The sequence below is a fragment of the Ictidomys tridecemlineatus genome, chromosome 8 (assembly GCF_052094955.1).
Source record: "Ictidomys tridecemlineatus isolate mIctTri1 chromosome 8, mIctTri1.hap1, whole genome shotgun sequence".
In the NCBI taxonomy this organism is placed as follows: Eukaryota; Metazoa; Chordata; class Mammalia; order Rodentia; family Sciuridae; genus Ictidomys; species Ictidomys tridecemlineatus.
Window position 1 is genome coordinate 74,342,781 of NC_135484.1, and position 120,753 is coordinate 74,463,533.

Here is a 120,753-nt window from a genome sequence, read left to right on the forward strand (position 1 = left end):
ATAGATGAATGCCACTGTTGGCATCCTTAAATTTTATTTCTGCTCACCAAGGTTAATCATGATTGTCTATATCTTTTTTATAGTAATCACTTTTGAATTGTGTTCAGATATGCAGTTTCAGGTGTAATCATCAGAGCTGGTTAGTCAGGCATTCCAGATAGTGGTTCTTTTCAGAACCTTTTTTAAAGGGTTGGTTAACTACCTCAGTAGCAGAGGATTGAACTATACCCTGTCTGTACTGTACATAGAAAATCTTTGTAGATAAAAGCAAGGCTTGTTAAATATGATATGAGGGTAAGATTTTAATATACCAAATGTAACATTCTTAGTTGCCTTTAGTTTCAGAGGCTTGTAAGACTTCCTCATGACCATCATAACAGGCCTTGCTTTTGTCGTATTTTGTGGCTGAAAAAGCAGCCTTGCTTCTTCAGATATTGTAGTTATTTGGATGTATAATAGTTTAGCAAGATGTTACTTTTGTAAGACATCAGATGTTCAAAAAAAGTGCATCCGAACTTGTACTAAATACTGCAGTGTCCCTTTATAAAAAGTCAGACTAAAACTGACAATTGTACAGCAAAGCCTGACATTTGGATATTTTGAAGTTTTTCATAAATCATAGAAATTAGTATATGGCTGTAGTTTAGCTTTTTAGGTAAAAGGTATGTTTCATTAGTGCATTTCTTACTGCTGATCACTGTAAAAATGTGAATCAGCTTTCCATTTCTTATGCAGGTCATGATAACTTGTAGAGTAGAGTACAATCATTTGTGCTATGTTTTTAATTTTCTAAAGCACCTTGATGACAGTGAGTGTTCAGTGGTGAAGCATCCTCTATTGAATCACCCTCAAAAAATTTTTGGCCAAGTCCTAAGTTGATAGCTTAAAAGTCAAAAGTAAAATTATAGTTTAATTAGGACTTGGTATAAAGAAATCCCTTTTCCCCTTCCCCAAAGGGATACTGCAGTTATATCACATACCCAATAGGCACCACGATGAAGATCAGAGCTTATACTTAATTAAGGTTTTATACACACCAGTTCCCCAGTAAATGCAAATTTAACAAGAAAATTAGACATGTCATATGTTCAAAATGCTCATGGCAAACAATCATTTTGCATTCCTGCAAATAAAATTGTTTTATACTGTAAGCTGGAGGCGAGTGTAACTTATTTTTGTAATAAAGTTTTTATTTTTTTTATGTGTCATTAATATAAATGTGTGTTAGTATAGAAATCTTCTGGTTTAAAAACTTAGAATTGCACACATTTCAGTATGTTTATTTGTACTTACATAATTTTAGAATAGTGGTTGCCAATAGCCTGTATGTTTCACATTAATTGGTTTTTTGTTACCTTAATAAACCATTTTAGTATGTTGTATGTCAGTTACTGGGATAGCTGGGACTTAGAGTGTAATTTAAAATTTGTCAATAAGTATTCATTGGAATATATGTAAATGTGCCTTGCCGGTTATTGAAACTTACCTACAAAATGAGTATGGGGTGACAAAAATTTGTTCCTGGTGCTTAATGAAACTTTCTGCCACTGATTTTATATATTACCCCGTGCTTTTTTAAAGTACATCTCTCAAATCTTAGTGTAAGTTTGAGGGCTACACAGAACATTTACATTTCATTCTAACATAATGAGTATATAATAGGTTGTGGAAAGTGGGTAAACTAAATGTAGCCTTCAGTAAAATTGAATCTCAGTGTAATCCTTGGTGCTGGTATTTCCCAGATCCAAGGAGTTAAATAATCCCATCCGAGAGGTCATTGCCATGCCTATTGGCACTTAACTGTCATACCATTTTTAAGGGACACTGTCAAGGTGTTTAAGTTAATTCTCAGAATTATTTGTTGGGATTTTAGGACAGGTTTGTTTGATTTTTAAGTAAGAATTGCATTGTCAAAGTTTAAAGATGAACATTTTTGTGAGTTCACAAATGTGTTCTTTAAGAAAATATTAAAATATGGAGCTCTGTGGGTTTCCAAGACTATATTTGGCATTCTTAGTTTGGGGACTTGGGAGGGAAAACTGATGATATAAAGAAATTGTGAAGCATTGATGGTTATCCTTAAGGCTTATGTAAACAGTGGTGATGAAATGTGTACACACTCAAGTGAAATTACTTGACAGTGTTCATTTGAATAACTTTGAATTCAAGCCATTATAATTACTTTTAAAATTAAATATCATTTGCACTGTTCTGATAATGGGTGCAGTTTTTGAGCAATATAATCAGAGCTAAATATGCATGTAGTGATTAGTGATGTGAACAATTAAGTTCTGAGAAGAAATACTAACTGTGGTATTTTCAAACTTAAATTTCTGTAGTAAAATCAGTATCAAACTTATCAGAGATCAAGGAAAACAGGCAATGCATATAAACATAATTTTGAATGTTGTGTGGCCTATAAAGCAATAATGCAATTTATATGGAATGTCATGAGATATGAGAAATGGAAATGCAAAAATAACTAATCCTTTAGTAAAAATGTCAACATGTTAAAAGGGGGAATGTTAACTAATGTAGGTTATTGCTATTTGTGATTTGTTTATGGGTTCTTGGCTTTGACAGCTTCAAAGAATGGACAAATGACAAGTTAAAATTTTGTGTATATATTGTCAAGGAATGGGTCTTAAATCCAACAGTGAAGTCCCTTCCTTGGGGTGAAAAGTGTATCCTTAAAGTATTCTGATTGTTAAAAAAGAAAATTTGAGTTTCCTAACCAAAACAGACGCAAGATTTTGTTTCTGCAGACTACTTGGCAATCAAAAATGATCATAAATTTAATTTATCAGTTTTCAGAAAATTGCTTTGTGAGAAAATTGTGTTTATTTGTATTCTCCTAAGCATGCATTTTGTAGAAGATTTTTAGCCGTTGTTACTGAATCAGATGTTAAAAGTGAAGGGAGAATTAGCACAGAAACAGGTATTGTATACCTATGATGGCAGTTGTAGTGTCATGAGAAGTTTTCACTGATTATTGCAGATATTACTTAAAATGTAAACATTTTTCTCATGATAAATTAGGAACATAGAAATGGATTGATGAGGTATCTGGGTTTTTCAGTTGTATAGAAGATATTTGAGAAGACATTTAATAGGATGAACATTCAACTACATGGGCAAAATTGACATTTAGTACAGCTTTTTGTCTGCTAAGCCAAAAATCAAACAAACAACAAAATACCACCCTGTTATTACATAGTCTGTATTTCTGGGGAGAAATTAAAAAGTAGAAGGGCTTCATGTATTAGATAAGAGCTAATTCTAGAAAAAACAGTTGCTCAGGTTCTTAAAACTTCTAAAAAATACCCACCATGTCCGATTCTCCCCAGTTATGTATACCACAAAGTTTTTATCTATAGGATTCAGTGGTGGGTACAAAATTAATGAATACAGAACTTTATGGTACACAAAAGAAACAGACTTGTGAGGATGGAATTTAAGGTGTAGTATTTACTCAGTAATCATACCACTCAACAGGGCATGCCACTACTTTAAGATGCTAATTATGAACCATTGCTCAGACTTTTTTTTTAACTGGGCAAATTAGTAGATGGACTTTTGTGGTCTGTCACTTTTTAAAAGTACTTAGGACATAAATTATATTAGCACCACAGTCTGCCTTCAGTAATACACCTAAAATATTTTTCAAGATGAGGAGCATTCAGTTGGGAAAACAATCTTTTTTTTGCAAATGCAAATCAGTATTATTACTAACACTCTGGGTCTAAGATTAGGTTTTTCTTAACAGTAGTCTGATAAACATTTAGAAGTCTGGCATTGAGAAACAAAAGCTTGTACCTGACTAGTATTTTAATTTAAAAAAATGATTAGTTCTGTTAGTTTATTTAAATTCTTTTACATTTATTTATCCATAGAATTTATATTTATTTCATTCCTTTCATCTCACTGAAAACTGTCTGCAGGCTCTTTGATTTGGATTAGATGTGTGAAGTACTGTCTTTTGCCAAAAACCTCAAATTACCTGTTTTTTTCAAAGTAGTGGGTTTGTGCTTGTTTGGAGATCAGTTAAAAAACTATCTGTACTATCTGTACTGCCTCTGATGTTAAGATTTTATGTATAGCATAAGGAAGCTAGCTCTGACTATATTTTCCTAAGAATAAAGACCTATTTTTGTAGCATGTCTTAGGACCTCCAGGAGTCCAAGAATTATTGTGAGTGTCCTCCATTTCATCATTTTTCACTTAACAGCTTTTAAATAGACACTTGGAATCTTTAGAGATCTGTCGCCTTTTGATCGTGCATACATTCCAAGTAGCCAATGGTAAATACAAATTCTCCAGGATAACCCCAATTGAATGCGCATGACTGGGAGATGCATAGAATAAATGTATTGGGCTGGTCTTCACTTAATTTTAATTGTTGATGGAAATGTTCTGTGGTCACGGACATGCCTTTGGATTTGTTGAACCTAATGGTGATTTGGTTTACCTCTCTGGGAACGTGCTTCAGCATCTTGTACTTTTGCATTCTCTAGTCTTACCCCTGGCAAAATTCACTGAAGATGTGAAAATGAGATTTAAGTTGCGAATAATTTAGGAGAAGACAAGAAACAAATAATCTTTTAAAATAATTGTGCTTTTCTATAACTGCAAATTAGGTTAGGTAAGTGCATTCAGCTTAACATGTCCTTGTTAAGTTAAAGTGACAAATTGTGATTGTTGGGGGACTTGTAAATCATTTTTAGGGGTTTTGACTCATACCCCTAGGATTACTTGGTGGTGGTGGTTGAGGGGAATATAGAAATTGTTTTGGTCATTTCATTAGAACCATGTGAAATTTGTCATTTAAATTAGAGTTTAGTTTCTATTTAGGTTTTCTAAAATTTATATTGGTATAAACAAGTTTGGATCATTTTGGAAAGTCATGGGAGTTTGAATAAGATTTTTTATGAGTATGGAAGAAGTCCTAATAAGTCATTTTGGAAATTAGTGTTTTTACCGAAAAAGTACTTTTAAAACAAGTTCTAATTTAAGGGGAACTGTTAAGATCAGTACAGATCTATGATGTTCATGAATTATTTCTTTCTTAGGTTTTCAGTTATATTCTGAAAATATGATCGACACTTTCACCTTGTTTTGGAGAAAATTCTAGGATGCCTGAAGGAAATCTATATCATTTATGAACTAAAGCCAGTTTTTAGTTTTTTTTCAGGGTTTGGGATGGACAAACCACTAATAGATCACAGAATTAACTAGAGCTTATTGACAATATCTAATTTATAGAAAATAGTTTTGTATATATTGCACATGATAAAAATTGGGTCTTAATAGAGGGTTCCACTGTCACGTCCCGTGGTATCATGATAACTTAACTTTTGGTTCTTTCATATTTTGGGTTCTGGGGATTGAACCCAGAGATGCTGTTCTACCATGTCCTACATCCTAAGCCCTTTTTAAAAATTTGAGATCAGATCCCTTTAAAGTTGCACAGACTAGCCTACATGCAATGTCCCACTCTCCTGAGTTGCCGCAACATAGGCATGCCTCACAGGCAGGCTTAGTGATATTAACTTGAAATGAGGTGAAGTTTGAATAATCATGGAATTGTGTAACACACATACTGTATCATTTGAAAGCAAAATTGCTAGAGCTAGGTGCTTTATTCTGGCTAAAACTTTTTAGACTTTTTAAAATGTGTATGTGGGACTGGAGTTTAATCGAAGGCCTCACACATGGCTAGACAAGCTTTGAGCTATATCCATAGCCTTTTTTTGAGAAAGGGTCTCACTAAGTTGCAGAGGCAACGATGACCAGCAAAGACTTAATATTTAAGAGAAAATATCTTTAATATATCATTATCCCTAATTGGAAGGTTCAGTGATTAGACCCTTAAAATTGCTTTGACTTATTTGAAAAATTAGGAAAGCATATAAACTTTTTTTCAGTGTATTTCATTTTTTGAAATATGCTCTGATAAGAATTGAAAATGAACAGTATGCCTAAAAGTTCTTTATGAAAATTGGCAGAATACACTTAACCACGTGTATGTAATACAGTGTAGTTTAAAAAAAATTCTTTTTTTTTAGTTGTAGATGGACATAGTACCTTTAATGGTGCTGAGGGTTGAACCCAGTGCCTCACACATGCTAGCCAAGTGCTCTACCACTGCGCACTCCAATTCCTACAGTATAATTTTGACATTTAATTCATACCACCTTTGCTTTTTTTCTTAAAGTAAAAATGCACATATATTTGCAGACATGGAATTTTTAGGAATCCTGCAACATCATTAAGGACAAGTGCAGTTTCTTCTAAGTAACCAACTGGACTTCATGTTTGTTTATACATAGAATTGAGGGGCGTGCATAAAGAAAGGGGCACAGCAAAAGATATTCAGGTTGGATTAGATTCTAATTTTTGATCAGCCCTGTTTAAGTTACACACCACCATCATTTTTTTATTTTTGCCTTTAGAATGAAAGCTCTTTGAAAGCAGGGAACCTGAATTAATAGTGCTAAGCAGGCAATTAAAAATACTCTTAAATACTTTTTTTCTTAAGTTTGGTAGAAATTAAGTTTGTTGAATTAAGTGACATAATTTATAGAACCACTTAATTTGCAACGAGGAATGTCTTTAAAATTAGCACAAAGTCTAAAAGACGGAAAATCTCCATTTCAGTTTTGTGATTTATACACAACTTTATTTTAGTTTATCATTAATACCTCGTGTGGAAGTTACAAATTTTCATTTTCCTTATTCAAAATTAGAGAAAAAGGTCTTCCATAAGTCAGCTTACGCAGTGGATCTCAGTAAAATCCAGCCTATCAATTTTCTTTTATGTGTAGATAGTATCATGCTGCTGAGCAATTTGTATTGATATACAAACCTCCATCTATATTTCTATGAGGAAGTGATAGTTCAAGATTGAATTTTTATTTTGCTGATTAAGAAAGTCTAGCTGGTTTTGACTGTGAAGTTTTTTATAAGGGTCTTTCAAGTAGCAATTTGAAGATGAGAAGATAAGTAATACCAAGAAAACTATTCATGCTAGATAACTGATGTCTCGAAGACAGGTATTTCTAAGTAATTTCACACTGCTTCCAATATTTTAAAATAATAGTATAAATGCTTAACATCTGTAAGTAGTCTCATTTATCTACCAATTGGTAGAAGTTGAAGTTCAATTATCGGAAAAGGAAGGGTCTGAATTTAAGTTGTCTCACTACCATATGTTTGAGTAGTGGTAAGTAAAGGTGGTTGTACGCTTATATATTTTTAAATTGACTTTTTAACTTGTTAGTATTATCTTTTTCTTTTTGTTGCTGGGGATTGGAACAGGATCTCACTTAGCCTTTACTCTGCCATTGAGATATGTACCTCGCCCCATAGATAATATTTTAAAAATGTTAAACCCCGTAACTGAACACATCCCAGTCTACTCCCAGAGATGACTTATCTAGTTCTAGTGGTTACCTTTGCCATCTCTTATAATGGATAAGTTTAAGCAGCATTTTATTCACCCCCTTGTAAAGAACTACCTTGCGTTGATATGTTTTTTTTGCCCATTTTAAACTCAATGTTACATTTACTACTTGAAATACACTTAAGCCTGTGCTTTGCTCCTTACAGTCGTGTACTACTTGAAATACACGTAAGCCTCTGCTTTGCTCCTAACAGTAAAATAAGGAAAAGGTATAGACTATTTCTTTTCCTTCATCTCCCAATTCCTGTTAGCTTTTTTTCACTGTTCTTAATTGTATTAGGATTAATTCTCTCATGCCCAGCTCCTATACTAAAGATAGAACGTAACCTAATGCATAATGTACATCATTTTGCCACAGATCCACATCTTTCTGAGGGCAAAATTCTAAGGTACAGACAAAATTAATTCTCTTTATACCTGTCGTGCCTGTATTCATGCTATTAGTAAAGTTGAACCATGAGTTTGATCTTTTTTCCTAATTTCTCATTACCTATATTTTGTTAACCAGAAGAAAAACTTTGCTGAGTTATTACTGTACTTATCTTGCTTAATGCTGTAATCTGCATATGACTCATACATTTTTCCATTGCATTGCTGAATTCCACTATTTCTTATATTCCATAGCTTGCTCTTAGATCTACATTTTTGCCTTTTCTGACAATGTTTTCAGAAAAGTTGTATGAACTGTAAACTACATTGATGCCTACTGGGAAATGTCTGTCACAGCTTTTATTTATTTATTTATGTATGTATGTATGTATGTATGTATGTATGTACAGTACTGGAGGTTGAATTTAGGACAACTCTATCCGAGTCCCTCCCAACACCCCCAGCCCTGCAATCCTTTAAAATTTTGAGAACAGGGTCTTGCCAAGTTGCCCAGCCTGGCCTTGAACTTCTTAAGCCTCCAAAATCATTGGGATTATAGATGTGACCACCATGCTATGCTTAACTCTTGCTCTTGATTGAAAGTTCTGAAGGGATTCTGGCTACAATGTTATTTTCCCATCAGAACTTTGGAGGCATTACACCATTGTTCGTAGTGTGTAGTGTTGGTAAATCTGTGAGCACAGTAATTACTTTGTAGGTAATCTGCTTTTTTCTTTTGAAACTGTTAGATATTTTCCCCCTTTTTATTTGGTTTCTACCATTTCATGAGACAAGTCTGTGTACGTCTTCGTTTATTTGCTTTTAAGTGTTGAGCTCTAGAGAATTTTGCTTTTAATATTTTTTCCCCTTTTGAGCTTGGATTGAAAAAGTCGGGCTGGATTTATTCTGATTTTTAAAAAACTTTTTCTAGTCTATTGCTAGCTTTTTGTATTTCATAAAAAATTATTTTTCAGTGCATGTAGGGGTTTTAAACATAAGCAAAACAGTAGTTCTTTTTTATATGCATTGTCTGTCCTCCCTACCCCATTTTTTAAGAGAGAGTAGTTCTCTCATTATGTTGCCCTGGTTAAGAGTTCAGTGGCTGTTTCACAGGCACAGTCTCACTACTGTTCATCAAGTGCAACCTGGTAGTTTCTGATCCTTGGGAAAGTACACTACAGCCCTGAAGACTCTTGGGCTCAAGAGTTGATCACTGTTGAATGCTAGAGATTGTTTTAAAAGTTAGCACTCAGTGGTTAAGCATTGCCTCACTTGTGCAAAGTCCTGGGTTTGATCCTCAGTTCTAGCAAAGAAAAGACCAAAAAAAAAAAAGTTTCTGATCAGATGGGTTGAAATGGAGTTCACGTTGATTATTTTCTTTCTTTCTTCCTTTTTTTTTTGTATTTCTGATTTTTCTCCTGTCTGGTGGTTCTTTATTTTTATTATGAAAGGATATTGATAATAGTCTGATGTTACTGGACTTATCCCCTGAGGTGGCTGGCTTCAAGTTCTATGAGGACTAAGAAGCTTTATTTTTAGCTCTCCTTCACTTGTATAAGCCGGGGATCTTTCCTTTCCTTTTCTTTTCCACTTACCCTTCTGTGGAACATATCTCGTTCTTTGTAGCCCTGAGTACCAAGTCAATTTAGAGTCTCATTTTCTCCACTTATGTATGATGAAATATATATTTTATCTTATATACCTAAATTATGCTAGTTTTAAATGGAACGGAGTTGTGAAATAATATAGTACACATAATAATTTGGAGGAAAATGATCTTAGATCTGTATTATCATATTTATATCACTGCTTATTTAGCATAATCTAGGGAAAAGACCAAATAAGTCTTACTTGAAAATAGCACCAAGCATACCAAAACAGTACATACAGGACATTTTGTGAACAATAGTACATGTGACATTCTTAACTGAGGAAAGCAGTTATTTTGAAAGGCATCTTTGGGAATAGTATGGTAGCTTCAGGAAAATGACATTTTTGGAGGTTTCAGAAATCACTGGGAATTCCCCCATCCCCACCCCATCCCATTTTAGTAGTTTACATGCATGTCTTATTTTACTAGGTAAAGAAACTTAAATTCCTTTTGGTGGCAGGAATCTCAAATCTGCTCTCCAGATTTGATGTTCTGAGATTTGGTGAGAGTCCATGTTTATCCTCTTGTGGAATGTATTTTATGTTGTTGGATGTTCTTTCTTTGACGATTAAGGAGTCCAGATCTTCAAATTTTTCTACATAAAGGCAAGACAAATCCCTGGGGGCATTTTGTCAGTTCTTAAAGACCTCTTCCAAGCAGTAAAACATTAGTTTTTATTTAGGTTTTGTGGTATTAAACTTAGCGGTAATTAAAGAAGAAACTGACTTTCAAGGTATTTGGGTGCCCCAAGTCTTGGCTTTTACGATGGTAATAGTGTCTGGCCTATCACATACACACGTGTTCATATGTACATCTAGTCATAGAAACATACCAAGAAACTAAAGAAGAAAATAAATCATCTCAGACAGTAGTCCTGGATCTTTCAATTAAAATCGATGGACAGTTAACACTAGTTTTGCAATGAGTGTTTCTTATTGTTATGCATTTCCCTCTCAGAATGGTTAAACTTGCATATTCATTTTTCACATAATTAGGTATAGGTTGTTGAAGTAAAAAAAGCATGTTTTAATATAATATAGATATTTCCCTCTTCATATTTCTAGATGAAAACATTTTTTCCTAGTCAGTTAATAGAAACAACTTCGTACACATTTAACCTCTGGACTGGAGTTTACTTACCCACACAAAGATGATTATATTAAGTTTATTATTTTTCTAGCTTTCAACATATGATATAAGCCTGTGTTTTATGCTGATATTTTTCTTAATGCTTTTGTGGTGAAGGCTTAGTTCCACAAAATGTAAGAAGTCTTACATTAAGGTTTTTATTCATCTTGTAATGACTCACATGTAAGAACATTTCTGGTATATTATTTTGATATCTGAGGAAAAAGTAGGGTAAAATTTCTTTTACAGTTCAAATAATACTGAAACCTGTAATGAGCATTATCAACCTTTCATAATTCACAGAGCATTATTTCAAAGTTATTTCCAGGTTCCCTAAATTATTGTGTTAATGTACTAGTTGGGAGTCAGCATGAGTCATGTAGATGTCAACTAACGTGCTTTTGTGGTAGTAATTTAAAATTTGGAAATAGTGGTGCTTTGTGTTTTTGCATTATTGTTTTGGTACTGGGGCCTTGCATATGGTAGGCCAGAACTCTTCCATTGAGCTACAGCTTACCCCTTTTTAATTTTTAAATTTTGAGACAGGGTCTTGCTAAGTTACCCAGGTTGGCCTCAAACCTGCTAACCTGCCTCCAGATTATCTGGGATTACAGGCATGTTCTACCATGCCAGGCCTGCCAACGTGTTTATTTCAAGTCTCTCTTGTCTTGAAATTTTAGGCAAATTAATTCTCATGTAATATACTGCTAATGTATTAAGGAACCTGATCAGGAAATACAAGGCAGTCTAACTTCTAAACTAACCTTGCCTATATTGTTAATTAACATGTTCTTTAAAAATAAGCATATAATCCGATATTTCATAGGTATTATTTCTGAGTACCAGTGATTCTCCTCCCTATCCCACAATAAACTGTAGGTTGAAATCCACATAATTACGTGTCAGAATAAAGTGTTTTATTGCACTCTTTTTTGGTAAGGTTGGTGGTTTTAAAATGATTTCCTTTAAGTGGGTTTTCCTCTCACTAATTTTTTTGGGGTGTGGGAGCATCATGTTATTGAGGATTGAATCCAGGGCCACATGCTTGATGTCCTACTGAGCCATATTTCTTGCCCTCACCTATCTTTTTTTTCTCCCCCCAAGCACCAGTTTTGTATTTTATTTAGAGATGGGGGTCTCACTGAGTTGCTGAGTGCCTCACAGTAGCTGAGGCTGGCTTTGAACTCTTGATCCTCCTGCTGGGATTACAGGCATGTGCCACCATACCCTGCTCACCCATGTTTTTAACAACTATTCACAAGATACCAGTATCCTGTCCTTAAATTACTTAATCTCTTTGGAAATTTGTTACATAGAATGATAGCCTTTTTCAAAAATCTCTTCGGCACTTGTCTGACTATCCTCCTACCACTCTGTTCTTTCACATTACCTCTAAGTGTACTCTTAATTTGCAGTTCTGTTTTTCAGCTGCCTGCTATACACATTGGAGTTCTCTCTGTCAGCATTTATGTCCTGTCAGTTTACCTTTTCAAACCCAATCACATTAATCATTCACCTTTACTGAATAGTCCTGAAATGTGCTATCCAAATCCTACCCATTCAAGATCTGGCTGCATTTTTAATTTATAAATATGTTGAATGGCTCCTGAAAACCAGATTTCTTAAATAGCAATTTAATTATACTGGCTTTGGACATCTAGTTCTAAAGTCTGTAATAGCACTATTATAAAATGTAAGCTGCTATGTAATGTAAAAGTTATAATTTGACCCTAGTTAATCTTCTAGCATTATCTTCCAGTAATATTGTCTGAGCAAACTGATTGCCTTGTCTTTCTTTGGTTTACCTCACATTTTTGATGTCTTGGAATTCTACTATATATAAAACTGCTTAAAGTTGTGGGCAAAGCCATAGTTTTGAGACATCTGGCAACATGTGACTTGCAAGAATAATCTTTAGAGTCATTTAAATTATTACTGCTACCCTTCTAATCATTTTCTGGCTGTGTATGTGGTAACCACAGTCTTCAACTTTGCCATGATAGTTTCATATGTTGCTTTATGTAATGGGACAAAAACTATGGATCTTGGCAGAGGCCACAAAGATTTAAATAGATTTAGGTTTGGATTAGTTAGTTTTTTTTTTTTTTAAATTAAAATGGAAGTGATATAACTACCTTCTGAACATCTGGAGGTAGTAGAGTTCTAAATTACCTTGAATACTTAGGCCATATGACTTTCTGATAATGCTCAAAATTCAGACTGTTTGGAATGTGTTCCATGAGTTAAACCTCGAAATTCTCAGCTATATCCAGGTGCGTGGTGTTTATAGGTGCTTTAATTTTTCTATTTTATTAAGTAGCTAGTGAGAGAAGAAAGCATTGTAAAGCCTTTCTAAAATATTTTCAGGAGTTACTGAAGTAAGATGAAATCTATAGTTTAACATTTAGAGTTTTGAACATTTTTCTTTATCTAAAAGAAGCCACTGTCTACCAAACAGATGGGGTGTTTTCCTTATTTACACAAAAGCATTGGCCACTTTGTACAGATAATGTTTGTGATAGATTATAAGTGCCTTTCCCAATCTGATATTTATAAACAGGTGAGTACATTTTTAGTTGCCAGGCAATTACTGACAATTACATTTTCTGAAATTAGGAACAACATCTACTTCCGTGAAAGTGAGGTTTGACAGTCTAGCTGTCTATATAACTCAGAATTACTTACTCTTTCTTTTTTTGGTGCTAAGATAATAAGATCACACAGAACTTCATAGTAGTAACAGCTTTTACCCAGGGAGTATCTACTTGAGCCACTGGTTCTGTAATGTTCTTCATATCTTCCTAATGGAGGTTTTACTTCTGGGCTACAAAAGTAAGGGGGTTAAATGTGAAAATAACATTTTCATTTTAAACATCTCAGAGCTCTACTGTAAAAACCCATAATATATCTTCCTTGAATTACATACATTTAAACAAGTTCCTTTTTGAAAATGAAGGAAAGGGACAATCCTTGAAGTCAGTTTAATGACCTTTTTCACAGGTGTTATATCCAGAGGTTGATATGTAGGAGATAGGATGCAGGGAGGAAAGAGTGTTATGAAGTGTAAAATTAAGGCTGTAAAAAATAATAAAAATGCCACAAAAGGTAAATTATGAACCTTGATTACTTGAGATGGGGGTGGGTGGGGAACCAGGGCACACTCCTGTGATAGAAGAGCATGTTCCAAATTATAGGAAGCAGCTGGAAGGGAAGGACTGAAATCATTTGTAAGGATAGTGTATGTAATCACTTCTTTTCATCTTACATCCATGCTATACAAATAATGGACCTAAACATGTTAAAATGTGGTTTACATTCAGGCCATCAAACTTAAGTAGTATAATTATGGGGATTCAGGTACTCAACAGTACCTTTCAAATTCTTGTGCCAACATAAAAAGCAATTTGTGCAGATTGCTGGCGGGGTGGGGAAAATCGGGTTAAATTAGGTGGAAATATTTCAGATACTTTATCTACTGCTGCTTAACTTCTGAAAATTAAGTGAAAGAGATAAGTCCCATTCTTTGCTCAAATTACTATCTTCCCACAGTCCTTTCCAGATCATCACCAGCTGAAAATTTCCCCAATATCTGCCATTAAAAAAAGACTCAGTTACAGCCTTTATAATTTGCCCTGTATTTTACAGTATTTCTATGTATGACTTGTCTCCACTAGATTGTAAGCCTTCGGAGGTCAGAAATGCATCTAAATTCATTGTATCTTTCACCACATCTAGCACAGTGCCTTACACTTATTTGCCATTCAATAAATATTCATTAAAATAATGGACATATTGGATTGCAGTTGATGTCTATGAGCCATATATATATACACACACGCATAATTACAGCATTTATCAGATATTTATACAATTGTACTAGCTCTCCACAGCTAACAGGCTAGAGCAGGACCAAGAGAAATATAATTAATATAAGCTACACATAATTTTAATTTTCTAGCTGTTCCAAAGTAAATAGTTTTTACCCCATTTCCAAAAGTTACTATATAATCACATTTGTAGAAACTATTCATGCTAAGTGTTGAAGGCTAATGTGTATTTACGCATTTACGAACCACATTTCAAATACTCAATATCCCCATGTGGCTGGTAGCTACTGTAGTGGACTGTGCAGGTCTAGAATTTTAGAGCAGACAATATCTGAGGACCTCAATTTTCTATAACAATACCTTTGAGTTCATGTCATTTTTATTTTAGGTTATTTTCATTCAAATAAAAGCTAATTGAGTCGTCATGTTCATAAACTCAAATGTTTTCTTATTAAGCATTGTACAAAGGTATCTACTAGGCATTTTCTATCCAATTTAATCTTCCCCATAGCTTTATGAAGAATGCAAGGGCTGAGATCAAATTAACTGCTTAATGACATTTTGTTAGTAGGAGATGGAGCTGGTTTCAGAACCAAGATTTGCTGTGGATAGTCCCTATCCTCTCTAGAAGTTCAAAACTTAACACAAGGTTGGAAGAAAATTTCAAGCTCTGTATGTGAATGTAAAAGTGAACACTAAAAAACATTTAACGAAGTATTTGTTATTAGATGTCTGTAGCAACAGGATTTTATCTGTTTTGCTTTAGGTGTAGACTTACGATTTTATTCAGAGTTGGGAATATAGCTCTGGGAAAGCACCTGAATAACCTGTGCAAGGCCCTGGTTTCAATCCCCAGTACTGCCAAAAGAATAAAATAATTTTCTTATGGCAGAAATCCATTACTCTTCCAAACATAAGAATATGGAAATTTAAATTATTGTTCAGTTAGCTTATTCTGATGGCTTCTGCCAAGAAATACGGGAAAGCAGCCTGTCAGTTGGACATTGTAGAGATGTCTAAATTGACCAAAATGAAAAGCAGTTTGTAATGCATCTTTGCTTGGTGAAAAGTTTTAACAGTAATTTCAGAATAAGCCTTTAAGGAAGCAAATATTTTAGACAATACAATTTAACATGAATTTAATAAAAGTAACAAGTATAAAGCACTCTAGAGCAGAAACTTGATACACTAGATCAATTCAACATACTTTTTTACTGAAGTATAGCCCTAGCAAGTGCATATAAATGAGAGGGTTATAGATAGTTCAAGGAGTTGTAAGTGTAAAAACCTTACATAAGTGAAATTAATGTTAAATATGTACCTCAAAACAGAAGTTTTAAGAGTTCCAAAGATGTTGCATGGAAGATTTCTAAGTGGTTCCGTCACAAATGCAACACAAGCATATTCTTGATGTTAAACAATAATACCTAAAGGTGAGAGGATCAGTGAAACGTACTCTTGGATGTGCACTGCAATTGGTGCCACCACTATACAAAGAAATTTGATAGTATATATCGTGCTAATTTTTTTAACCTTTGACAAAGTAATTGATTTAGCTGATTTTCTAAAGACATGAGAAATTAACTGATCGAGAATGTAATCATAATACCAATGAACGTAAATAATTAGTAATAACTACATTCTGAAAAAGAAAATGCATCATTAAAGATCCATGTTTTTGGAATAATATGGGCAAATATTCATGAAACTACGTACATCAGGGGTTTTGTTTTTAAATATCAATATCTTTCCTCACTTTGGAGGGTAAAAGAACAGGCAGCATGACAACATCGTGTCTGGGGTTATAAGAGCTTCGAATCCCGGTTTTGCTAGCTGTATACTGAGCAAGATCATTACTGCTTCAGTAATGTGACTATAAAATGGTTGAAACTGGAGTTCCTACATCATGTGATGGATGTGTGAGGGGTAAAGTGCTTAGTGCGCCGTCAAAATAAATTTTAGCTATTATAACGATAATCTCCATCTCAAGAGTTGCGGAGAATACGGAAAGTAAAACTTAAAAATACACTGATTAGTAAATGCGACTCTAAAAGAGGGATTTAACCTAGTGCAAACACCCCTTGTTTCAAACATTTGGATTTTTGGTTAGGCCCCGGGGCAGCATGAATTGAGCTCCACCTTGCCTGTGAAGCGCACAAAAGATGCTCTCTCTCAGGGGTGGCAGCCTGAAGGGTTGGACTCCCGTGTTCCAGGACTGTTTCACTCCTCACTCCAGTCTCCACACTTGTCCATTTTAAAATGAGGACTGAAAGGCGCCTCTCGCCCGAGCGTCGGCCCAAGCTCCTACTAGTAGTCATTAGGCAGAGAGAACCGTGAGGCAGCATGCAGGGAGGCTGGGGCTCGAGCAGCTCCCGCCCCTCCCGCGGGCTCGTGCGACCGACTACAGTTCCCAGGGGGCCTCGCGAGCTCTGGGAGACCCGCAGGCAGCGTCCGGAGGCTGCGGGGGCTGTAGTATCAACTGTGGTTGGGCACAACCTTCTTCTATCCCGCGGCACACACGGTTACTGGGTGCTAGGCTTCCCCTGGATTTCTGGAGAAGGCCGGTGGCTCGTGGACTCCGACCTCTTACAGAGAGTCCTGTGCTGCTGCGGCCACAGGGGCGAAGCGGCAGGACGCGAGAGACCTCGCGCAAGGTGGCGACCTCGGCCACGCCGTGCGGCCTTCTCTGGCCAGCGGGGGCGGGGGCCGCGCACGCGCGGCGGGGGCCGCGGGGCGGGGCCTGGGGCTACTGCAGCTGCTGGCGACGGTCCGCCGGTGTGCGGCTATGTGGGTCCGCCGCCGGGCGGCGGGGTGGGGACAAGGGAGGTCGATGGGGGTCTCCTCTACTTCGACCCCAGCGGGTGGCGAAGCCTCAGCTGAACGGACAGAGATGGTGCCCTGGGTGCGGACGATGGGGGAGAAGCTGAGGCAGCGGCTGCGGCTGGACGTGGGACGCGAGATCTGCCGCCAGTACCCGCTCTTCTGCTTCCTGCTGCTCTGTCTCAGTGCCGCCTCCCTGCTTCTCAACAGGTACTGCCGCAGCGCGGAGCCTGGCTGCAGCTTCTTTCAGAAGCTGCAGACAACCTACCGAAGGCCGTCCGGGCCGCGCAGCTGCGGGGCTGGGGCTGGGGCCGGCTGCGAGGCCGCGGGCCAGAGCGAGCTCGGGGCCCGGAAGTGCGGGCGGGGCGGGCTCCTGTGGCCTTTTGCGCGAGACATCCTTTCCTAAACTACCTGGCCCCGATGCTTACCTTCTTTCCACCCATTTCTCAGCACTTAGTCCTTCATCGTCAGTGTTTTCCAAAAGAGCGAAATCTGTGTGCTTGGTTGAATTTGAGATGGTGCTAGGGCGGTCCGGTCCAGTCAGCTGATTGAGGAAGGTTCAAGGTCCTGTGGCGCCCGCTCCATTAGGCAGAATCCCCTGGCCCATATCGCGTAGTACACAGACCCGCAACTTGGCAGCTTAGACTTTTTACACAGTATTATTGGTTAAATAAGACGGTGGTAAAGATTTGTTGACTTGAAGTCAGTAAGCAAAATGGCACAAAATTTCAACATTCCTAGAATATTCCTAAAGGAAGTCATGATAGAGTGGTGGTGGTGGGAGGCGGGGTATGCAGAAAAGTTAAAATTGATAAATTCAGTCGACATTTTGAGATCGAAAGGTTTTTGTCCCTGAACGAAGCTTCATTTTGCTATTTCAAGAAATGACATCCATGCAGTAGACAGAAGGGGAGAACTGTACTTTAAAACATCTCTATGCTGTTTTCTCTGATATTTTCAGCCTGCAACCATTTATACCTCTTTTTCTTGCGGTAGTTGATGCCCAAGAATAGTAGCAGGGAAGAATGCGCAAGGAATTGGGCAACTTAATTTTGCTCTAAGGGTAACCTTTTCCTGTGACTGAAATGAAATTGGGTTTCTTCCCTACTGCCTTTGCTTTTTTGTTGATTCTGGCTTAAATAATAATTGTAGTTAAATAGAGATAGATATTTTACTAAGAAATGTGTTTTGATTGTGATAATGCTGTATTTGCTTGTAGGAGTATGGGAGAAGTGGGATCCTTAAACAGAGTAGAAACAAGTACTACCTTTCTGTCTTGTGGAATGTATTCCTACTAGACTAGAAGGTTTAGTGTGAACAAAATGTGAACTTTATATGATTATTAAGTTTTGTCCAGATTCTTACCCATCTTCTTTTGGAACTGGGTCAGTGTATATCTCCAAGGTAGGACAACTATTTATTAGGAGCAGGTTGAACAAGAATTCTGAGGTCATCAACCTATGAAATCATAGCATCTAGCCTTATGTGTTGTTAAGAAGTCATAGGATGCCCTCTTATCTGCATACCATCAGATCTCCACCATGTATTTGTAATATGCAAAGAAAGAAGGAAAGTACACATAAATCTTATCTCTCAGTTGTTAGTTTATGAGTGAAATTGGTTTTGGATACCTTTTTTAGTTTTGGTATTTCTTATTTGTTACTACTAAAATCAGCGAAAGTGATTTTAAATATCATAGAACTGTCATTGAATAACAGAATGGTTGGGTACCCTTTTCCCAGGAAAAGTATTTGAAAAGGTGGAAAAAAACAGTGTATATAAAGTACCTTCTTGTGATATGTGTGATTGCATCTTTGCATTTTGGCTAAGATCAAATATAGCACATATAGGTGATTTCCTTTAAAATACATGTAATACACATATTACACACACACACACACACACACACTCTCACATAGTATGCTTATACTGCCTCTGGAAAGTTATATAAGAAAATCTGGTCCCAGAGAGTTGGGAGAGGGGAGTACTAGGTGCATCTATTCTGAAAAAATTAGAAAATTGTGTGTGTGTGTGTGTGTGTGTGTGTGTGTGTGTGTATAAGACACACGTAGATAAAATCTTTGGAGGCATAAGAATAGAATTAGAAGAAATAAAAAGATATGCTCAATAAATAAGTGGTAATTTCACCAGTTTATTTTTAGAAATAACTGTAAAAAAAGGGATTTTCAGTTTAAAATTTCTACTGATGAACAAAATGTGAACTTCATATGGAGTTTTGAAACTTCACTCTACATGGTTAAACTTAAAGTAATACTCTTTTTTAAAATTATTTTTTTGTACAGTCTTAGCTCCTTAACATTTTTCACTGTTATTTAGTATATACATTTTTCTTTCAATATGAGTTAAGATTATGAGTCTTATCTCTGGAAGGATTAATGGATATAAGTTTCAGACCTTTTGGGGGGAGTGGAGAATAACATAGTTTTTGTATGTGAAATTATTTATGTTCTTACCTTTATAATACTGTTGGAATAAACTAAGAGCATAGATAAAATTATATAAATTTGTTTATTGGCCATTTATAGTTGTAATAAGGAATATTTTAAGTTAATTCTAATAATGATAATGGTAATAATAGCTAACACTGGAAATATTTTATTTGTCCCAGTTACTGTGGTAAGAGTTTTCATTAATTGTTGAGGTAATTTATTTTTGTGGTTGAAAGTTTTGAATCTGAAGCTTGACTGTGGGATTTGATTCAGATAAGTTATCTAACATATCTGTCACAGTCCCTTTATCTGTAAAATAGGGATAATAGTAGTGCCTACATGATGTGGTTATTTTGATAATTAAGTGAATTAATGGAAAGTGCTTAGAATGGTGCTCAGTACAGAGGATGTGCTCTCATTAAATATTAGCAGTTATTGATTTTATCTCATTTATTCACACAATAATGGAACATAGGTACTTTGGGGTCCACTTAAAAATTGGTGTACAATTTGCAGAAAAGTACAGAACATGTAATTGTACAGTTATGTGAAGTTTAAATATGACCACCTATATAACTACAACATAGGTCAAAATATAAAACACTTCTAATACCCTAGCAGGTTTTCTTATGTTTTGCTTATTTACTTATATATGACAATGAAATATATTACAATTCTTATTACACATATAGAGCACAATTTTTCATATCTTTGGTTGTATACAAAGTATATTCACACCAATTCATGTCTTCATACATGTACTTTGGATAATAATGTCCATCACATTCCACCATCATTTCTAACCCCATGCCCCTTCCTGCCCCTTCCCTTCCCTTCCCTTCCCTTCCCTTCCCTTCCCTTCCCTTCCCTTCCCTTCCCTTCCCTTCCCTTCCCTTCCCTTCCCTTCCCTTCCCTTCCCACCCCTCTTCCCTATCTAGAGTTCGTCTGTTCCTCCCATGCTCTCCCTACCCCACCATGAATCAGCCTCCTTATATGAGAGAAAACATTCAGCATTTTTTTTTTTTTTTGGATTGGCTAACTTCACTTAGCATTATATTCTCCATCTCCATCCATTTACCTGCAAATGCCATGATTTTTTTCTCTTTTATGCTGAGTAATATTCCATTGTGTATATATGATACATTTTTTTAATCCATTCATCTATTGAAGGGCATCTAGTTTGGTTCCACAGTTTAACTACTGTGAATTGTGCTGCTATAAACATTGATATGGCTATATCCCTGTAGTATGCTGTTTTTAAGTCCTTTGGTGTAGACTAAGGAGAGGGATAGCTGGGTCAAATGCTGGTATCATTCCCAGTTTTCCAAGTAATCTCCATACTGCTTTCCATATTGGCTGCACCAATTTGCAGTCCCACCAGTAGTGTATGAGTGTACCTTTTACCCCACATCCTCACTAACACTTATTGTTGTTTGTCTTCGTAATAGCTGCCATTCTGACTGGAGTGAGATGGTATCTTAGAATAGTTTGGATTTGCATTTCTCTAATTGCTAGTGATTATGAACATTTTTTCATATATTTGTTGATTGATTGTACATCATTTTCTGAGGAGTGTCTCTTCAGGTCCTTGGCCCATTTATTGATTGGGTTATTTGTTTTTTTGGTGCTTAGCTTTATGAGTTCTTTATATACCCTAGAGATTATTGCTCTATCTGATGTGTGAGGGGTAAAGATTTGCTCCCAAGATGTAGGCTCTTTATTCCCATACAGATTGTTTCTTTTGCTGAGAAGAAACTTTTTAGTTTGAGTCCATCCCATTTATTGATTCTTGATTTTAATTCTTGCACCACAGAAGTCTTATTAAGGAAGTTGGGGCCTAATCCCACATGATGGAGATTAGGGCCTACTTTTTCTTCTGTTAGATGCAGGGTTTCTGGTTTTTTTTCCTAGGTCCTTGATCCATTTTGAGATAAATTTTGTGCATGGTGAGAGATATGGGTTTAATTCCATTTTGTTGCATACGGATTTCCAGTTTTCCCAGCACCATTTGTTGAAGAGGCTATTTTTTCTCCAATGCATGTTTTTGGTACCTTTGTCTAGTATAACTCTTTACTTTTCACTTTCTTTATTTTCTCTTTGATTGCATTCCTTAAATCATCCTTTACTTTTCAGATCAGTTTAACCATGTACAGTCTAAACTTGTTGGATATTTCTTCCACTTTGTTGTTAGTGGATTCTATTATTGGAGAATCTTTGTTTGGGGCGCTTTGTTCCCTTGTATTTTCATACTGTTTGTGTGTCTTCCCCTTTTATTAGTGAGGATCTGAGCCAGTACAGATTCTAACCTGTAGACTTATATTGTCCCTGAAGGTTTTCAGTACCTCACCTTTACGGGGGGACCAATAACAATACTGAGTGCAAACAATATACAGTCTTAAATCTAATAGCTCCTATTAAGACATCTCCTGTTTTCTCACAATGAATAGAAAGATGAGTTCAATTATTGTCTACAATGTAAACTAAATTTGCTAAAAGCATTTACAATTTCAAATGGTGGATAAAGAGAGAACAGAAATAGGGTTGGAAGTGATGTTCATGAAGGAGGGGGAGAGTAGCTAAAAGTAAAAATCCACAGGAAGAGTGGAAGAGGAACTGACAGAGATTATTAGCTAGAGGAAAGGTTGAAAGAGAATCCAGTAAAACAAACAAGAGAGAGGAAGAGTACATATAAAGAAAAAAAAATATAAGAATACACAACAAAACTGCCAAACACCATTCAGTCCTCAGCAAATTGATGAATGAAAATACCTATGGTAGAGATGTTAGAGAATAAAATAAAATAAATTTGGAAAATTGAAGAATTGTCTCTGTTGGCATTCAAAAGTTTCTCAGCCCTATCTCTGAGAATCTTCTTAAAGGATTACTTGGCTCAGCCCAGCCCACATAGACCCGGTCACTGTCCCATAGATCTGGGCTTCAGATACCCCAGACTTGGCCACATTACAGTTCCAAGATCTCAGTGCTGCTCCAATTTGCAGAGAGATCTCCAGAGATACACTCACACAGAGGAGTGACCCTAAGAAGAAGCAGCAAGATGGTGGTCACCAGCACTCCCCCAGGAACAGCGAAACCCACAGGCACCCTGACACAGGACATTCAGGTCCTGGCCAACATCCCAGATAGAGGTGGCTATGCCTGGAGATGGCAGGGGTGGCAAATCTGCTGGCATCCTGGCTTCCCATGCCATAGCCAGTGGAGATGGCTATGTGGTTTCAAACCTGTAGTCACCCTAGCATTGGACCTCTGGATGGTGGTGGTAGTGGTAGTGTCAATGGATTAGCAGCAGCAGCTTGGTCAGTGATGGTAGTGGGGCAGTGGTGGTAGCAGTGTTGGCCCAGCAAAATCTTGTTCCTGATTTTAGAGGAAATATTTTCAGTTTTTGTGCATTCAGTATGCTGTTGGCTTTGGGTTTGTAATATATAGCCTTTATGATATGAAGGTAAGCTCTTATCCCTAGTTTCTTCATACTTTTGCTAGATATAGCAATCTTTGTTGGAAGTTATTTTCTTTCAGGACTTGAAATATGTCATTTCAAGCTCTCTGGACTTTATCTCTCTCTCTCTCTCTTTTTCTCTCTCTCTGTTTCTCTAACTCCAGAGAAATCTTTTATTCTGATTGATTTCCCTCTATAGGTGATGTGGCATTTCTTTTTTGGAGTTTTTAAAATTTCTTTTCCTTCTGTTGGATTTTTGGCATTTTAATTATAATGTGTCATGGAGAGGTTATTTTCTGGTCTTGTCTATTTGGGGTTCCAGATACATCCAGTTTCTGGATGTCCATTTAATCCTAATATTTGGCAATTTTTCTGCTGTTATTTCCCTGAACAGGTTATCAAAGGCATTATCCTGTATTTGTTTCTTCCTTGTTTTAGTCACCTTTATTGCTGCTGTGGCTGTCCAAAACAACTCTAGAGGCAGAAAGGTTTATTTGAGGGCTCATGATTTCAGGTCTTAGTTCATAGAAGGCCGGCTCCATTCCTTGGGGCTGGAATGAGGCAGAACATTGTGGCGGGAGAGTGTGGTAGAGGGAAGCAGCTCATATGATGATCAGGAAGTAGAGAGACTCCAATTGCCAGATACAAATACATAACCAAAAGCCATGCCCCCAATGTCCCCCTCCTCCAGTCCCACCCTACTACTTCAATCCCTATCAGGATTAATTTACTAATTAGGTTAAAACTCTAACAACCCCATCATTTCTCCTCTGAACCCTCTTGCATTATTTTACATGTGAGCTTTTGGGGGACATATAATGTTCAAATCATAAATTCCTCAGTATCTATGAGTGTTAAGTTAGGTCTTTTAATGCTATTCCAGAGTTCTTGGCTATTATAGTTAGTCTCTCCATCCCTCCCTCCCTCCCTTTCTCCCTCCCTCCTTTCCTCTCTCCCTCCCTCCCTTCCTTTCTTCTTCCTTCCTTCCTCTCAATCTCTCTCTCTCTCTCTTTCATCTGTCTCAGTGTTCCAGAATGTACACTTTGTCTTCAAACTCTGAAATTCTGTTTTCTACTTTATCTAATCTATTTGAGAGACCTTCAGCTGAGCTTTTATTGGACTTATTTTGTTTTTCATTTCTAAGATTTCTGGTTGGTTCTTTTTCAGAATCTCATTATTGAAGTACTCTTTCATGTCCCATATTTTCCCCCATATTTTTATCCCTTAGATATTTTAATTCATTGGTCATTTTAACAATAAACTCTTTGAAAAAGTCTTTGTTCAGCATATCACCAGCTTCACTGTATGTGGATTTCAGTTGTTGTGGGGTGGAGGTTTTAAAATTTTGGAGGTGTCCTTTTGGCTTGTTTCCTCATGAGACTGTCTTCTTTTTCTTTTTATGTGACAGTCTTTTGGTGAGTAGTTATCTCTTTATGATAAACGTGGGTTGGGGTTATACCTTAGCGCCAACCCAGGTAGCATTATCAAAGTGCTTAAGTTCAACCACCAGCACCATTTCGAGAGGAAAAAATATCCATCAGTAATAGTGGCAATTTAAGAGCAAATAATACATTAACATACATTAAAAAATTTATTGCTTATGATCTTTACAACTTTACTAACCAATGATAAAAGTGGGTGAGAAATAATATGGAATAGGCTGAATAGTTAAGCATTAATGATAGTTTACTTAATACTAAATTATATTGGAAGAAGGGGAAAAAGAAAGAAAAGAAAGAACAAAGAAAATAGTGTAGGGGAAGAAAAGAAGTTAAGAAAATGAGCAGAAAGAGAAGGGAAGGGAATGGAGATGAAAAGAAAGCAAAGAGGTATTGAGAAAAAAATCCATTTAAAAAATTGAAAGTACATAAATTTAGTTGAAATCATGAAAAAAACTAATAAGAGAAGACCCAACAGGATACTTTATATGAAGCATCTAATTCAACAATAATTATTAAAAGATTGTTTTCTTCTTGCTGAGATTTTTTAAATGGAGACACTTCTTTTGCATGCTCTTCTATGTATAAAAATTGATGTGAAGTTTCTTTTATAGTTTTCAGTGCTTTGGGCAAGATGGCACATGGTAGAGGCTTGAGGTAGTCTACCAACTGGGGTAAGAGACAGCAGCTGGAAGCTGAGGCTCAGGGTGTGGCCAATGTCTGGTGTTTAGTGGGGGCACATGGTGGTGGATGGATCATGGGGCAAAAGCTGAGGTGCTTGCTGGTGGCCAGAGTGCTAGGCTGCCTCTATCTTCTGATGGGGAATTCAGTGACTGCAGAGGTATATACTGCTCCTTAGGTGCCACTCTCCCTGGCAGAGGCACTTAAAAGAGGGTCAGTGGTAGAGGTGTGCATGCTGGTCCCTAGGTGCTGCACTCTCTGGAAGTGCTGGGTACTGTTCTCTGCTCCACTCCTACTACTGTTGCTGACTCCAGGGGGTGGATGGGAGGAGGTCTTGGCCACATTGAGCTCATAATGATCGCACTACAAATGTACTTGGCTTGCTGGCATGTCAAAGTGTTCCCTATGATGTTATCCAGGTCTAATGAAATTGTAGAGATTTAATCACTTTCCCAACTACAACTTAGATGTAGTCTGCAAAAATAGCTGCCTATCACAGTTCTCTACCAGCAAATTGAGAAAAGTAGAATACTTCTTCACCAGGTGGCTTTGCATCTTCTGTCTCAGCCTTACTCAGTCTGACTTTCTTTTCTGCTATTTCTAAAATAAACTTGTCAACTTTTCTCTCCCTTTTTCTCTTTTTGTTAACCCATCTCTCAAACCTGTTCAGATGGTGCAGGTGCTGTTTCCCAGTTAACGTATTTTTTCCTGTTTTATAGTAACCAGAATTCCCAAATCTGTGACCTTCCAGTATTGTGAATCAGTGCATTCCCTTTCTCACCCTGTTCTCTCACTTCTTAGATTCTAAACTGCAGAGGAGTTGAGATCTGCAGCATACCTTTCCACCATCTTGGATCTCTCCTAAAGTAACTTTTTTTCTTCCCTTCTCTTCCTTCTCCTCTTCTTCCCCCGCCTCCTGCCCCTGGAACTGGGTATTGAACTCAGGGGCTCTCTATTTCAGAGCTCCATCCTCAGCCCATTTTTAAAAATTCAAGACAGGATCTCACTAAGTTGGTCAGGATGGCATCAAACTTGCTATCCTCCTGGCCCAGCCCCCACAGTCACTGGGATTACAGGTGTATGCCATCACATCCAGCCTAACTTCTTTTTTAAAAAACCTTTTTCCTAAAGTAATTTGTATATATATCTGACAAGTAAAAATTGTATATAGTTGTTGTGTACCTGATATTTTAGATACATGTATATGTTGTAAAATGGTGAAATCAAACTATTTGACATGTACATAATTTCACATTCTTATCATTTTTTTTATGGTGAGAGCATCAAAATCTCTTAGCAATTTTTCAGGTGTACAACATACTGTTATTAACTATTGTGTGAAATAATTTCTTAGCATGAAATGCTCATTTAGTGTTCAGATTTTTCTGAATTTCTTAGAACTCCTCAATATTTTATGATTAAAAATTTCAAATATATAGCAAAGTGTAATTTTACAGTAAATAATTGATTATGTACTGCTTAGATTTTTGACCATTATTTTACTAGATTTGCTGTATCATTTATCTTTCCTTTACTCAGTCCATCAAATGACTTCTTATTCATTACAGCTTTTTGCAGTTAATTAAATTAAGATGCAAATAAGATTTGTTAACCTGAAAGTTGCTTTCCCCTCTTTTTTTTTTTCAAACTTGCCATTTATTAGTTGAAGAAACTGTGCTATTTGTTCTGTAGAGTTTTCTATAGCCTGACTTCTGCTGATTGTGTCCTTCTAATGTGTTTGAACATGTTGGTTTGCCTCTGTGTAAACTATGTTAGATCAAGAGCCTTCATTACTTTGATTTTTTTTCCATTATGGTAGTAGACTTAAATATATTATTTTAAAATACTTTATTTGAGAGAGAGAGAGAATATTTTTTAAATATTTATTTTTCAGTTTTTGACGGACACAACATCTTTATTTTATTTGTATGTGGTGCTGAAGATCGAACCCAGCGCTGCGTGCATGCTAGGCAAGCGCGCTACCGCTTGAGCCACATCCCCAGCCCAAAATACTTTTTAAAATGATGTATTACTTTTATTTTATAATAAGATAATAAGAAAACCAGCAAAGAAAGACTTGATTCCTTTATCTCCCTGTCTTCATTAATACTTGTTATGTTTTTGATAATAGTCATTCTAATAAGTGTGAGGTGATATCTCATTCTAGTTTTTATTTGTATATCTCTGGTAATTAGTGATATTGAGCATGTTTCCATATGTCTACTGACCATTCATGTCATTTTGAGAAATATGAATGAAGTATAAAAGAACCTATCTGTTCAGATCCGTTGCTCGCTCATTTTTCACTTGGGTTATTAGTTTTGTTGCTGTTCAGTTATTTGAATATATTATATATTTTGGATTTTAGCTCCTTATTAGAACTAAATTTTATATGATTTGAAATATTGTCTCCCATCCCATAGGTTTTTCTCTTTACTGTGTTGGTTTTTTCCCTTTGCTATGTAGAAGCTTTAAAGTTTGATACAATCCCATTTGTTTATGTTCATTTTTGTTGGCTGTGCTTTTGGAGTTAGAAATAAAAGCAATTCAAAGATCTGTATGAAATCATGAAAGACCTTGAATAGCAAAAGGAATTTTGAACAAAAAGAATAAAGCTCAAGGCATCACACTCCCTTATTTCAAAGTGTATTTCAAAGATATAGTAACCGGAAAGCATTATACTGGCACAAAACAAGACACATCAAGTAATAAGTATTGAGAGCCCAGAAATAAACCTATATATCTATGGTCAACTGATTTTCAACAAAGGTGCCAAGAGCACACAATGGGAAAAGGACAGTTTCTTCTAACATCTATACTGGGAAAACTATCCATCCACAGCAGACGAATGGAAATGGACCCTTATCTCCCCTTGTATACAAGATTCAACTAAAAGTGAATGCAAGTAATAACAAAAAATATAAACCTACTAGAGGAACCTCTAGGGAAAAAGCTCCAAGATGCTTATTTGGGCAGTCTTCTTGGATATGGCACAGAGAAGCACTGAAAAGCCAACAAGCTAAACATTTAAAAAGTTGGGGATATAAACAAAGAGTAAATCTAAACACAAAATGGAAAGGAATATTAAAGAAATACATAAACCAATAAAATAGACAATGACAAAAGAAATTAGTGCATTATAAGCTGGTTTGGAACCATGGGGTTAATGCTTTTAAAGCTATAGATTTGGGGGTTAGTACATTAAAGTCATAAATTTTCATCTTAAATAACACCTTTGTTTTAGCCTACTTTAGTTATAGTTTACATATATTGCATATAGAGTTTATTTTCATTCATTCTAACTATAGGCATATAAATATGCCTGTACTATATTTATATATATTATATATACTTACAATATAATTATGCATAATTATTATATATAGTATATAATATATAACATATATAATATAAATAATAAATATATATAATATATGATATAATATTTAATATATATATATTTATTTTGCAAGACAGGATTTCAGGCTGGCTCATGTTGTGCAGGCTAGATCCAAATACCTAGGCTCAAACAATCCTGTTGCCTTAATCTGTAATTCTGAACTCATAAAAGATCTAACAAAGTCATTTCCCCCCCCAAGTTTGGTACTAAATTACATTTTATGAAAGAAACTAACTTGAACAAACATGAGACTTTATATATTTTATTTTCATTTATTTTGTATTGTTGATGTGATTCTCTACAGAAATATTAATTTCTTTTTTAAAAAAATCTATGTTGGTCCTGGGGATTGAACCCAAGAGAGCTTAACTACTGAGCCACATCCCTAACCCTTTTTAAAATTTTTTTAAAAATTTGAGATAGGATCTCAATAAATTGCTTAAGGCCTTGCTAAATTTGTGAGGCTGTCTTTGAACTTGAGATCCTCCTGTCTCAGCCTCTCTAGCTGTTGGGATTTCAGGTGTGCACCACTGTGCCTAACCAGAATTATTAGTTTTTGATATGGACACTGGTCTCATTGGGGGGTGTTAAATTATATATAAAATATGTACCATATAATTGTTCAAGAATCCTCATAATCCCTTCTAGCTACCATCTTAACTTTTCTTTTCTTAGAAAGAAAAGTCCATATTTACCAAATCTACTTTTTCACCTCCATCTTATTTCAATCCATCATAGTCCTTTGCTGTTCTATCAGAATTGCTTTTGCCTAGTTCATCCATGCCTCTTCTTGCCAAAGCTAATGGAGACTTCTTAATCTGTCCCCTACTTTATTTAAACATACTTGATCATATTGCTTACTGCTACTCTGATGAGATTTTTTTACATTGGTAACTTGTTTGACTTTGGTTTTCTTCCTAACTCTTCTAATTACCAGATTCCTTTATAATTTTCTCTTCCTTTGCTTAGTTCTTAAATGTCTTATGCTCTCTTCTTTTTTAACTTTGCATTTAATTCCTTGGTCATGTCATTTATTCCTGTTACTTCAGTGATATTTATGCTTATAATTCCAACTCCTTTGTCTTTAACCCATATTTTGTGCGGCTATTTAAAGTACCCAATATTTAATTACTTATGAAATATTTTCTTGTGTCATATATTAAGATACCTGAAAGGACTCTGATTTTTTTTAACCTCTCCTTTCTACTTACATATACTTTAGTCCTCTTGTTTTCTTCCCAGTATCTCTCAAAAGTATAAACTTCTTTCACTCCCTTTCTTCCTACCTTTGTTTCTTTTATTGGGTGTGTGGTATTGGATTGTACCCAATAATTCTCACATGCTAGGCAAGTGCTTTGCCTCTGAGCTATGTCTTCAACCTAATTAGCTTCTTTTCTTCTGTCTCTTCTGTAGTGCAGACCATCATTGACTCTCCTAGATTATTGCAAAAGCTTTTAAATTAGCCTGCACATTTCTAGGCTAGGCCATTCTCCAGATTGCAACCAAAGTGGTTTTAATCTAATACTCTCCCTTTTCTTCTTAACATCTTCTTAAAACTCTTTATTGTTTTCTTGGTATTACTCAGGATTTTTTTTTTGGTACCGGCTGTTGAACTGAGGGGTGCTTGACCCCTGAGCCACATCCCTAGCCTTATTTTGTATTTTATTTAGAGACAGGATCTCACTGAGTTGTTTAGCCCCTTGTGATTGCTGAGGCTGGCTTTGAATTTACCGTTTTCCTGACTCAGTTTCTCAAGCCGCTGGGATTACAAGCATGTGCCACCGCATCCAGGGTACTCAGGATTCTTGATGGTAGGTAACAGAAACTGATCTCACACTTGGTTTGGCAAAGAGGAGAATTATTGAAAGATTTTGTAAGTGCAAAAATAACCAGAGCATAGCTGTGCCTCAGAGAAACATGGAAACAGGATTTGGAATACTGCCAATACTTTCTTCTCCCTTTTTCTCCTTGTTGCAGTGTGACTTCGTTCTCTTCTTGTTACCTTTTTTTTTTTTTTTTCCAAGAGGCAGAACATGTGAATGTCAGTATTATTAGAGCTTCACATTTCTACTGTCATGAGAGGAGCTTAGACTGTGATTGGACCCCACTTCATGCTGTTCACTTTTATGTAAAAATATGTCAAGAGTATTTAGGATATGGAGTGAGCATCTTTTCTGTTTCTAGGTGAATTGCTCTACTCTTGTGTTTGAATTCACTCCCAGTGTTTTATCTAATGTCATAAAATATTTTCAGAGTTTCTTTAATATAAAGATTTTTGCCAGCATCATTTCCTCTGGGACATTATCATCCTTTCATTACAACCACTTTCTTCCTTGTTGTTCACTAACTTCACTAAGTTCCTTTAGCTACATATGTAGAATCTCAAATAGTGGCAGTGTTGGCAGCAGTGTTGCCATTCCCAGTCACCTTTTTCTTCTGTAACTTCATTTACATTTGTTTTATTTTTAGCATGTCTTAGTGTGTTGTGACTCCTTGATATGACTTAGTATATAACACTATATCATCTGGTTTCTGCTTGCTTTTTCTTTTTTAATATTGTCTTTTTTTGTGTTCTGGCCTTTATTTATTTATTCATTATATATGTGGTGCTGAGAATAGAACCCAATGCCTCTTACATACTAGGCAAGAGCTCCACCACTGAGCCACAACCCCAGCCCCCTGCTTGCTCTTTAAAATTCCCCTCAAAGGGACTTATTCCTTGAAACTGCTCAGACCTTAGCTCACATGGTTTTCTTAAATTTGAGTTCCCTGGCTCTTATCTAGTCCCTCATTCATCTATCCTGCTGTCCTTTGTTCATTTACTGGCCCACACTCTTCAAATTTTTCTATACATGTTGCTTTATCTAAAAAAGGCTTTTCTGTCCTTTCAAATTTGAGTTAAGTTGTTGGCCTGTGGTGCTCTCATATCACATATACTTTCTGTCATAAAATCAAGCACATGATCTCATTTCATTGTGCTTGTTTACCTACCTGTTAAAACTACTAGGCAGTGTTTTCCATGCAAATAGAGACCATGGCAGTGTTGTGCCCTGCTGTATTCCCATAGCCTAGCACTGTCTAGCATAATTTAGGTACTGAGTAAAAAAGTTTTTTTATTTAAGTTTTGATGGAATATGAATATACCACTAGAAGGTATTCTGGAAGAATGTAGTATAGGTTAGTCAAACATGACAACACAGGTACTAAATTATAAAGTTTTGAGAATTTATACTTCTTTATACTTTAAATTAAATGATACTTTTAACAGCATACATTTTATGATAATTATATTTAATAGCTACATTATAGAAAGTTAATTATCACTGGAAAAATTTTTTTCTGGTAGATGCTTAACAAATACCTGTTAAATCAATGAAGGCATAGCTGTATACATTTTCGTTGATTCTAATAATTACTTTCATTTATTTCTAAGGTATCTTCATGTTTTAATGATCTTCTGGTCATTTGTTGCTGGAGTTGTAACATTCTACTGTTCCTTGGGACCTGATTCTCTCCTACCAAATATACTCTTCACAATAAAATACAAACCCAAGGTAAAATTGTGTTCTTATTTTTAAGTCAGTATGTATGACCCTATGTTGTTTAATATTTATTGTTGAAAACAAAGCAAATGATTTTTAAAAATCCATTTACTATTATTTAATAATAGAAAGCATGAAGTCTGTCAGAAAAATTTCAAAATGAAATTTATTTGTGCTTACTTTGTGTGTGTGTGTGTGTGTGTGTGTGTGTGTATGTGGGTGTGTGTGTGTATATATATATGTGTATATACAAACACATACACCCCCATGTGGGAATATGTGTATATATGTATATTTGTGTATATATATGTATGTTTATTTTTATTTTTTTGGTGTTGGGAATTTAACTTGGGGTCTTGCATATACTAAGCATGTACTCCAACACTGAGCTATATCCCCAGGCCTATTTTTAAGGTATATAATTCTAAGAAGAGCCTAAAATGAAAATACAAATTTCTCAGGAAGTTGGAATCCATAATTTTGGAGTGTCTTCCAACTAAATATTAACTAGCAGGGCAGTAAGTTAAAACAGAGGTTCCCAAAGCTGGTTGTTCAGTAGAATCTCTTGGGGCATCTTTAAAACTACATATTTCTGAGGGCTGGGGCTGTGACTCAGTGGTAGAGGCGCCTGCCTCGCACATGTGAGGCACTGGGTTCGATCCTCAGCACCGCATATAAATAAATAAAATAAAATCATTGTGTTCATCTACAACTAAAGAAAAAGAAACAGACTAAATGAAGAAAGAAAGAAAGGGAGGGAGGCAGAGTTGAGAGAAGAAAAGATATATAAAAAAATACAAAATATTTCTGAACCCCACCACCAGATTTTGATTGAATAGTTCTGGGTTAGAGACTTTTAATCCATACCTGTTAAAAGATTTCCAGGAGATTTTGAGTCACAGACATGGGGAATTCTCTGTTAAATAATCTAACTTTGTTAATTTTTTCTTGTCTTTTTTGCAGTGCTGGGGATTGAACCCAGGGCCTTTTGCATGCTAGGCAAGCCCTCTAACGCTGTTAATTTTATACATGTCTGTGTTCACCACAGAAACAGAGATATAATTATTCAGTTTGCTTAACCAAAATCATTTGTTTCTCTGAAATTCAATAAAGGTGGTGGTATAGTAAATCTCTGGAAGGCCACGTTCTGGTCTCTAGATCAGGATTTAGTGCAGTATCTTTTTTTGTTGTTCTGTGTGTGTGTGTGTGTGTGTGTGTGTGTGTTGCTGGGGATTGAATCCAGGACCTAACACATAGTAGATGACGGTTTTGTTGTAGACAACTGCAACTCCTGGTGGGACAACATCAAGTCTTACTCAACATTTCTTTCTTTCTTTCTTTCTTCCTTCCTTCCTTCCTTCCTTCCTTCCTTCCTTTCTTTCTTTCTTTCTTTCTTTCTTTCTTTCTTTCTTTCTTTCTTTCTTTCTTTCTCTCTCTCTCTCTCTCTCTCTCTCTCTCTCTCTCTCTCTCTCTCTCTCTCTCTTTCTCTCTTTCTTTCTTTCTATTAATTTTTTATTGTAGTTAGACACAATACGTTTATTTTGTTTATTTTTATGTGGTGCTGAGGATTGAACCCAGAGCCTTGCACGTGCAAGGTGAGCGCCAAAAGTATGCCCTGTATTTGGTCAGGAACCTGACTAGTCATCACTTAGGTTCTCCCTCAATGAATTCAAGGTTTTGGAGAAACAAAATTGTTTTTTCTTATGCCTTTGCAGTAGAATTTCTCATTCCAATAGAGGTTGAATTTTTTAATAAGTGGTCATAACATTTGACTTTCTTTTTTATTTCTTTTTTTTTTTTTAGAGAGCGAGAGAGAGAGAGAGGGAGAATTTTAATATTTATTTTTTTTAGTTTTCGGCAGACACAACATCTTTGTTTGTATGTGGTGCTGAGGATCGAACCCGGGCCGCACGCATGCCAGGCGAGCGCGCTGCCGCTTGAGCCACATCCCCAGCCCCTTGACTTTAATTCTAACCTTGGAAATTTGGCTTAGGTATTGTGAAGTATTTCATTAGGTATTTTTCTTTGCTGGCAGTTCAGGTTAGCAGGTAGTTTTTATTGTAAATAATGGTATCACTGTTAAACAGACATTGAGTGGAAAAACTGTTGAAAAGTTGATTATCTGTAGTAAAAGTAATACATAAAGTAAAGTTGAATCTCCCTCTTCAATTTTCTTTTTTTAGCAGTTAGGACTTCAAGAATTATTTCCACAAGGTCATAGCTGTGCTGTTTGTGGTAAAGTGAAATGTAAACGACATAGGTAAGTTAAGTACTTTTTAATTTCTTGATCTTTCTAATTGCATTATTAAATTACAAGTGGTTTAATTGTATGGTTTTTTAGGCCCTCTTTGCTACTTGAAAACTACCAACCATGGCTAGACCTGAAAATTTCTTCTAAGGTTGATGCATCTCTTTCAGAGGTAATTCATTTAATTACTATTGCCAGCTACGGTCATGTGTTTCTTTTTTATTTATTTTTTTTTTACTTGTAGATGGACACAGTACCTATATTTATTTATTTTTATGCAGTGCTAAGGATTAAACCCAGTGCCTCACACATGCTAGGCAAATGCTTTACCATTGAGCTTCTAACCCAGCCTAGTCATGTCTTTCTTAATGATGGGGATATGTTCTGAGAAATGCATTATTAGATAATTTCATTATTGTGACAACATCACAGAATGTACTTACACAAACCTAAATGGTATAGTTTAGTCATTGGACGTGATCTCTTGATGAAGTCAAGAGATACAGTAAGTATGAGCCTATTAGGCTATTGCCAGCATGATATTGCATGCTGTTGTACAGTAAAATTTTTTATTTTATTTTTATAAGATGAAGGAGTAGGCTGGGTGTAGTGGCACATGCCTATAATCCCAGGGGCTTGGGAGGCTGAGGCAGGAGGATCGAGAGTTCAAAGCCAGTCTCAGCAAAAGTGAGGTGCTAAGCAACTCAGTGATAACCCTGTCTCTAAATAAAATACAAAATAGAGCTGGGGATGTGGCTCAGTGGTCGAGTGCCCCTGAGTTCAATCCCTAGTATCCTCCCCCCAAAATAAATAAAAATAAATTTTGATTAAAAGTATAGTATAAACTGGGTGTGGTAGCTCAAGCCTGTAGTCCCCAGCTACTGAAGAGGCTGATGATTATAAGTTTATGAGTTTGAGACCAGCCTGGCCAAGATAGTGAAACCTATCTCCAAAGAAGTTCAGGGTTGTGGATCAGTGGTAGAACGCTCACGTAGCATGCATGAGGCACTGGGTTCGATCCTCAGCACCACATAAAAATGTAATAAACATATTGTGTTCACCTAAAACTAAAAAATAAATATAACAAACAGTTCAGTGTAATTAATACATAAATCAGTAACATAGTTGCTTATTTATATTAAGCATTGTATACTATACATACTCACATGTGCTATACTTATTTTATGGCTGTCATTGTAGTAGGTTTGTTTACACCAGAATTACCACAAACATGTGAGTAATTTATTGTGCTACAATGGCTATGTTCTCACTAGGTACTAGGAATTTTTCATGTTCTTCATAATCTTATGGGACCACTGTTATATATGTGAGCCATCATTGACTGAAATATTACTTGCTGTATAGCTGTGTGTACTCAAACAGAAAATATTCAATTCCTATGGAAAAAATTTCTAGCAAGAGTATTATTTGTGTCTTTGACACTTTATTTGTTCCTTCAAAACTGAAAGAACTGCTGGATGCAGTTGCGTATTAAAAAATTTAATCATAGAGCATGTCAGTGTATATCACTTAATAAGTTTTGGGCTAGATAGTTATTACAATATAAGCAGTTTGAATAATAATCTATTCCCAATTTAACTTGGATTCCAAGTTTAAATAGACATTTTAGCCATGGAGAGACCTGCTTTACCTAGTTACTGATTACCTTCTGTAAAAACAGACATGTTCATGTTAGGGAAGTAGCAATACCATTTTATAATTCTCAAAGGAGCATTGAACTTCAGGGAACAAATGCATATCTTCCTGAATTATGATCCTAGTTTTAACATTGACTGAAGGGTAAAATAAGAAATGGGGGGCTGGGGATGTGGCTCAAATGGTAGCGCGCTGGCCTGGCATGCGCGAGGCACTGGGTTCGATCCTCAGCACCACATAAAAATAAATAATGATATTGTGTCCACCTAAAACAAAGAACAAAACAAAAATTAAAAAATAAAAGAAATGGGGCTGGGGATGTGGCTCAAGCGGTAGTGCGCTCGCCTGGCATGCGTGCGGCCTGGGTTCAATTCTCAGTACCACATACAAACAAAGATGTTGTGTCCGCCGATAACTAAAAAATAAATATAAAAAAAAAATTCTCTCTCTCCCCCCCCCTCTCTTTAAAAAAAAAAAAAGAAATGGGACAATTTTTACTATTTGTACATAACATAGGAGTAGAAAATGCATTCTGTTACCTTTGTTCTAGTCACATTTTACATGTTCCCTTTTGGTAATGTACAAGTTTTAGTTATTTGTTTTAGAGACTTGTCTTCTTGACAAGTCATTGAAAGTGGGGAATAGAGGTCTTATTTTTTCTCAGCACCAAGTTTGGGGTCACATCTTTTTGGTAGCTAATAAATATGTATTGAATTAAATTTAATGCTAAGTAGTCAATAGCATTTGGGATCTGAATCTTGCCTAACTGTCCTTTCTTACCTCAGTTTGTACCTTCTTTGACTAAATATAAATGACATTCAAGTGCCAAACACTTGGCATTTTTCTTTTTCATTGCTTCTCTAAGGCATTTTTGATTTCTAAGATTTTCTGATTTAAAACTATGTTGACCATTATGGTAGCTACTAGCCATTATCTCTTTTTTTCATATTGGTTACATGTTAAAATAATATATTAGATGCATTGGGTTACATAAAATTATAAAATTTCATATATTTCTCTTTATTTTTTAAAAATATGCCTACTGGAAAATTTAATAAGTGACAGGGTAACAAATGGGAGTTCATAACCCACTTGAATCAAATGTATGAAATATGATATGTCAAGAGCTTTGTAATGTTTTGACAACTAATAAAAAAACCTTAAAAAAAAGAAAATGTAATAAGTGATTTACATTATTATTTTGTTGACTTCTAGCAAGAGTATTATTTGTGTCTTTGACACTTTATTTGTTCCTTCAAAACTGAAAGAACTGCTGGATGCAGTTGCGCAGGCTGTAATTCCGGTAACTCGGGAGGCTGAGGCAGGAGGATCATGAATTCAAAGCCAGCCTCAGCAAATTAGCAAGGCCCTAAACAACTTAATGAGACCTTGTCTTAAAATAAAAAAGGGCCAGGGATGTGGCTCAGTGGTTAAATGCTCTGAGTTCAATCCCCACATATTGTTGCTCAAAAACTTTCACATTACTAAACATTTTTTTAGATCTTACTCTAGGCAGGAACTGGGGTAGGCCTAGGGATAAAAAGAGAATTAAGGTATGATTGATTGGTTCTTCTATTCTAGAACTTCAGCTCAGAAGGGGAGGTAGACACATAAACAAGTAATTACAATAGAATGGAGTGCAATTGATAATGGAAGGAATGTACGACATATAGAATTGGTGTAAAGGAGGAAGTGCAAAACTGTTGACATAATAGTGAGAAGGATGACTAAAAGTTTGTCAGACTGATAGTGTGGGAAACATCAGGTGGAGCCCTCAAGCCTTGAAACAGGTGGAGCATTCAGTAAGCTGGAGGGTAAAGTGTGAGGGAGGATGTGAGGGAGGATGTGGGCAATGAAGAAATAATATTTTAGTAGTGATTATTTATTGGTATACTTACTGTATATTAGGCCCTGTGCTATGCACATGCATTATTTCGTGTAATTTATACCCAGCCTTGAAGAGGGTGCTGTTATTGATATTACCAAAGATAAACTGGAATTTAGACAGTTTAATATTTTTTTTCAAGTTTCATATTTGATTGGTAGCAGAACTCAGTCAAAAGGCAGGTCTGAGTTAGTTCTTAACAAGTATTTTATATAGCTCTTTAGAAATATAAAGACTTTTAAGAGCTATGTGATGAAATTTTGATTGACCCTGGAAGCCATTGATTTTCAAACTTGTATAACTAGAGTTTCAGATGTGACTCAGGATACTGTGGGAGGTGAAAAAAAGGAAGCTGGCATGCAGAGCATTCCCCATCAAAATCAAGTGTAGTTCCACTTTTCTTTCATGTATTGTGGCTTGATAGATTGCGGGTTTCATGCAAGGAGTGATGTAGTCAAATACATATTTTAGATCATTTTGGCACCTCTATGGAGAGTGGAGGAGGGCAAGCTTGAAAGAAGGGAGAATAATTTAGAGTCTACTGCTGCAATATAAGGGATAAGAAGACGAGGACACAGTGAGGCTGTAGAAGAGAACTATGTAGGATGTAAAATCAGTGGGATTTGGTCATTGGATGAGGGGGTAATAAAGAGGACCAAAGTTTAAACTAGAAACTTTTTCTAGTTTTCTCTCTGTGTCTTATTCATTGTTATATCTTCCTATATATATATATCTTCTTTTTCCCAGTGAATATGATTATACTTAGTTTTTGTAATAAAAAAATCCAAATTATCATTGTCTTAATATTCAAGTTATAGAATAAACAACTTTTGTTACTGCTGCCTAATGAGGTGTATGGTCTGATTTGGAAGGTACATTGGCAAGATATATTGTTTCATTCTCTTCCTGTTGCCTTTTTTTAAGTTACTGCTCATTTTTGTAACACCTTATAAAAATTACAATATGTTGTTATTCCCTGATCCAAGAAATGGAAGGTTTAACATTTAGGGTTTGTTTTGTTTTGTTACTTTTTTACATTTAACTTATATGCTGATTTTAAACATATAGCTAAAATCTTTAAAAGTTACCATATCTATATAATTTATATTTGATTAAGAAATAGAACATAATGAGCTCTCCAAAACTCCCCTTCATGTTTCCTTCTAGTCACTTTTATCTTGTCAAAGCTAATCATGACACATATTTTTGACCCCTTATTGAAGTCTCAGCTACTTATTTCTTCATTTTGAGAATATCAACTTATAGAGAAAGTTAAGAATGCAAAAATCTAAGCTATTATTTTCCTTCTTTCCATAGAACTTTTTTTTTTTTGGTTTAGTGAAGTATCAGAGTCAGTAACAATTTTATTTTATTTAATTTATGGTACCAGGAAAAGAACCCAGGGCTTACTTGCATACTAGTCATTTTCCATCCCTGAGCTACAGTCTTTCTTTTATTTTAAGGCTGAAATGTGCAGTTTGTCATGAAAGTATAATATTACTGTCAATATTTGAGATAATTAAATTTGTTTTTGGTAATACATATATTACTAAGTTCTATATTTTGTTTTTCCAGAGTTAATTAATTTTATTTTTCTCTTAAAAAATACTTTTTATGCAGGTTCTTGAGTTAGTGTTGGAAAACTTTGTTTATCCATGGTACAGGTATGTTCTCTCTATAAGATCTTTCTTCTTTAATACAGTGAATACCATCAAGTTAAGCATGCTAATGATGTATTTTTAGTCTAAGCCAAGATTCCTCAGTTTTTGACATTTTAGGCCAAATTTTTGTCATGGGGAGGGGGCCCGGCTGTATTATGTATAATATGATATTTAGCACCATTTCTGACCTCTTATTTCCTTTGCCTTTCTGACTATGAAACATGTATTCAGAGATTATCAAATATTACCTGTGGCATAGTTGGTCCTAGTTAAGAATCATTGATGTAGGAAATCAACTAATAATTTAAAGATAATAAAGGGAAAAAACAAAAGCCTTTGACTGACTGCTTTTATTTTTGGTGGTACTAGGCATTGAGCCCATAGGTGTTCTATCACTGAGTATGCCCCAGCTCTTTAAAAAAAAATAAATAATATGCATAAATAATATGCTAGCTAACTTGTGATCCTTTTGCCTCAGCCTCTCCTGAGTCAGTGGGATTACAGGTGTGCACTACTGAGCCAGGCCTAGTCTGTTTTTTTTTTTTTAAATATATATGTATCAATTTTTAGTTGTAGTTGGACACAATACCTTTATTTTGTTTATTTATTTTTATGTGGTGCTGAGGATTGAACCCAAGGCCTTGCACCTGCTAGGCAAGCCCTCTATCACTGAGCCACAACTGCAGCCCTAGTCTGTTTTTTTAAAGAAAAGAACTTGTAGAGTTTTTCATCACTTCAAAATGTAGTAATTTAATAATTTTGCACACAGTTTTCACATTTTAAATAATTATACCTGGGGTGGGGGGAGTCTATAATTTAGATGTTTCATTAAATTCAAAGTTAATTTCAGTAGATTCCCTAGAAAAATTAACCATGTTTTTTTTTCCCAAAATAAGAAAATTGTTTTTCTCTATATCTTGCAGAACATAGAAAATATTCTAGATCTGGAAAAAAAATGTATAGTTTGAGAATCAGAGAGATACAACATATTCATTTAATGAATATACATTTCCTTAAATAAAACATGTTTAACTACCTATTTGAACACATAAGCCTGTATGACTTATAATGTATAATGACATCTATATTAATTTTATATTGATTGAGTATATTTTGAATATTCTATTTTAAAAATGCTACTACTTGAGTTCATCTAGTATAACCATATTAAGAAAATTCTAATATGTCGATCATATGTCATATTTTCCTGAAAATTAATTTTTCCTGTATATTATGATTTCTTTTGTGTCTTAAATATGGAGCTGGAATGTTTATCATTTAAAACAAAGCTGATGATGAAGCCTTTTATAAATTGAATCCTTTCTTGAAGATGCCCTTACTTCAACTCATCCCCTAATTAGGACTATTCAGATGTAAAATCTGGTTGTATTTCTAATTGTTAAAGCATTGTATTTTCTCCACAGTGTAGCTATTGATGTTGTAATATCTGCTTTCTGAGTAAAATAGAGGCATGGGTGCTACTATTGTCTTCCTTATTCTGTTAAGGGACTTAACAGCACCATCTTCAAGTTTAGGATGTCACCATTATATATATCTTTCTTGCCTTTGATTAGGAAAATGCTCTAATTCTTTTAGGGACCTCAAGACTTTAAGAAAATGAAAGATATCACTTCAGATGATATGGAAATTTTGGTTTAAAAATGTTTGCGTTTCAGTTTATTTTCTTTTTCAAATAGAGCACACATTTAAAAAAACTTTTACACTTATATTATCATAAATATTTTACACTCACTTAAATTTTTTTGTATCAAATTTCTTTGGTGATGCTTAGAAGATGATCTTAGTTATATATAAAAAAAGACTGTACACATGTATGTCTGCAAGGAAATATATGTTACATTTTAGTTAATCTTGATTATGTCATGGTATTAAAATTATGAGTGGTGTTTTAATTTTTATTTATTTCTTCTATTGTGCAATTGAATGCATTATTTGTAAATAAAAAGAAAAATAGCAACAGTAAAAGGGAAAAAAATGAGGAAGTTTTTTTTTCTCAGTTTCAAGAAGGTAAAACTGTGTTTCTCTGAACTTCTGAATGTTTACTTTTCTCCTAAATTGAAGGGATGTGACGGATGATGAGTCCTTTGTTGACGAACTGAGAATAACATTACGATTTTTTGCATCTGTTTTAATACGAAGAATTCACAAGGTATATGTTTATAATGAGAAATTTGGGGCTTGGGGACTTTATCACTATGAACAAGATTATTTTAAATCTTACTTTTACATTCTCTTATGCCATATATTAATTTTTCTTCACTTTTGATATTTTAGGTTAAAAAATTAATAAATCACTTTTAATCCACTCATCAGTTTTGCTTTAAAGTTTGGTTAACTTGGTTTGTGGAAATTAGAATGAAAAGTTACTATAGGAAAAAAAATCATGTTTTAGTTAAATGAATTTATTGAATTATAATAATCTATAATAATTTATTGATTATAATCTACCTTAAAAATTTTTTGAGCCATATTTTATATATGTTTGGATCTTTGCCTATATGTATATATTTATAGTATATTGACTGTAGACACATACTTATCTACTACTGCTTTGTCAATTCAATAGGATTAAACATATTAACAATGATTTAATATATACTTGTCATTAATTAATAAAATAGAGATTACTCTTATAAATATTTCTATATTCATTTGAGAAATGAGCAATACATTCAACCAGTTCACGGAATAGAAATATAAAATAGCCAATGAACAACTGAAAATAGGTTGTGTCACATCAAATGTAAGTTGTTAGGAGGTACTATTACCTATCAGACTGGGAAAGTTAAAAAAGGATGTAAAATCTAATAATGGTGATTGTGGGGAAAGAGCAAGTGCAAATCCAGATTGGTATAATTTACATTTGAGGGTAGTTTGGTAATCTTAATTTTTAAATTACATATGTAGTATATATGTATATATATGTGTGTGTATATATATATTTTATACTGGGAAGCTAACCCAGGGTTCCTTTACCACTGAGTTATATCCCCAGCCCTTTTTATTTTTTAATTGAGAAATGGTCTTACTAAGTTGCTTAAAATCTTGCTAAATTGCCTGTAATCTTTATTAAGACTTGGTGGTGGTCTGTAATCTCAGCAGCTTGGTGGCTGAAGTAGGAAGATCACAAATTTAAAGCCAGCTTTGGCAACTTGGTGAGGCCCTAAGCAACTTAGAAGATCATCTTCAAAAAGGGATGGGGTTGTGACTCAGTGCTTAAGCACCCTGGGTTCAATCCCTAGTATTCCTCCCCCCCCCCCGCCCCCAACAAAAAGTGTGTATTCCCAAATTCAATTCTGTTTTTATAATATGTTAGGGAAATAATCAAAGATATATATAAAATATATATTCAAAGATTTATTTCATTATAATTTGTAATAAGGAAAATTGAAAAGAAAACCTAATACCCACTGATTGGATTATTCTTTTGGTACGTATAATATATACTAACTATAAGCCATGAAACATTGTTCTGTAGAATACTGCTAATTTACATGGGAAATATTTATCTTAAATAGTAAGTGGAAGAGCCTGGAAAGTAATTTATTTGGTATGTATTTAAAGACATATTTGTCCTTATTACTGTTAATACTTATTGTGGTTGTGGACTGTTGCTGAATTTTGTTTTTTTCTCTGCACTTCTTTATGTTTGCCATTTTTTTTTTGCATTGAGCATTTATGGTTTTTGAAAAAAGTTGATAACCAATTTAGTAAGAAATATCAGATGTTGGGCTGGGGATGTGGCTCAAGCGGTAGCGCCCTCACCTGGCATGGGCGGAGCGCTGGGTTCGATCCTCAGCACCATATTAAAAATAAAGATATTGTGTCCACCGAAAACTAAAAAATAAATATTAAAAAATTCTCTCTCTCTCTCTCTCTCTCTCTCTTAAAATAAAAGAAATATCAGATATTGATGATAGGCCATTTAAATTATAGCTTTTCTGAAAAAAATTAAAATATTGTTCTCTTTACAATGAATTAGTTAATAGAAAATTCTGCTCTGTTGGACTTTGAGATAACCTACAGGATTCTAAAATAATAGCACCTCATACTTGAAGTGTGAGACATATATATTTTATAATGGCTTTATTGAAATTATTTACATGTCATATAGTTCACCCATTAAAGTATATAGTTCAGGGACTTCTAGCATATTCATGTCACAGAGTTGTACAAACATAACCACAATCAATTTTAGAATATTTTTTATCACCTAGTAAGAGACTTTGTATTCTTTAGCCATAAACCCCAACACTTATCTCCTCAGCCATAGCCAACTACAATTTTACTTTTCTATCTCAATGGATTTGTCTGTTCTAGACATTTTATATAAATGGAATCATATAATATGTGGCCTTTTGTGGCTGGTTTCTTTCACTTAGCATAATCGTCTTATCCATGTTTTCATTCTTTTAAATATCTTTATTTAATTTATTTACTTATATGTGGTGTTGAGGGTCGAGCCCAGGGCCTCGCATGTGCTAGGTGAGCACTCTATCACTGAGCCAAACCAGCCCCATGTTTTCATTTTTCATGTCCAAATAATATAGCACTGTATTTTGTTTATATATGCTGTAATTTGTTTAGCCATTGTTCAGGTGATGGACATTGGATTCTTTTGACCTTTTGGTATAGTGAGCCTGTGAGCATGTGTGTACAAGGTGCCTTTTTATTTTTTGGTAAATACCTGGTGTATATATTTGGGAGTATAATTGCCAGGTCAAATAGTAACTCTGTTTCACACTTTTGAGGTACTGCCATATTGTTTTCCAGAGTGGCTGAACCATTTACATTATTATTAGCTGTGTATAAATATTTTGATTTGTCCACATCCTTGTAAGATTTGGTTCTCCCTTTTTTTCAACCAGTTCTAGTGACTGTGAGTGGTGTTTCATTGTGACTGAAATCTGTATTGGATTTCATTTGATATGTATTTCATTGCAGAAATATGTACTCAGATACTTTGCCCATATTTTGTCTTTTTGTTATTGAGTTGCAAAAGTTCTTTATATATTCTAGATATAAGTTCTTTATCATATACCTGATTTGTCAATATTTTCTTCCATTCTCTGAATTATTGTGCTATGTATTCTTCTAATTTTATCAGCATCACTGTCTTGAGAGATGAATGGGTCATTACAATGTCAATTTCATGGAAAGTAATTATGTCAAAGTGTCAGAGGTAGTAAAAGGAAAAAAGTATTAGGCCTGGGTCACCTTACTACTACTATGTTCTATCTTTGACCAAATAAGGTCAATTGAAAGTGGATCATGAAAACAAAGTATAATTTAAGCTTCATGGATTTTTTAAATCAAAATTTAGTTAACAAATTATTATTTTGCCTTTTGAGTCTGACCTGCAGTTCTAAAATGGAACTTACAAATGAAAATCTTCACAAATATTCTGAGAGACAAGATTTTGTAAAATGTTTGAAAACTAAGATATCTTGTTTTTGTTTTTTTGATAAATATGAGAACACCATAATTTGTAATCATTGTGTACTAAGGGACTAAGGATAAATGGAAGAGTAATGTTATTTTGCAATGAGGCCTAATACTAGCAAAAATATTCCCATTTATTGAACATGTTGGATCTTATGTAGTCAAAAGATATCTGTAAACTTCTCTGAGTTTTACCAGCCAATCACTAAATATTTGTGGGTTTTTGATCTTAGATTATCCCTGTGATTTTATTCCTTCCTTAACGTGAAATATTTCTTTTTTTTTTTTTTTTTTTTTTTTTTTTTTTTTTTTTTTTTTTTTTTTTTTTTTTTTTAAAGAGAGAGTGAGAGAGAGAGGGGGACAGAGAGAGAGAGAGAGAATTTTAACATTTATTTATTTTTTCTTAGTTCTTGGCGGACACAACATCTTTGTTGGTATGTGGTGCTGCTGAGGATCGAACCCGGGCCGCACGCATGCTAGGCGAGCGCGCTACCGCTTGAGCCACATCCCCAGCCCCCGTGAAATATTTCTTATACCTCAGGTGTTAAGTTTTATGGTGGAAGATAAGCCTATTGAAGTCTAATAAACATTCTTTCTGGTGATTTCATTTCAAGTTTATTTTGTTATTTCATTTTTTGCCTCTATTCGGTGTATACATATTGCCCTTAATCCTTCTCTAACCTATGATAATCACTTGGCATTTAGCCTTTACATTGAAAAATGTTGGTGGAGAGAAAAGAAACTGAATACTGTTTTTCTAAGTAGGATTCTTTTATTTATCTTAAAACCAGGTTCATCTTGTGAGCTGAATGAAAAAATTCATTTTCAATTAACTTTTTAGTAAACAGAAATCTATAGCTTCAAGGGATGATAAGTTACTGGAGGTTTTTAAGACACATTTAAAACAAAGAACATATATAAAAATAAGCTAGGAATAAAGGTATTATTTTGTGGGAATATTTCCCTCTTTAGTCTATAAGTATTAAGATAAATTTTTAATGGTGTGATAAATAACTGTTTCAGTTAGTATTAAATGCTTTTAAAGTATGTTTTTTGAAAAAATCTGAATAATATCTATCATTTTTGAATTTTTATTATAAGTGCACAATTAATAATCATAGTTATGCGATATAAAGTGTGATTCATGAATACAATGTGGAATAATTAAATCCAACTATTTGATATATCTGTCACCTAAAATAGTTATTCTTTTTTGTGGTGAGAACATTTGAAATTTACTTTGAACAATTTTGAAATGTATAACTCTTATGAACTATAATAGAACTATAATGTCAAAAATATTCTCCCTAATGCCTCAAATTTTAAAATATGTTCCAGTATCTTATTGCCATTTAGTGACAATTATTTTTAAAGTTTTATATTAATTTTGAATTTATCTAGGTGGATATTCCATCTATTATAACCAAGAAACTGTTAAAAGCAGCAATGAAGCATATAGAAGTGATAGTTAAAGCCAGACAGAAAGGTAATGTTTTCTACTTACTGTTTGAGTGATTTTGATTTTATATACCAACTTTCACCTGATATATTAAATGGTATTAATGGAAGTTAATTTAGATCATATCATTGGTGTATTTGCTCTTTGATATAATTCTGTTATGAGAAACATTTCCAATTATATGTTTACAATTATTCTGTGTTCTTATAAATTTATAATAAGTAAAATAATTTCAGGGCTGGGAATATAGTTCAGTGGTGAATGCTTGCCTAATGTATGTGAGGTCCTCGGTTTATCCCTGGCAATGCAAAAATACAAAAAATAAAAACACCCACCCCCAAAAAACCAAAACAACAAGAAAATATATATCTCTTCAATATACTTAAGAAAGGAATGATGATCTTCAGTATACTTAAAAAAGGAATGTGTGTAGAAGAGTTTGAGTACATATAACTTAATTGTTAAATTAAAAAAATTAACTTTTAAAATCATTGTTATATCACTGACAAAAACACACTAGAGGTAATATCTTTGTTGTAGCTATGTCATAAAGGTGATTTTACTATAGGAAGAAAAATAGGAAAACTATTTTTATAGTTTTGACATTACCATAATATTATATGATTGGAATTATAAAAGTATGTTTCAGACTGGTTTCTTTCATTTAGTAATAGGTGTTTAGGCTCATCTGTATCTTTTTATGGCTTGATAACTCATTTCTTATTGTTACTCAATTATATTCTGTTGTATGGATATACTATACTTTGTTTATTCCATTTACTTATTGAAAGGCATCTTGGTTCTTCCGATTTTTGACACTTATAAATAAAGCTGCTATAAATATTTATAAGTTTTTGTATGAGAAAAGTACTAATGTGGTGCTCGGGATTGATCCCACATAGCCTCACACATCCTGGGCAAGTACTCTATCATTGAGTTATACCCCTAGTCCATGAAATGCAATTTCAATATAGTTTTTTTTTATTAGTTACCCATGACAGTACAATGATCTTGACATATCATACATTTGAATCAAATGGAGTATAATTTCTTATTTTTCTGAGTGCACAGGTTATAGAATCACATTGGTTATACAGTCACGTATATCAATATAGTTTTAATTTTGTTCCAACGACCACCACTGACAAACCTCTAAACATCAGCCTGCAAGTACATGGAGCCACCTTTTTTAGCTTTAATTCATCAGTTTAATAAAATTCCCCAATTATTTTGCCTCTATAAAAGTGATGTTATATGTAGAGACAGATTAGTTTGAGTGAAAGTCTTTTTTTTTTTTGGTAATGGGGATTGAACCCAGGAGTGCTTACCCAAGAGTGAAACTCTTGTTGAATCTTTGGAAGAAAGGGGTTGGTGGTTTGCTACTATTTATGTAAAAAAAATCATCCTCCCTAATAAAACTACCATAAAATGCAAATTTCTTGCATTAATCACATTGTAGTTAATAAAATCCATAGAATTAAAAGACTAGATAATTAGGAGGGATCTAATTTTATTCAGATATTCTGGTATTCTACATGTAATGACAATGAACTAAACTTGGAAAAAAGGTTTTCAACTGCTTGATTTTTCATTTTTTAAAAATATTTATTCTCAAGCTTTAGGTGGATACAATATTTTTATTTTACATTTATGTGGTGCTGAGGATCGAACCCGGTCCCTTGTGCTTGCTAGGCGAGCACTCTGCCACTGAGCCACAATCCCAGCCCCATCATTTATTTTTTGAATTTGTTTTCAAAATTATGTATAATTTAGGAAATAAAAGATTCACCTCTTCATCTGTAGTCATCCTGTCCTTGATGTTCTTTGCTTAATCTGCCTCTTTTTTTGGGGAGCGGGGGAAATCAAGGATTGAACCTAGGGGCACTCGACCATTAAGCCACATCCTCAACCCTATTTTTGTATTTTATTTAGAGACAGAGTTTCACTGAGTTGCTTAGTGCCTTGCTTTTTGCTGAGGCTGGCTTTGAACTCTCTATTTTCTTGCTTCAGCCTCCTGAGCCTCTGGGATTACAGGTGTGCACACCATGTATTGCTTTATCTGCCTCTTGAGAAGGGGAATTACATAGAAGTTTTCTATCTATGAAAGTACTTCTATGACTTATTGAATACACACACACACACACACACACACACAGTAGAAGCATTGACTTAATTTAAATTAAGTAATGAGTATGCAGAGGGATTATACTTCAGATTGTCTACCTGAAGATATTAATTGTCATGGATTCTGGGGACTTTTTAAAAAATATTTTGCTTTAGTTGTAGTTGGACACAAAATCTTTATTTTTATTTTTGTGTAGTGCTGAGGAATGAACCCAGCACCCAGCACATGGTAGGCCAGCACTCTACCGCTGAGGCTCAACCCCAGCCCCAGTCCTTTCCTTTCATCAGCTGCAAATAGCCAACTGATGAGGCATTTGATACTGGTGATTAATATGTTTTGTATTCCAACATCTGTATTTTGCTTATATAATCCCATTAAGGTTTCCCCCTCTTTTTAAATTTTTTTAAATATTTTGTCCAATCTCTTCGATTTCTCATTAAGTAGGTCTAAAATATTCTCACATCTGACAGATATTGAATAGATTACAGCCTAGTGATTAATTTATACAACGTGTGTGAATACTTAATTATATCAAATATTAGAATTATGTATTCTACAAGATGACTTTTCAGTATTAAAAGTTAATGACTATTTGCTAATGCCCAAAGGACTTTTCTCAATTGTTTAAAATTATATCAGGAAAGAAGTAGAGCTGGGATTTAGCACAGCTTAGTCTTCTGAATTTAGATCTATTCTTGTCATATAAATTTTTAGAAAATTCAACGTGCCAAATTTATGGTGGGAAAAAGCTTAGCCAATAATTTAAAATGCATTTCTTCTATAAACTGTTCTTTGCCAGTTCTGCTTTAGTACCTCAGGTACAACAGATAGGGTGCATTTTTTTTTTTTGAGGTACTGGTTATTGAACCCAGGGGTACTCTACCACTGAGCTATACCCCCAGCCCTTTTTATTTTTTTCATTTTGAGGCAGAGTCTCACCTCTTCCCTCAGTTTGCTGAATATCTGGGATTACAATAAAAATATATATATATCAGATTTAGTGCCTGGCCTTTAAAAATTTTTTTCTGTTAATATAACTTTTATAATCAGTTAATATTTACAAAGAAGTCTGTCTATTCTGGATTTGTACCTTATACTGTTTTACACCTCTTGATTTCACATTCTGGCAAAAGGTTTAGAATTTATCCAGGTGTTTTAGTCAGCTTTTTCACTGATGTGACTAAAGAACCTGACCAGAACAACTATAGAGGAAGAGAATTTTATATGGGGCCTCACACTTTTAAAGGTCTTAGTCCATAAAAGGTTGGCTCCATTGCTCAGGGCTCTGAGGCAGAACTTCATGGTGGAAGAGTATGGCAGAGGAAAGCAGCTCACATGGTGATCAGATAGCAGAGAGAGACTTTTGCCACACCTCCAGTGAACCATTTCAGTTACCACTCAGTTAACTCCTGTTGGGGGATAAATTCACTGATTGGGTTAAGTCTCTCACAACCCAATCATTTATCCTCTGAACATTCTTGCACTGTCTCACATGTGAGCTTTTGGGGGATACCTCACATCCAAACCATAACATCAGGGAAGCCAGTTTCTATAACAGATCTAAAGGTTATCTGGATGAAATTAGTGTAAAAACAGGTATAATAAAATTTTGATTAATTCTCTTTCTGTAGAAGCTTAACATAATCTAACTTTTGATAACCTGTGTGTGCTAAAGCACACTATCTGTAGCTTTTTCTACTTTAAAAAATCATTTGCTATTTTTATATCATGATTTTTAGATTCTTGTTTGGGGAAAAGGACCATTATCAGTTTATTAAAAAAATAAGCAAATTTTCAACAATGAAGAATTTCTCTCTTTATATTCATTCATTTTCTTTCTTTCTTTTCTTTTTTTTTGTCTTGGGTTGTTTTACCAATACATTTCCAGCCCTTTTTTCTTTTATGTATTTGATTATTTTTATTTTTGAGATAGACTCTTGCTAAGTTGTTGAGGCTGACCTCAAATGTATGGTCCTCCTACCTCAATCTCTTTAGTTGCTGGGATTATAGACTTTGCACCACCATGCCCAACTATATTTATTTTCTGAAAAATTTCCCTATGGAATAAATATTGAAAAGAGAGCGAGGTCTAGGAAAGGGATGATTAGGTCAAAATGGCTGAAGTTACTTAATATTGCTTAACTTGTTTTCAATATTTATTTTTTATTTTTGTTTATAGTAAAAAATACAGAATTTTTACAGCAAGCTGCTTTAGAAGAATATGGTCCCGAGCTTCATGTGGCTTTGAGAAGCCGAAGAGATGAATTACATTATTTAAGGAAACTTACTGAATTACTTTTCCCCTATATTTTGCCTCCTAAAGCAACAGACTGCAGGTATAAATAGACTAGAAAATATCATAGAAGTACTTATATACCATGCTATATGTATATTGCTGTTCTTGATTATATAAGAATTCACTAAATCTTGGTATTAATTTATGATTTCAATAGTTTTTCATTTGAAGAAAATAATTTATTACATCTTAGGTGTTGCTTAGAAGTTTTTCTTAATGGATCTGGATCTTGGAAATCAAAGATAAATAAAGAATTAATTTTCTTTTTTGAGGTCATTATATTTTATTTTCTTGGTGTTCCTCTTTAAAGACATGTTCATTATGATTCTTGTAGGCAGAAACATTTTTGACAAACTATACAGACAAATTTGGGTTTTAAGATATCCAACTCAGAATAATGCTTAAAGGTCAACAAATCCATTCTTTCTTATTCTAATAGAAGTACCTTTAGATTGTTCCATAAGTTACCTGGTTACTGTTATCCTAATAGTTCTTAGAAATCATGGCTTATTTTACTGATATACTTTAAATATTAACTTTGTTTTTGAAAGCATTTTGTTTTAATATTTTTTGTTGTTTTAATATTTTAATGAAGATATCTTTAGCTAGGTACACTGGTGTGTGCCTTAAATCCTTGTTACTTGGGAGGCTGAGGCAGGAAGACTTAAGATACGAGGCCAGCCTTAGCAAATTAGTGAAACCTCATCTCAAAAGACAAAAATATATCAAATTCAATATCATAATTACAGAGTAATTATACTATTAAACATTTTAGTCTTAAACATTAGTTTAAAATGCAGACTACAATTCAGAAGTCTTGGATGGGACCTGAGATTCTGTTTTTCCAACAAACACCCAAATGTTACTCATGCTACTGGATACAGAACTGGACTTGGGAGTCCTAACTTAGCTAAAACAGACTGTTATTTCAAAGAGGAAAAAATATTCTCTAATATGAGGGGCATTAGAAAACAGTTCCTTCCATAAAAATACTTAAAATGTAGTTTAAGTCTGTTTTAGCTAAGATAGGACTCCCAAGTCCAGTTCTGAATCCAGTAGCATGAGTAACATTTGGGTGTTTGTTGGAAAAACAAAATCTCAGGTCCCATCCAAGACTTCTGAATTGTAGTCTGCATTTTAACAAAATCTTTAGGTAGGTAGTATGCATTTGCAAATTAAGAACTATTGTAAATAATTAAATGTTTATTTCTTTTCCCAGGTCCTTGACCTTACTTATAAGAGAGATCCTGTCTGGTTCTGTGTTCCTTCCTTCTTTGGATTTTCTAGCTGATCCAGTAAGAAATATTTAAAAAATTCTTTCAATTATAAAATATACTTAACATAAAACTCATTGTCTTAAACATTTTTATGTATACAATTTGGTGGTATTAGATATATTCATTTTTTAAATAACTTTATTTATTTACTTGTTTATATATATATGTACTGCTGAGGATCGAACCCAGGGTCTCACATGTTCTAGGCAAGAGCTCTACCACTTAGCCACAACCCCAGCCTGAGATAATTTCATTTTTTTATGCAATCATCACTATCATCCATCTCTAGAACTTTTTGTCTTGAAAAACTAAAACTATACCCATTAAACAATAATTCCTCATTGCTTCCATCAGCCCTGGCAACCACTACTCTTTCTGTCTTTGTAAATTAGACTACTCTAGGTACTTTATATAAGTGGAATCATAGTGTTCCCTTAAGTTGTTGTCTTATTTCACTTAACATAATGTCCTCAAGCTTCTTTCATGTTGCAGCATGTGTTAGAATTTTTTTTCATTTCCAACACTGAGTAATAGTCTTTTGTAGGTATGTATCACATTTTGCTTATCTGTTTATCCATTGATGGACAATTGGATGACTCCCATCTTTGATCTAGCAGGATTTTGAAGAAATGGGAATAATAAACATTTCAGATACCAAAATTAGATTTTTTCTGCCCATTTTCACTAAGGTTAAGAACTTGCATTATGGAATTTAAAAATGTCTCTGTTTAATAAATAAATGCAGATGCTTAGCCATTGCTCCATTTGTTTTGTTATTTTTCTAGAAAATTATATAATACCAAAATCCTGAGAATTCTGGGCAGGATACAATAATGGAATTACTTTGACTTATGTTTATTATTTTTTACTAGGATACTGTGAATCATTTGCTTATAATCTTCATAGATGACAGCCCAGTGAGTATTGAACATATTAGAAAACTCCTCAGATTTACCAGTTTTTGATTCTGAATGTCAAATCACGTGTCAATTTTACTAAGTTAATTCTTTTTCTTCAAAGCCTGAAAAAGCAACAGAACCAGCTTCCCCTTTGGTTCCATTCTTGCAGAAATTTGCAGAACCTAGAAATAAAAAACCATCAGTGAGTATTTTCTGCAATAAAATTATATTTGCTAACAGCCAATTTTAGAACACTTTATATAGCTTTAACTTACTCTTCCTCCTATATTGTATCAAGGTGCTGAAGTTAGAATTGAAGCAAATCAGAGAGCAACAAGATCTTTTATTTCGTTTTATGAACTTTCTGAAACAAGAAGGAGCCGTACATGTGTTGCAGTTTTGTCTGACTGTTGGTAAGGCAAATACTTGTGTATTTTGCTAGTCTTTTTAGAACTTTTTAATGTATTAGAATATTTAGATCAGATGTAGTGTTGTGTAACCATCTGTCATTGTACTAAATTTTATTTATTAGATATTCTAAGAGCAGTTCTAAGTCCCACTCACATTCCGGATTGAAGCATAAGCTATGATTGATTACAGTCAAATCCTAATGTCTGAAAAAAAAAAAAAAAACTATTAAAAGTTTAGTATAATGAGAAAATGTTAAAACCCTCCATTAATGGTCCAAATCAATATTACTTTGTCACAGTTTTTGTTAAGAAATGTGGTTAAATAATCAAATATAAAAATATTTTGTTTTGATTATAGACTATATAATATCATGGATTATTGGATTCATGAGAAACTTTATGGACTGTCTATGAAGATTTCTTTTAATGCATGTAACTCCTTTTTAAAATATAACTTCAAAAAGTTATATTTTAAAATATAACTTTAAATATAGAAAGTGAAACATAGAACTAAAAGATACATTTTGATCACTTAAAAATGTATTCATCCTTATAACCTACATCTTTATCAAAGTACAGAACATTTCCATCATCCTAAAAGTTCTCTTTACAATTCTTCTCAAGAGATTCATCCCTGCCTCTATTCCTGCCAAAGCAATCACTGATCTCCTTTCTCTTGCCACAAATTACTGTTGCCTTAAAATTTCCTCATATAAATGAAGTCACATAATCTGTACTTTTGTGCCTGGCTTCTTCTATTCAGGATAATGTTTCTTTTATGACTCGTCCTTCTTCTTGTATAGATTAGTAGTTTACTCTTTTTATTATTTCTCTATTCCATTGTATGAATATGCTACGACTCCTTTATCTAATTTCCTTGTAGATGGGTATCTGAATTGCTTCCACTTTTGGGCTATTTTGAATAAAGAGACTATGACCATTTTTGTCGAAAGCTTTTTGTGGGCCTATATTTAACAATAGAGATATAGAATTGTATATGGATATAGAATATGGATGTACAATTACAGGGTTATACAGTGGATGTATGATTTTATAAGAAACTGCCTAATTGTTTTCCAAGATGTTTGTGCTATTTTTACTCTCCTGCTATAAATGAGAGTTCTAGTTCCTCCACATGTTTACTAAAATTTGGTGGTGTTTAACTTTTTTTTTTATGTATTATTTTTTATTTTTCTCAGTAAATATTGTTTCTGATAACTATTATATGTTTCTGTAAATCTAGAGCTTTTTCTTTTTCTTTTTTTTTTATTGTTGGTCGTTCAAAACATTACATCTTTCTTGATGTATCATATTTCACAATTTGATTCAAAAGGGTTATGAACTCCCATTTTTACCCCGTATACAGATTACTGAATCACATCAGTTACATCAATTACATTTCCATTGATTTACATATTGCCATTCTAGTGTCTGATGAATTCTGCTCTCTATCCTATCCTCTACTATCCCCCCTCCCCTCTCCTCCCCTCCCCTCCCCTCTCCTCCCCTCCCCTCCCCTCTTCTCTCTCAACCCCCTCTACTGTAAAACATTTCTTCCACTTGTATTATTCTTCCCTTACCCCTCACTTCCTCTTGTATGTAATTTTGTATAACCCTGAGGATCACCTTCCCTTTCCATGCAATTTCCCTTCTCTCTCCCTTTCCCTCCCCTCTCTCATCCCTATTAAATGTTAATCTTCTTCTCCTGTTCTTCGTCCCTACTCTGTCCTTAGTTACTCCCCTTATATCAAAGAAGTCATTTGGCATTTGTTTTTTAAGGATTGGCTAGCTTCACTTAGCATAATCTGCTCTAATGCCATCCATTTCCCTCCAAATTCTATGATTTTGTCATTTCTTAATGCAGAGTAATACTCCATTGTGTATAAATGCCACATTTTTTTTTTATCCATTCATCTATTGAAGGGCATCTAGGTTGGTTCCACAATCTTGCTATCGTGAATTGTGCTGCTATGAACATCGATGTAGCAGTGTCCCTATAGCATGCTCTTGTTAGGTCTTTAGGGAATAGACCGAGAAGGGGAATAGCTGGGTCAAATGGTGGTTCCATTCCCAGTTTTCCAAGAAATCTCCATACTGCTTTCCAAATTGGCTGCACCAATTTGCAGTCCCACCAACAATGAACCAGTGTACCCTTTTCCCCACATCCTCGTCAGCACTTGTTGTTGTTTGACTTCATAATGGCTGCCAATCTTACTGGAGTGAGATGGTATCTTAGGGTGGTTTTGATTTGCATTTCTCTGACTGCTAGCGATGTTGAGCATTTTTTCATGTACTTATTGATTGATTGTATGTCCTCCTCTGAGAAGTGTCTCTTCAGGTCCTTGGCCCATTTATTGATTGGGTTATTTGTTGTCTTTTTGTCTAATTTTTGAGTTCTTTGTATACTCTGGATATTAGGGCTCTATCTGAAGTGTGAGTAGTAAAGATTTGTTCCCAGGATGTAGGCTTCCTATTTACCTCTCTTATTGTTTCTTTTGCTGAGAAAAAACTTTTTAGTTTGAGTAAGTCCCATTTGTTAATTCTAGTTGTTAACTCCTGCGCTATGGGTGTCCTATTGAGGAATTTGGAGCCCGACCCCACAGTATGTAGATCATAGCCAACTTTTTCTTCTATCAGACTCCGTGTCTCTGATTTGATAGCAAGCTCCTTGATCCATTTTGATTTAACTTTTGTGCATGGCGAGAGAAAGGGATTCAGTTTCATTTTGATGCAAATGGATTTCCAGTTTTCCCAGCACCAGGATGCTATCCTTCCTTCATTGCATGCTTTTAGCCCCTTTATCAAATATAAGATAGTTGTAGTTTTGTGGATTGGTTTCTGTGTCTTCTATTCTGTACCATTGGTCCACCCGCCTGTTTTGGTACCAGTACCATGCTGTTTTTGTTACTATTGCTCTGTAGTATAGTTTGAAGTCTGGTATCGCTATACCGCCTGATTCACACTTCTTGCTTAGCATTGTTTTTGCTATTCTGGGTCTTTTATTATTCCATATGAATTTCATGATTGTTTTATCTATTTCTACAAGAAATGCTGTTGGGATTTTGATTGGCATTGTACTGAACTTATAGAGAACTTTTGGTAATATCGCCATTTTGATGATGTTAGTTCGGCCTATCCATGAACAGGGTATATTTTTCCATCTTCTAAGGTCTTCTTCTATATCTTTCTTTAGGGTTCTGTAGTTTTCATTGTATAAGTCTTTCACCTCTTTTGTTAGGTTGATTCCCAAGTATTTTATTTTTTGGGGGGATATTGTGAATGGAGTAGTTGTCCTCATTTCCGTTTCAGAGGATTTGTCGCTGATACACAGGAATGCATTTGATTTATGCGTGTTGATCTTATATCCTGCCACTTTGCTGAATTCATTTATTAGCTCTAATAGTTTCTTTGTAGACCCTTTTGGGTCTGCTAGGTAAAGAATCATGTCATCTGCAAATAGTGATAATTTAAGTTCTTCTTTTCCTATTTTTATACCTTTAATTTCTTTCGTCTGTCTAATTGCTCTGGCCAGTGTTTCGAGGACTATGTTGAACAGAAGTGGTGAGAGAGGGCATCCCTGTCTTGTACCAGATCTTAGAGGGAATGCCTTCAATTTTTCTCCATTCAGAATGATGCTGGCCTGTGGCTTATCATAGATTGCTTTTACAATGTTGAGGTATGATCCTGTTATCCCTAATTTTTCTAGAGTTTTGAACATAAAGGGATGCTGTACTTTGTCGAATGCTTTTTCTGCATCTATCGAGATGATCATATGGTTCTTATTTTTAAGTCTATTGATGTGATGAATAACATTTATTGATTTCCGTATATTGAACCAGCCTTGCATCCCAGGGATGAATCCTACTTGATCATGGTGTATGATTTTTTTGATATGTTTTTGAATCTGATTCGCCAGAATTTTATTGAGGATTTTTGCGTCTAGGTTCATTAGAGATATTGGTCTGTAGTTTTCTTTCTTTGAAGTGTCTTTGTCTGTTTTAGGCATCAGGGTGATGTTGGCCTCGTAGAATGAATTTGGAAGTTCTCCTTCTTTTTCTATTTCCTGAAATAGTTTGAAAAGTATTGGTGTTAGTTCCTCTTTAAAGGTTTTGTAAAACTCTGCTGTATACCCATCCGGTCCCGGGCTTTTCTTAGTTGGTAGTCTTTTGATGGTTTCTTCTATTTCCTCTATTGTTATTGGTCTGTTTAGGTTGTCTATATCCTCCTGACTCAATCTGGGAAGATCATAAGACTTAAGAAATTTATCTATGCCTTCACTATCTTCTATTTTATTGGAGTATAAGGATTCAAAATAATTTTTGATCATCTTCTGTATTTCTGAAGTGTCTGTTGTGATATTGCCTTTTTCATCCCGTATGCTAGTAATTTGGGTTCTCTCTCTTCTTCTCTTCATTAGCATGGCTAAGGGTCTGTCGATTTTATTTATTTTTTCAAAGAACCAACTTTTAGTTTTGTCAATTTTTTCAATTGTTTCTTTTGTTTCGATTTCATTAATTTCAGCTTTGATTTTAATTATTTCTTGCCTTCTACTTCTTTTGCTGTTGTTTTGCTCTTTTTTTTTCTAGGATTTTGAGATGGAGTATGAGATCGTTTATTTGTTGGTTTTTTTCTTTTTTTAAGGAATGAACTCCAGGCAATGAATTTTCCTCTTAGAACTGCTTTCAATGTGTCCCATAGATTCCAATATGTTGTGTCTGTGTTTTCATTTAATTCTAAGAAGTTTTTAATTTCCTCCTTGATGTCTTCTAAAACCCATTGATCATTCAGTAACCTATTGTTCATTCTCCAAGTGATGCTTGATTTTTCCTTCCTTCTTTTATCATTGATTTTCAGTTTCATTCCATTATGATCAGATAAGATGCATGGTATTATCTCTACTCCTTTATATTTTCTAAGAGTTGCCCTGTGACATAATATATGGTCTGTTTTTGAGAAGGTTCCATGTGCTGCTGAGAAAAAAGTGTAACTACTTGATGTTGGGTGGTATTGTCTATATATGTCAATTAAGTCTAGGTTATTAATTGTGTTATTGAGTTCTATAGTTTCCTTATTTAACTTTTGTTTGGAAGATCTGTCCAGTGGTGAGAGAGGTGTGTTGAAGTCTCCCATGATTATTGTATGGTGGTCTATTAGACTCTTGAACTTGAGAAGAGTTTGCTTGATGAACACAGCTGCACCATTATTTGGGGCATATATATTTATGATTGTTATGTCTTGTTGGTGTATGGTTCCCTTGAGCAGTATGACGTGTCCTTCTTTATCCCTTTTGATTAACTTTGGCTTGAAATCTATTTTATTAGATATGAGTATGGACACTCCTGCTTGTTTCCACAGTCCATGTGAATGGTATGATTTTTCCCAACCTTTCACTTTCAGTCTATGTATATCTTTTTCTATCAGATGCGTCTCCTGTAGGCAGCATATTGTTGTGTCTTGTTTTGTGATCCATTCTACTAGCCTGTGTCTCTTAATTGGTGAGTTTAAGCCATTAACATTTAGGGTTATTATTGAGATATGGTTTGTTCTTCCAGCCATATTTGTTTATTAATGTTACTAAACTTGATTTGTTTTCCTCTTTGATTACTTTCCCCCCTTTACTGTCCTACCTCCCACTGTTGGTTTTCAATGTTATTTTCCATTTCCTCTTCCTGTAATGTTTTGCCAAGGATTTTTTGAAGAGATGGTTTTCTAGCTGCGAATTCTTTTAACTTTTGTTTGTCGTGGAAAGTTTTAATTTCGTCTTCCATCCTGAAGCTTAATTTCGCCGGATACACGATTCTTGATTGGAACCCATTTTCTTTCAGTGTTTGAAATATGTTATTCCAGGATCTTCTAGCTTTCAGAGTGTGTGTTGAGAGATCAGCTGTTATCCTGATTGGTTTACCCCTAAATGTAATCTGCTTCCTTTCTCTTGTAGCTTTTAAAATTCTCTCCTTATAATGTATGTTGGACATCTTCATTATAATGTGTCTAGGTGTGGATCTCTTATGATTTTGCACATTTGGCGTCCTGTAGGCTTCTAGGATTTGGGATTCTGTCTCATTCTTCAAGTCTGGGAAGTTTTCTCATATTATTTCATTGAATAGATTGTTTACTCCTTTGGTTTGGAGCTCTGTGCCTTCCTGTATCCCAGTGACTCTTAAGTTTGGTCTTTTAATATTATCCTATAATTCCTGGATGTTCTGCTCATGGTTTCTTAGCAGACTTGCTGAGCTGTCTATGTTCTTTTCATGTTGAAATACTTTGTCTTTATTGTCTGATGTTCTATCTTCTAAGTGATCTACTCTGCTGGTAGTATTCTCTATTGAGTTTTTAAGGTGGTTTATTGCTTCCTGCATTTCTAGGATTTCTATTTGTTTGTTTTTTATTACCTCTATCTCCCTGTGAAATTGCTCTTTTACTTCCTGGATTTGTTTGTGTAGTTCCTTGTCTATGTGATCTTTCATTGTCTGATTTTGCTGTCGCATGTCTTCCTTGAGACTCCAGATCATCTGTAGCATGTATATCCTGAACTCTTTCTCTGACATTCCCTCTGTTGCAGCTATTACCTCTTCTAAAGTTGAGTTGACCTGCATTGCTTGTGGTCCTTTCTTTCCTTGTCTTTTCATACTGCTCACGTTTCTTTCTGCTTGGTGAAACTGTTGTGTTTTTGAAATTTTCCCCCTAATTATTTATATTGCTCTTGTATAGTTGAAAAATCTCCTTTGCAGGGCGGGTAGTGGCTGTGCTCCTCCTCTAATTGGGGTGATCTGTCTACTGTGCTGGCGGGCCGCTAGGCCTGCTCTGCCGGTCGTTCGCAGGTCTGCCCACCCTGCGGGCGCGGGTGGCGGCTCTGCTCTGCCCCCAGTCCAATTGTGGTAATGTGACTACCACCCCCTTGGGTCGTTGGGCGTGATCCGGATGCGGGCGGCTGCTCTGCTCTGCCCCTACTCTAATTGGTGTGACGTGTCTCCCATGCTGGCAGGCCTCTAGGCCTGTTCCGCTGGTGGGTCTCAGGTCTGCCTGACTCTGGCAGTAGGGGAAGTTGGGGGATGAGAGTCCTTTGGTCCTTACGGTCACGCCCACGGAGAGATTTTGAAGTTTCCCGGTTGTTCGCCAGGTGGGCGGGGCTGTTAGCAGAGCCCGGAGGGCATGGCCATGTGCTGGGCCATGTGGGGACCCTTCTAGCTGAGTCGGGCTGCCGGGGGCCGCCTGAAGAGTGGAGCAGCTGCAGCTGCGTGGCTAAGATCCGGGCGGGTGGTGTGGCTGTTCGCAGAGCGAGAGCAGGGCCTCCCGGGAGAGCCGGGATGGCGGGGGTGTCTAACGGTTTGGGCAGCCACTCCACTCCGTGTTACCGCCGCTTGCAGAAGCTGCTGGTGACCGCGGGATTGGACCTCTGCGCCCGCCCACCTGTAGAGCCTGGTAGTTGCGGCTGCTTGGTTAATAGCCGGGCGGGTGTGGCAGCCGGTCGCAGGGTGGGTGTGGCGGCCGCTCATGGGCCTCCCGTGAGAACCCGGTTGGCGGGGCCGTCTGCCGGTTCGGGCAGGGCGGGCCGCACTGCTCCGGGTGCGGGCCGCTTGCAATAGCGGCTGCTGGCTGCAGGATTGGACTTTGCACCCGCCGCGGCACTACCTGTAGAGCCTGGTAGCTGCGGCCGCGTGGTTAAGAGCCGGGCGGGTGGGACGGCCGCTCGCTGAGTGAGAGCTGGGCCTCCCTTCAGAGCCCGGATGGTGGAGGCCGACTGCCGGTTCGGGCGGGGCGGGCCAAGCCGCTCCGGGTGCCGGCCGCTTGCAAAAGCGGCTGCTGGCTGCAGGACTTGACTTCTGCACCCGCCGCGGGGCTGGGTAGCTGTGGCCGCGTGGTTAAGAACCGGGCGGGTGGGGCGGCCGCTCGCAGAGCGAGAGCTGGGCCTCCCGGGAGAGCCGCTTGCAGGAGCGGCTGATGGCTGCGGGACTAGACCTCTGTGCCCGCGTGGCCGGCCAAGATCCACTTCTCTGGGACAAACTGTCACTTTCAATAAACCTACCAGTTCACGGCAGCTCTCCTCTTGAGGGAATTTTGCTAGAAGTTCCTCCGTAGGTAGGCTGCAGCTGATCCAATGGCTCTTTCTGATCCCGTTAAAGTGGAGACGTTGGAATCGCTGCTTCCTCGCCGGCCGCCATGTTGGATTCCTGGTTGTGTTTAACTTTTGAATTTTATCCATGTTAGTGGATGTTTGGTGGTATCTTGTGGTTTTAATTTGTGCTTCTCAAATGACTCTGTTGCATGCTATAATATGCTTATTGGTCATCTGTCGACCTTCTTGTGAAACTGCTAAAATCTTTTCTCTTTTTTATTCTTTTCTTTATGTCATTAAATTATAGGAGTTCCTTATATCTATTCTGGATGTAAGTCTTTTGTCAGATATATGTATTATGAATATTTTCTTCCAGATTTGCATGTCATTTCATTTTCATTTCTGTATCTTTTAGTGAGTAAAACTTTTAAATTTTGATGAAAATCAGTATATCAGTTTTTATTTAATGGTTAGTGCTTTCTGTGACTTCCATAAGAACTCTTTACGTACCGCAAGTTGGGATTGTATTCTCCTATGTTTTTTTCTCTAGTATAATATAGTTTTAGATCTTACATATAGATCTATGATCTATCTTGCAATAATTTTTGTGTTGGAATTAGGTAGAGGTGGAGGTTCATTTTTTTCCCTCATATTGATGTTGTTTTTCCAGTACCCAGTTTCTGAAGAGACATTTCTTTGTCATCTTTCATTTATTTTCTTTTGATTAATTTTTTATTGATATGTGACAGTGGAATGCATTACAATTCTTATTACACATATAGAGCACAATTTTTCATATCTCTGGTTGTATACAAAGTATATTCACACCATTTGTGTCTTCACATATGTACTTTGGATAATAATGTCCATCACATTCCACCATCATTTCTAATCCCATATCCCCTCCCTTCCCCTGCCACCCCTCTGCCCTATTTAGAGTTCATCTATTTCTCCCATGCTCCCTCTCTCTACCCCACTATGAATCAGCCTCCTTATATCAGAGAAAACATTCGGCCTTTGTTTTTTGGGATTGACTAACTTCACTTAGCATTATCTTCTCTAACTTCATCCGTTTACCCATCTTTAATTTCTTTGACTTTTCTTTTTTCAAATAATTTGACCACGTATGTGTACATCTGTTTCTAAGTTGTATTCTTTTCTGTTGTTCCCTCTGTCTGTTCTTTTCTCAAGATAAGTCTTAATTTCTTTGGTTTTGATCAGGTTTTGAAATTAGGTGGTCTTTTTACTTCATTATTTTTCATTATTTTGATTATCCTAGGTTCTGTGCATTTTTATGTAAATTTTGGGATCAAATCACCCCCTCACACATACACACAGGCACATTCTGTTTGGATTTTTTTTTTTTATTGGTTGTTCACAACATTACAAAGCTCTTGACATATCATATTTCATACATTAGATTGAAGTGGGTTATGAACTCCCAATTTTACCCCAAATGCAGATTGCAGAATCACGTCGGTTACATATCCACAATTTTACATAATGCCCTATTAGTAACTGTTATATTCTGCTACCTTTCCTATCCCCTACTATCCCCCCTCCCCTTCCGTCACATCTTCTCTCTCTACCCCAACTACTGTAATTCATTTCTCTCCTTGTTTATTTCCCCTTGTTTGGATTTTTTTGAATTGGATGGCGTTGAATGTTTAGATCAACAATTTCAGCAAAACTTAATAATGACATTTAGCAATACATGAACATGGCATATTTTTCTATTAATTTCAACCTTATTTAATTTCTTTCCATGATGTTTTGTAGTTTTTTTGTTAGGTCTTTATGGTTTGGGATATATTTCCATATAATATTTGAAATGATTCTTCAAATTGTTTGAGTATTCAGAAATTGAATTTTTTATATGTTGACTTTATATTCTGTGATATTGCTAAATTCACATTCTTTATCTTACTTCCTGTGCTTTAGGAGTCTTGGAAGTCAGCTCCTAAGCCCATATGATGGAGTGTTGGGCCTACATTTTCTTCTTGGTCTAATGCCTAGGTCCTTGAATCACTTTGAGTTGAGTTTTGTGCAGGGTGAGAGAGAAGGGTTAAATTTTATTCTACTACATATGAATTCCCAGTTTCCCAGTACCATTTGTTGAAGAGGCTATCTTTTCTTTAATGTATGTTTATGGTGCCTTAGTTTAGTATGATATAACTATTTAAGTGGGTTTATCTCTGTGTCTCCTATTCTGTTCCATTGGTCTTCATGTCTGTTTTGGTGCCAGTGCTATTTTTTGTTATTTTTGTTACTATAGCTCTATAGTATAATTGTGATGCTATTTCCTTCACCTTTTGCACTAAGGATTGTTTTACAATTCTGGCCCTTTTATTTTTCCAAATGAATTTAATGACTACTTTTTTTCTATTCCTATGAAAAACATTATTGGAATTTTAGTAGGAATTGCAGTAAATCTCTATAGCACTTTTTGATAGTATGGTCATTTTGACAATATTAATTCTGTCTATCTGTGAAGATGAGAGATATTTCCATCTTCTAAAGTCTTCTTCAGTTTCTTTCTTTAGTGTTCTGAAGTTTTCATTGTAGAGGTCTTTCACCTCTTTTATTAGATTGATTCTCAAATATTTAATTTTTTTGAGGCTATTGTGAATGGGATAGTTTTCCTATTTTCATTTTTAGCTGATGCATCATTGGTGTATAGGAACAAAATTAATTTGTAGGTGTTAATTTTATATTCTGCTAAATTCATTTATGAGTTCTAGAAGTTTTCTGGTGGAGTTTTTTGGGTCTTCTAAATGTAGAATGATGTTGTTGGCAAATAGGGATAGTTTGAACTCTTCATTTCCTATTCCTGTTCCCTTAATTTCTTTCTTTTGCCTAATTGCTCTGGCTAGAGTTTAAAGGACTATGTTGAATAGAAGTGGTGAAGAAGGGTATCCATGTCTTTTTCCAGTTTTTAGAGGGAATGTTTTCAGTTTTGCTCCATTTAGAATGATGTTGGCCTTGCACTTAGCATATATAGCTTTTACAATGTTGAGGTATGTTCCTGCTATCCCTAGTTTTTCTAGTGTTTTGAACATGAATGGATACTGTATTTTGTTAAATGCCTTTTTTACATCTAATGAGATGATCATGTGATTTTTGTCTTTAACTCTATTGAGGTGATAAATTACATTTATTGATTTCCTTATGTTGAACTAAGTTTGCATTCCTGGGAGAGCCCCACTTGATCATAATGCACTATCTTTTAAATATGTGATTTGCCTTATTAAAAATTTTAGCATCTATATGTTCATTAGGGATATTGGTCTTCAGTTTTCTTTCCTTGATGTGTCTTTGTCTGGTTTTGGTATCGGAATGATACTAGCTTTGTAAAATGAGTTTGGAAGGGTTCCCTCCTTTTCTACATCATGGAACAATTTGAGTAGGTTTGGTGTTCTTCTTTCAAGATCTGGTTGAACTCAGCTGAGAATTAATTTATCTGTTCCTGGGCCTTTCTTTGTTAGTAGGCTTTTGGTGGCATCCTCAATTTCATTGCTTGAAATTGATTTATTTAAATATTCTATGTCCTCACCATTCAGTTTGGGTAGGTCATATATCTCTAGAAATTTTTTGATGTCTTAAAGATATTCTGTTTTTTTCAATTTATTTTTTATTTTTTTAGTTGTTGATAGACCTTTATTTTATTTATTTATACGTGGTACTGAGAATCAAACCCAGTGCCTCAAGATATTCTATTTTATTAGGATTTAGATTTTCAAAATGGTTTCTGATTATAATCTGTATTTCATTAGTGTTTGTGGTGATATTTCAGTTTTCATTGCAGATTTTAGTAATATGGGTTTTCCCCTCTTTATGTTGGGAAGCTTGGCTATGGGTTTATCAATTTTATTTATTTTTTCAAAGAACCAACTTTTTGCTTTTTTGATTTTTTTTTAATTGCTTTGTTGTTGTTTGTTTCAGTTTCATTGATTTTGGCTCTGATTTTAATTATCTCCTGTCTTCTGCTTTTGGTGTTGATTTGTGCTTCTGTTTCTAGGGTTTTGAGAAGTGTAATGTTAGATTATTTATTTGGTGACTTTCTATTCTTTAAATAAATGAGCTCAGTGCAATGAACTTTCTTCTTAGAACCACTTTCATGGTGTCCCAGAGATTTTGATGTGTTGTATCAGTGTTCTCATTTATCTCTAAGTATTTGTATTTCACCCCGGATATCTTCGGCTATCCATAGGACATTCAGTAGTGTATTATTTAGTTTCTGTTTTTTATTTTATTATTGATTTCTAACTTCATTCCATTATGATCTGATAGAATGAAAGATATTATCTCCTTTTTTTTTTTTTGTATTTGCTAAGGGATGCTTTGTGGCCTAAGATATGGTCTGTTTTAGAAAATGATCCTTGTGTTGCTGAGAAGAAATCATATTCATTCATCAATGGATAAATTATTCTAAATATGTCTGTTAGGACCAAATTATCAATTCTATTTTTTAGTTCTATAGCTCTTTTATTTAGTTTTTGATTGGAAGATCTGACCAGTAGTGAGAGAGGTGTGTTGAAGTCACCCAGTATTATTGTGTTTGATTGTTGATTATGTGTGTGTTTGATTCTTGAAATTGAGAAGGGTTTGTTTAATGAACATAGGTGCTCCATTATTTTGGGCATAAATATTTAAAATTGTTATATCTTGTTGATGTATAATTTCATTTAACAGTATGAAATGACATTCTCTGTGTCTTATGATTAAATTAACTTTGACTTGAAGTCCACTTTATCCGATACGATACAAGGATAGAACCCCTCCTGTTTATGAGATCCATGTGAATGATATATTCTATTCCCATCCTTTTACCTTCAGTCTGTGGATATCTTTGCCTATGGATGTCTCTCTTGGAGATAGCATATTTTTGGTTTACTTTTTAAATCCAGTCTTCAAGTCTGTGTCTTTTGATTGATTAGTTTAAGCCATTTGCATTCAGTGTTATCATTGAAAAATGATTTTTATTCCCTCTCATTTTGATATATTTTTGGTTCTTAATTTGATTTATTTTCCTTTGATTGACTATTCTAATGTAGTTCCTTTCTTTGCAGGTTTTCATTTTTATTTTTCATGAAATGTTTGAGTATGTTTTTAGTGCAGCCTTTCTAGTTGTGAGGGCTTTTGTTTCATTGTCAATTCTGAAGCTTAATTTTGCTGGGAATAGTACTCTTATTTGCCATCCATTTTCTTTCAGAGCATGGTATATATTATTCTGAGACCTCCTATCTTTTAGAGTCTGGGTTGAGAAATCAGCTCAAATCTGGATTGGTTTAACCTCTAAATATGATCTGTTGTTTTTCCTCTAGCAGACTTTAAAATTCTGTTCTGATTTAGTATGCTAGTCATTTTCATAATAATGTGCCTTGTTGTAGGTCTGTTGTGATTTTGTATCTTTGGTGTCCTGTAAGCCTCCTGTGGTTGATTTCCATTTCATACTTTAGATTTGGAAATTTTCAAATAATATTTCATTTAAAAGATTGTGCATTCCTTTGGTTTGCATCTCCAAGAGTTCTTCTCTCCCCATAAATCTTAAATCTTGTCCTTTCTTGTTATCTCATATTCGTGGAAGTTCTGTTGTAGTCTTTTAACTTTTACCCATAATCAGCTTCATCTTCAAGAGTATATATTTTGTCTTCATTTCCTGTAACTATCTTCCAAGTGGTTTAGTCTTTCAACTGATTTTTAATTTGGTTTATTGATTCTTTTATTTCAAGGATTTTTTGCTTGATTTTTTTTTCAGAATTTCATCTCTTTATTGATCTATCACTTCCTGTATTTTCTCTCTGATTTCACTCCTTACATCATCTTTTACCTCACAGATCAGTGTAACTATGAACTTTCTGAATTCCTTCTCTAACATTTCTTCCAGTGTGCTGTCAATGAATTCTATTATTGAAGTATTTAGGTTTGTTTGGGGTGGCTTGTTCCCTTGATATTTCATGTTGTTTGTGTGTCTGCCCATCTTGCAGTGTGGATCTGAGGCAGTAGAATTTGTACCCTATGGACTTATAGTATCCCTAAAGGTTTTCAATACTTCATAGTTTAGGGGTAGACAAATAATAGCCACAACCAATGCAAACACCATATAGTCTTAAACCATATAATTCCTGCACAATAAACAGAAATTATGTGATTATTGCCCACAGTAAAAATAGTAAGTTTTCAAAAGGGTTTACAATGAACAGGGAGAGAACAGAAGAGATGTAGGATGTGATGATTGTGAGGGAGGAGGAGAGAAAATAGAAGTAAAAAATTCAATAATGAAAGAGAGGGCAATAGTGTTTGTCTGTTAGAAGAAAAGAGAAAAAGAATCAAGGGAAACATAAGTGAGGGGAAAAAATTTCAAAACAATTAAAAAATAAATACAAGAATACGAAACAAAACTAAAATCCTAGATCTCATAAGACTCAGTCACAAGTAATAACTGCCTTAAAAATGCTAGAAATGAGAAAAAGGCAAATATGTAAATGTATAAGTGTCCATTAAATATTTAGCTCACAGTTACACAAAAAGAAAAGTATGAACAGTTCAAAGAATTGTTTCTGTTGAAGTTCAAAAAATTCTCAGCCTCTCTTCTCAGCAGTGTTAGATATGATGGGCTGGAGGGTGATGTCTGCTTCACCCTCATGGTGGTTTCGCTGGAGTATTTAGTAAGATGAGATCGATTAGGTAGGCAGAGCTCCTGGAGGCAGGGTTTAGGCCTAGGTAGGTTCCAGCTTCTTCATTGAATGGCGATTGATATGAAGATTTTAAATCAGTGCACCTCCAGGGCCCAGCAGTTGCTGATCCACACTGGGAGACTGCACCCCAGGAATCTCCCCTGGGTTTCACCGGTATGGCAGAGGAGACAATGTTTTGTCCTCTCTATCTCCCATGGATCATGTGTTTCCTGGTCTCCTGGGTTCAGTCTCCAAACTCCTGCACACACCCTTTCAGATTCTCAGCTGGCTATGTCTCTCCCAATTGGTCCAGTGAGCCTCTGGACTCAAGAGGGAGAAGTGAGCTGGGTAGGTTTTCTGGATGTGTATTTGTATAAACCCTTCTCCTGTCTGATTTTTCTCCTGGTCACTTAGGCATGTCCTATGTCATATGTTGTGGGTTTGCCAGGCCTGTATTTTGGGATCAACCTGGGTTTGCCAAGAAGTAGCTTACAGAGTGGCCCGTCCCTTCGGTGCGGCTACAAAATGGCTCCTTCCTCTGTCTTCTAGGGACAGCTGGGAGATATGCGGCTTCTTTCCCTTTTGCAAGGATATTGTAGCATGCATTTCAGGTTAATCTGGTAGTGTCTTTGATCTCATGCCACAGATCTCCTAAAAATGCAGGTTCCTTTAATTTCCTATGCTTCCTCTTTGCTGTGAAGGACCACTCAGGCTAGCCTTGGCAGTTTGGGCACAGGATAGTTCTTTCTATATTATTGTATCCAATTTCCTGAGTCCCCAATCTGCTTTGAATGTCCATTATTTTTTCCCAGGAAAGTCCTTTTTAAATTTCTTTTTCATGTACCTTATTGAGAAGCTGCCTATCTGCTTTCTTGGTTTCATATCAAAGAGGAGGCAGAAAAGTGACTTCCTCTATTCTGCCATCTTCAAGACCCATCTTATTAATATTTTTGACTTGTAGATTTTCTGCTTTTACTTTTAAAATTTCTTCTGTTAGCTTCAGAGTTTAGTTTTTCATTTTTTCTAGTTTCTTAAGGCTAGAGCAAAGATGATTAATCTGTATATTTTTCTTCTTTTGTATGTAGGCATTTGAATTTATTTAAATTTATAAATGTCCTTTTATGGACTGGTGTAACTGAACTCCAAAATTTTTATGTATTTTTATTGTTGTTAAGTTTGAAATATCCGAAAATGTCCCTTGTGGTACATTGTTTGACCCTTTGATTATTTTGAAATATATTATTAAGTTTACAAATATTTTGGGATTTTTAAAATATGAGAGATCTTATTGTGATTGCTTTCTAATCTAATACTTTTTCTGATCAGACAATGTATTCTGAATTATTTTAGCCCATTGAAATTTACTGAAATGTGTTTTATGGGCCATACATAGAGATGGTCGTAATGAGTGTTCCATGTGTGTGTTCTGTTGTGTTGGGTAGTGTTCTAAAAGTAACAGTTTAGTAAAATTGATAAGGTTATTCAAATAATCTATATTCTTACTGAATTTTTAATGGATCCATTCTCCCTTTGGTTTTTATAAATTTTGTTCATTTACTTTGTACATAGTGCAGAAACTTTTAAGGTGGACAGTATACTTTTATTTTATTTGTTTATTTTTATGTGGTGCTGAGAGGACCAGTTCCTCTTATATGCTAAGCAAGCGCTCTGCACTGAGCTACAGTCCCAGCCCCTTCTATTAACTTTTTGTGTCTGTCTTGTTTTTTCCTTCCTCTTCCTATTAAGTGGTTGCTCAGAGTATATATCTGTTACTTATCATAGTTCTTTTAAAAATAATTCACTGCTATAGTGAACAGTGTTCAGAACTTCTGCACAGCCTTTAACCCCCATATATATTGTTAATTCTTTAAGTAGTCAACAGGTATCTACATACATTTGCAGGCATTCATACAAATATACATAGACATTCATTTTACAAGGTCCTTAGAACTACTGGCTTATTTATCTTCCTAGTGATCTTTATTTCTTTCTGCAGAACGAGGTTTCTAATATTCTTTCCCTTATGATAGAAATCCCTTTCACATTTCTTGTTGGTATTTTGTTGTTGTTTTGATGGTGCTTGAGATCAAACCCAGGCCTTCAGGCATGCAAGGCAAACACTGAGCCACATCCCCAACCCCCTTTCACATTTCTTGTGTGAACCTGCGGAGGTAAAGTTTCTTAGCTTTTGTGTGAGAAGGTGTTTACTGTTTACTCTTTTAATTTTATTTTTTTTGGTGGTGTTGGGGATTGAACCCAGGACCTTATGCTACGAACTGAACTATATCCCCAGTCCCTACTCTTTTAATTTTTAAAAGAAATTTTCACTGAACATAGAATTCTAGGTTGACATTTTTTTTCCCTCCAATTCAGCACTATAGTCAATTTTCCAGTGTTTTCTGGATAATGCCATTGTTTCTAATTAGAAATCATCTTTAATCCTATGATTCTTCCTCTGATTGTCATGTCTCTTTTCTTCCTGATCATTTTTATGATTTTCTCTGTAGTTTTCAGCAATTTGACTACATAATATAGTTTTAAAAATTAATTCTGCTTGGATTTCCCCATATTCCTAGATATTTGGGTTGATGTTCTTTATCAGTTTTGAAAATCTGTGGCTGTTTGTTATCTTTGTACCGTTTTCTTATTCTTTTACTTTTAGAACTAATTTATATATGTTAAGTCGTAAGGGAATGATAATTATATGTTGTTGTCCCACAGGTTTTATCTGCTATGTTCCAATTTTTTTAAGTGCCCATATCCCCTTTTGTATATTCTTTGAATAATTAAGATTTAATGGGAAAAGTCCTTGTTAACCCCTCTTGGAATAATTAAAAAAGAGGAGTTACTACGACTTCTATCCTAATGCTACTGTCAGTTATTTTTGGAAAAAAAAATTGTTTTCATACTTAGCTCTGCTACCAGTGTGCAGCAAGCACCCATAATAGAGGGAAGTATTGTTTAAAAACATTGATTGGAACTTAAAAATATATTTTTCATTGTTAGTGAATCAGATTTAAAAATACTAAAGGACATACGGTATAAAAATTTATCCACTTTGTTCTTTAGAAGCAATTTTAGAAATGTGCTTAATATTCTAAATTTTCATAATTTGTGTTGCTATTTATGTATTTACATATTTTATATTAAAAATTAAAAATCTGGTTAATTGCATTTCTTTTTCATGTAAATATTTTATCCCTAACATTTAAAAAATGCTGAAAATGATGAATAGATTTATAATTAAAATGAATTAGATTGCTAAAATGAATTTTAACATTGGGTATAGTTTGAATAGGAATATGAAATTTTCATGAATAGTTTTATATTAAAATAACTTATGTTTCCTTCTTTCTATCTCTGATTTGTTAGAGGAATTTAATGATAGAATTTTACGACCGGAGTTATCAAATGATGAAATGCTGTCTCTTCATGAAGAGTTGCAGAAGATTTATAAAACATATTGTTTGGATGAAAGCATTGACAAAATTAGATTTGATCCTTTCATTGTAGAAGAGATTCAAAGAAGTAAGTTGATGATGATGAAGAGAATGAATTTGATAGCTCTTATAGTTTTCAAAGTGTTTTTTCATGTATTCTCTGTTTTTTCTTTCAATAACTATATGTATGGTACATGGGAAGCTTAAATTATTGTAACTTTTATATTAAGGGATCTTTTGTTAACTTTGCTTTTTAAAACATTCTTTTTTAAATACTCATATTACTAATGAGATGAAAGTTTTGTGCTGAAAGTTTTGAAAAGAGATGTATTCACAATTCACATAATTAATATTTGTCAGAACTGACCTAATTTCTGACTTTATTGACTTTTTACGGTGAAGTTTCTGTGAAACAGTTCTAAACTGTTTGTATACTTTTTTACTATAATGGATTTTAAACTATAATGTATTTATGCTACTCATAAATAATTTCTACAGTAGAATTTTTTTTTTAAATAGTTGCTGAAGGCCCATATATAGATGTTGTGAAACTTCAAACCATGAGATGTCTTTTTGAAGCATATGAACATGTTCTTTCTCTCTTGGAGAATGTATTTACCCCTATGTTCTGCCACAGTGATGAGGTGAGTCTCAATATTAACCTTGTTTGAGGATGTTGAGAAGTTTATAGAGTGAATCAAATAGAAAAATAAAACAAGGTTAGAAAGTAAATACCTTTTTCCACCATATAATCTCAGTGGGTATTAGAAGTGACTACAAGTAACTTTACAAAACACAATTCTCCATACTAAAACCATGTTTGTGTTTATGTGGCAGGATAGATTGAGACTGAATTGTTCTACCTGATTTTCCGTATGTCCCAGTCACTTTATAGTACTACAGTGACATAGAAACCCCATTCTTGTATATATGTTATTTAAGACTAGTGGAAATCCAAATCCAGTAGCTTGAATATTTCCATTTGCAATTCATTTTAATCCTTTGTTTCCTTGACTGAGGTTGTATTCACTTGATTTAAATAGCTTTTCCTATTTTTTTTTTTTTTCTGGGTGCTGGGAGTGTAACTCAGATCCTTACACATACTAGGCAAGAGCTTAACCACTGAGCTACACCCCCAGCCTTTAAATAGCCTTTTCATTAAACTGGAAAGTAGAAAGATAAAGTGCCATGTTTTAATGTAAAATATTAGTTTAGTATGTCACAATAATTATTTATTATTTTGAAGTATTTCAGGCAACTTTTAAGAGGTGCAGAATCACCAACACGCAATTCAAAATTCAACAGGTAGGTATATTTAACCATATGCATATTTGGTTTTTGAACTTGGTGATGCTTATCATTCTGTGATAATGACATTGTCTTTAGTAACTATTTTTCTGAATGAAAATGTGGTTCTAATACTACAGGAGTAGACAAGATATTTCATCCATAAATTGGAGTACTGTTGTATGTAAGTAACTAAAAATGCCTGAATTTTTTTTAGAAAAATTATACATTGTTGCCTTTTTAATCTCATAATTAATACATATTAATGCCAGATGAACTTGTACCTACATGCACAAGTGAAATCCACAGATAACTCCCAATTTTTGACAGTTCTGTTTTGTTTTCAGATAAAACTTTTTTATTTGAGAATGTACTGGGTACAAATTAGAGGGGTTTTCCTCTTTTTCTCATTGGAAATTAAGAGCGCAATTAATCTAAAGATAACAAAATGGAGAATCCATATGTAAGCTCAACAATTAATGTCCTGATTTGTCTTTACAAGGTTTTATGTTCACTGTTATGTGTACAAAATTGAAATGGACATCAAAGTTATTTCTACAGAATGGGTAGTCACATTGTTCTCAGCACCTTACAGTTTTAGCAAATATCCAAAAATATATAAATAAATTGGAGATGATGATACAAAGAGAGAAGTAGATTAAGTCAGAAAATGGAACATTTTTTGATAATACAAGGAAAAATATTAGTTCTTAATATAATGCTTCAGTATAAGCAGTATGCATATCATAACTTTTGAAGATGGGAAATATCTTTATGATTATTTGTAAAAAATTACTTTTTTACTTTTTACTAATAATTTTATATATATATATATATATATATATATATATATATATATATATATATATAAAATAACCATGAAATTTTAGACTTTATTTAGCAAAAAATATATTTATGCTTCTTAAAATAGTATTCTTTGCCAGAAATACATACTTCTTATTTTAGTGGAATACGTTTTCAAGGACTTCCATAGAATTTTCTAACATGCTTGAGAAGCAGGTAGAATTTATCCTTTTTTTAGACTTAGAATATTTAGGGTTTTATACAAGGATATTAAGCTTCCCTCATTTAGAGGAACTACATCTGTGATCTTAGATGTCAGCTTGATAGCTAAACCTAAGTTAAGGCCATAACTTCAGAGATGGAAAGATTTTGTTTGCTAATTTGAGGATACCTGATTATCTATAGAATATTAACACACTCATTTTGCTAGCTTAAAATTTTTAAAAAAGACATAAAGGACATATGGGTTATTTTTTTGTTCTGGATACTGAATAGCCTTTTTTTTTTTTTTTAGTTTATACTTTTAAAAAATATTTTTGTTGTTGTTGTTGATGGACTTTATTTTATTTATTTTCATGTGATGCCAAGAATCAAACCCAGTGCCTCATACATGCTAGATGAATGCTCTACCCCAGCCCTGGTTATAGCCTTTTAAAGTATGTTTTTCTTTATATTGACCTGACTTAATATTAACAGTCTTGTCAGGAGGTTGCTTCTATGTTACATGATGATTCATTTACTTAGAGTAAATAGTTTCTTAACATTCTTTCATTGGATATTTAGATTAGCTTTGCTGATTTGAGGATAAATGACTTCAAATATGTAAAACATTCAACATTTTACATCTATATTTTATGTAGTTGCCTTTTAAAAGTAGAATTTTAATGCATATTGATAATATTGAACTATTTCAGTATGCACTCAAAGCATAACTTTTGAATATTTAGAGATCTTTTGCTTATCTTGCTTCCTAGCTTAACATTAAAAAATTTTTTCTTTATGCTAGGTATCAAACTCAGGACCTCAAGCGTGCTAGGCAGGTGCTCAGTAGCTACATTTCCAGCCCCCAAACATTGTATTTTACATAGCAAAACTAAAAATAGATGAAGAAACATACATGATTTTATCTAACATGACACAAATTTCATTTTGGAAAATATGAATTTGGTTTTTGTGCCAAGCTTTGTGGCCATAGTTTCCACATACTTTACACAGTATCAAACAAATAGCTTGCCTAAGGGCAAAAAAATGCAGAAGTATGTACTGACACTGGATTTTTAAGAACTCTTCTATAGAGGTCTAGATTCCACACCTTCAAAAAACAGCTATGTGCTTTGTTTCTCTTACTTTTATCATGTTATTTGTAAAGATTTCTGCCTTTTACAAATTTGAATGCTATCCACTTGTGTAACTTTTAAGCTTTTTAATTTTGTTTTGTATTCTGAAGTGAAACTTGTTTAATATCTGGGCTTTCTCTCTCTCTCTCTCTCCTCCTTATATAATTTCACATATCTGATATTGCAGAGGTAGCCTAAGTTTGGATGATTTTCGGTAAGTCTTGAGCATGTGATTCTTTTCAGTATAAATTATCTGTTTAAGTTCAGACAGTACACCTCACACAACCTAAGTATAACAAAAAAAGGAAAAAATAAGAAGCACCATGCTATTACCACCTTTATATCTGTTATTTATAACCTTTAAAAATGAATCTCTTAATTTTAGCTATCTCCTTTTTTTGCATAGTATGATATATCATAAAATAAAAATGTCTTGATATTTTCAGTAATAGATATTAAGAAATACTAAGATATTTTCACTATTTTTCCAGTATTTTGTTTTCAAGGCTATTGATTCTTTTTTGTTGCTGTTGATTCTGTTATTTTTAGGATTATTTGTGTTTGAAGAGTTTCAAATTTTATTTTTTGTTGTGCATATTATACAGAATGAAGAGTTTTGTTGTGGTATATTGGTACATGCATGTAAAATTCTTTAATCAATTTAATTCCCCTATCCTCGTCTCCTCCCTTCCCTCCCTTGTCCTTCCTCTACCCAATTGGTGTCCCTTAAAGAACTTTTTTGAAAGTAAGAAATATAATGATGTTTCTAAGATTATGGGCGTAATAACAAGTGAAATAATTTAATATAATAATTTAATGTATAATTTCAAAAACCTCAATTGTTATATTATCTCTAGATTCTACAAACTAGAACAAAATAATAAGGTTCTAGAGATTTTCAAGAGATTTTGTTAATATTTTTATTTTTATGTTTGGAAACATTTTTTCTATCTGGGATAACTGTATCTACAACCTTGGACTTTTAAAAACCACTAACTGCATGCTTGTTTAGATAAAATAATCTAGTTTAGGCATCCCTTGTACTACTTGCTACTTATTTGTGTTTTTCTAATTTTAAAATAAGTTTTATTTGCTCCTCACACATGTAGAAAACACACATCACTGTATATATATATATATATACCTGGTGTGTTTGAATTAATCAGTTTTGCTTTTATTTCTCTAATTGTTGCATTATTTGAGCTGATAAGTTTTGCTTTGGGAGTAATAGCTGTCTAGTAACTTAAGCATTTTAAACAAACTTGGTTACATTTTAAAATAGTCATTTTTATTTGGGTATCTATTGTAAGGGTAATATGCTGAGAATGAGTTTTAAATTGAATAAAAGTTATGGTTTTGTTTACTTGAAACACAGCTCAAATGGAAGAAATTTTTGCTGCTTTTAACTTCTTTTTTTCCATCTACTCCTGTTTTTTGAAATTATTTTTGCGTTGCGAAACTAATATTTAATATTTATAACACAGTAGGCTGCTTCCTTGGGCTACATTTGGTCATATCCTCATTGTTAAACCTTCCTTTGGTATTTTCTTTTTTAAAAAAGATTACTTTAAAGTTAAATAAGATGCATTTATCTCATTCTGTTTTTGAATATTTACATGATTATAAAGTTAAATTTTGCTTGGTCATTTGTCAGTCATAAAGGATGATTTTTTTGTTAAGTTTCATTTAAAATGAGGTATCAAGAAGGTTATAGGTTTAGATCTTCTTTATTGCATTGTTATCTTATCAGTTCAATTATTCTAAATGAATGTTATATTTTGAACATTGGTCTTAGCTGGGCATGGTGACATAAACATGTAATCCCAGTGACTTGGGGAGGCAGAGGGAAGCAGGAGGGTCACAAGTTGAGGCCAGTCTCAACAATTTAGAGAGGCTCTATCTCAAAATAAAAAATAAGGAGGGCTTGGGATGTAACTCAGTGGTAGCATGCCACTGGGTTCAATCCAAAAAGTAATTTTAAAAAGACATAATTTGAACATTGGTCTCAACATGTTTTAATATCTTTTATTTCATATATATGACATTAAGAACTGTATACCACTAGGAGGCTCTCATCTTGAAAATTTTAGTTCAGTTAATGTTTTGAAGTTAGCAGTAGCTAACTAGAAGATTTTGTCTCATTAATTCATATTATAAATTTAAGCTTTAAATTCTGTTTTGGCTTCTGAGATGTTGAGATTTAATCTCTGATTGAAAACGAAAAATTAATGTTAGCTACCTTCAGTTTGCCATTTTCAAAATGTTTTTTTTCTTTAGTGTTGTTTATAATAAACTAGGCTTTGTGATAATTTGATCTGTACCTGATGTATTCCTCTTTAATATTTAGAAGCACACAGAAGAGAGGGGAATCATTTGGAATCAGCAGAATAGGCAGCAAAATTAAAGGCGTATTCAAGAGCACCGCAATGGAAGGAGCTATGTTGCCTAATTATGGTTTGGCTGAAGGTGAAGATGACTTTGTAAGTAAAAATCTTCAATTTGATTTATGTATAACTTCAAATATATAGTATAGCATAAAAAACGGGATATGCTAACTTATCCTCTAACTTCAGATTTTCTTTATATTCTGTATTCTTTGATTAGTTTATAGTTTCATGGTACTGGTATCATTTTTTTAAAATTTTCAAGAATTAATTTATTAGTAAGATAGAATGGTTTCTTTTAAGCTAAGATACTTCTGGTAGTTAAATGGTTTACTATCTTTTCATTAGGCTTTTACTTCAATCCTGATGTTCTTAAAAGCCAGGAATAAACATTGTTCATAGATGCCCTAATTTCTTTTTTTTTTTTTTTAAGACTCATTTTTTAGTTGCAGTTGGATAAAATACCTTTATTTATTTATTTTTATGTGGTGCTGAGGATCAAACCCAGTGCCTTGCACATGCTAGGCGAATACTCTACCACTAAGCCACAACCCCAGCCCCAGATGCCCTAATTTCTTGAACTTCAGCTGTGGTCTGTGCACAAGCAGCTTTGGCATTACCCCAGCAATATATAATGATCAGATGAGGGAAACTGGCATATCTATCACCTCAGACATTATTTCTTTGTTCTTGGAAACATTTAAAATCCTCTCTACTAATTATTTTGAAATAATCTATTATTGTTAATATGATTATTCTCCCATGCTAGAAAACATTAAAAGTAATTTCTGCGATTTAACTGCTTCCCTGTTCCCATTATCATCCTCTCTCTATCCATCTTTTCCATCCTTACACCCTTCCTAGACTCTGGTCACACTATTCTATTTCCTGCTGCTTTGAGATTAACTTTTTAGCTTCTACTTTCTTTAGTTTGGGTGAGAACATGCGTATTTGTTTTTCTGTACCTAATGTATTTCACTTAACATAGTGTCCTCCAGTTACATCCATTGTTGCTGCAAAGGACAGAATTTATTTTTTTGTGCTTTTGTGCCCCTATTATCATACATTAAAGTATGTGCCATATATTAATTGAAATTATATGTTTACAGTTGTCTCCCCTACCAAATAGTTAGTCCCATAAAGGCAAATATTTTATCTCATTTGTAACAAATCTTCAGTGAATAGAGAGCTTAGATTCATATTTAGATTTTTAATGACTAGGGATACAAAGATGATTAAGGCATAGATCTTGTTCTTAAGAAGTCTGCTGACCCACATGTAACAGTGAATACCATTATTATGTATAATTATAATGCACCCATTAAAAAGAGAAAGAAAGAAATTCACTAAATTGCATATAATAGGGATGAAGAAAGAGGAGTAGGGGACAGAAGTAAACACAATGCTTTTTTCTTTTACCCCTTCCTTTCAACCTCTGTTTCACTACATTATGAATTTTTATGGAGGTTCACTAATTCTGCATAATAATTTAAATGGAAGAAAGTTTTACTTAAGCCCATTTTTTTCCTTTTCTATGTTTTCTGATTTTAAACACATTATAGTCTTTCTATCAGTCTCTCTTTTCCTTTTTGTAATGCTAGGCATCCAAGCCAAGGCCTTGCACATGCTAGACAAATACTATACCACACTGATCTATATTCCCGCCTCTTCAATTTTTTAGTAGTGTAGAAAAGTATAAGAAATTTTAAATAGCATTAGTACTTTTGCCACTCAATAGACACTTCTGTTAACATTTTGGTGATTTTCTTTTCTAAAAAAATACCTACCTACCTACCTTCCTACCCCTGTAGACTCGACTAACATTTACCTATAACATATAAAGCATATATCTATAGAACCACACACACACACACACACACACACACACACACATACACACACACACACACACACATCTTGTAATCCTGCTTTATCCCCACTAATATTATGACAAAAGGATTTCTGTATGTTATTGTGAACTTCCAAAACAATTTTGTGGAAGTTGTACTTTTTATTCTTTGCCTTCCCAATTGCTTGAAATACAAGATATAATTTTGCCTTCTCTGATACAAGGGATGTGAATGTCTTCTCTGATGTCTTCTCTGATACAAGGGATGTGACTCAAAATGGGATAGGGAGGAAGAGCATGAGAAGAAGATTACCACTAAATAGGGAAGAGAGGTGAGAGGGAAAAGGAGGGAGAAGGGGAATTTCACGGAAGATGGAAGGAGACCCTCATCGTTATACAGAATGCATGTATGATGTTGTGAGGAGAGAAAAAAAAAAAGGGTGTCACATTAGATTGGGTAGAGACATATGATGGAAGGGGAGTGGAGGGGAAGGGGGATAGGAAGGGCAGCAGAATAAAATAGATATTATTATTGCTGTATGTAAATAGGTGAATGTATGACCAATGTGATTCTGCAACCTGTACAATCAGAAAAATGAGAAATTATACCCCATTTGATTCAAATGTATGAATTGTCAAGATCATTGTACTGTTATGTGTAACTAATTAAAAAAAAGAAATAGGATATCTTTAAAAAACAGAGAATTTGTTATGTTTTGTAGTGATCTAAGGAAGAAGGAAAATTTTGTTTTGTTTTGTTTGATCCTGGGGATTGAACTCAGGGGCACTTGACCACTGAACCACATCCCCAGCCCACTTTGAATTTTATTTAGAGACAGGGTTTCACTTAGTTGCTTAGCACCTCGCTTTTTCTGAGGCTGGCTTTGAACTCATGATCCTCCTGCCTCAGCCTCCTGAGCCACTGGGATTACAGGCATGCGCCAACATGCCCGGCTGGAAAGTTTTGATTGGAAGTATAGTAATAACAGAAAATAGGAGAAGCAAGCAAATTAGTCTCTAATACCATCAAAAGAAAACACGGGGGTGGGAGGAAGCTTACACAGATGGAGATAGTGACATTCAGGGCTTAGAAGACACTGTGGTAGTTTGAAGCTATGGAGCCTTGAGGAGTTCTCTTTTCTTGTTTAGGAAGTAGAAAGGAAAGGGAAGTTGCCAGTCTTCCTGCCAGAGATAAAGTGGTTTGTGGTTTGTGATTTGAAGTTGGGACCTGGGAGACATTATCTTTTAGAACTTGATGATCTGATCACTTGGCAGTAATGCCTATCTGCTGTTTGATCTTGGGCAAGTTGTGTAATTTTATTCTAATTTATTTTCTCATGTGTAAAGGGGAATAATTCTATCTGTCTTATATAGGGGTATTGTGAGGAGAACCAAGCAAGTAATATATATGAAATACTGAGAATGGTGTCTTGCACATAGTAAGCACTGTTAAATACTATATAATATTATAATACTATCAATTCTCATAATTATATAGATGTTAATTATGGATTAAGTCATGTATATACTGGCCTGGGAACCACAGCTCAGTATATAAGATTTTATCTTCCTGAAGATACATTTCTGTCCAATTTCAGAACTGATTTACAGATAAACTACTAGAAGTTAATATACTCATTAATTAGTTGGTAGTTATGTTCATAGAGGAAAAGATAAGGAATGTTAACATTTAAGGAAGTAGAGGGATGTCACCTAGCCTTTCATCTCTGCCTTCTTTATTCCCTATCCTTTTAGTAGAGAGGATCTATTTGTAAACAAAAGTACTTGGTCTCCTTTTATTAACATTTTGGTTACAGAATACTTATTTTTATTGATTGATTCACTGATATATACTGGGGATTAACCCAGTGGTGCTCCATCACTAAGCTGCATTTTTATATTTTATTTTAAGAAAGTGTCTTGCTAAGGTGCCCAGGCTAGCCTTGAACTTGTGATCCTGCCTCAGCCTCCTAAGTAATTGGAATTACAAGCAGGCCTCACCACACTTGGCTAATTATTTACTTTTAAATAAGATTAAGAGAAGTCTTGAAAATTCACAGAAATATTGCCCAAGGATTTTTCACTGGACTGTGTTGGTATAAACACCATTTAAACGTTAAAAGGAAATTGTAAAGCTTTGTCCTTTGTCATTCATTAATATTTGTATGTTGGTAAGAATTTTGCTTTCCTATCTTTTTTAGATTGATTTTGAGGAACTTTTTTTTTTCATTTAAGAATATCCCATTTTTGGCTTTAATAAGTTTGTTAAACTTCTTACCATTCTGTGATCTTTTTTACCCTCTTTACTCAGATGCCAGGTTCATTAACAAACAACAAAAAAAGAATAACCATGCAAAATGTTCCTTTGAGCTCAACTTCCAAGCAGGGGGGATGGGGGGCAGACATTTCCCTCACACATACTCTGTTTTTCTTTCAATATTATGAGAATATTATGAGGAAATTACCTTGTTCCCCAAAAGCCCTACCATTGGGTGTGGTGGCACATATCTGTAATCCCAGTGACTCAGGAGACTGAGGCAGGAGGATCACAAATTCAAGGCCTGCCTCAGCAATTTACTGAGGTCTTAAGCAATTTAGCGAGACCCTTTCTCAAAAAGTAGAAGGGTCTGGGGATGTGGCTCAGTAATAAAGTATCCTTGGGTTTGATCTCCAATAAACTCCCCCACGCCACCAAAAAAGAGCGTAATAGTTTTATTTGGTAATAGTAATAGTTTATTAGGAATTTTAGTAATAGTTTTATTAGGTAACAGTAATAGTTTTATTAGGAATTTTTGAAAGACAGTTTAGTACAAGAACAGAAAAAAGAGAAGGGACTTTGTGAGAAAGGAAATAATTTTCTTAGAAGAGAGTAGGATGTCAGGTATAGAAAGAAAGAATGAAAAGTGAAGGTGATATGCTAGAATTCTGGAAATAAAATTTTCCTTATTCCTAGTTTTCTCTGACTAGGTTGTTCAGAATTCTCTTAAGTACTACAACCTTTGATTTGGTGCCTTAAAAGGAGTGTGTTTAAGATGAATGTATTTTATCTGTAATATTTTGCTCACTTAAACATGAGTAAAAGATTTCAAGGTAAACAGACTTATCATTTGTCAGATTCAAAGGGTCTCTTCCAAGTTAAAGAATTAGACATGGTTTCTTTCCTTCTTTCTGTATGTTTATTTCTAGAACATATGGTTTTCTTCTTTAAAAATAATTGCTATTTTAATTTTAGACATTCAAAAATATTATTTTAAACACTTATACTATTAAAAGTTTAAAAATGAGATGAAAAGCAATCAGTTTTATAGAGGTGTGTCCTTGCAGACCTTTTAATCTGATTATTTGTTACTTAATGATGCAGAGAATATATTTTTGCTTGTGCCCTTTCCACTGTTTTTTAACAAAAATATTTCAAGTAAATATTGTCATTAGAATACTCAGGAATAGGATTACTGTTTAGAACTGATTTATGGTTTTTTATGGAGACATCATTAAAGAGCTTTCCAGGAGAGGGCAATGCTGTTATGCTTATCACCAGAAGTATTTCACATTTCCAATTCATCTGTAGTTTATCTGCGCTGTCTCCATCAGTTGCTATTTATAGAATTTTACATTTTTAAGTGAAAAGTACCAGTACATTAAATTTTTATTTCTTATCACCAGGGTTGAGCACTTTTTTACCTTCTTTACTCAGATGCTTTTTACATTTGTGTATTGTTAGTATTTTTCTATAATCTCTGAAATGTCTATTCATTTTCTATAATATTTCATAAACAGGTAGTGTAACCAGACATGGAGTTGATGCTAATAACTTGTTAGTTTTAACTTTTATTTTTACTTTTTCAGTATAAAATTCTTTATCACCTAATTTCCCAAGTATTACAATGTATCAAATTGTTATGGGCCTATTACTTTATAGTTATATCTAATATGCTGTGTAGTTCTAAATAAAGGTAGTGGAAATATTAAATTCATGGTGATTTTTTTCCAGATTGAAGAGGGTATTGTTGTAATGGAAGATGATTCTCCAGTAGAAGCTGTGAGCACACCTAATACTCCCCGAAATCTTGCTGCTTGGAAAATTAGCATTCCATATGTAGACTTTTTTGAGGATCCCTCCTCTGAAAGGAAGGAGAAAAAGGAGAGAATTCCTGTGTTTTGTATTGATGTTGAAAGAAATGATAGAAGAGCAGGTAGGAAGGTTTATGAATACATTTCTTAAAGACATCTTTATCAGGTGTGAGAAACATTTCACAATATATGATAATTGAATATCGGGGCTGGGATTGTAGCTCAGTGGTAGAGCACTTGCTTAGTATGTGTGAGGCACTGTGTTTAATCCTCATCACCACATAAAAATAAATAAGATATTATATCCACCAATAACTAAAACAAATTTAAAAAAATAATTGAATATAATCACATATTTAAAAGATTACTGTCCAGAACAGAAACTTGAATGAAAGCTTAGTATTTCTTAGGTTATTAGGTTAATTAATTAATTCAACCAACATTGTTGAGTAGATACTTGAGAGATACCTCACAATCCATCAGGGCATTTTATGAGATATTCCTTTAATGGTTTTGTTGCCATCATTAATTATTATTTATTTACTCTAAAAATATTTTTTAGTTGTTGATGGACTTTTATTTTATTTGCTTATTCATATGTGGTGCTGGGAATCAAACCTACTGTCTCACATGTATGATGCAAACGCTCCATACTGAGCTACAACTCCAGCCCCCATCATTAGTTATTATACATATTTGTTATTAATGCATTCAAAACTGGATTAGTTATTATAACAGTTTAATTGAAAGAGCATTTCCCTTCCCCCATTGTTATGGGCTAATTAGAATCAATAACAATACAATCAAAACAGCTTAACAAATTGTCCTCATGTTTTTTGTTTTGGTTGTTTCATGTGTGGACTGCAATAGACAGGGATTAAACAGCATCCATGGCAGGATAAACAGCACTCTAGCAGGGCAGTTAGTGTAAGAAAAAGCACAGTCAAAGTCCTACATGTGTTGGAAATGATACACAAGAAAAATAATGTTATCCTCAAGTGGAAGAAACTATCTGTGAGGAAGGAAGGGGGAAAAGGTGATAATGTTTGGAAATGTTTTTTAGAGTAGATTCTAAGTGGTAGTGTAAAGGTTAGTGCTAATTATTTCCTTTATTTATTTTTCAAAAAGCATTAGGTTTTCTGATTTTTCTCAGAAACTAGTCCTACTTCAAGTACATAAGGCATAGGAATAGGGAAGAAGATTGCCCAGAGCAGTTAGCTATGGTTTCTCCTGTTCTAACTATGTACTAGACAGGTCTTGTTCTATCCAGGTCTGAGGGTGCTTTATGATTGTGTTTTAGTAGCTCTGCAACTTGCTAGTTGCTGCTCTCTTGACATATTAATAGTATATAGCCAAACCATTATCTATCCCAGTCTGATTTCAATTTTAAAGTTAGTATTGTTTGGGAATATACTTTTGTTTTTGCCTATTGGACAACCATCTTTAATTTTGGTGCTTTATTTTTTTTAATAGAGCATTATAGTTATACGTAATAGTTTGATTCATTTTGACAAATTCATGTATGCATGGAATTTGATTTTAATCCTTTCTTCCCTCCCTTTCCTTTCCCTGTCCTCCTCCCCCTATTCTCTTTACTCTATTGATCTTCCTTGTGCATGTTTATTTATTTATATTTGATTGGTACTTTCTACATATACAAAAAAGTGAAATTTCCGGTGGCACATTTACATATGAATTTAACATGATTTTGTTAAATTTATTCCCTTTGTTCTCCCCTTCCTTCTTGATTTCCTTTTTCTATTCCACTGATTTTCCCCTATATACTTATGATATTTGATAATCTCTTCTCCACCATCTTTTTATTTTGTTATAGCTTCTACATAGAAGAGAAAACATTTGTTGGTGATTTATTTTAAAAGGTCTAGCTTAAAAATTGAAACATGAAATTCAAACTAAAAGAATTTTTAATCTTATATTCTAAAGATAATTTTTGTCTGCACTGTAGAATTCTACTATTAATGTAATCTGCTCTTAGAAAACCATGGCTTGTAAGGGAGAAAAAAAGGATATTGTTTACTACATGGACTTTATATGTGTAGTAAAATAGCATTGTTAGGATTTTAAAGACCAAAACTAAATGTACATAGATGTTTTAAGACCACTGTTAAAGATGAAAACCAGGATTTGCTTTATAGGTTGTGGCTAAATCAGATTTTTTTTTAAATGGAAATATTGTTTGGAGTTACTCTGCTTTTGGCTGATTTGATCCGTTGCATTCTCAGATGTGTGCTAGAATGACATAAGCTGCTGTTAACCATAGCAGTTAACATTTTGAGGATTGCTAATTTTGTGCTATGTATGTACAAAAGTGCTTTATATAGGTTATTTTTTTATATGATAGGCACATTATTCTACATCTAAGCAAACTAAGGTACAGTGAGATTAAGTTATTAAAGGCCACATAGTAAATGGGGGACTGGATAAGAATATGTAATGTGACCTGCCCCCGCCCCCCACTTTTTTGTACTAGGGATTAAATCAAGGGATGCTTAGCCACTGAACCACATCCGCAGCCCTTTTTATTTTTAATTTTGAAACTGGATCTCGCCAAGATACTTAGGGCCTTGCAGCATTGCTGAGGTTGGCTTTGAAGTTGTGATACTTGTGCCTTACCTTCCCAAGCCACTGGGATTACAGGAGTGTGCCACTATGCCCAGCATGGCTCTTTATTTAAACAATTACTTTGTGCCAGTTTGGTTGTCACTGGCCATATTTGACAATTAAAATTAAATTATATTAAGTTTTTTGTCCCTTAGTTGCACAAGCTGCATGAACAATTGCTCAGTGGCAACAGTATTTACTGCAGAAATATAAAATGTCTACATAATTGCAAAATGTCCTGTTGGGTAGTGCTATTCTATACTACATTATTAGGTCAGGACAATTTGGTAAATTTTGATAATTTTGAGAGACCCTAGATTGATACAAAATGAAATACATAGTTTTATGACATTTTAAAAATAATAATTACATGCCAGGCACAGTGGTGAACACCTGTAATCTCAGCGGCTTGGGAAGCTTGAATCACGAGTTCAAAGCCAGCCTCAGCAATGATGAGGTACTAGGCAACTCAGTGAGACTCTATCTCTAAATAAAATACAAAATAGATCTGGGGATGTGGCTCAGTGGTTGAGTGCCCCTGAATTCAATCCTCAGTACACCCCTGAAAAATAATTGCATAATTTTTTAAAGTTTCTACCAGCTCTGTGATTCTATTGTAGAAAAAGTATATTTGTTTGAGATAACTGCATAGATAAAATTTATCAGTACCTTCTAAGTACTTGTGCAATTAAAATACAGGATTAAATATATTAATACAGTGCACAATATAATAAATTATTAAGACCATGAGGGGCTGGGGATGTGGCTCAAGCGGCAGCACACTCGCCTGGTATATGTGCGGCCCAGGTTCGATCCTCAGCACCACATACAAAGATGTTGTGTCCGCCAAAAACTAAAAAATAAAGTATTAAAAAAAAAGACCATGAAATGATGTCTTATGTTTTTAATGTTTAAAATTCTGCATTCTTTTAGTAGTAGGTTATAATATTATTTGTAATTTGGTATATATTCATTTTACAGTTGGGCATGAGCCTGAACACTGGTCTGTCTACAGAAGATACCTTGAATTCTATGTACTTGAATCAAAGCTAACAGAATTTCATGGTTGGTTGATCTTTTTTTATGTAAAACTTTATAGCATTAGCTTTCTTAAAAGCTGTTATACCAGATTATTTTTTTAAATTTATTTTAAGCATTGATGCCAAAGAAATAGTAACAGTTGTATACACTTTTATTGGCAATAGGAATGTACTGTTATCTTTTCTTGTTTATTTACATTTTTTGCAATGCACATTGACTACATTTTTAATAACAAAATTAAATTTTAAAAAAGATTATTGTTCTTCATACTTTAGAAAAGATCCTCTATCCAATATTTTTGTTTTGTTTCTCTTGATGTGGCAGAGAATTTCAGGGTTACTTTCCTTTTTACTACCATCTTCCTAGTAAACATGTTTGCTATGAATTCTGGAAAATGTTCTGATTTATCTCTTAAATTTAGATGAGGAAACAAAGTTTATGTTTTTTTTTTCCTCCCCTTTTAAGGTTAGATCAGTTGGAAAAGGCAACAAGCATTTTTCCTTTTTGGCCTTACCCTTACCTATTTATTTCAGTTAATATTAGGATATATTTAAGAATATTTCAATATTTCAATATTTCATTTTGTACATGGCTTGTTGAGTTTGTGTTCTTAAACTTTTTTTTTTTTATTTTAGAAAAGCTTTAGGAGATGTGCCTTGATACATATCCTAATTCAGATTGGTTCTGAATTGAGAAGGGCAAGGGACTTTTTTTAATCCTCCTAGAGGAACAAAGCCCATGGTTAGGTGATTATCATAGGAATATAAAGAATACAAAGTCCCACCCCATAGTTTTTGCCCAGATTTTGAGTTTGTTCCTGTCTTCAAATGGCTTTCTGTTTTCTCTCATTCTTGTCTGTTCTTTCTCTGAGAACTTTTCCTTTTTGTTTAAGACTGTGAGAAGGTCATTAATCTCTGTACTTTAAGCTTCTGAACCATTCAAAACTGGCTGGATTCCCAACATAATTGTTACTTTTCGTTACTTAAATTTCTGAAGTTGTCTCTATTTAAGAAAGTGCATCCATGGCTTTTAAATTTTGTTTTTAAGCTTATGCAACATTGGCAAAATGCCCCCAGTTTTTTCCCCACGAGAGAGATTTCTTTTGTGAGATTTTGTCTACTAGAATTCTACCAATTTCCAAATAATCTCATGGTTACTTTTACCAATATAGACTAAAAACTCATTGTCAGTGAAAAGTGGTGGTTAATAGAAAGTGATATTCAAATATCCATAGACTCAAGTTTTTTGGTCTGGACTTCTGATTTGAAATTTTCTGATTATGTGAAGATTATTTAAAAGACAGTGTCACACCTCTGCAAGGCAATGTTGTGAATCTAATTTGCCTAGTAAACTTTTTTAATTTAATTTTTTAAATAATAGTAGAACAGAATAAGCACTTTAATATGTACAAATTTCAGGCACATTTCCTGATGCGCAGCTTCCATCCAAGAGGATCATTGGCCCCAAAAATTATGAATTCTTAAAGTCAAAGAGAGAAGAGTTTCAGGAATATCTCCAGGTATAGCACCAACTATATTATTTAACTTAAGACATTGCTAATCATAACATTCTCTAATTGTCTCTTTTTTTCTTGTACATACATGCTTTGTTCAACAAATACCTGTCCATGTAAAGTTAAAAAATTCCTTTATTTAAAATTTTTTTTCCATGTGGATTTTAAAATGAATTTTTTCCAAGAGTATATACTTTTTTTTTTAATTGATTTTTTTAAATGGATGACCAATTAAATACCAGATATTTTCTTCAAGAGGAGAAATCTTAAGTTTTAAACTAAGTAAAACATGGTATGGAAAGTTTAAAAATAGAAAGAAAAAATTTTGTTTTAAAAGAGTAAGTGCATTCTAAGAATACTGAGTAGATTTTTTATTATATATTCTGTTTGATTTTGTGTGTAGTGCTTTCTGAATTTTGTAATCTTTTATTCCTTAGTCCCTTTGTTTTTGCAGCTTATACATGTTTATTCAATTTCCTCTGCCATTCACTAGTTGGAATTTAATCCCTTTTTTCTTGTGTGTGTATATTGTATGGTAGTGTACTTGGGATATTATTTTAGTGGGTGGTATGGTTAACTTAAAAGTTTTTGATTTTGAGATATCTGGTTCTCCAAAATTAATTGTCATGTTTCTTTAATACAGATCATAAAACCAAGCAGAGGCTATTTTTATTGGTTTAAAAAAGGTGTCTGTTATATGGGCATGGGATATCATTTATCATTTTTCTTACGTACTAGATTAGTTAAATTGTTTTACCTTCTAACCAAAAGAAAATATTTTTAAGTAAAAAGTTTTCAATGGTATATTATTTTCATTTTATTTCTCGTATTTTAACTTCTTTCAACTCAAAGTATTTTCTGTATATTTTTTTGGTTGTGTTAATAGTGAAATATGAAATAGTTATTAATTGTTACAAGGATGTTTGGATACAGCAGAATGTGTTTTTCCATTATTTGAACCATTTAAGTGCCTCATTCTAGAAGAAATATTTTCTGGTAGAAAGATCTGAAGTTAAGAGTTTGCTCTATTGGTATTTTGTTTATGTAGATTTCTGCTCATGAAGTTTTGTAGCTGTTTTATAGTTGCAAAACTGAATATTAGGTAAGACTGGCTTATTTCTGGCTTTAGAAAGTCGGTTTGTCTTGATAGAAAATAGTGTTGCAAGAACATACTACAGATTTCCAGATTTTTTTTTTTTCACATTTCCACATATAGTTTTCTTGAAAACCCTTTATGCTGACTTCTTTTAATTACCAAGGAAGTTGTGTGAAATTGTAGCATTCACTGTATAGTTGAGAATCTGAGAAATAATATTAACTAATGTTTAATCTTACTTCTTGTGTATCAGATACTGTGTTAAATACTTTATGTAACAAGAATATAAAGTAAATCATCTTGTTATTCCCATTTTACAATTAAGGAAGCTTGACTCTTGGACAACATAGGAACTTTTCTAGGGTCATCTAGATAGCAAATAGAAGAGTCTGTTATGTGTCTGACAATAGGGCTGAGATCTTATCTACTCTGCTATACTATTCCCTCTATAAATACAGTTATTTTGTTATTATTTGAATATAAAATTGCTTTTAGTGATTTTAAAGTTGTTTTTTTGTATTTTAAAAATCATTTCAATACACCTTTGATGCCCTTCTAGATTTCTCATCTGGTCTTTTCCTTTTTTGTTCATTTTGCTTATTTAAGAAACTTCTGCAGCATCCGGAACTGAGCAATAGTCAACTTCTGGCAGACTTTCTCTCCCCTAATGGTGGGGAAACACAATTTCTCGATAAGATACTACCAGATGTAAATCTAGGTAAGTCAGGTGAAAGAAACATAAACTGCAAAGAAAAGAATCAACATTTTTAGATTAATTTTGCAAATTAGTTTATATGGTATGACCTGTGAATTTCATTGTCTTTAATTTCTTGAATTTCTGATCAGGACTTTAATCTGTCCGTTTTGTTAGTTAGTATTCAAACAGTCTTTTCTAACTAGATGTTTCATCACAAAAAAATTTTATTAGCCAATGTATTTTTGCCTTTGTTTTCTAAGTTTAAATGAAGTCATATGCTGTATAACGATGTTTTACTCAGTGATAGGCTGCACATATGATGTTGGTCCTGTAAGATGATATTGTCTATTGACTTTATAGCTGTCTTAGTTTGTGGAAGAGCACTCTGTGATGTTCAACAACAAATAACCTACCAACACATTTCTCAGAATGCACCTGTTTTGTTAAGTGACACATGACTTTATGAAAAGTTGAGATGCTACTTTCAGCGTATATGAATGTGTCTTTAGTATATTTTCAGTGAATGGCTGTGGTATTTGAAACTTTTCATGAAATATCTTGAAAAAGACAATCTCTTGACATTTTACATAGTTTAAGACTTGGTGGCTTTTTCCTTTATCTTTTAAATTGTATCATGTCTTTCCTTATTATGTATTTTAAAGCATTATTAATATTCCTTAAAGCCTAATTTTCTGTGGGTAACTTGTAGTAGTAATTCAGATAAGTGTTGTATAAGTAAGTTAAATTTATTAATCTTAATGAATTCTATCAAGTCTTATTATATAGAACTTCTATCCATTAATTTTTTTAAATTTATTTATTCTAATTTGTTATATATGACAGCAGAATGCATTTCCATTCATAATACACATATAGAACACAATTTTTCATGTCTCTGATTGTACACAAAGTAGAGTCACACCATTCATGTACTTGAGGGTAATGATGTCCATCTCATTCCACCGTCTTTCCTACTCCTGTGCCCGCTCCTTTCCCTTCCCTCCCCTTTGCTCTATCTAAAGTTCCTCCATTCCTCCCATATTCCCCATCCCCATCCCCATTATGGATCAGCATCCTCATATCAGATAAAATGTTTGACATTTGGTTTTTTGGGATTAGCTAACTTCATTTAGCATTATATTCTCCAACTCCATCCATTTACCTGCAAATGCCATGATTTTATTCTCTTTTAATGCTGAGTAATATTCCATTGTGTATATACCACATTTTATTTATTATTTTATATGATTTAGATTAGTTCCACAGTTTAGCTATTATGAATTGTGCTGCTATAAACATTGATGTTGCTATGTCCCTGTAGTATGCTGTTTTTAAGTTCTTTGGGTATAAACTGAGGCATGGCATAGCTGGGTCAAATGGTGGTTCCATTCCCAGTTTTCCAAGGAGTCTTCATACTGCTTTCCATATTGGCTGCACCAACTTGCAGTCCCACCAGCAATGTATGAGTGTGCCTTTCTCCCCACATCCTCACCAACACTTATTGTTGTTTGTATTCTTAATAGTTGCCATTCTGACTGGAGTGAGATAAAAATCTTAGAGTAGTTTTGATTTGCATTTCTCTAATTGCTAAAGATATTGAACATTTTTTCATATATTTGTTGATTGATTGTATATCCTGAGACATGTCTGTTCAGTTCCTTGGCCCATTTATTGGTTGGGTTATTTGGGGTTTTTTTGGTGTTAAGATTTTTGAGTTCTTTTTAAATCCTACAGATTAGTGCTCTATCTGACGTGTGTGTGGTAAAAATTTGTTCCCATTCTGTGTGCTCTCTATTCATCTCACTAATTGTTTCCTTTGCTGAAAAGAAGCTTTAAATCCATCCCATTTATTGATTCTTGATTTTATTTTTTGTACTATAGAAGACTATAAGGAAGTCAGGGCCTAATCCAACATGATAAAGATTTAGTCCTGCTTTTTCCTCTGTTAGGCTCAGGGTCTCTGGTTTAATTCTAGGTCCTTGATCCACTTTGTTGGAACATGAAGTGTTTTGAACATGAAGGGGTATTGTATTTTGTCATATGCTTTTTCTGCATTTGAGTTTTGTGCATGGTGAGAGATAGGGGTTTAATTTTATTTTGTTGCATATGGATTTCCAGTTTTTCCAGCACCATTTGTTGACGAGGCTATCCTTTCTCCAGTATATGTTTTTGGCACCTTTGTCTAATATGAGATAACTGTATTTATATGGGTTTGTCTCTGTGTCCTCTAATCTGTACCAGTGGTCTACCAGTCTGTTTTGGTGCCCATACCATGCTGTTTTTGTTATTGTTGCTTTGTAGTATAGTTTAAGGTCTGGTACAGTGATGACAGCTACTTCACTCTTCTTGCTAAGGATTGCTTTAGCTATTCTGGGTCTCTTATTTTTTCAGATGAATTTCATGACTGCTTTTTCTATTTCTATGAGGAATGAGGATTTTGATTGGAATTGCATTAAATTTGTATAGTGCTTTTTGTAGTATGGTCATTTTGACAATATTAATTCTGCCTATCCAAGAACAAGAGAGATCTTTCCATATTCTAAGGTCTTGTTTAATTTATTTCTTCAGTGTTCTATAATTTTCATTGTAGAGGTCTTTCACCTCTTTCGTTAAATTGATTTCCAAGGTTTTTTGTTTGTTTGTTTAATTTGAGGTTCTTGTAAATGGCGTAGTTTTCCTAGTTTCTATTTCAAAGGATTTGTCACTGATGTACAGAAATACCTTTGAATTTATAGGTGTTGATTTTTGTATCCTGTTTCTTTGCCAAATTCATTTGTTCTAGAAATTTTCTGGTGGAATTTTTTGGTTCTTCTAGGTATAGAATCATATTGTTAGCAAATAGTGATATTTTAAATTCTCCCTTTCCTTACTGTATCTCTTTAATTTCTTTTATCTAATTGCTCTGGCTGGAGTTTCAAGAACTGTGTTAAATAGAAGTGGTGAGAGAGGGCATCTGTGTCTTGTTCCAGTTTTTAGAGGGAATATTTTCAATTTTTCTCCATTTAGAATGATGTTGGCCTGGGGCTTAGCATAGATAGCTTTTACAATGTTGAGATATGTTTCTGTTATCCCTAATTTTTCTAGTGTTTTGAATATGAAAATGTGCTATATTTTGTCAAATGTTTTTCTGCATCTATTGAAATGATCATATGATTCTTTAGGTCTATTGATGTGATGAAATATTTATTGAATATTGTTGAACCAACCTTGCATCCCTGAGATGAATCCCACTTGATCATGTTGCACTATCTTTTTGATATGTTTTTGTATTCAGTTTGCCAGAATTATTGAGAATTTTTGCATCTATGTTTATTTAGAGGTATTGGTCTGAAGTTTTCTCTCTTTGATGTGTCTTTGTCTGGTTTTGGAATCAGGGTGATATTGGTCTCATAGAATGAGTTTGGAAGTTTTCCCTCTTTTTCTATTTCTTGAAATATTTTGAGAAGTATTGGTATTAGTTCTTCTTGGAAGGTTTTGTAGAACTCGAGCTGTTTAAATCCATCCTGTCCTTGGCTTTTCTTGGTTGGTAGGCTTCTGATGGCATCTTCTATTTCATTGCTTGAAATTGATCTATTTATCTTGTGTATATCATTCTGATCAGTGAGGGCAAATCATATGACTCTAGAAATTTGTTGATGCCTTCAATATTTTGTATTTTATTGGAGTACAAATTTTCAAAATGATTTCTAATTATCTTCTATATTTCTGTAGTGTTTATCATGATATTTCCTTTTTCATCACTTATTTTAGTAACTTGAGCTTTCTTTCTCCTCTTCGTTAGCATCACTTAGGGTTTATCAGTTTTATTTATTTTTTCAAAGAACCAACTTTTTGTTCTGTCAATTTTTTCAATTCTTTTTTTTTTAATTTGTTATTTCAGTTATTTCCTGTCTTCTACTTTTGGTGTTAACTTTTTCTTCCTTTTCTTGGGCTTTGAGATGTAATGTTAGGTTATTTATTTTTTGACTTTTTCTTCTTCTTAAGGAATGAACTCTATGCAATGAACTTTCCTCTTAGTACTGCCTTCATAGTGTCCCAGAGATTTTGATATGTTGTATCAGTGTTTTCATTTATCTCTAAGAATTTTTTAATCATCTCTTTGATGTCTTTTGCAACCCATTGTTCATTCAATAGTATATTTAGTCTCCACTTGTTGGAGTAGCTTCTCTTTTTAATTTTATCATTGATTTCTAATTTCATTCTATTATGAGCTGATAGAATGAAGAGTAGTATCTCTATTTTTTTTTTGTATTTGCTAAGAGTTGCTTTGTGACATAATATGTGGTCTATTTTAGAAAAGGATCCATGTGCTGCTGAGAAGAAAGTGTATTCACTCATTGATAGATGAAATACTCTATATGTCTGTTAAGTCTAAGTTATTGATTATGTTATTGACTTCTATAGTTTCTTTGTTCAGCTTTTTAAAAAAAATACCTTTATTCTATTTATTCATTTGGATGTGGTGCTGAGGCTCGAACTCAGGGCCTCATATGTACTAGGCAAGCACTCTACTGCTGAGCTATCACCCAGTCCCTCTTTGTTCAGCTTTTGTTTGGATATTTACTAAGTTGTGAAAGAAGTCTGTTGAAGTCACCCAGAATTATTGTGTTGTGATCTATTGGACTCCTGAACTTGAAAAGAGTTTGTTTGGTTTGATGAACATAGATGCTCCAATGTTTGGGGGATATATATTTATAAATGTTATGGCTTTTTATGTATGGTTCCATTAAGCAGTATCAAATGTCTTTCTGTATCCCTTTTATTAACTTTGGTTGAAGTCTGCTTTATTTGATATGAGGATGGAAATCCCTGCTTGTTTCTGCAGTCCATGTGAGTGGTATGTTTTTTCCCAATCTTTCACCTTCAGTCTGTGGACACCTTTTCCTATGAGATGAGTCTCTTGAAGGCAGCATATTGTTGGGTCCTTTTTAAAAAAAAAAAAAAAAATCCAGTCTGCCAGTCTGTATCTTTTGATTGGTGAGTTTAGGCCATTAACATTCAAGGTTATTATTGAGACATGATTTGTATTCCCCGTCATATTTTTTTTTTATTTTTGGTAATTAACTTGACTTTGTTTCTCCTTTGGTTAGTATTTCCTTTAATGTAATACCTCCCTTTGCCAATTTTCATCATTGTTTTTCATTTCCTTTTCTTGGAATATTTTGCCGAGGATGTTCTTTAATGCAGACTTTCTGATTGTAAGTTCTTTTAAGTTTTGTTTATCATTGGAAGGTTTTTATTTCACCATCAAATCTAAAGCTTAATTTTGCAGGACATAAGCTTCTTAGTTGGCATCCATTTTCTTTTAGATCTTGGTATAGTTGTACCAGGATCTTCTAGCTTTCAGGTTCTGGGTTCAAAAATCTGCGGCTATCCTAATTGGTTTCCCACTATATGTAATCTGATTCCTTTCTTTTGTGTCTTTTAAAATTCTGTTCTTGTTCTGTATGCTAGGCATTTCATTATAATGTGCCATGGTGTGGATCTGTTGTAGTTTTGTACATTTGGTGCCTTGTAAGCCTCTTGTTTTTGATTTTCCAATGTATTCTTTATGTTTGGAAAATTTTCTGATATTATTTCATTGACTAGATTATTCATTCCTTTGGTTTAGAACTCTATGCCTTTCTCTATCCCACTAATTCTTAAATATGGTCTTTTTATGTTATCCCATAATTCTTGAATACTCTGCTCATAGTTTCTTACCATCTTCTCTGTGTGGTCAACATTCTTTTCAAAATTATGTATTTTGTCTTCATTGTTTGAGGTTCTGTCTTGCAAGTGATCTAATCTGTTGGTGTTCTATTGAGCTTTTAATTTGGTTTCTTGTTTATTTCATTTTTAGAATTTCTGGGTTTTTTTCCAGAAACTTTATCTTCTTATTGAAGTAATCTTTTGCTTTCTGTATTTGCTTATGTAACTCTTTATCGAAATGATCTTTTGTAGCCTTTACTCACTCTCTTATATCATCCTTTAATTCACAGAACATTTTAATTATGTACTTCTTGAACTCCATCTCTTTAATTTCTTCTGTTGGCTGGCCATGGATTCTAATAATGTAGAATCTTGTTTTGTTGGGGGCACTTTCTTCCCTTGTTTTTTTTTTTTTTTAATTGATTGTTCAAAACATTACAGAGCTCATGATATATCATCTTTCATACATTTGACTCAATTAGGTTTTGAACTCCCATTTTTACCCCAAATACAGATTGCAGAATCACATCTGTTACATACTCACATTTTTACATAATGGCATATTAGTGACTGTTGTATTCTGCTACCTTTCCTATCCCCTACTATCCCCCCTCCCTTCCCCTCCCCTCCCATCTTCCCTCTCTACCTCCTCTGCTGTTATTCAATTCTCTCCCTTTTTTCCCCCTCCCCCTTGCCCCTCATAACCTCTTATAATTTTGTGTATCATTGAAGGTCTCCTACCATTTCCATATGCTTTCCCTTCTCTCTCCCTTTCTCTCCCCCCATTCGTCTTTGTTTACTGTTAGTCTTTTCCTCATGCTCTTCCTTCCTGTTCTGTTCTTAGTGGTTCTCTTTATATCAAAGAAGACATTTGGCATTTGTTTTTTAGAGCTTGGCTAGCTTCACTTAGCATAATCTGCTCTAATGCCATCCATTTCCCTGCAAATTCTATGATTTTGTTATTTCTTAGTGCTGCATAATACTCCATTGTGTATAGATGCCACATTTTTTTTATCCATTCATCTATTGAAGGGCATCTAGGTTGGTTCCACAGTCTAGCTATTGTGAATTGTGCTGCTATAATCATTGATGTGGCCGTATCCCTATAGTGCGCTCTTTTAAGGTCCTCAGGGAATAGTCCGAGAAGAGCGATAGCTGAGTCAAATGGTAGATCCATTCCCAGCTTTCCCAGGAATCTCCATACTGCTTTCCAAATTGGCCTCAACATTTTGCAGTCCCACCAGCAGTGTACAAGTGTACCCTTTTCCCCACATCCTCGCCAGCACTTGTTGTTGTTTGACTTCATAATGGCTGCCAATCTTACTGGAGTGAGATGGTATCTTAGGGTGGTTTTGATTTGCATTTCTCTGATTGCTAGAGATGGTGAGCATTTTTTCATGTACTTATTGATTGATTGTATGTCCTCCTCTGAGAAGTGTCTGTTCAGGTCCTTGGCCTATTTGTTGATTGGATTGTTTGTTATCTTATTGTTTAATTTTTTTAGTTCTTTGTACATTCTGGATATTAGGGCTCTATCTGAGGTGTGAGGGGTAAAAATTTGTTCCCATGATGTAGGCTCCCTATTTACCTCTTTTGTTGTTTCTCTTGCTGAGAAAAAACTTTTTAGTTTAAGTAAGTCCCATTTGTTTATTCTTGTTATTAACTCTTGGGCTATGGGCGTCCTATTAAGGAATTTGGAGCCCTCATGTTGTCCACTTGTCTTCCTTTCTAGCACTGCAGATCCAAGTTTTTACAGTATAGGCTTAAAGGACTTATCCTCCTTTAAGGGGGAAGACAATGTGAACAGATTACAAATAATATACAGCCTTAAACCAAATAGCTGCTATTAAGATGTTTACAGTTTTGTCACAATATATAGAATTGGCAAGTTCAATTATTATCTCCAGTATAAACAGTAGGTTTGCAAAAGGGTCTACAATTTCTGATGGTGGACAAAGAACTGGGTGTGAGGTGTAGAGATGTTGAGGGGATAGGAGGTGAGGATACAGAATTACTAGATCTTAGAAAGTATGAAAGAAGAATCTAAAGTAGTTGGTTAGTAGGCAGGAGAAGAGAGAGAAAGTGATTTTGAGTAGACAGGTAACTGGGAAAGACAGTAGAGTACAAAAACCAAACATAAATATTAAGAAAAGTAAAAAATGTAAAAATGGGATATACAACACCACTGTAATATATTATTCAGACATCTCAGTTCTTAGTAGCCTAATTCATGAAAAGTACTTCATTTCACAAATGTTGGGGATGTGAGGGCAGGAGAAAAGAGAGAGAGAAAATAAATAAATTAATTAAAAATCTCGAAGAAAGATACAAGGATTGTTTTTGTTGGGGATCAGTATCTTTCCAGCTTCCTTTCTCATCCAATAGGTGGGGTTGTCTCTTGTTTGCTGGTATCTCCACACTCAGGATGGTGAAGGTTATTAGGGTGGAAGGGTTAGTCCAAGGATCTCCTTTGGGGCATGCTCCAGTGATATGGGTGCCTGGTCTTACCTGCTTATATCTGCTGTAGACCTTGCAATTCTTGGTCTCCAATTTAGTCACTAAACTGTATCTCATTCATCCCCTCCCTTTCTACTTCCCAATCAGGAATCTTTCTCTCAGGAGGTCTTGTGGACTGCGCTCTGGGGGCTCTGGACCTGTCAGGGAGAGGAGCCGTTTTATCTTGGGCAGTTCTGGACTGGGTTTTGTGAACTGGGCAGGATAGCCACAGGCACTATGCCTGGTTAACGGCTGCCAGGAGAGCAGGGAGTTGGGGACTTTGGTACCTTGATATTGCTTCTAAGCTCCAGCTGGCGTTCCAAGCTGGGAGTTTCCCCAACTAAAGATGGTGACAAATGTGTCTCAAGATGGAGGCGGCTGCTTTCAGTGATGGGATGTTGGGTGGGGTGAGATGAGGCTGTGATCTTGATTAGCGTGTTCAGAGTTCAGAGTTGAGGAGTGTTGCTGTGGTTGCAGTGTCCCAAGATGGAGGTGACTGGAGGACTACCCACTATGGTAGATAGTGCACATGGGAATGGCGGCAGGAATTCCTGTGGTGGGCAGTGGCTGAGTGTCCTGCATGGGAGCAGTGGCTGGGATTCCTACTGGGGTAGGCAGCCAGGAGTCCTGCGCAGGTGCCAATAATGGTGGTCCTGTTCAGGCACTCAGAGGGCCTTTGTGTCTATCCATTTTTTTTTTCCGTGTGTGTGTGTGTGTGTGTGTGTGTGTGTGTGTGTGTGTGTTGCTAGGGATCAAATCTAGGGCCTTGTGTGTGCGTGGCAAGTGCACTATCGAGTGAACTATATCCCCAGCCTCTCTATACATTAATTTTATTTAAAGTTTAATTAGTCATTGACTAGATAACTCTGACATGAAAGGTACATAAGGAATAGTGTATGTGGAAACTGTTGTTTTGAATTTCAGATTTCAAATTTGCTTTGAGTTTTCATTAATAACTTAGGAAGACAATTTAAAGGATGAATACAATATTGACCCTTAGTTTCAAAATAATTTTTTTAATTTAATTTTTTTTTACACAAATGGAGCACAACTTTTCATTTCTCTAGAGTCACACCATTCATGCAACCATACCCATTCATAGGGTAATAATGTTCATCTCATTTCAAAGTAACTTTTTAATTAGCAAAATTATTTTACAGTCTGTAGATTGTTTTATTCCTAATTGCACTATTTTAAAGGAAATTGAAGATGTGTCAGAAAGCTTACATTTGTTGTATTTTTAAAAATATGGTTTTTTTGGGGTGGGGGTGCTGAGGCTGTGGCTCAGTGGAAGAGCGCTTGCCTAGCATGTGCGAGGCGCTGGGTTTGATACTCAGCACCACATAAAAATAAATAAAATAAAGGCATGTGTTCAACAACAAGTAAAAATATATTTTTTAAAAATTATGTTTTTTTAATGGCAGATCTAAAATTTATAATCAAAGCCTAGTCTGCTAAAGGGATATTATTATGACTGTTAGAGATTGAAATTAGTGTTTTCTGAAGATAATGTTTCGGAAAAATTTTTTTATATATTTAATATTTGAGCATTTAATTGCAGCTATCATATTTGGTAAATTATTATTTTTGTCTAAATAGCAAAAAGGTCAACAGAAATCCATATAGTTTATCTTTTTCTGACTATTAATATGTTATATGTGCTATAAATGTACACTCAAAAAATACAAATATATAAAAAAATTGAGCTGGGAATGAAGCTCATTGGTAGAGTATTTGCCTAGTATACATGATGCTCTAGGTTTGATCCCCAGCACTGAAAAAAAAAATTCCAAATGGAGTCTGACTTTTAGTTATACTTTTCTAATAGCTACTCAGACATCACCTCCTAATCTCCTATTCCCTTTTCAGAACCAAAACCTAATACTATTATTGGTACTGCAGTCATCTTAGACATGCTTGAAACTTAGTGTTACCGTGGATTGTCCCCCATATGCTATTACTGTATACCTAGTTAGTTCTCCGTTTCTATCAGTTTTAACTCTTGAGTTTTTACCAAGTTCATGTCTTTCTCCTTGTTCTTTATTCCATTTACTTAAATCAGGTTTTTATCGTCTCTTATTTGGACTGTATGTTTCCTGACCAGTCTTCTGGATTTTTGTCCTCTTTCTGCAAAGATCTTTATATATGACAACCAAATTAATCTTCCTAACTATAGCAATGATTATATCTAAAAACCTTTGGTTGTTCTCCCTTTGGTTACCATAGGTAATCATAATTCCTTAATCTTTAAGCTTCTGAAAAATCACTATATGATTTGATAACTAATATATCTTACTAGTTTTGTTTCATAATATTTCTTTTCACATTTTAATGAAATCGAAACCCTTATATTCTTGTACTCCAGTGCCTGTTTTTACCATTTCCTTCCACCTTAAATACTTTCCCATTTTATCTGTGTTTACATTTAACTCATCTTTGGTGAGCCACCTGAACGACTGGAACAGCTGGCTCTGCCTAAAGAATCAGGAAAGCCTTTCTTGGGTAATATTTTTTGTCTGAATCTTGAAAGATTAGTAGAAATCACTAGGAGGAGATTGTTGGAGGCACTGGCATACACAAGAGGTGTGGAAGAGGGAGTCAAATGGAAATGTGTGGAGGTTCTAGAAAGTGTGGTACATATAAGAGAGTGAGGCTAAATTTGTAATGGTAAGGAATTTGAACTTGATCCTATAAGCAGGAAAGAAGATACACTGGTATGCTTTAAACAGTAGTTATGCAGTCAGATTTAGGTTTCAGAATTATATATATTTGGCAGCAATTTAGAGGAGGAAAGTCAAGGTTGTTAAAATTAGCATCTGGGAATAAATCTAATAGATATGTATAAGAGCATTCATTCTCAATCAAAATCAGACATGATTGTGTGTGTGTGTGTGTGTGTGTGTGTGTGTGTGTGTGTGTGTGTGTATACACCTTGAGAAGCTCACTATAATTTCTGTGAACAAGAATAGGACACATGCTAACATACTTTAGATAAATCAGTTTGGAGAACTGTTACTTGTCTTGACTTATAATATCATATTAATCAGTAGACCCATGGAACAGAACATAGAGCCCCATGACAAATCTATACATCTGTGAACTCCTGATTTGTGATCGTGATTCTTCAGAATGGGAAAGAATTGATTTTTTAAAGAAATGCTTCTGGGACACTGACTCTACATTTGAACAGGGGAAAACAAAACCACCCAAATCAAACAAAAGCGAAAATTTAGGTGAAGTAAAGTTCTATATGGACACCTGTAAAGATTTTAGATGGATATAAAGGAGAATAAATAGCTGTATGACCTTAAAGTAACAAAAGATTATTTTAATGCTGTCTCTTATTTACTCAAAATGCAAAAATAGTTTTTTGTATTTTTTTTTTTTAGAGAGAATTTTTAATATTTATTTTTTAGTTCTCGGCTGACACAACATCTTTGTTGGTATGTGGTGCTGAGGATCGAACCCGGGCCGCACGCATGCCAGGCGAGCGCGCTACCGCTGAGCCACATCCCCAGCCCCCTTTTTTGTATTTTTTAATAAAAATACTTTTAAGGAAAGGAGGTTATCATTAGTAATCTGAATATCAGTTTTGCACTGAGATGACAGAATGAGCACATAGTTTACAAAATAAAATAAAGCAAAAACCAGGATATAAACTGTTCACATTCACAAACCAGATTTATTTATTTGTTTATTTATTTTGGTACCAGGATTGAATCCAGGGGTATTTAACCTCTGAGTCATATCCTAGCCTTTTTTTTTTTTTTTTAAAGAGAGAGTGTGAGAGAGAGGGGGACAGAGAGAGAGAGAATTTTTAATATTTATTTTTTAGTTCTCAGCGGACACAACATCTTTGTTGGTTTGTGGTGCTGAGGATCGAACCCGGGCCGCACGCACGCCAGGCGAGCGCGCTACCGCTTGAGCCACATCCCCAGCCCCATATCCTAGCCTTTTTAATTTGAGACAGGGTTTTACTCAGTTGCTGAGGACCTCCCTGAGTTCATGAGGCTGGCCTCAAACTTGAAGTTCTCCTGCCTCAGTCCTACCAGTTGTGGGGATTATAGTTGTGCACCACCATGTTCAGCCACAAAACAAATTTCTTAAGGCACTAACCAAGAAAAGAAAATATTAAATAATATTAACTTCAGTAAAAACAAGAATATTTGTTCACAAAGATGACAAGAAGATGAAAAGAAATTTATTTTTACCATGTAAAACCAACAAAGAACTTGGGTCTAGAATATGTAAGGAGTTTACACAATACATTAAGAAGACATTGCAGTAGAAAAATGGAAGGAAGAAAGGGGGCTCCACCAAAGGTGAAATTTATATAGCCAATACATATATATGGAAAGGTATGTAATTTCATTAATAACCAAGAAAGTTCAAATTAAAACCATATTGAGATAGCAACACGTTGATCTAAATTTAAAAATATCTAATAATACCAAGTACCAAGTGTTGGTGCAGATATGAAGTAACAGGACCTCTTAGTAGAAATATAAATTGGAAAACTTGGAAAAATAGTTTGTTATAAAAACTGAGTGGTGTGACTAGGATATAGCTCAGGTGGTAGAGTGCTTGCCTCACATGCACAAGGCCCTGGGTTCAATCCCCAGCACCACACACACACACAAAAGAAAAACAAACACACACACACACACACACACACACCAAAAAAAAAAAAAAAAAAAAAAACCTGAATGCTCCAGTCATTTCTGTGTGAGATATTTACTCCAGAGACTCTTGTATCCATGCTTAAAAATGTTCACAACAGTATTGTTTGTAGTAATCCAAACTAGAAACAGCATAAACGTTTATCAGCAGTAGAATAAATAGATGAACTGTGGTAGGTTTATAACATTGAATACCTATAGCTTGAAGCTACTTGCAGCAAAGTGGATAAATTAAAAACAACATTGAATAAAAGAAGCAGGGCACAAAAGAATAAATACAGCATGATTGCTTTTATGTAAAGTTCAAAATGGACTGAACTATTATAAGCTGTAAGTTTGAATAAAACTGTTAAAATGAGATAAAAGCAATATTTCAAAATGAGATAAAAGCAATATTTCTTAATATATTTTATATAATGTAATTTTAATTATGTATATGGAACTAAATTATGAATTAAATACTACAAGTCAGTGCTTGGCTTCCATCTAATCCCTTTAAAATTAACACATTTAGTTGATCCAAACTATCTGGTATGTGTGATCTTATTAGGGGAAATTGTGTGGACATTTTATGTTATAATAGTTATTAATATGATGTTTAGAAAATAGAATTGAGTAAGACTTGATTACTGATTAGGTTTCACTGAAAGTGAACAAAATGAACAAAGATTATCCAAGTTTTTATTTGAACAACTGGATGAATACTGTTATTTATTGACATAGGGGATAATTAAATGGTGTTTTGGATGTACCGAGTTTATAGAATCCAATTGAAGAAGTTTTATAAGACAGGAAAGGCTAGGAGACAGGCAAGTATAAAAGATATAAATTTTACTTGATATCATATTGAGTAAATTATTCGACTTAATAATAATATGTACAAGAAGGAAACAAGTAAAATAAAACCTATAATTTAAGGAATTTGGAAACATTCTATGAGGGTTTTTAAGGGGTAGGTTTCTACATTTTTTAAAATTATAACTACTGCCTGCTGTTGCTGTGCCTACTTTTTTCTAAATTGAGCTGAAGAAGTAATTTGGCAAACAGAATTTGAGTTGAAATTCTTAATCTGACTTTCTTAATCTGAAAATTTAGATTATGAGCTATTCAAATAGTTTAAACATAGCGAATCTTAAAACTTTTTTGGCTTTTGACTAGCTTTTATATGTCTTTATAGATCATTATATATTCATTGTTTAAAATCTTTTGAAAAAACCTTTTTTATGGAAATTTTCAAATATACACAAAAGTTAATTGTATAATGAACTCTTCACTCTACTTCAGCAGTTATCAACACTGGGCTTGTCCTATCTCTTCTGTCACCTCCCACTTCACTTAGATTATTTTTAAGTAAATTCCAAGTGTATCTGTACATAGTTCAGAATACCATATTTATTATAAATTTTTGTTGAATCTGAAGTGGTCAATCATAAATACTCTTTACAGTTTTACTTTTTTCTTGGCTATTTGCTATTTGTTCTTTTTTTTTTAAAAAAAGAGAGTGAGAGAGGAGAGAGAGAGAGAGAGAGAGAATTTTTAATATTTATTTTTTAGTTCTCGGCGATCACAACATCTTTGTTGGTATGTGGTGCTGAGGATCGAACCCGGGCTGCATGCATGCCAGCGCTACCGCTTGAGCCACATCCCCAGCCCGGCTATTTGCTATTTGAAATTACTTAATGAAATATTCATTTAAGCAGTTGTAAAGTGTATTATGCCTTCATAAAATTTAATGCTTTACTTTTAATTACAGGGAAAATTATAAAATCTGTTCCTGGAAAACTGATGAAAGAGGTGAATAACTGATTTCTATGTATTTATAATATGATAGACATAAACACATGTAAACATTAATGAATTTTAATGGTTTATTTGATACTAAAAGTCATAATCTTTTCAATTTTCTGACAATGATCTGTCACCACAGAAAGGTCAGCATTTGGAACCTTTTATCTTGAATTTCATTAATTCTTGTGAATCTCCAAAACCTAAACCAAGTAGACCCGAACTGACCATTCTCAGCCCTACTTCAGAAAACAACAAGAAGGTATTGTATATTGTGTTAAAGAACTGTTTAGTTGTGTCGCCAAGTCCATAATTGATGCGGGAGGGGACTATACAGTAGTGTGGCTACATAGAAGGATGATCATGGGGTTGTTACTTTACTAGCCTTAGTTCTTTTATCAATTTTGAAAATTCTCAGCTATTATCTCCATAGATATTGCCTTTTCCATAAGAGTCCCTCTCGATTTCCTTTTGGAACACTGATTTAATTCTCATTCTATTTTCCCTATCTTTTAATCTCTTTCTCTCATATTTACTGTCTCCCTTGTTTCCATGACTTTCTGGTTTATCTATATTTTCTGATCAGTCTCCAGCTATGTGTGTTCAGTGATGTCTGATACACTGTTTAAACTATCCAAACTAAAAAAAATTGTTGTTATTATGCTTTTATGCTTTTTTTTAATAATGAAAAAAATTTCCCCCAAGTCTATTATCTTTCTTTTTTCTTTTTTTGGAATTGAACATAAGAGCGCTCTACCACTGATCTATATCCCAGCCATTATATTTTTTTATTTCTTTTGGTGCCGGAGATTGAACCCAGGGGCACTCAACATCCCCAGCCACATCCCCAGCTCTCTTTTGTATTTTATTTAGAGACAGGGTCTCATTGAATTGCTTAGCACTTCACTGTTGCTGAGGCTGGCTTTGAATTTACAGTCCTCCTTTCTCAGCCTCCCAAGCTTCTGAGAATACAGACATGTGCCACCATGCCTGGTACATTTTATTTTTTATTTTGAGATAGGCTGTCACTAAGGTGGGCCTCAAACTTGAGATCCTCCTGCCTCAGCCTCCTGAGTAGCTGGGATTATAGAGGTATACTATCTCACTTGGATTCTACTATCTTTTTAAATAATGGTTTACTCTTATCTGCAGATAATTTCAAGCAAAACAGGAATTAGATCTAATCTCCTGCATTTTAAAACTCTGCTTAGTTTTAAAGGTTCTTGAGTAATAAGTGCATACATAGCACAGGACCACAGGGTGGGGAAGACCAGAGAAGGTAAACCTCTCTAATGACCTGGAGAATATAGTGGCTAAATACTTTTGGCCCATGTTAAGTTCATTTGTGGATTTTGCTTTGTCTGTGTCAATGTACATTTTGCTTTCTTCAGTTGTTCCTTTGTATCTATCTTTATGGAACATAAAAACTGTACTAAACATCATTATAAAGTAAATTTTCAGACCTACTGTACTATTACTATTTTCTAATGAAGATGTTCAAGAGGAGAAATTTAGTTATAAGCCTTAATATTTTCCTCCCCTTTCCTTAAGCATTGTAAGTGGCTCTCAGAGTAAGTCTGATTTCCTTAGTAGTAGCTCTGTCTCCAAGAGACAGACACAAGTGCAGTTCATCTTAGTAGTATTTGTCTTCTGTCTCACAGTTATTATGAATATACACTGATGTTGAAACCTTAAATTGCTCAAAAAGATAAAATAGAGTCTTACAAAAATCATTCTTTTTTAGGTGACCTTCACTATATATGCAAAGTGGTGGAATATTAAAGATTAATGGTTAGGATTACAGAGATCTAATGGTTAGGATTACAGAGGACTACTCAGGGGAAATGCAAGGAAATAGGATTTATACTGGAGTGTGAATTTTAGTGCACTCAGGATATATCTGCATAACAGTTTTTAAAAAGTTTTGTCAAACTTGAAATTTACTTTGCCTGGTGGCTTGTAAATGGACCCAAAGTTTAGGTAAAGGAATTTGGTACTGTGTAACAAATCATCATCTGGTATTTATACTCTTTGACCTCATGGCTCAAATGCTACTGATATATCAAAAGAAAATTATTTTAATACAAGAGCCTTTAGTGTGTGAAGATGTTTATTAAAGTATTATTTATAGAAATTGGAAAATACATGAAAGTCTAACATTGCAGAAATGATTAATTATTTTGAGGAATTCAGGGAATATTTTGTAGCAGATAAATTAATACTATGCACAAAATAAAGCACCATAAAGACACTTGAGGGACTGTGGCTGTGGCTGAGCGGTAGAGCGCTTGCCTCTCACGCGCGAGACCCTGGGTTTAATCCGCAGCACCATATAAAAATAAATAAGTGAAATGAAGGTATTATGTCCAACTGCAACTAAAAAATTTTTAAAAAGACACTTGATATGGTACTAAATGAAAAAAAAATAGGAAATACAGTTTTTGAACCCCATTGATTACAACTGTATACATATAGGCTAGAAGGAAATATATAAAAGTTGTGGCATTAACTGAAGTGGTTTTTTTCCCTCTTTTCCAGACTTACTATACTATTACTTTGTAATGTGTATATATATATAAATGTATGTGAGTGTGTGTGTTTATGTGTGTGTGTGTGTGTGTGTGTGTGTGTGTGTGTATGACTGGGTGTATATATGTTTACATATATTACTGTTTTCTAATTAAAAATTTTAAAAGTAGAAGAGTAAGGGGACTGAATCAGCAGGGTGAGCCTTTTCATATTTCTTGAGTTGGGGAAATATGTCTTAAGCTTAAGTCTCTGGGTTAAGAATATCTGATACAAAAGCCAATAGATCTCTATTCTCATAAAACTTTTCTTGGAAGCTTTTTGAAAATTCTATCTTCAGATAAAACTGAATATACTTTCCTCTATATGCTCCTATACTATATTTCTCTTATATTCTCTGTTTTATGCTTCATTTATTTCTTTTTTTTTTTGAGAGAGAGAATTTTAATATTTATTTTTTAGTTTTCGGCGGACACAACATCTTTGTTTGTATGTGGTGCTGAGGATCGAACCCAGGCCACACGCATGCCAGGCGAGCGCGCTACCGCTTGAGCCACATCCCCAGCCCCTTATTTCTTGATTTGTTTCTATTAAATGTTAAATTTTGGATCTTTGAATTCGCAGTTCTTTGCAAGCTATCTAGTATGTATAAAGTATATAATAAGTGTTTATTGAATAAATGTATGAATGATTAAATGCTTTTGTTAAAATTAGTTACCTCGGGTATATTGGATTATTATTATTGATAATGGACTTTTTGCATATTTTGGGAGTAAGTAGGGCTGAGACTTAGTTTTATTTCATCATTTTTACTATTAGTATTTCTCCATATGTTGCTTTTTTTCACTTATTAGAAATTTCTTAGCAATGGATATTATTGTCTAAATAAACTTTGCTTAAAGCTAAATTTTCATTTCTACCCATTAATAAAAAATGATTTATAATCTTTAAATCATACTATTATTAAAATTAACTGTCAGTAATATATTTACTCATCTTTTTCCCCATAATTTTTATTGGTGCATTATAGTTGTACATTATAATGAGATTTGTTGTTCCATATTCATACATGCACATAATACTCATATAACAATACAACTTAGCCAGTATCATTCCCCAGCATGTTTCTCCTCTCTCCCCATACACATCTTTATTAGTTACTTGATTCCTTTTGATATATAAAGACAAAGGAGTTTTTTTGTTTTTATAGCTAGTGAATTATCTTTTGTGTCTCAAGTGCATGTAGAGTTTTATGTAATATTTTGGAAGGAATTTGTTTTTTGTTTTTATATTGGGCATAAATCTATCTGATATTATTTTGATTGGAAAAGGTTTAAATACCTTTGTTCTATGTTACTTTAGCCTTAGTGATTATCATCAATAAATGTAATAAACTGAATCTCTCTTTATTATTTCAACTTTTTCTTTAGCTTTTCAATGATCTGTTTAAGAATAATGCAAACCGTGCTGAGAATACAGAAAGAAAGCAAAATCAGAATTATTTTATGGAGGTGATGACTGTAGAAGGAGTGTATGATTACCTGATGTATGTAGGTAAGATCTAAGTGGTTTATGTTAAAACCATTTTCATTCATCTGTCTTGTTTTTTCTTGTGATGTAAATTAATGCTTTTGAATAATGACCCCTGTTTTAACTTACATTTTTATTGAAAATACTTTTATACAAATTCAGTGTAATTAATCTTGGCCATATTAAAGCTACTAGTGTTTACAAATAATAGTGATCATTGTTATTTGTATTTTCCATATTTAACAAAGTTCAGAATATCCATTTCTCTTGAACAACAAGATATTTCAATTGATTTTTCTCAGGACGGGTGGTTTTCCAAGTTCCTGACTGGCTTCATCATCTCTTAATGGGAACTCGAATCCTCTTTAAAAACACTCTGGAAGTGTATACTGATTACTATCTTCAGTGTAAACTAGAACAACTATTTCAGGAACACCGTTTAGTTTCACTCATAACACTTTTCAGAGGTTTGTATTTTATCATGTCTTTATTTTATGTTTGTTTACTTGATGATTTTATTTGAATCTGAAAGAGTAAGAAGTCTTGTTTTTCTTTGATTTGTTGGCATTTCTATGAGGAAATGCTTTGGGTATAAATAGGTAAAAATTTCATAAATATTTGTTTCTACTCTTTTTAGATGCTATATTCTGTGAAAACACTGAACCTCGCTCTCTCCAAGATAAGCAAAAAGGAGCAAAACAGACTTTTGAAGAAATGATGAATTACATTCCAGGTGTAATATTTAAATAACTTAATTTCACACAGATTAGTACTCCTTTGAGGTCACCATGTATGGTAATTATTGAAGCTAACTTTTACTGTGAGTTTTTCTTTTAGAAATAGAAGGATCAATTAAAATTAACTCACTAAATGCAATCTGTTTTTCTGGTGATACTACTAAGAACTTTAAGACAAGGCTATTCCTACTCCTACAATATAGGCATATTTTTTCAACAATAACTTATTGGTACATAGTGTGAGTATTGGAGTCCAGCTGTACACTAATACAATGAGAAAAGCTGTAATAGTGTACATGACTAAAGGATAAGAATTCATTCATTCATTCCAAATTTACTGAGCACCTTCCATGTTCCAGGCACAGTGCAGAGTACAAAAGATATAAAAAATGTACTTGAAGCTGGGTGGTGTGGTGTACACCTATAATCCCAGCAACTTGGGAGGTTGAGGCAGGAGGATCTTGTTCAAAACTAGCCTCAGCAATTTAGCAAGGCCTCAAGCAATTTAGTGAGACCGTCTCATAATAAAATATAATAAGGGTTGGGGATATGGCTCAGTGGTTAAGTGCCCTTGGGTTCAATCCCTGGTACCAAAAAAAAAAAAAAAGAAAAAAAAAAAAGAAGTACTTGAATAGCTCAGTCTAGTAGGAAGATATTTAGGTAAAACACACAGGTAGGCACATTGAAGTTACTGAGGTATCACTAAGCAGGAAGATGGTCACCTCTCTTGTAAAGTTGATAGATTTGGACCACTAAATAAATGAAAGAGAAAAGGGAGGAAGGGAGGCATGGAAGAAGGAAAGAAATATTTCAAGCAGTAATGACTGGGAATTTCCCAAAATTAATGTGTAATACCAAACCTTAGAATAAAGAAGTTCAGGAAAATACTACGTAGGATAAATACCAAAAACAAACAAACAAAATCAACACATTGGTTCATCATTTCTAAACTATAAAAAAATCACAGGATGAAAAAAGTCCTGACTCTCACATAGGGCCAAATGATAGTTTAGGGGTGGAAGACCTTCTGGGAATCGGACAAAAGGCGTGGAAAAAGCCTGTCCTAACAAACTCACATACCATGCTACATCTAGTTTCAGAGTGGGTCCCAGACACACCCTTGGCAGTCCCACCAGGACCTGAAGGAACATACACTCACACAAAAAAGTCCTGAGTGAAGCCACAAAGATAAAAACACCTTACCTATAGAGAAGCAAATTTGAGTTTTCCTCAGAAACCACACAAACAAGGAGGGAGTAGTGTGAAATATTTAAAATGTTAAGGAAAAAAAAATCAACCTATATGATGTTTATTCTACTAATAAAAAATTATAATGCACCAATAAAAAATAAAAAAGGAAATTATTCTAAAAAAGGCTCAGGAGTAACTACATTAATTTCAGATAGAGCAAATTTATCATTGATAAGAAAGATATTACATAATGATAAAGGGGTTAGTTTTCATACATAACATGTATGTACCTAACAACAGAGCATCAAACTGTAAAGCAAAAACTGGTAGAATTATAGGAAGATGCAGATGAATTCATTACTACAGTTAGTGACTTAAATACTCCTCCATCAAAAGTATGCATACGCAGCCAGCAGAAAATCAGGATGGTGATGTTGAGTTCAACTATTTGGTGGGGATGGGGATATCCCTGGATATTATCTTTTGACTGCTTCATTTAAGAATAGTAGCCAGGCATGGGGCACATGCCTGTAATCCCAGCGATTTGGGAGGCTGAGACAGGAAGATCACAAGTTGAAAGCCAGCCTCGGCAACTTATGAACCCCCAAGCAACTTAGTGAGATCCTGTATCAAAAAATAAAAAGGGTTGGGATGTAGCTTAGTGGTTAAGCACTCCTGGGTTCAATCCCCAGTACCAAAAAAAGAAAAAAGAAAAAATGAATTGTAGAATACATATTCTTCTCAAGTGTACTTTGAATAGTCATTAAGCTAGATTACATTCTGAGGCATAAAACATACCTTAACAAAGAGAAAAGAATGGAAATTTTATGATGTCTGTCCATAGGCCACAATGGAATTAAATATAAATCAGTAACAGAAAGATAGCTGGAAAGTCCCAAAGTACCTAGAGACTAAGCCACACATGAGGTAAAGAAGAAATTTCTAGAAAACATAATAAATATACCAAATGAAAAAAACACGGTGTATCAAAATTTTGTCAGATGATGCAAAAGTGCTGCATGTGTATATTAGAAAAGAAGAAAGATCTAAATTTAATCATCCAAGTTTCTACCTTAGAATGCCAGAAGAGCACATTAAAACTAAGATAAGCAGAAGAAAAGAAATAATAAAAATTAGAGCACAAATCAAGAACATTGAAAGCAGGAAATCAGTAGAGAAAATTAATGAAACCAAAAGCTGGTTCTTTGAAAAAAATCAATAAAATTGATAAGCCTCTAGGCAGACTAAGAAAAAAAGAAAAGATATTAATTAGAAATGAAAGAAAGGACATCACTACAGATCCCATGGACATGAAAGGATAATAAAGGAATACTCTGAACAGCTCTGTACCCACAAATTTGATAATCCAGTGGAATGGAACAATACATTGAAAGACACCATATGCCAAAGAGCATAAGAAAAAAACAGATAATCTGAATGTCTATATCTATTACAGAACTTTTCAGTAATCAATGAAATTTAAAACTGAAAGTACAGATCCACATGGGTTCACTCATGCATTCTATGAGAGAATTAAAGAAGAAATTGTATAAATTTTCTATACTGTTTAGTGAAAGAAACAGGAAAAAATTTTCAGCTCATTCTATGAAGTATATTACAGACCAATATCACTAATATGAACATAGATGCAAAAATTCAATAAAATATTAGCAAATCAAATTCAAGAGTGTATTAAAATAACTACACCATGATGAAGTGAGATTTATCCCAAATATTTAAGACTTTTAACATTTGAAAATTGTTAATGCACTGGATATGGTGTGTAATCCCAATGACTCAGGATGCTGAGGCAGAAGGATTACAAGTTTGAGGTCAGCCTCAGCAAATTAGCAAGGTCTCAAGCAACTAATTGAGACCCTGTCTCAAAATTAAAAATTAAAAGGACTTGGGGATGTAGCTTAGTGGTAAAGTGCTTCTGGGTTCAATCCCTAGTCCAAAAGAAAAAAAAAGTCATTAATATAAATTATATAATTAATGGGCTAAAGAAGAACTACTTGCTGCTATCAATAGATGCAGACAAAGTATTTGACAAAATTCAGCACCCATACATGATAAAAAACTCTTAGTGAACTGGGAATAGGTTGATAAAGAATAGCTACCAAAAAAACCCCTACAGTTAACATCATACATAATAGTACAGAACATCAAAGATTTCTTGCTAAGACCAGGAATAAAGCAAAGATGTCCCCTCTTACCCCTGTTTTCCAACATCATTCTGGAAATCTTTGCTAATATAATAAGAAAAGGAAGTTTGTGAAAGAAGAAATAAACTGCCAGTATTCCCAGATGACATCATTTGTGAAGAAAATCTGAAAGAGTTAACAAAAAAACTGAATGGAGCTAATGATTAATCACAGCAGGGTTGCAGCATATAAAGTTAGTACATGAAAGTCAATCACTTTCCTGTATACCAGCAATGAACCAGTACAATTTGAAATTTAAAATAATTCCATTTACTTAGTAATCCCTCAAAATGAAATATTTAGGTATATATCTAATATATACATACAAGATCTATATCAGGAAAACTATAAAACTCTGATGAAACCAAGAATTTAAATACATGGCGAGATTTTTCATGTTAGGGTAGGAAGACTCAATATTGTGAACACATTAGTTCTTCTCCACTTGACCTTTAGATTAATTCTAGTAAAAACCCAGCAAGTTGTATTATTTTTAAAGTTTATATGAAGAGCAAAAGACCCAGAATGGCCAATTACTTTGACAGAGAAGAACAGAGGGTCGATATTACTTTACTTTAAGACATTCTATAAAGCTGTAGTAATAAAGGTAGTGTTGTATTGTTGAAAGAATAGACAAATAGATCAATGAAACCAAATAGAGAGCCTAGAAATAAACCCACATAAAAATAATGTGAACTGATATTTGACAAAGGAGAAGGATACAATGGAGAAAAGATGGTTTTTACAACAAATGATGCTAGAACAACTGGGCATCCACATGCAAAATAAAACAACTAAAAAGAAAAACACAGACCAAATGTCCCTCACAAAAATTAACTCATGGTCAACACTCCAACATATACGCATAGGCAACGACTTTCCCAGTAGAACCCCAGAAACTCAGAAAATAATATCAAGAGTTAATATGTGGGTGGCATCAAATTAAAAAGCTTCTGTACAGTAAAGGAAACAATTAAGAATGTGAAGAGAATTTAAAGAATGTGAGAAAATCTTTGGGTAGCTACTTTTATGACAGAGGATTAATAGCTAGTATATATAAAGAACTCAAGAAAATGCCCCAAACACACACACACAGAAAAACCCAATTAATAAATGGGCAAATGAACTAAACAAACACTTCTCAAAACAAGAAATACAGATGTCCAAAAACATATGAAAAAAAGTTCAACATCTCTAAACAGGGAAATGCAAATCAAAACTACACTGATATTTTTTCTCATTCTTATCAGAATTGCAGCTATCAAGAATACAAACAATAATAAATACTGGAAAGGATATGGAGAAAAAGGGACATTTATATTGTTGGTGGGATTGTAAATTAGTGCAATCACCATAGAATTCAGTATGGAGATTCTTCAAAAGACTAGGAATGAAACCACCATCTGACCCAGCTATTCCACTCCTTGGTATTTATCCTAAAGAATCAAATTCATTGTGCTATAGTGATACATGTATACCCATGTTTATAGCAGCACAATTTACAGTAGCCAAACTGGAACCAACCCAGGTGACCGTCAATGGATGAATAGATAAGAAAATGTGGTATATATACTCAGTGGAGTTTTATATTCAATTATAGAGAAAATGATACATCATTTGCAGGAAAATGGATAGAACCTGAGAACATTATGTCAAATGAAATAATCCAAATGTTTCTCTCAAATGTGGGAGCTATAGAGCAAGGTGGGGGGCTGGTTATCAGTAGAAGAAAAGGGACCAAGGGGAGGGGGAAGGAGAGGGAGGGAAAAGGGAGATACTAGGGAATGATATTGACCAAATTATATTGTTATATTGTATGAATGTATGAATATGTAACAATAAATTCTACCATTATGTACAACTATAATACACCAATAAAAATATGGAAAGAATGTAATCTATTATAGACTTAACTATAAAAATCAAAACTATTGACACTCATTGAAGATGAGAGAAGATTTGGGTTTGCAGATAACATTTTAGTGGCAACACCAAAGGCATGAACCATGAATGAAAGAAACAATAAACTACATTGAAATAAAAAATCTTGCTCTGTGAAAAACACTGTCAAGAGTTTTTGAATAGACGTGCCACAGAGTAGGAGAAAATATTTGTCAAATATGAACTGTTTATATATATATATATATATATATATAAAGAAATCCTAAAACTCAATAATAACAACACAACCTGATTAAAAATTTGGCCAGATAATTTAACAGGTATCTCAACAAAGAAGATACACAAATAATTCATAGGTATATGAAATGATGCTACATATTATATGTCATCAGCCAAATGCAGATTAAAACAACAATGAAATACCAGTACACACCTATTAAAATGCCCCAAATCCAGAACATTGACAACAATAAATGCTATTGAGAATATGGAGCAACAGGAATTCTCATTTATTGCTGGTGGGAATGCAATATGGTATAAGACATTGTTGGAAGACAGTTTGGTAGTTTTGTTTTGATTCAAAAATTGTGTACCTCAGTGAGTTGAAAATTCTATCCACACAAAAACCTGCACATAAATATTTATAACAATTTTATAAACAATTTGCGAAATTTAGAAGCAACAAAGATGTCCTTCAGTAAGTGAATGGATAAATAAACTGTGGTACATTCAGATAATGGAATATTATTCAGTGCTACAAAGAAATGAGTTATTAAGCCATGAAAAAACCTGGAGGAACCTAAATGCCTATCACTAAGTGAAAGAAGCCAATCTGAAAAGCTGTATGCTATATGATTACAACTATACAGCAATCTGCAAAAGGCAAAACTAAGGAGATAGTAAGAAGAAAATGGTGGAGGGGAGGAGTGAATATGTAGGTAATCATTAAGGCAATGGAACTACTCTGTATGATACTATAGTGGGGTTTATGTCATTATACATTTGTCTAAACTCACAGCATGTACAACACCAAAAGTAAATCCTGATGTGAATTATGAACTGTGGATGATAATGATTTGTCTGTATAGGTTCATTGATGGTGACAAATTTATCACTCTTTGGATGTTGATAAAGAGGGAGACAATGCATATGTAGGAGCAGGAAGTATAAGGGATGTCCCTGTACCTTAAACTCAGTTTTGCTGTGAAACCAAAACTTCTAAAAAGTAAAGTCTATTAGAAAAGGGATGGGGAAGGAGAAAGTGAAACCTTGGAAGAATTTTCAACATTGAAAACATAGAACATAGAAGGCATCCTCTCCACTATGTAAAAGTGGGCTTTTACTTCACTTAGGTTTAATCCTCACAGACATTCTTCTGTACACATACAGAAATACAAACACCATTTTAGAGTTTAAATTTCTTGCTTTACCCTAGTGGGATAATACAACATACATTTTCCAGCTCTCTTTTATCATTTAATATTAGTAGATTTATGTCCCGTGATATTCTTCAGAGCTTGTAGTATGCTTTGTTCATTGGCATATGAACAGTCTCCAAAGTGAGATGCAGGATACTGCATTTCTCAATTTGATCATAAAACTTTTTTCACAAGTCTCTTGCAGAAACATTGGTTTGGGAAATAGGATTTGTACTCTTTTCACAATATCTGGGGGAAAAGGGTACGGATTCTACTTTAGGATGAAGTTAATGATGAGTTGCTTATAAAATTGTTTTTTATGTGACTTTCTTGTTTAGATATGATAGTCAAGTGTATTGGTGAAGAAACCAAGTATGAGAGCATCAGGCTTCTGTTTGATGGTTTACAGCAGCCAGTACTCAACAAACAGGTAAAAGTCATTAAAGCCAGTTGAAAAGTGTTGGTTAGGTTTGCTGACTGACCGAATAGGGTGTCTGCTATATGATTAACTGTGTGACATTATACTAAATCAAGGCAATGTAATTTAATTATTCAGATATAAAAGTAGTTTTTTGTTTGTTTTATGGATATTGGGGATTGAACTCAGGGGCACTTGACCACTGAGCCACATCCCCAGCATATTTTTTGTATTTTATTTAGAGACAGAGTCTCACCAAGTTGCTTAGTGCTTCACTTTTGCTGAGGCTGGCTTTGAACTCCCAGTCCTCCTGCCTCAGTCTCCCAAGCCACTGGGATTACAGGCGTGCGCTATTGTGACTGGCAGAAAAGTGTTTTATTTGTATTAATCCTTCTTTGATGATTACCTTTTTTTTTTCCCTTGGTGACATAAATTTAAAATGTATATTCATTGTAGAAAATATGAAATATATAGAAAATTCATGAAATAAAAAATTTAAAATTAGTAATTCTAAAATTAGAGTCACATAGAGTAACCACACTTAACATTTTATGTGTGTAGTCTAATACATTTTATGGAGGTCTTCATACATTTACAGTTTAATATCTGTTTGTTTATTTAAAATTGACATAAATTTTTTAAAAAAATATTTAACATAAAAATGGGTCAGGCATAGTAATAAAACATTCACATTCAAATGTATACCTACCATGCATTTTAAGAATGGAACATTATTAGTACAGTCTAAGCTTTTGTGCCTGTTTTACATTGTCAATCCTATTTTTTTGTGCTCTAGCTTACTTATGTTTTATTGGACATTGTGATACAGGAACTGTTTCCAGAGCTCAATAAGGTAATTGAAAGCTATAATGTTATTTGTTATTCTCTTAATGGTGTATTCACATTTATTTTAGTTTTGGGACACAAAATTTATGGAAACCCTCATGATTGTGACATTTAAAAATTGAACAACCTCAAAAAAATGGCTCTTTATAGTTTCTTTATTCAATATGCCCAAGAATGGAGTGAATATGAGGTGACAGGGACTGAATGGCCAGACTACATCCCTTCTTAATTACAAGCAGAAAAGGGACCTTATATGGTCTTCTCAAAGGAAGATGTGAGTTTAAGTCTTAGCATTAGAATCCATTCTAATGCTTCATCCAAGCTCTTTAAATTGTCATCTGCAACATTTTATGCTGTGCAAGTTAAAGACTTAAATATTTTTTGAAACAGTTGAGTCTACAAAACCAAGAGCAAAAATGAATTGGAATTAGAGTGTGGTAATTTATTATTATATTTAGTCTTGAGTATTTCAATCTTAGAAAAAAGGTTTAAGCCATTATTTTCTACTATTTTTTGACTGCACCCTTTGGGTGAAAAGGTTATTATTTAACGTGAGGATATTGTAATGAAATATTACTTTTGTAGAGTAGGCAAAATGAAATTTGGACTATTTATTATTCATAAGCTTTCAAATTATAATAATATTAAATGCATTTTTAAGAAAAGAACAGCAGTTATGAGCATTTTATGTTTGATTGCATTAGACTCACTACCAGGAAGCCATCACCTCTGAGATTTTGTCATGTTTGTTGCCACTTTCTCCTAAGACATAAATTTTTGTGCTACATATTTCAGCAGATTTATTTTGGTTTTCTGTGTATGTGTGTTTTAGGTTAGAATTTTAATATACTGTTAGACAGTTGTTTAATTTAATGCATTGTTAGGAAATTCACAAATAAACCCTATCCTTTTGTCTTCTATTAAATGGACTTATTTTTACTGTAGGTACAAAAGGAAGTTACCTCCATGACGTCCTGGATGTAAACATTTGTATTTGGTGTAGAATATCCAGTTAAAATTTCTCCTATGCTAGTATAATAGCAATGTGCTTTTTGCTTTTACTTTTGTATATTTTTGTATATATCATGTACTTCAGTGTCTGAAATTTTGATTATTTTTTGTTTTAATAAAGACTAACACAGACTTAATAATGATTAAAAGTGATTGGTTTTCATAGCTTTTCATTTTGTGTCTGTTATCTAAATTTTTTAGAACACGTCACTTACTGCCTTCCCTACCCTTCCCCCTGCTGGGAATTGAACTCAAAGCCTTTCTCATGCTAGGGGAGCACTCTACCAACTGTGCTACATCTGCAGCCTCACTTATCATTTTTTAAAAGAGACAATTCATAATCTCTTTAGGGCAAACAGCAAAAACTGATAATCTTTTGTGTTGTATCACTTTGAAAATAATTATGTTTAATGTGGAGAAACAGTTAAGACATGACTAGTTTCTAATTTATAGTGTTAATACATTTTAGTAGATTTGTTTTTTTCTTCTCTCTGCCCCATATTCCACATAGTTAACTATGTGTCTGTAAATAAAACTCCTGTATGAGTTTTTTATAACATAGAAGTTCTTCATGTTCTTGCTGGGTGACTGGCAAGTGATGGCCTTATATACTTGCAGCTGTTTGTGATTTTGCCCTGAAGTGTATGTTAACTATCTTCTAAAAGTTGTTGTATGATTTAGGCAAGTAGGTTTTAGGTTTATGTTGTTTATTACCACTTCAAAAGAAAAATATAGAATTAACTGTATTTCGTGAGCAAAGTTAGTCTAAAAGGTTATTCAATTTTATTTATTTATTTTTATTCTAATTTGTTATATATGACAGCAGAATGCGTTACAGATCACATTACACATATAGAGCACAATTTTTCATATTTCTGATTGTATACAATGTATATTCACACCATTTGTGTCTTTATACATGTACTTAGGGTAATGATATCCATCTCATTCCACCATCTTTTCTAACCCCATGCCCCCTCCCTTCCCCTTTCACCCCTCTGCCCTATCTAGAGTTCATCTAACCTCCCTTGCTCCCCCTCCCAACCCCACTATGAGTCAGCCTCCTTATATCAGAGAAAACATTCAGCATTTGGATTTTTTGGATTGGCTAACTTCACTTAGCATTATATTCTCCAACTTCATCTATTTACCTGCAGATGCCATGATTTTATTCTCTTTTATTGCTGAGTAATATTCCATTGTGTATATATATCACATTTTTTTTATCCATTCATTTACTGAAGGGCATCTAGGTTGGTTCCACAGTTTAGCTATTGTGAATTGTGCTGTAGTAAACATTGATGTGGATGTGTCCCTCTACTATGCTGTATGGGTATAGACCAAGAAAAAGCAGTCATGAAATTCATCTGGAAAAATTAAGAGACCCAGAATAGCTAAGGCAATGCTTAGCAAGAAGAGTGAAGCAGGTGACATCACTGTAGCAGACCTAAACTATACTACAGAGCAATAGTAACAAAACCAGCATGGTATTGGCACCAAAATTGACTGGTGGACCAATAGGGACAGAATAGAGGACACAGAGACTAACTCACATAATTACAGTTATCTTATATTAGACAAAGGCGCCAAAAACATACATTGGAGAAAAGATAGCCTCTTCAACAAATCTTGCTGGGAAAACTGGAAATCCATAAGCAAAAAAATGAAATTAAACCCCTGTCTCTCACCATACACAAAACTCAACTCAAAGTGGATCAAAGACCTTGGAAATAAACAAGACACCCTGCGTCTAATAGAAGAAAAAGTAGGCCCAAATCTCCAGCATATTGTATTAGGCTCCTCCTTCCTTAAGAGATTATTTTAAAAGATGCAGTGTTTGGAA

At 34.2% G+C, this 120,753-nt stretch overlaps 2 protein-coding genes and 1 long non-coding RNA gene across 10 annotated transcripts in view; 2 read left to right on the forward strand and 1 right to left on the reverse strand.

Moving 5' to 3' along the window:
• Syncrip (synaptotagmin binding cytoplasmic RNA interacting protein) overlaps window positions 1-1,151 on the forward strand; it is a 26,831-nt gene extending 25,680 nt beyond the window's left edge. For all 5 annotated transcript variants that reach the window (XM_078019647.1, XM_078019648.1, XM_078019650.1 and 2 more), the window contains one exon: window positions 1-1,151. This exon is cut by the window's left edge. The gene's annotated coding sequence lies outside the window, so the exon portion shown is untranslated.
• An 8,441-nt stretch (window positions 1,152-9,592) lies between these two features.
• LOC144366141 (uncharacterized) lies at window positions 9,593-17,958 on the reverse strand. Its single transcript, XR_013425015.1, has 2 exons — window positions 17,686-17,958; window positions 9,593-13,434 (listed from the first exon to the last, which is right to left on the reverse strand). It is a non-coding gene; the product is annotated as an uncharacterized LOC144366141 (long non-coding RNA).
• On the forward strand, window positions 17,164-119,083 carry Snx14 (sorting nexin 14). 4 transcript variants are annotated; one of them, XM_005324741.5, is made up of 29 exons: window positions 17,164-17,467; window positions 32,115-32,235; window positions 34,407-34,483; window positions 34,565-34,643; window positions 39,633-39,676; window positions 41,756-41,843; window positions 46,538-46,622; window positions 50,900-51,056; window positions 52,236-52,311; window positions 53,166-53,210; window positions 53,314-53,394; window positions 53,491-53,605; window positions 71,708-71,863; window positions 72,295-72,419; window positions 73,022-73,080; window positions 75,391-75,417; window positions 77,551-77,683; window positions 83,428-83,629; window positions 87,111-87,194; window positions 88,589-88,689; window positions 90,386-90,497; window positions 105,096-105,136; window positions 105,270-105,389; window positions 109,084-109,207; window positions 109,486-109,650; window positions 109,821-109,916; window positions 116,974-117,065; window positions 117,850-117,906; window positions 118,845-119,083. In XM_005324741.5, exons 1-29 carry the CDS (start codon window positions 17,223-17,225, stop codon window positions 118,881-118,883), a joined length of 2,946 nt encoding a protein of 981 aa, XP_005324798.2. In that variant the 5' UTR covers window positions 17,164-17,222; the 3' UTR covers window positions 118,884-119,083. The 4 variants fall into 4 exon arrangements, with proteins under 4 accessions (XP_005324798.2, XP_013213806.2, XP_021581712.2 ...); XM_013358352.4 differs by having other exon boundaries at window positions 34,410-34,483; XM_021726037.3 differs by lacking the exon at window positions 75,391-75,417 and having other exon boundaries at window positions 34,410-34,483.
• Window positions 119,084-120,753: the final 1,670 nt, after the last annotated feature.

Bases quoted from the DNA above. Each gene is read 5' to 3' on its own strand.
- Snx14 (XM_005324741.5), top strand. From the start codon at position 17,223: ATGTGGGTCCGCCGCCGGGCGGCGGGGTGGGGACAAGGGAGGTCGATG. The intron at 46,623-50,899 runs GTAATGTTTTCT...TTTTGTTTATAG, and splicing joins AGTTAAAGCCAGACAGAAAG to TAAAAAATACAGAATTTTTA. The intron at 105,390-109,083 runs GTATTGTATATT...CTTTTTCTTTAG, and splicing joins CTTCAGAAAACAACAAGAAG to CTTTTCAATGATCTGTTTAA.